This window comes from Bufo bufo, chromosome 6 (assembly GCF_905171765.1).
Source record: "Bufo bufo chromosome 6, aBufBuf1.1, whole genome shotgun sequence".
Lineage (NCBI taxonomy): Eukaryota > Metazoa > Chordata > Amphibia > Anura > Bufonidae > Bufo > Bufo bufo.
The window spans coordinates 176,297,481-176,441,659 of NC_053394.1; the positions used below are offsets into that span (position 1 = coordinate 176,297,481).

The 144,179-nt window shown below is 43.8% G+C and overlaps 1 protein-coding gene and 1 long non-coding RNA gene across 2 annotated transcripts; both read right to left on the reverse strand.

The window, feature by feature from the left end:
• Window positions 1–8,878: 8,878 nt before the first annotated feature.
• On the reverse strand, window positions 8,879–26,858 carry LOC121003413. The gene is made up of 3 exons (XR_005779473.1): window positions 26,847–26,858; window positions 13,086–13,089; window positions 8,879–9,038 (listed from the first exon to the last, which is right to left on the reverse strand). It is a non-coding gene; the product is annotated as an uncharacterized LOC121003413 (long non-coding RNA).
• A 14,416-nt stretch (window positions 26,859–41,274) lies between these two features.
• Window positions 41,275–109,886, reverse strand: LOC121003396 (gastrula zinc finger protein XlCGF57.1-like). Its single transcript, XM_040435229.1, has 6 exons — window positions 109,848–109,886; window positions 105,684–105,798; window positions 105,402–105,563; window positions 94,277–94,400; window positions 51,921–53,807; window positions 41,275–41,286 (listed from the first exon to the last, which is right to left on the reverse strand). The coding sequence occupies exons 2-5, from the start codon at window positions 105,759–105,761 to the stop codon at window positions 52,315–52,317; spliced, it is 1,857 nt and encodes a 618-aa protein (XP_040291163.1). The 5' UTR covers window positions 105,762–105,798; window positions 109,848–109,886; the 3' UTR covers window positions 41,275–41,286; window positions 51,921–52,314.
• Window positions 109,887–144,179: the final 34,293 nt, after the last annotated feature.

Consider the following 144,179-nt stretch of genomic DNA (forward strand, 5'->3'; position numbering starts at 1 on the left):
AGCATCCACAAGGCATTTTTGCCCACAGGACTGCCGCATACTGGATGTTTTTCCCTTTTCACACCATTCTTTGTAAACCCTAGAAATGATTGTGCGTGAAAATCCCAGTAACTGAGCAGATTGTGAAATACTCAGACCGGCCCGTCTGGCACCAACAACCATGCCACGCTCAAAATTGCTTAAATCACCTTTCTTTCCCATTCTGACATTCAGTTGGGAGTTCAGGAGATTGTCTTGACCAGGACCACACCCCTAAATGCATTGAAGCAACTGCCATGTAATTGGTTGACTAGATAATTGCATTAATGAGAAATAGAACAGGTGTTTCTAATAATTCTTTAGGTGAGTGTATATATATATATATATATATATACGTAGCTATTGTTATAACTACACAATTCCATTTTCATTTATCTCCCATTTTTTCTCTCCCTTACCCAACCCATACACACATATTTTGCAACATGAATCCCTCAGAGGAACAACCTAACCCCCCGACCAGTCAACCAATGTCTGTTAGCTATGAAGTATTAACTACGGATTCCATCCAACAAATGGTGGATCAATCCATATCTAGGTCAGTATCTGTTGCTATATAATCAGCCATGGTTTCTCTTCAAGACTCCATTACTAAGTCCTTTTCTTTAGTTGTAAATCAAAGAACTCCTCAGGTTTACCCTTTTACCCCTTCAGATAACTTCCTCTCCGCAGAAGATTCTGTTGCGGATCTAGCCAAAGGTTTCAGAAAATCAGACAAATCTGCCAAAAAAAAGAGGTTTTGTGACGACCCTAATGTCCCCAATATCTCAAAATCCCATACCATGGGGACAGGTCAAAACTCAAATGAAAAACCGCATAATTTAGACGGTAATGATAAATGTGGCGATAAATACCACAAAAGACCCTCCCTTCTGGAGGAGACTACCAATATCCGGGCTATGACAGCCAGTAAGAGGGCTACGAACATCTCTTACAAGGAAATTTCTTCCACATCACCATCCAGTGACTCTGATTCAGAAGAAGGATTGACATTTTACTGTGGTGATGTCACAGATGATGTTGCAGATAACTGGAAGTTATGGATAAACATCTGAGTGGCTTGATCCCAAACTAAGGAGCATAAAGGTGACCCCTATAAAACCCTAAGAGCTCACCCTGACTGCTAAGCACATACAAGGGTCTCAGAGGTAGACGATTGCATGCCCTCGTACCTAGACTGTGTGACACCTGAAAACCCTATAATAGTGAGGGGATAGGACCACCGGCTCCCTGCACTTAATACGGAGGGAGTCAGGGTCACCTAGAATCAAGCCAGCAAGGAAACACAATACATGAAAGGACTTATCTGAACAAGCAGCAACAGAAGTCTCCAGCAGTGAGCAGTGAACACATCAATCCAGGAAGTAGTATAAACCGCAAAGTGAGGCAGTATGGGAGGGAATATAAAGGGAGGCAATTAGTGTAAATAAGTGACAGCTGGGAGAAGGAAAGGAGATGACAAAGTGAAACCAAAACAAAGAACATCATGCAAGAGGTACAGAAGAACGTCTGCCAGGCCTTCTCAGAGAGACCCCTCTCCAGAGAATGTCCCAAACTGCGGATGAAACCCATATGCACCCAAAAATGGTGACTTATCAGAGGACTCCTGGCGACGGTTATTTAAAGCAAACTCAGCAAGGGACAAAAAAGAACACCAATCCTCCTGATTCTCTGCCACAAAACAGCGCAGATATGTCTCCAGATTCTGATTGACGCGTTCGGTCTGACCATTCGACTGTGGGTGAAAAGCAGAAGAGAACGACAACCGAACCCCCAAGCGAGAACAGAAAGCCTTCCAGAATCTGGAAACAAATTGCGTGCCCCTATCAGAAACAATGTCTGAAGGAATGCCATGCAATTTAACAATGTGATCAACAAATGCTTGCACCAGCGTCTTAGCATTGGGTATCCCTTTCCTGGAAGGAAATGCGCCATTTTGCTAAAACGGTCCACTACTACCAGAATCACAGTCTTCCCCGAGGAACGAGGCAGGTCCGTAATGAAGTCCATGGACAGATGCGTCCAAGGATGGGAAGGAATGGGTAACGGGAGGAGAGAACCCGATAGCCGTGAATGAGGGACCTTGGCACGAGCGCAAGTCTCGCAGGCTGCCACAAAACCCTCAACCGTCTTACGAAGAGCCGGCCACCAGAATCTCCGAGCAATGAGATCCACTGTGGCTCTACTCCCCGGGTGCCCAGCATGAAAGGACTTATCTGAACAAGCAGCAACAGAAGTCTCCAGCAGTGAGCAGTGAACACATTAATCCAGGAAGTAGTATAAACCGCAAAGTGAGGCAGTATGGGAGGGAATATAAAGGGAGGCAATTAGTGTAAATAAGTAACAGCTGGGAGAAGGAAAGGAGATGACAAAGTGAAACCAAAACAAAGAACATCATGCAAGAGGTACAGAAGAACGTCTGCCAGACCTTCTCAGAGAGCTGGCAGTGACATGTGATCACTCCTTAGATAATCCTGAAGATTCGGTCTCGGCTAACCAACTCTCGGACTCCCTGGTCCTAGACAGTCAGGGTATCCCCTTTTTCAGCCCTGACCAAATAAAACATCCCAGATCTGGGGAGTGGGTCCACCACCCTCAAATCTCAATTTTTTTTTCTCTATGGGTCAACAAATCCCTAGACAAATCCTCCAGAAACAAATTGAAAGTGGAGTGTCCGAGACCTACCCTGCCTCAGAAAGTATCCCAAACTCCGGAACTAGATCCTATTATCACAAAATACTTAAATAAAATGGGAACAAAATCCAAAAAGAGGCCTTGATAGGTCATACAAATTGTGTCAGGATAAACTCCTAGACCTACTAGAGCCTCTCACAAAATTATTTTACTTGTCCGAACAAGCTGCTGCTACAGTACTCAGCAGCTGGGCCGTTTCTTTGGGAATATTAACTCTGCCCTCAGCGAGGAAACAAGATGTAATGTCCTAATGAAACTGGACCCACAGCTCACTAACCTGGCCAACTCAGAGCCTGATCCTTCTGCTGAGGGTCTTCTCTTCGGAAACACCTGTCACGGTCATATTGGTGTTTGACCGTTACGCGGTTGCCATGCAGACTGGTTGCCAGTGGCAACGTGTTGTTGGCAGTTTGCATGTGCACTTCCCCTTTAATGAGGAAGGACCAAAATTGTCATATGGTCTGAAACGCGTTGATGAAACTATCCTGTATGAAGATTTTTAACCGCATCAATAAAAAGTGTTTCCTGCTTAGACGTGGAGCTGGATGTTTTCTCTTCCAATATTTGTTCAACTGCAACCAGGTGCGGTATTCTTGCTCGTCTAGCAGAGGAAGAGGTGAGAGCTGCCTTTACCATTACACTTCCCCTTTAAGGTTTGCCTTCCTGTTGTTTGGTGATCAAGGGGTTAATCTTCTTGCTAGTGGGGATTAAGGTGTTTTCTGGGTGTGGCCGCGGGCTTGATATATACCTGTGGCTTGCTGGCTGGGTGCAGTTTTACTACAGCCTTGCTTGGTGTTGGAGCTTTGCTCCTTGCCTGGGTGTTTCTGCCCAGTCCTTGAGGGCCACCTTATGGAACATAAATTGTCCTCCCTTATGTACCTTTACCCTCACTTGTTGTATGTGTAGTGTGGGTTTATGTTCTGGATGTGTGAAGCGTTTTGTTGGTTGTTACATGTCTGGGCTGTTGCTATACGTCACCCGGTATGTTGATACCTCCGGAAGGGGGCTGGTTTTCCGGAGGGGTGAACCATAAGTCTGGATGCAGTGCTGCCTGGGGCTGCCGTGCACCTTGCTGTATGGGGCCCAGGCAGTATCAGGTGTGCTGGATACCTGTGTGTAGTGTTGTTTGTATGGTGTCCTATTTGGTGTGTGGGTACCTGTACTTTTGAACGGGTTCTAGTCGTGGTGGCTGCGGCAGGTAAGTGTGTTTCTGGTGTTCTTACCTGCCGACTCAGTTGCTGTATTCAGTCGTCCACTTTTCCCTGCAGCTAGGCCTGTGGAGACTCTGGTTCATCCGTGACTTGGATGAACCTGGTTGTCTCTTGTCCCTGTCTCCTAACCTCAGAAATATTCAGGGATTTCAGGGTTCTGAGGTTTCCATTGTATGGGCCCTCCTACCTTAAGGGTCGGCTCATACAGTTAGGAGAACAGGGCCAGATTTAAGGATGCTATAGGAGGTGACCAGCTCCCTTTTCTTGGTAGCCTGGTCTAGCTGCTACCCATATCCCTTTTACACTGTACGGTGGGGGGTTTCTCTCACTCCCCACCGTGACAACACCCTCATCAATGAAATAGGGAAGTTTGTCGGAGTGTTCACCTCTCTTGACAAAGCTAAAACATCTTTGAAAAAAGTCGGTCAACCAAAATTTTTTGGCCAGGGGCCGCTTTCCCAGCCGGACCTCACACTTCAGACAGTTTCAGCAGACCCCCTACCACACAGACAGACCTACCACCTCTACATCATCTGCCATACCTACACCATTCTTCCCTACCAGAGGATGCCTATGGAGAGCTCGAGGCCATCGAGGCTTCCCTAGATCGAGACCATCGTCAGGTAAGTCTTTCTACCCTAAACTATCCTTACATACCTACAGACTGAAACATTTTTTGCAGACTTGGGCTACGCTAACCTCAGACTCATGGGTCCTAACCTAAGATAGTATTTATCAGATAGATTTCCTGTCCCCTCCTTCACAAAACCACACCCCTCAGCCAATACTCTTCTCTACTCTAGATCAGAACCTCATAGAGTCAGAGATAAAAGATTTCTTGTACAAAAGGAGCCATCATCCAAGTTCCCCCCATCTCCGGGTTTTATCAGCAACATCTTTCTAGTAAAAAAGATGGTGGTCACAGACCTGTCATAAATTTAAGAACCCTCAATGATTTTGTCACTTACCATCACTTCAAGATGGAGGGAATCCATCTTCTCAGGGACCTGTTACTCCCTCAAGATTGGCTAATAAAGATCTCAAGGACGCCTATCTTACTGTATCTATACACCCTTGCCATCAACCTTACCTACAATTTTTCTGGAACAACCAAAAATGGCAATATACTTGCCTTCCATTTGGCCTATCATCCGCCCCTTGGTGCTTCACCAAACTAATGAAACCAGTAGTCTCATCCTTAAGATCCCGGGGTGTACGTCTAATCATCTATTTGGACGACATCCTATTATGGCACAATCCCTTCCACTAATCCGACTTCATTTACAAAGGACTTTATCCCTTCTGACCAATCGTGGGTTTCTAATCAACTCCAAGAAATCCATTCTTTCCCCATCCAAGAAAATAGAATTCCTAGGTATCAGTATCAATACTGTCTCAGCTTTCCCGATCGGTGTTAAACAAACATCTAGTATCCCTACGCACTATTGTGCATATCGTGGTGCTGTTATCGGCTTTCATACAAGCCATCTTACCCGCCTCATTACACTACAGAGCCCTCGAACGCCTCAAGGCACAACATCTATGGGAGGGACTACAATATTCAAACAAAATCCTCCTCTCCTCAGAAGCCAAGGAAGAACTTCTTTGGTGGCTCCAACACATCCAGATCTGGAATGGAAAAATTATATTCAATTCCTTACAAGATGTGGTCCTAGAATCAGACACCAGTGAATCAGGCTGTGGAGCTCGTTGCGGCCCTTATTCCACAGGAGGGAAATGGTCAGAAACAGAATCTCTCTTACACATCAACTGTTTAGAGCTTCTGGCGGGTTCTTTCGCTCTGAAAAGTTTTGCGAAAGACAGATCACACTGCTGCATCCTACTGCGTATGGACAATATTGCAGCAGTACAGTACATCAACCGATTAGGGGGCACCACTTCCAAGATTTGAAACGATATTGCCAAGGATTTTTGGCATTTCTGCTTGGCGAGGGATATTACCCTGAGAGCAGAATACCTTCCGGGTTTGGTCAATTCGGTTGCCGACTGGAATTCCCGATACCTATCGGATTCCAGCGACTGGCAATTGGATACTGTCATCTTCCAACAGATCAACAGCTTATGGGGCCCCCACCAGATGAATCTATTTGCATCACGACTGAACAGCCAATTACCCATTTTCTTCAGCTGGGGTCCAAATCCAGATGCTCTGGATGCTCTTCGCCAAATCTGGCCACAGAAACGCCTTTACGCTTTCCCCTTTTTCACCTTAATCCCCAGAGTTCTATTTCAGATGATTTGCCAGAGATCAACATTAGTAATCATCACTCCTTGGTGGCCGTCTCAAACATGGTTCCCCACACTACTCAGTCTGGCCATAGATATCCCTAGAGTTCTCCCACTTTCCCAGGATCTTCTCTGAGATCCTTAAGGTCATCGTCACCCACTGATCTTGTCGGGACTCCTATCATTAGTAGCCTGGTTGATCTAAGGCAATCAGAATTCGATCACGGCCTTTCACAATCTACTCTTGACATCCTCTCTGACGCATGGGCCCCAGGTACCAGAAAGGCTTATAGATCAGCCTGGAAAATTTGGCTTCATTGGTGCTCTCAACGGGATTTGGATCCCGTTCATGCATTTATTACCCATATCTTAAACTTTTTATCTGCATCCTTTAAATTCGGGAAGACCTATAGGACCATAAACCTTTACCATTCTGAGATATCAACGGAACATGCCTCCGTTAACGCCATCCCTGGTGGTAAACACCCAATGTTCTGCAGACTTATGAAGGGCATACATTTTAGGAAACCTCCTGAACCTAGATACCACTCCACTTGGGATGTTACCCTCCTTCTAAACCTCTTATTATCTTGGGAGGACAACGAACATCTACCCCTAAAACTACTTTCCTTTAAACTCACGTCTCTCTTATGTCTCATCTCCATCAAGAGAGTGTCAGACGTCAGAGCTTTGGACATCACTCATAGATCCTTTACCCCTAACGGAGTAACCTTCCGTATTGTTAGACAAACCAAAACCAACCTACACACGGTCTTCTACCCAGCTTTCCCTTTCCATGATAAACTATGCATTGTCCATTGTCTAAAGGCATATGAACTTATGACCCAATCTCTACACACCCCTCAATCTTCACAACTTCTTATCTCCTTTCGTAAACCACATCTTCCAGTATCTTCCCCTACACTATCCAGGTGGGTTAAACTTACCATGCAAATGGCCGGGATTAATACATCAATCTTTGGGGCCCATTCAGTCCGAGGGGCAGTATCCACTAAAGCCTTCCAAAAAGGAGGCTCCCTCTCTGATATTCTGAAGGCCGCAGACTGGTCTTCAGAGTCCACTTTTAAAAAGTTTTATTTCAAACCTGACTCTCATGTCTTTATGTCCATTTTGTAAACCAATATTATTATCATGTTTTTTACGTACTATTTAGCTTTAAACTTGCACAATGTGAGCCTCCTGTTGCAATAAAATTTAAGATTTTCCTAGCTGTTGTAACGGAAAATATAGATTTTATTGAAGACAGGAGGCGAACATTGTCCCTCCCTATTAACCCAACCCTGACTGTATATATTCGGTCTCCACAGCATACTAGAACATCTTGGAAACTTCATTTCATCCATCCTCAGAAGTTCCTGTTATGCCAGTCTTCTATCATCCAGACCTACGTTTATTCCATTGCTGCCATATTCCGATTACTTCAAGCCGAATCCACTGCTTCTCTGGTCGTCATCAAGAAAGAGGCGGGGTCTAGGCTCTCCTCACCTTATATCCACTGAGATGCTCACTGATTGGTTACCTGTATTCCTCATTTACATACTGATTACCTGTTTAGAAAGAGTAGTAAAAGAAAGTTCTGCACAATTTTCGCCCCCTGTCTTCAATAAAATCTATATTTTCCATTACAATAGCTAGGAAAATTTATAATTACACTGAATCAGTGGCAGAAGTTGTCAAAGAATGCCAAAGAAAATCATAAGATAATTCCACTCGGGCTATGTATCTGTAATGGTGCTGTGCTTTAGAACAGACAGCACCCAGACTGAACAGTGACCCATTCACCTGAATAGGCATCTTCAGATGGACGACTGTCTGCATGAATCACTGGTCCATGCTGAGAAAATCACATCATGTTCTTTTGTGCTTTTTCCTGCAAGACTGATTCATTCAAATTAATGAGTCTGCAGGAAAAACAGACCACACACGGACTCCATTCATGTGGAGTCCATTTTAAAACTAGTCCATGTTTACCATTCAGAACACAAAGGAGCTTGCTATCAACCATTAGAAAGAGGCTTTAGGTCTCTTATACATGTCTGTGATGACATCAGTGAACTGATGGTCAGTGGTTCATCCGTGAAGATTTCTGTGAAGAATCAATGTTTGGCCCATGTGTCAACTGAATTCCACAGGCTATGTACACCTTCAGGGGCAATCTTTTTATGATTGCATTTTACTAATTTTGGGCTAAAAATATTTTTTCAATTGGTCTTTATTAAAAATATTTGAGCCGTTCTGTCATAAAGGGTTAACTGTTTGGTACTTTCACTTTGTGCTGGTCATCTAATAAACCTTATTTCTAAATTACTAAAAGAACATACACATTTATTTAAAGGGGTTATCCAACTATTAATGTAAAAAATTAAAATCAGACATCATATAGTAACATAGTTTATAAGGCCAAAAAAAAGACATCTGTCTATCCAGTTCAGCCTGTTATCCTGCAAGTTGATCCAGAGGAAGGCAAAAAAAAAAACTGTAACAATCTCTTTCTAACAAAGCTAGAACCAGCCCTGTACCTCACATGGATCCAGAGATCTCCCCATTTATTGTTCTGCTAGATTTATATCAAGCTGGCGACTCAAGGGGAGTGTCTTTTCTACTGCAGCTAAGGGGGCATGTCCGTTCTCTCCCAATCACAGCTCAGGAGGCAGTTGAAAGATGAAACTGAGCATGTGCGGCCATCTCAGTGAGCAGGACTAAGAAATAAGAACAAGAACAAAGAGCAGGTGGCGCTATACAGATACATTTTCTTAAATAACTCAGAGGCTAAAGAAAATTACATGCAATTACAAAAGTATTCAGATCCAGGGGCTGGTTTGAAAACTGTAGCCACATTCTTGTTATTAAGATGAGAATTGAGCTATAATGAGTGTTTAGGTGGTCAGCGATAACAGATTGAAAATGTAGAGCCTGCTACTAGAGTAACTCAAGTCACAGAGACAGGGGGAGGTTTAAGATTTTTAATGAAGACCAACTTAAAAAAACATTTAGCTCAAAATTTGTACAAAAAAGTAATAAAAAAATGCCCCCAAAGATGTACATAACCTTTAATATTATTTAATTTCATCTGTCGCAAGATAGACTATTCCACAGATTTATAGTTCTTACAGTACAGAAGCCTTGACACCTCTGGAAACTAAACTCTTTCTTCTCTAGGTGGAGACAGTGTTCCCTTGTCTTTTGAGGGGATTTTACATGGAACACCATAAAGTTTGTATGGGCCATTTATAGTGCCTTGCAAAAGTATTCACCCCCCTTGACTTTTTTTGTATTTTGGTGCCTCACAACCTGGAATTAACATGGATTGTTTGAGGATTTGCATAATTTAATTTACAGAACATGCCCACAACTTTGAAGATGTTTTTTTTTTCATTGTGAAGCAAACAACAAATAGGACAAAATAACAGAAAAAGTCAATGTGCATAACTATTCACCCCCCTAAAGTCAATACTTTGTAGAGCCACCAAGTCGCTTTGGATAAGTGTCTCATTCCTCCTTTGAAAACTGCTCCAGCTCCTTCAAGTTGGATGGTTTGCCCTTGTAAACAGCAATCTTTAAGTCTGACCACAGATTTTCTATTGGATTGAGATCTGGGCTTTGACTAGGCCATTACAACACATTTACATGTTTCCCCTTAACCCCTTCAGGACCCTGCCATTTTTCACCTTAAGGACCAGGCCATTTTTTGCAAATCTGACATGAGTCACTTTATGTGGTGATAACTTTAAAACGCTTTTACTTATCCAGGCCATTCTGAGATTGATTTCTCGTCATGTATTGTACTTCATGACAGTGGTAAAATTGAGTAAAAAATAAAAATAAATTATTTATAAAAAAAATCAAAATTTACCTAAAATTTCGACAAATTAGCAAATTTCAATTTCTCTACTTTTATAATAGATAGTAATACCTCCAAAAATAGTTATTACTTTACATTCCCCATATGTCTACTTCATTTTTGGATCATTTTGTGAATGCCATTTTATTTTTTGGGGACGTTAGAAGGCTTAGAATTTTAGAAGCAAATCTTGAAATTTTTCAGAAAATTTCCAAAACCCACTTTTTCAGGACCAGTTCAGGTCTGAAGTCACTTTGTGAGGCTTACATAATAGAAATCACCCAAAAATGACCCCATTTTACAAACTACAACCCTCAAGGTATTCAAAACTGATTTTACAGACTTTGTTAACCCTTTAGGTGTTCCACAAGAATTAATGGAAAATAAAGATAAAATTTCAGAATTTCCCTTTTTTGGCAGATTTTCCATTTTAATCAATTTTTTCCAGTTACAAAGCAAGGATTAACAGCCAAACAAAACTCAATATTTATGGCCCTGATTCTGTAGTTTACAGAAATACCCCCTATGTGGTCGGTCGTAAACTGCTGTACAGGCACACTGCATTGCGCAGAAAGAAAGGAACGCCATACGGTTTTTGGAAAGCAGATTTTGCTGGACAGTTTTTTTTATACCATGTCCCATTTGAAGCACCCCCTGATGCACCCCTAGAGTAGAAACTCCAAAAAAGTGACCCTATTTTGGAAACTACGGGATAAGGTGGCAGTTTTGTTGGTACTATTTTATGGTACATATGATTTTTGGTTGCTCTATATTACACTTTTTGTGAGGCAAGGTAACAAGAAATAGCTGCTTTGGCATCGTTTTTATTTTTTATTATTTACAACATTCACCTGACAGGTTAGATCATGTCATATTTTTATAGAGCAGGTTGTTACGGACGCGACAATACCAAATATGACTACTTTTTGTTGTTGTTTGTTTAAGTTTTACATAGCAAAGCATAAAAAAAAAAAAAGATTTTTTAGTGTCTCCACATTCTGAAAGCCGTAGTTTTATTTAATTTTTGGGCGACTGTCTTGTGTAGGGGCTCATTTTTTTGGGATGAGATGACGGTTTTATTGGTACTATTATAGGGTGCATATGACTTTTAGATTGCTTGCTATTACACTTTTTGTGATGTAAGGTGACAAAAATTGCATTTTTTACACAGTTTTTATTTTTATTTTTTTACGGTATTCACCTGAGGGGTTAGTTCATGTGGTATTTTTATAGAGCAGGTTAGTACTGATGCGGCGATACCTAATATGTCTACTTTTTTTTATTTATGTGAGTTTTATACAATGATTTCATTTTTGAAACAAAAAAAAATTATGTTTTAGTGTCTCCATAGTCTGAGAGCCATAGTTTTTTCAGTTTTTGGGCGATTATCTTAGGTAGGGTATAATTTTTGCAGGATGAGATGATGGTTTGATTGGCACTTTTTTGGGATGCGTATGACTTTTTGATCGCTTGCTATTACACTTTTTGTGATGTAAGGTCACAAAAATGGCTTTTTTTACACAGTTTTTTTTTTTTTTATGGTATTCACCTGAGGGGTTAGGTCATGTGGTATTTTTATAGAGCAGGTTAGTACTGATGCGGCGATACCTAATATGTCAACTTTTTTTAATCTATGTACGTTTTACACAATTGTGATGTAAGGTGACAAAAAATTGCTTTTTTTTACACAGTTTTTATTTTTTTACGGTGTTCACCTGAGGGGTTAGGTGTGAGATTTTTATTGAGCAGGTTCTTACGGATGCGGCGATATCTAATATGTATACTTTTTTATTTTATTTAAGTTTTACACAATAATATCATTTTTGAAACAAAAAAAAAATGTTTTAGTGTCTCATATTCTGAGCCATAGTTTTTTTTTTTTTGGGGAGATTGTCCTAGGTAGGAGCAAATTTTTTGCGGGATGAGGTGATGTTAGATTGGTACTATTTTGGCGGGCATACACCTTTTTGATCGATTGGTGTTACTTTTAGTGATGTAAGGTGACAAAAAAAAATTGTTTATTTAGCACAGGTGTTCATTTAAGGGGTTAGGTCATGTGATATGTTTATAGAGCCAGTCGATACGGACGCGGCGATACCTAATATGTCAACTTTTCTTTTTTCCCTATTTTAAAAAAAATTTTCTTTTACTTTATTTGGGCAAAATGACATTTATTTATTTTTTACTGGATCTCACAGGCTCTCCACCGGAAGGCAGCCCCAATGCCAAAGGAAGGCATTGGCTGCCTTCTATGCCATCAGGTCCCCGTCACAGCAGCACGGGGAGCCGATGGCAGCTCCGATCCCCGCCCGACATCGCACGTGCCGTGGTCAGCGCTGACCGCGGCACATGAAGGGTTAATGTGCTGGCATCGGTGATTTCACCGTTGCTGGCGCATGCAGCAGGGGCCCGGCTATCAGCGACTGCCGGACCCCTGCCGCTGATCAGGCGGGTGCAGCTCCTGCACCCGCCCGATCCCCATGAAGTACATGTATGTCACGGGTCTTTAAGTCCCACAAAGAAATGACATACATGTACGTCATGGGTCCTTAACCTCCCTGGTGGTACAATATCTTCATTAATTTTGTACCCGGAGCGGTACAAACTTCCGGAGCTGTGGCCGCCGCACTCCGGAAATGTGGACAGCACTCGGTATTACCGCTAAGGAGGTTAAACCACTCAAGTGTTGCTTTCGCAGTGTGTTTGTGGTCATTTTCCTGCTGGAAGGTGAACCTCCGTCCTAGCCTCAAATCACGCACAGAGTGGGACAGGTTTTGCTCAAGAATATCCCTGTATTTAGCACCATCCATCTTTCCCTCCACTCTGACCAGTTTCTCAGTCCCGGCTGCTGAAAAACATCCCCCCAGCATGATGTTGCCTCCACCATGTTTCACTGTGGGGATGGTGTTCTTTGGGTGATGTGATGTGTTGGGTTTGCACCAGACATAGCGTTTTCTTTGATGGCCGAAAAGTTCAATTTTAGCCTCATCAGACCAGAGCACCTTCCTCCATACATTTTGGGAGTCTCCCACATGCCTTTCCGCAAACTCACAATGTTCCTTATTGTTTTTAGCTGAAAGTAATGGCTTTCTTCTGGCCACTCTGCCATAAAGATTCAGGTGTACTGCTACTTTGGCTCCTGAAGAAGTGCACGAGACATGTGCATAGAAATGCGTTGAGCCGTAGATAAGTGTTATTAGGAACTGCTTGTAGCTGGTGGTACAAAAGCCAGACCAGCAATCACCTCATTATTGTGCACCGCACGAGTGTCAGTGTATGAGGGGCGGTATAGTGCACAGCCGTCCCTCTTGCTGAAGACAACTACCCAGTGACTGATTAGGTACTGGACAGTTTGGTATGCTGCGAATGTTACCCCACTGGGTTCCTCTTTGTGAGATACCACATCTCTCCGAGAACACCTGTCTATCCCAGTGGTGATACCATTCCGTTTAGTACTACCAGCTCACAACTAGTGCAGAGGCCTATACCTTGCTCATTGGATGTTCATATTCAATCACCACTAGCGGTGGGATTTGATTTACATATCTGATTCGGCCCAATACCACTATAATTAGGTCATTCACTTCTATACGTTTTCTACTTTATGCATTTCATATATTTGCTCTCATTGTACCAACGTCCAGGGACGTATACCTTCACTACCTTTTTCTTATCGATTATTACACTCTGCCATAAAGCCCAACTCTATGGAGCGTATGGCTTATTGTCGTCCTATGTACAGATACTCCAGTCTCTGCTGTGGAACTCTGCAGCTCCTCCAGGGTTACCTTAGGTCTCTGTGCTGCCTGTCTGATTAATGCCCTTCTTGCCCGGTCTGTGAGTTTTGGTGGGAGGCCGTCTCTTGGCAGGTTTGCTGTTGTGCTATGTTCTTTCCATTTGGTTATGATAGATTTGATGGTGCTCTTGGGGATCATCAAAGATTTGGGTATTTTTTTGTTTTAAAATAGTTTTTATAGTTTTTTTCGATGCAAAACAGATGAAACACCAAAGCGCCCAAGAATAGGCTACTTAGGTAACAAAGTCAATATACCATATGCAGATAAAAAATAGATTAAAGTCTCATAATGATATATCATAGTATACTGTACTATTAGATGCAATAACAGATCCGGCATGTATGTATGAAATAGTCGCATTGATGGTTGAGAACAATTGAGATCTAATATACTTTTGCATCTGTGAGAGTATCTTCATGTATATAGAGGCAAGTAGAGACAGAAAAGAAAGTGAGAAAGAAGGGAGGGGAGGAGAGTCAGAGGGTAAATTGGGTAAGGAAGGAGGGGGGGGGATATTTTTGCAGCTTACATCATATTACTACATAAGTAATCTCACCGAAACAGGATACTGATGTAGAGTTTGACTGAGTGTGTCAATCTATCCTATAGGGTAGTGTTATCAAACGTAGCATTCACGGTCTATCCGCTTCGCCCTAATACCCAGAGTACCAGGAAACTCAATACTATCCGTGTGACCTTAGCTAGCTGAGAAATTTCTGAAGGTTTTCCAAGGCTTCCATATATCTTCGAACTGGAGAGGTGTTCGGGAGTCCCAATGTGAAATTTGTTCTAGGCGGTATAGTTGATCGCATCTTTGGATCCAATTTTGAACAGTAGGTGGATCTGGTTGCTTCCAACATACTGCTATCAGCAATCTAGCAGACGCCAATAGGATGCTGCATAGCGTTCGTGTATATTTAGGGCACTTGAAACTCCCGGTCATCCCAAAAAGGCACAGTTTAGAAGAGGTGGGAACGTGAATCCTGCAAATCTCTGATAAAGTCTTGCAAACCCTCTGCCAATAAGGAGCAATTTTAGGGCATTTCCACCAGATGTGGCCATGTGTGCCTATTTCAGAACTACATCTCCAACACTCAGGGCTGCATTCCGGAAACATATGGGCGAGAGGCTGAGGTGTGTAATACCATTGCGTTAGTAATTTGTAGCTATTTTCCTGTAGTTTAACACACCTGGACACCTTGGAAGGGGCTGTCAGAGCGTAATGCAGCTCTTTTGGGGAGAATTTTATGTTTAATTCTGACTCCCAATGCATAATATAAGAATGCGATTTAGGACGTATTAGGGCAATTAAAAGATTGTATAATTTGGATATTTTTCCTTTAGGTTATTTGATTTGGAGGGTTAATTTTTCAAATTCTGAATGCTCTTGTGGGCCAGAGATTTTCGTTACATGTTTTTTTTATGGATTGAATAAAATACGCTATGTGAAATGTGGATAGATTAGCCATCGAGGCGTGACCTCGCAGGGATTTGGGTATTTTTTTTATAACCTAACCCTGACTTATACTTCTCAACAACATTGTCCCCTACATGTTTGGAGAGTTCCTTGGTCTTCATGGCAGTGTTTGGTTAGTGATGCCTCTTGCTTAGGTGTTGCAGCCTCTGGGGCCTTTCAAAAAAGGTGTGTATATGTAATGACAGATCATGTGACACTTAGATTGCACAGAGGTGAACATCATTTCACTAATTATGTGACCTCTGAAGGTAATTGGTTGCACCAGAGCTTTTTATGGGCTTCCTAACAAATACATACGCACATGACAATTTTTTGTTTTCTATTTCTAAACAATAGTTTTATTTATATATTTTTCTCATTTCACTTCACCAACTTAAACTATTGTGTTCTGATCCATAACATATAAGTCAGATTAACAAGACATTGAACTTAAGGCTGTAATGTAACAAAATACGAAAAAAGTCAAAGGGGGTGAATACTTTTGCAAGGCACTGTATGTATATATTTGTAGAAGTCCCCCCTTAGACGTCTCTTCTCAAGACTAAATAAATTTAATTATTTTAATCTTTCTTCATAACTAAGACCCTCCATGCCCCTTATCAGTTTAGTCGCTCTCCTCTGTACTTTTTCCAGCTGCAGTGAGTCCTTTCTATGGACTGGTGCCCAGAACTCAACTGCATATCCCAGATGAGCCCACACCAAAGCTTTGTAAAGTGATATTACATCCCTGCCCCGCGAGTCCATGCCTTGTTTAATAAATGGAACCATAAATCTCCCCATTCATTGCTTCAATTGCTAGATTTATATCAAGCTGGCAGCTCAAGGGTGTCCTGTCTGCAGCAGCTTTCTCCCTATTACAGCGCAGAAGGCAGTTGAAGGATGAAACTAAACATGTGCGGCCATCTCAGTGAGCCAGACAAAGAAAAAAGAATAAAACAAAGCGCAGGTGGCGCTATACAGATAGATTTCAGTGAATAACTCAGTGGCTATGCTATATTCCACCAATAGCTGCTTATTTGTGCAGTGTAACAGGTTCCCCCGATTTCAGCAAGGGAACACTGTTACAGGAGTGCATGGCTCCCGCAAGCAGACTGCTCAGATGCTGTGGTCACATTTGACCACAGCATCTGAGGGGTGAAATGTATGCGATCAGCCTCATAGCAATATTTCCTTTATTTCACCCTCAGGAAGGGGTGAAATAAAGGAAATATATTTTATGGACTGGTGAGTGCCCCGGTACATTTTTCCCTGCTGTTGTAGCACTTTATTAAACTCTATTCTAAATGTGAAGTAAATTATTTTGGTCATATACTTTAGTGGGCACGGGCAGAGCAGCGATGTGCTATGTGAGCTCCTGTTCTGTGCTCGCTCTTCTCTAATAGCCTGCATACCACATCAGTACAGGCTATTAGTGGAGCGAGCGCAGGGCAGGAGCTCACATAGCACATCGCTGCTTCACTAAAGCCTCAAATGTTATCAATTTCACCAGGCAGCCGGCCGGACACTTGAGAAGAGAAGCCATGCTCCGGCCTGTACAGCGATGGGGAATCCGTACTCCAGTACTCGGAGAACTTATTGCAAAGTGTTATAGGCACCCAAACTTCAGGTGGCTATTTCACTATGAAAAGTAAAAAAAAAAAAAGTATATTAAAAAAATAATTTCCCTTACATTTAGAATACATTTTAATAAAGTGTATTTGAAGGTTTAAAGGGGTTGTCTCTCTTCAGTAAATGGAATTTATCATGTAGAGAAAGTTAATAGAAGACACTTACAAAAGTATTGTGATCCTTTAACTGGCTAAATTCATTTTTCTATTACATTATACACTTCTTGTTTCCAGGGGTTATGAGCACCCTGCAATCTATTAGTGGTGGTCATGCTTGCACACTATGGGAACAAGCACCAGCCTCTGAGGGCCAGAACTTAGGTAGCATGTTAGTGCTTCATCCTATAGTGTGTAAGCATGACCACTGTTGTTGCAGGGTGGTCGTAACCCCTGGAAACAAGCAATGTATAATGTGATGGAAAAAATTAATCAAGCCAGCAAAGGAAGCAATATGGAGAATCATAATACATTAGTAAGTGCCTTGCATTAACTTTCTCTACATGATAAATGCCATATGCTGATGTGAGACAACCGCTTTAAGTACACTTTAAGGGTTCAAGAAAGAAAAAAAGGCATCATCTAAATATACCATATAAATAAGAGCCTTTTTTTTAGCATATTAATAATTTGATCTGATTCTAATTGGTTGCAGCTGAATTTTGCCTAAACTTACCATAAAAGGGGTATTCCCATCTCAGAAAATGGGGGATTATCGCCACCTCTGGGACCCACACCTATCTATTAAACTGAGCTGGCAAAGTGAAGGAGGGGGCACTGCTCATGCACGGCCACCCTCAATTCGCTTCTATGGGACCGCCGAAAATAGCTGAGTGCTGGCTTGGCTATTTCCTTCGGCCCCATAGAAATGAATGGAAGCGCACAGCGCTTGTGTGCCCACCGCTTCCATTAACTTCAATGGGGTTGACCGAAATAGTCAGGCCAGTGCTTGGGTACTTTTGGCAGCCCCATAGAAATCAATGGAGGGTGGCGGTGCGCCCTCCTTCACTTTGCCAGCTCGGTTTATGAGATACATGTGGGTCCCAGAGGTGGGACCCTGTGAGGGATGAGAATCCATTTTCTATAAACATGTCCTCCATCTTGTGCATATGGAAGATTTAGGTCAGGTCCTAAATGGAGCTTACAGGGTTAAATAGACAGATAATAATGTCTAAAAACAAGGTCAAAAAGTCAGTTTATGTGTGTTGATCGCACCCACACACCCCTCACCCCTCACCCCTCACTACAGTTTCCTCTCAAGCAGAGCTATCTGTCTGTGTCTCAGGAAGTCGGGGGGAAGAGGAGAATAGAATGGAAACATAGCTTCTATGGTCTTATGATCTATATCTTATATCATGCAATGGTCTTTTTCCATATATTGTGAGCTTGTCTTTGAAATAAAGAGAAATCAGATACAACTATATCCAATGCTTGTGTCAGTTTCCGAGAGCTCAGATCCCTTTTAATTTGGATTCCAACAATCATAGGTGAAGGGATATTTCCCTAACAGACCCGCACCTATCAGACAATGGGGATATATACTAGCAATATACCCCCATTGTCTGAGATGAGAATACCCCTTTAAAGGGGTTGTCTCACTTCAGTAAGTGGCATTAATCTTGTAGAGAAAGTTAATACAAGGCACTTACTAATGTATTGTTATTATCCATATTGCCTCCTTTACTGGCTGGATTAATTTTTCCATCACATTATACACTGCTCGTTTCCATGGTTACAGACCACCCTGCAATCCATTAGTGGTGGTCGTGTTTGCAAAATTTATGAAAAAGCATCAGCCTATGTGCGCTCCCCCATGGTCCCGGCCACCAGAGAGGCTGAAGTTTTTTCCTATAGCGTGCAAGTACGACCACCACTGATGGATTGCAAGGTGGTCGTAACCGTGGAAACGAGCAGTGTATAATGTGATGGAAAAGTGAATCCAGCCAGCAAAGGAAGCAATATGGACAATCACAGTGCATAAGTAAGTGGCTTGTAATAATTTTCTCTACATGATAAATGCTACTTACCAAAGTGAGACAACCCCTCTAATAAAGTAATTTTTATGATGTGATTACCTCATCTTTCTTTATACCCTGTTTAAATGAAGGTCAAATATTGTTATATCTAATATACTATTATCATAGCTATTATTTATTTGAAAGCACAATTAATTCCAGGCTGCTGTACATCTAAGAGGGGGAATAATATAAAACACAATTACAATAGGCATGAACTTGTAACAGTGGTGTGTCCTTCCTGCCCACTGTATCTAATACACATACCTGTAGATACACAGTTGTATCCAGCCCTGTAGAATATACACACACCGTATAGATGTACACTGTATATAGCACACACAGGACCACCCAAGATTATATGGAAAGTGGTCTACTAGAGGGGTGGTCCTCTCAAAGAAAATAGCTAGTGTACATAATACAGGATGGGACTGAAAATCACAGTACATGTGGTCAAGGGATGGTCTTCTCAAATTTCTTTCACTAATTGTATATGGATATACACTGAAATAATAAACTAACATTACTATCTATATACACTATAAAATGCACACGATACAGATATGCTACATCTGGGTGTATTATTACATGCAGTATAATAATCACAAGGACATGATAACAATAAATACCAGTCACACTTATCCTGATCACAGACCTCTGGTGGGCTGAAGGACCTTTGATTATGTCAAGATTATGTGACCAGAATATTTGCAGTATAAAGACCAGCACTCCGTAATTCCAATGATGAAAAAAAGTTTTCTTTTTATTCGTCACCCATGTGTGACGCGCGTTTCGACACTAGTTTGTGTCTTTATCAAAGTACAGGTGATAACAGCTCATCGTAGTTTACAAATGGCATCATTATATACAATTCAAATAACCCGCCTCTTGACCACGTAAGCAGTCACATGGCGAGGGGCGGACTGAGCCGTCCCCGGCCATGTGACCAGTCACGGGGCCAGAGCGTCATACTGCTAGGCAACCCAACCAAACAAACTAGTCAAGAGTGGAGTGCGGTAAGATAAGTATCTAATCCATATGTTATTATTTTTTCAAGGCAATTTTAGATCCCTTACACATCTCATATATATGCTCCATGGATAGCGATACATTATAATTCCAACATCACCCCCTCATACAAAAACAAATATATAATCACGGAGACAATGATGTCAGTCACACGATACATCATATGACATAGCACCGTTGTCTCGGCTACAGAAAATGTTATAAAGGTATATTGCATATCACGGGAAATAGGTTGTGCTGCAGTATTCAAAAAGATTCATGGCCGGTTCAGACATTTATGGAGAACCGCGGTATCAATATTTGATTACAAAGCCATAGCATGCATAAATACAAAGTGACAGACCACAATTATCTATCACACACATATTGGATCAGAGAAAACAATTAAGTGAATATTCCTTATTTAAACCTTTGGGCGCAAGCGTCTCAAGTCGATGGATCCAATATGCTTCACGCTGGTGGAGCATCTGGATCCGATTTCCTCCACGTCGGGGTAAGGTTACTTCTTCTAGAATTTGAAAACGCAATTGTGAGATGCGGTGATTTTTTTCTTTAAAATGTTGGGGAATAGGTAGCAAAATATTTTCTTTCCTAATTGTGGACTTATGTTTTGCTACCCGGTCCTTCATACGCATTGTCGTTTCCCCAACATAGCACAACCCACAGGGACATTTAAGCAAATAGATCACAAAACTGCTATCGCATGTGAAGTGACCCCGAATGGGGATTTGCTGTCCTGTCTGTGGGTGTGCTATGTTGGAGCCTTTGATCACATTGGAGCAGTGAACACAGTTAAGACAGGGAAATGTTCCCTTCCTAACTGTAGAGAAAGTGAGCTGTCGCTGAGGCATCCTGTCACTCCCTACATCTGCTCGGACAATCATGTCCCTAATATTTTTATTTCGCTTGAAACACATCATGGGACGGTCCCTAAATTCCTGAATCTCAGGATATGATTTTTGTAAGATGTTCCAGTGTTTATAGATGACAGCCTTAACTCGGTCCATCCAAGGATGGTATTTTACCACTAGCGGTATTCTTTGTCCCTTGTCTTTCCTTTCTGTGGGATTTTTTATCTTATCCAGCTGTTGGTGTAATAGATAGGGCGGATAGCCTCTGTCTATAAATTTCTCAGTCATCTCCCGTGGGAAATTTATAGACAGAGGCTATCCGCCCTATCTATTACACCAACAGCTGGATAAGATAAAAAATCCCACAGAAAGGAAAGACAAGGGACAAAGAATACCGCTAGTGGTAAAATACCATCCTTGGATGGACCGAGTTAAGGCTGTCATCTATAAACACTGGAACATCTTACAAAAATCATATCCTGAGATTCAGGAATTTAGGGACCGTCCCATGATGTGTTTCAAGCGAAATAAAAATATTAGGGACATGATTGTCCGAGCAGATGTAGGGAGTGACAGGATGCCTCAGCGACAGCTCACTTTCTCTACAGTTAGGAAGGGAACATTTCCCTGTCTTAACTGTGTTCACTGCTCCAATGTGATCAAAGGCTCCAACATAGCACACCCACAGACAGGACAGCAAATCCCCATTCGGGGTCACTTCACATGCGATAGCAGTTTTGTGATCTATTTGCTTAAATGTCCCTGTGGGTTGTGCTATGTTGGGGAAACGACAATGCGTATGAAGGACCGGGTAGCAAAACATAAGTCCACTATTAGGAAAGAAAATATTTTGCTACCTATTCCCCAACATTTTAAAGAAAAAAATCACCGCATCTCACAATTGCGTTTTCAAATTCTAGAAGAAGTAACCTTACCCCGACGTGGAGGAAATCGGATCCAGATGCTCCACCAGCGTGAAGCATATTGGATCCATCGACTTGAGACGCTTGCGCCCAAAGGTTTAAATAAGGAATATTCACTTAATTGTTTTCTCTGATCCAATATGTGTGTGATAGATAATTGTGGTCTGTCACTTCGTATTTATGCATGCTATTGCTTTGTAATCAAATATTGATACCGCGGTTCTCCATAAATGTCTGAACCGGCCATGAATCTTTTTGAATACTGCAGCACAACCTATTTCCCGTGATATGCAATATACCTTTATAACATTCTCTGTAGCCGAGACAACGGTGCTATGTCATATGATGTATCGTGTGACTGACATCATTGTCTCCGTGATTATATATTTGTTTTTGTATGAGGGGGTGATGTTCGAATTATAATGTATCGCTATCCATGGAGCATATATATGAGATGTGTAAGGGATCTAAAATTGCCTTGAAAAAATAATAACATATGGATTAGATACTTATCTTACCGCACTCCACTCTTGACTAGTTTGTTTGGTTGGGTTGCCTAGCAGTATGACGCTCTGGCCCCGTGACTGGTCACATGGCCGGGGACGGCTCAGTCCGCCCCTCGCCATGTGACTGCTTACGTGGTCAAGAGGCGGGTTATTTGAATTGTATATAATGATGCCATTTGTAAACTACGATGAGCTGTTATCACCTGTACTTTGATAAAGACACAAACTAGTGTCGAAACGCGCGTCACACATGGGTGACGAATAAAAAGAAAACTTTTTTTCATCATTGGAATTACGGAGTGCTGGTCTTTATACTGCAAATATTCGGGTATCTACCTCTTGACCGCGCACCTGGACCGCGACTGATGCGCAGTGCCGCCCATTCATTTATTTCAAAGATTATGTGACCAGTCACATGTATACGAGAGTGCAGTTGAATCTAAAGGACCTTTGATGATGTCATGACCATGTGATCAGTCACATGAGCTTCAGGGTTTGTCTGCACTGTATTAGGTTACGTTCACATTTTAGGCGTATTCTCTGGTTTTGTGTTCTAGTCTAGGATCAGGATCATGTGATGGATGCCAGAGGCACAGGGTGGACCCTAATGACTATAATGGGGTCTGTCATTCTGCCATACTGCAGAGAGCTGTGGTAAACTTGGGATTTTTTCATAAATAAAGGTGAAATATATTGACTCATATTTATGACTGTCATGAAGTACAATGTGTCCCGAGAAAACAATCAGAATGGCTTGGATAAATAAAAGTGTTCCAAAGTTATTACCACATAAAGTCACACATGTCAGATTTGCAAAAAATGGCCTTGGCAGGAGGGTGAAAACTGGCCCAGGGTATAAGGGGTTAAAATAGGTAACTCCAGGCCAAAAAGGAGAATGCATTATTACCACGTGGAGAACTTGTCTCTTGCATCAAAGTGTGTATGTTACATAGTGCATTTGAAAAGGGTGGCAAGAATGGTAAATTCTTAGCATATCCTGCTTGTATGCATTCCCCTAGCTGAGCTGTTCCATATACAGTATAAGGCTGCATTCACACGACATGTGATAGCCATGCCCATTTTGCGGACCACAAACCGCAGATTCGCAAAACACAGGCATTGGCCATGTGCACCCCACATCGTAGTGCGTACCCATTGACTTCTATGAGTTTGTGATCCACAAAACATGTCCTATCTTTTGCTAAGTGGAGGCATGGAATTGGAAGCACTTCTATATGTTTCCGGGTCCGTTCCTCCGCACCACAAAAGATCTTTTGCCACATCTTCCTGATCGCCGACCCATTGAAGTCAATGGGTCCAAACCGTGATGCGGGGTGCACATGGCAGGTGCCCATGACTGGCACAGCGTCAAACTATCATGTGAATACGCCCTAAGGCTCTGATGATGGCCAGATTACTGATTTAGGGGTCATGCACACGACCATATGTATTTTGCGGAACACTTTTACTTATCCAAGCCATTCTGAGATTGTTTTCTCGTGACACATTGTACTTCATGATAGTCATAAATTTGAGTCAATATATTTTACCTTTTATTTATGAAAAAAAATCCCAACTTTACCATAAATTTTGAAATTCACAATTCACTAAATGTCAATTTCTCTGCTTTTAAAACAAAAAGTGATACCTCATAAAATATTTATTATTAACATTCCCCATATGTCTACTTTATGTTGGCATCATTCTGGAAATGTCATTTTATTTTTTGGGGATGTTACAAGGCTTAGAAGTTTAGAAGCAAATCTTGAAATTTTTAAGAAATTTCCAAAAATCACTTTTTAAGGACCATTTCAGGACTGAAGTCACTTTGTGGGGCTTACATAGTAGAAAGCCCCCATAAATGACCCCATTGTAGAAACTACACCCCTCAAGTTACTGATTTTACAAACTTTGTTAAACCTTTAGGTGTTCCACAAGAATTAAAGGAAAATGGACATGAAATTTCAAAATTTCACTTTTTTAGCAGATTTTCCATTTTAATCCATGTTTTTCTTTAACACATCAAGGGTTAACAGCCAAACAAAACTCAATATTTATTACCCTGATTCTGCGGTTTACAGAAACTCGTGAACTGATTTAAGGGCACACGGCATGATGCAGCACAAAAGGAACGCCATATGGTTTTTGGAAGGGAGATTTTGCTGGACTGGTTTTTAGATGCCATGTCCCATTTGAAGCCACCCTGATGCACCCTTACAATAGAAATTCCCAAAAAGTTACCCCATTTTGGAAACTAGGGGATAAGGTGCAATTTTTTTTGGTCCCATTTTCGGGTACATATGATTTTTTGATCATTCATTATTACACTTTATGGGGCAAGGTGACCAAAAATTTTTTTCATTTTGGCGCAGTTTTTATTTATTTATTTTTACAGCGTTCACCTGAAAGGTTAGGTTATGTGATATTTTTATAGAGCAGATAATTACGGATGTGGCAATACCTAATATGTATACTTTTTCTTATTTATTTAAGTTTTACACAATAGCATTTTTGAAACCAAACAATAATATTTTAGTGTCTCCATTGTCTGAGAGCCATAGCTTTTTTATTTTTTGACCGATTGTCTTAGGTAGGGTCTCATTTTTTGTGGGATGAGGGGATGGTTTGATTGGTACTATTTTGGGGGGCATACGCTTGGTGTTTCAATTTTTGTGATGTAAGGTGACAAAAAATTGCTTTTTTTTACACAGTTTTTATTTTAATTTTTTTACGGTGTTCATCTGAGGGGTTAGGTAATGTGATATTTTTATAGAGCTGATTGTTACGGATGCGGCGATACCTAATATGTATACTTATTTTATTTTTTTCACTTTAGCACAATAATAGCAGTTTTGAAGGGAAAAAAAGCATATTTTAGTGTCTCCATTGTTTGAGAGTCATATTTTTTTTATTTTTTTTTACTAATTGTCTCAGGTAGGGTCTCACGGACGTGGCGATACCTAATATGTATACTTTTTTTATATTTATTTCACTTTAACACGATAATAGCATATTTGAAAGAAAATAATGATATTTTAGTGTCTCGATGTTCTGAGAACTATAGTTTTTTTTATTTTTTGAGCGATTTTCTTATGTAGGGTCTCATTTTTTTGCGGGATGAGGTGACGGTTTTATTGGTACCATTTTGTTCGACATACGCCTTTTTGATCGCTTGGTGTTGCACTTTTTGTGATGTAAGGTGACAAAAATGGCTTTTTTTGACACCGTTTTTATTTTATTTTTTTATGGTGTTTATCGGACGGGATACCTAATATGTGTGTTTTTCCTTTTTTTTATTTTATTATGAAATCTGGGGAAAGGGGTGTTTTTTTCTTGAAACTTTATTTTTTTTAATTAAAAACCCTTTTTTAACTTTTTTTAAACAAACTTTATTTCTGTCCAACTCTGGGACTTCAACTTTTGGGGGTCTAATCCCCTCTGCAATGCATTACAATACATCTTTATTGTAATGCATTGCCTGTTAGTGTATTACACTGAGTCATACACTAACAGGTTGCCTAGGAGACCCAGCCTGAGGCTGGATCTCCTGGCCACCCGTAGAAGGCAGGTCCCAATGCCGTGCAAGGCATTGGGCAGCCTCTGGACGGCATCGGGCTGCCACGTCACGCATCGGGTCCCCGCCACAGCAGCGCGGGGACTCGATGCGCTCCTTCACCCGCCGCAAACCCCTTTTATGTCGCGGTCAGTGCTGACCGCAGCATAGAAGGGGTTAATATGCCGGCTTCGCTAGCAGATACAGCAGGGGCCTGGCTACCAGGGACTGCCGGACCCCTGCAGTGATCGGGCGTGCACCGCTCAGGTGCCCGCCCGATCACCATGACGTACTATTACGTCAAAATGCGGGAAGTCACTGACTCCCATGACGTAATAGTACGTCACATGTCGGGAAGGGGTTAATGTAAAGTAAGTAACCATTTAATGGTTTGTTTGATGTCCGAATCTAAAGAGGTTTGATGCTATAGATGACAGTGCAGGCCAGACCTCATTTTCATTAACCCCATTAGTACCCATTTTCGGTTTTACATTTACATTTTTTCCCTCCTCACATTTCAACAGCCATATCTTTTTACATTTTCTGTTCACATAGCCATATGAGGGCTAATTTTTTTGCGGGATAATTTGTATTTTTTAAGGGCATCATTCAATTTACCATGTCTGGTTTTGGAAAACAGGAAAAAATTCTTTGTAGGGTTAAATTGAAAAAACAAAACAAAAAAAAGGTGTTCACTCTGCTAAAATTGACATGGCGGCCTTATTCTGCGGCTCAATATAAATACCGCGATACCAAACTTGTATAGTTTTTTTTTTTGTTTTAATACTTTGAAAAAAATTTCAACCTTTGAAAAAAAATACAAATTTTCTTTGCATTGACATTTTAACCCTAACTTTTTTTTATTTCCCAGAGCTGTACGAGGGTTTGTTTTTTGCAGGACAAACTGGAGTTTTTATTGGTACCATTTTTGTGGTACGTACGAATTTTTGATCACTGTTATTCAACTTTGAGGGGGAAAGGTGACTATAAAATGGGGAATCGCTTGTTTTTGATTTTTTTTTACAGCGTTCAATGCACAGGAATTTTTTTATATATATTTTGATAATTCTGATATTTTTGGACGTGTTGATAGCTGACATGTTTATTTTTTTATTGTTAATATATTTTATATGTAAAATTGGGAAAGGGGGGTGATTTAAACTTTTAATATTTTATTATTATTTAATATTTATATTTTTTTTTACTTTTTTTAAACTTTTTATTTAATAACTTAGGGGGCTAGAACCTGGGATCTTTTGATCCCTTGTCCTATTCACTCTTATAAAGATCTATTAGGGTGAATAGGATTTTTACACTCCCTCATGCACAGAGCGGCAAGGAACTTACCATGGCAGACCTGGAAGGCTTCAGCAGCATCCAGGTTGCCATGGTAATTGATCGTAGCACCGCAATTTCACTGCAGAGGGTCCAATTGGACGGCAGAGGGAGCTGCAATCCTCTGCCTTACCTCACAGATGCCACAATCTGTGTTCGGCAAGATCACCGTTCAGCGTCATTGTGGCCGGGTGTGGCACCCACCGTGTATGGAGCGAGCTCACCACAGCAGCCCGCTCCATACTTTCCCTCAACCACTGTGCCATATGGCGGATATGTCACAGCGGTTGAAGAGGTTAATCCACCACTATACTTTCATTAGACACTTGACTATTGCATTAGGAGTATTTCACACTATTGCCACCAAATTTATCTTCATAAGATTTTTTTATTTTTACTACACTTCTTTCTACGGAGACACTTAGTATATCTAGTTTGCACTTTTCATGCATATTATGATTTTATAAGGTAAAGCAGCATAGTGCTTAACTGGTTTCATAAGTGTCCTAGACTTCTAATATAGCAGCAGGGTACATGGTCAACTCCTTTCAAACTCCTCTTATCTGCATCTTAGGAGAAATGAGAAAATGGAGTCCCCTGTACTGTCAGGGAGTGAAGTCCCAACAGTTGGTCCCCCATGATCTATTATTTATCACATTCCAGTGGATAAATGGGTGATAAATGCTTTGACTAGAATAGGGGTGTCCATTTCATGACCCTCCAGCTGTCGCAAAACTACAACTCCCAACATGCCCTGATAGCTGTAGGCTGTCTGAGCATGCTGGAAGTTGTAGTTCTGCAATAGCTGGAGGACTGTGAAATTGACATATGTGGGCTAGAACGCCCCTTTAAAGGAACAGTATTTTATTTATGCTGATTCCATTTTAATACTACATAAGATGCTTATCAGCTGAGCATCGATGCAAGGTGTGCTCAGGACCTCTCCTGTGTTGCCAGCAGCCCACCTTTATAAGGAATCTGTCACCCTGATTTTGGACCATTATCTACAGTAATACATGCTTAGTACTGAAGATATGGAGTCCAGATCACTATACAGTTCACTCATTCCTCTCTCTCTAGAAGCTGCACTCCTTGATGACTCTCCTCTCAGGGATCTCTCCACAATATTTCCAGACTCTTCTCCATAACAGTTGCTTACAGCCCTACATCCTGTCAGCACCAAGCTCCACCACCTCCTTTCTAGCCCTTTCTACAATTTCTGACTCAGGCTGTTTGAGCATGCTCAGTTAACTCAGTCACATATAGTAATATACTTATTCTACATAGAGAGATGCATAAGCGAAAACCAACCTCTGTTACATATGAAACAGTGGAATACAGTGGATACAAGTAGCTTAAGGCTGACATGTCAGCCTGCATTTGTGGGAGGGGCGTAGGCGCACTTAAAAGGAGGCACGCCCTCTCCCCATTTGCGTGCGTTTTCTGGTGCCATCCCGCCTTAACGTCACGCCCCGTACTGCCGTGCTGCTCACCAGGTAAGTTGCTGGGGGTTCCCGATGCTTGCCGCTCATTCCTGCTGCAAGGGTAAGTTAGTTACTGTCCTCCCGAACCCCCTTCCCGGCGTGCGTCTCCCCCTCCGCCCGGTTCACCGCTATCCACCTTCTACTCCAGGTGGTGCGGCCGGCTCAATCCATGCTTCCGGCGCCGGCCTGGGCAGGTCACGTGTGACGCCGGGCAGCGCCTCCGTTGCCTTGGCAACGGAGCCTGCGTCTCGGGTCAGCTCCCTCTCTCGGCTCCGGGCGTCACAGCAGCCTGCCGCTTGTTGTCCAGGACCTGTCGCCGGGGGTGGGACCGTCCAGACCCAGGGTCACCGCTTCCACTCCGTCGCAGCTGCCGGCCGGCGGCCGGCAGTTGTCCATTGTCGATAGAGTTAAAAAAAACAAAAAAAATTGATCTCACACATACAGGCTCGGGCTCATGCGCACAGCCCAATTACAAGCTCTTTTTCATATATATCAAATTCTAACTGAATGACATGGTTATATAGTAAACCACATGGCCCCTATGTGCCCTCCTCGGTCATTAAAACATTTGCACGCGGAGTTAAGTCACTCCACAAGTTCATAACCCTTCACACCCCACGGTAGCAATTCCCGCTACCCTCCACGTCAGGTCCTACAAACGCAGGTCATCCGCAGCCCATCAGAGTATTCTGTTAGATCACAGGGACATATAAAGATCCCTGGGTTATGGGTCAAGTAAATGGCGCAGTCTACAGACTACTACGAACCCCCCCCCCCTCATGATACTGATTATTGTTGCAGACCCTGGGTACTCTGCCGTGCTAGCCACACATCGTCTGCCAAGGGTTCTCAACAGTTCCGCCCGTATCAACCGCCGCCTATTCCACTCTGCTACATCTGCGGAAGTTATTTCGGTAAATACTTATATTCCTATGTCATATCATGCTCTACCATGTCTGGGGCCTGTCCCGTGTCAGGCTTACGTGTTACCTATTACCATCTGTTGCCCATGACGGGCTTACGTTTTTTCTCAGACCATATCTGTTGCCGGTCCCGCTTCAGGCTTACGTATTATTTGCCGTTGCTGGAATTCTACCCAGTCGTAGCAGCAGCCCAGGTGTGGGGCAGCCAGTGGGCCAATTCTTCTGTGGCGTTCGTCACTGACAATCAAACAGTGGTGGACATTATCACCAAGGGCAGGTCTCAGTCACCCCAGATAATGTCATTTGTCCGCAGGCTGGTCTGGCTCTCGCTGGTGTACAACTTTCACGTGGCATGCAGGCATATCCAGGGGGTTCATAATGTGGCCACAGACGCCTTGTCCCGTTTTAATTACAAAACTTTCTTTCAGGTCATGCCAGAGGCAGACCGTGTGGGGCTACCTCCTCCGATGTACCAATTTCTAGTGTTGGATTAAACCTTTTCATTGATTCAGCAAAATCCTTGATGCAGAAGTCTTTGTCTCATAACACTGCCAGGAATTACAGGACCGCCTGGAACACTTTCAACAGGTTCAGGGGCCTACATCCAAGACAAGACACTGACAAGACCACGTACATCACAGCTTTCATAGCCTTCTGTCATATCGCTCTCAAGCTGTCCTTCAATACCATTAAATTGTATTTGGCCGGAGTCCAACATTTCTCCATGTTGGAAGACCCCGAAAGCAGGTCGGTTTTCCTATCCCAAGCAGTCAGGGCAACCCTTAGGGGGGTTCAGAAAAGTAGTCACGCAGCCATCCCGAGCAGGCAGCCCGTGTCTGGAGAAGTATTTAGGAAACTCGCAACCTCCCTAGATGGTCTTCCTTTTGGGCTCCTTCCCAGCACAGTCATCAAGGCCGCCATGTACCTTAGTTTCTATGGGTTCTTAAGACCCGGCGAATTCACCCGCACTTCAGCTAGGTCCACGGGTCTCACCAGGGGTCAGCTAGTCTGGCACCACGACCATTTCTCCCTGCACCTCTTCACTTCCAAAACCTCGCAGGTGGGTCCACCAGTGGAGGTGAATTTCTTCCCTTCTGCCAACGCATGGTGCCCGGTCCAGGTACTCAAGAGTCTGCTGTCGGCTCTGGGGGACTCCGCCTCTGATCAACCATTGCTCCCGTTTCAGGCCTCAGCCCTCACGGCCTCGCAATTCATCTCGCACGTCCGCACTCTGGCAATGGGCTTGGGTTTCGACCCCAAGGCCATTTCAGGGCACTCTTTCCGCATTGGAGCTGCATCCGCAGCTTCAAAACACAACGTCCCCGGTCACATCATCCGGAAAATGGGTCGCTGGCGCTCCTCATGCTTCACGCGCTACATACCTAACCCCCAGGCCGAGATATCCCAGGCATTCCACAGTTTGGTTTTGTAACTTGGTACACTGCCAATAAAGGTTTTTCTCTCCCTACTTGTGTGTCTTTTTGCCCCCTTTTAGGCTTACCCGCGGCATGGCTAAGGGCACCTCTCCAGCCATATCAGGTAGGCAGGGTGGTTTCCTCTGTCAGGTTCGGCACGGTCAGGCACGAGCTCTCTGCCGTAGCCATGACCACAAGTAGCTTAAGGCTGACATGTCAGCCTGCATTTGTGGGAGGGGCGTAGGCGCACTTAAAAGGAGGCACGCCCTCTCCCCATTTGCGTGCGTTTTCTGGTGCCCCACCCACCCTTCCCTTTTCTCTTTCATACTCCTCAGGGTATGCCCCCTTTTAGGCTTACCCGCGGCATGGCTAAGGGCACCTCTCCAGCCATATCAGGTAGGCAGGGTGGTTTCCTCTGTCAGGTTTGGCACGGTCAGGCACAAGCTCTCTGCCGTAGCCATGACCACAAATAATAGTAGGGTACAGGGTAACCGGCTGTAATATACACTATATATCATTACCCCTCTTAACAATACATCCATAAGGAATATTTATTAACAATTACTTATTTTTTGTTAAAGGGGTCGGGGGGGGGGGGGGGGGGGGGCGGTCGGGCGGTCCGCACCGGGTGCCGGCTCTCAGGGGGTGCCAGAGCCCAGAAGCAATGAGCGCTTCCATCAATATATGTGCTGGAGCACAGGGAGCTGTGGTCCTGTCACTCAGCTCCCTGCGCTCTGTCTCTCCTGCACTGAATGGTGAAGCAGTAAGACTTCTCCCCGCTCCACCATTCAGCCTGCAGGCATGGATCACGCTGCCGGCCTGTGTGGGCGGAGCCTGCAGCCTGGAAATCTGCATAAGCTCCGCCCACACCGTGCTGCAGAGAGGACTGTGAGCTTCAGGAACAGGACAAGGTGAGTAGGTACTGTTTTTTTTTTTTATTATTTAACAGAGGGCATTTCTACCATGTTGGGGCACAGAGGGTATTTTTACCATGGAGAGCGTATAGAGGGCAAAATTCCTACAAAGGTGGCACAGAGAGCATTACTACTACAAAGGGGGCACAGAGGGCATTATTACTACTACAAAGGGGGCACAGAGGGCATTATTACTACAAAGAGGCACAGAGGGCATTACTACTACAAAGTGGGCACAGAGGGCAATACTACTACAAAGGGGGCACAGAGAGCAATACTACTACAAAGGGCATTACTAGTATTAGGGGGGCACAATGGGCATTACTACTATGGAGGGGGAACAATGGGCATTACTACTATAAATTGAATACAATGGACATTACAACTATGAAGTGGGCACAATGGGCATTACTACGGTGAAGGAGGCACAGTGAGCATTATTACTATGAAGGGGGCACAATGGGCATTACTACTATTAAGGGGGCACAATGGGCATTACTACTATGAAGGGAGCACAGATTGCATTACTACTGTGAAGGGGGCACAGAGAGCATTACTCTTGTAAAGTGGGTGGGCATAACTGTTATGGGCACTGAGTGGGCATTATTACTATGAAGGGGCACAGAGGGCATTATTACTGTTATGGGGGCACAGTGAGGGCATAACTACTCTGAAGGGGCACAGAGAGGGCATTACAACTGTGAAGGGGGTACAGATAGGGCATTACTACTTTGAAATGGGCACATAGAGGGCATAACTACTGTGAGGGAGGCACAAAGAAGGCATTACAACTGTGAAGGGGGCACAATGAAGGGATAAGTACTTTAAAGGGGCACAATGTGGGCATAACTACTGTAAAATTTGTACAGTGAAGGCATTACTACCTTGAAAGGGCACAATACGGGCATAACTACCATGAAATGGCACATAGCTGGACAAAACTACTGTGAAGGTTGTACAATGAGGGCAATACTACTGTAAGAGGGTACCATTTTTTTTTAAGTATTGGTGGGGGGTGCCAGAGAAAGGACTGTCTTTCCCTATAGGGATTTCTCATGATACGATAATTTATTCAAATGCTGGTTTTGGGAGGTGACAGATTCCCTTTAAAATTTTTAACAATATTTCCAAAACCCAAATTTTTCAGGACCAGTTCAATTATGAAGTCACTTTCTGGTGCTTACATATTAGAAACCACACATAAATCACCCCATCATTTTAGAAACTACACCCCTCAAGGTATTCAAAACTGATTTTACAAACTTTGATAACCCTTTAGGTGCCCCACGAGAATTAAATTAAAATGGGAATGAAATTTCAAAATTTCACTTTTTTTTTGCAGATTTAAAATTTGTATCTATTTTTTTTCTTCAACACATTAAGGGTTAACAGCAAAACAAAACTCAAAATCTATTACTCTGAATCTGGAGTTTACAGAAACACCCCATGTGTGCTCAAAAACTGAAGTATGGGTGCACAGCAGGCTTCAGAGTGGAAGGAGCACCATATGGCTTTTGGAGAGCGGATTTAGCTGGAATGGTAATTGGGAGCTATGTTGCATATGAAGACACTCTGAGGTGGCCCTACAATGGAAACGCCCAAAAAGTCACCCCATTCTGGAAACTACACCTCTCAAGAAATATTTCTAGGTGTATAGTGAGCACTTTGACCCATCGGGCGTTTCACAGAATTAGGAAACGCTTGGCTGCGAAAATGAAAAATTACTATTTTTTCCAGAAAAAGTTTTTCATTTTCACAAGGGGTAACAGGACAAAATGCACCCCACATTTTGTTCCCCATTTCCCCCTAAATACGTCAACACCCCATATGTGCTCAAAAAATGATGTATGGGTGCATGGCAGGGTCCAAAAGGGAAGTAGCGCCATAGGGCTTTTGGAGTACAGATTTTGCAGCATTGGGAAGCTATGTCGCATATAGAGACACCCTGAGGTACCCCTAGAGTGGAAATCCCTAAAAAGTTACCCCATTCTGGAAACTACACCTCTCAAGGAATATTTCAAGATGTGTAGTGAGAACTTTGTCCTCAAAGGTAATTCATGGAATTAGCTGTGAAAATGAAAAATTACTATTTTTTCCAGAAAAATTGACTTTAGGCCCAAATGTTTCACTTTCAACAGGGGGAACTGGAGAAAATGTACCCCCTAATTTATTGCCCATTTTCTCCTAATTGCAGCAATACCCCATATGTGCTTGTATACTGCTATATGGGCGTACCACAGGGGTCAGAAGGAAAGGAGCACCAAATGGCTTCTGGAAGGCAGATTTCACCGGAATAATTCACATTTGCTATCTTGCAATTGAACACACCCTGAGGTAACCCTAGAGCGGAAACCCCAAAAAAGTGACCCCATTCTGGAAACTACACCCCTCAAGGAATATTTCAAGGTGTGTAGTGAGCACTTTGAACCATCGGTCATTTCACAGAATTAGGAAACACTTGGCTGTGAAAGTGAAAAACATTTTTCACTTTCACAAGGAGTAACAGGTAGGGATGAGCGAACCCGAACTGTATAGTTCGGGTTCGTACCGAATTTTGGGGTGTCCGTAACACGGACCCGAACCCGAACATTTTCGTAAAAGTCCGGGTTCGGTGTTCGGCGCTTTCTTGGCAAAGCAGCCAATCAACAAGCGTCATACTACTTGCCCCAAGAGGCCATCACAGCCATGCCTACTATTGGCATGGCTGTGATTGGCCAGTGCAGCATGTGACCCAGCCTCTATTTAAGCTGGAGTCACGTAGCACCGCACGTCACTCTGCTCTGATCAGTGTAGGGAGAGGTTGCAGCTGTTGTTAGGGCGAGATTAGGCAGGGATTAACTCAGCAAAAACACTTAATTCAGTGATCGATCTACAGCTGTGGATCATTGAACTGCTGCTATTTAATTGCTCACTGTTTTTAGGCTGCCCAGAGCGTTTTTATGTCACTTTTTTCTTGGGTGATCGACGGCCATTTTGTGTCTTGTGGTGCGCCAGCACAAGCTGCCACCAAGTCCATTTAACCATCAATAGTGTGGTTATTTTTTTGCTATATCCTACATCAGGGGCTTGGCTGTGCTTGCTATTTTATTGAGGGGTAAAATACAATTGCCAAAATAGCAGTACCCTAAATCTGGTGTTTCAGCTGTGGCTAGCCAATTGTAATACTGTCTGCTGTCTGCCGAAGCACAGTTTTTGTTCTGGGTTGAATACAATTCCCAACTTAGCAATTCCCTAAATAATTTTTTTCTGCTGTATCAGGCCAAGTTTACATTGATCCATAAAAGGGTATATTAGATTTAAGGTGCGGATAGTGTCATCCTCAATAACTTCACACGCTACCGTGCATTTCCAAGTCTAATTCTGTCCGTAAACGTATACCTGTCACCCAGCGCCTAAATAATAGGCCTAAAATTTATATTCAGCTAAATCTGTGTTTATTGCTGAGGCTGGTCAATTCATTTAGTGTCCGCCAAAGCACAGTTTTTGTTCTGGGTTGAATACAATTCCCAACTTAGCAATTCCCTAAATAATTTTTTTCTGCTGTATCAGGCCAAGTTTAAATCGATCCATAAAAGGGTATATTAGATTTAAGGTGCGGATAGTGTCATCCTCAATAACTTCACACGCTACCGTGCATTTCCAAGTTTAATTCTGTCCGTAAACGTACACCTGTCACCCAGCGCCTAAATAATAGGCCTAAAATTTATATTCAGCTAAATCTGTGTTTATTGCTGAGGCTGGTCAATTCATTTAGTGTCCGCCAAAGCACAGTTTTTGTTCTGGGTTGAATACAATTCCCAACTTAGCAATTCCCTAAATAATTTTTTTCTGCTGTATCAGGCCAAGTTTAAATCGATCCATAAAAGGGTATATTAGATTTAAGGTGCGGATAGTGTCATCCTCAATAACTTCACACGCTACCGTGCATTTCCAAGTTTAATTCTGTCCGTAAACATATACCTGTCATCCAGCGCCTAAATAATAGGCCTAAAATTTATATTCAGCTAAATCTGTGTTTATTGCTGAGGCTGGTCAATTCATTTAGTGTCCGCCAAAGCACAGTTTTTGTTCTGGGTTGAAATACAATTCCCAACTTAGCAATTCCCTAAATCAGTGGTTTCTGCTGTATCAGGCCAACTTTAAATCGATCCATAAAAGGGTATATTAGATTGAAGGTGCGGATAGGGTCATTCTCAATAACTTCACAAGCTACCGTGCATTTCCAAGTCTAATTCTGTCCGTAAAAGGAATACCTGTCATCCAGGGCCTAAATACTAGGCCTACAATTTATATTCAGCTAAATCTGTCGTTACTGCTGTGCCTGTATTAGTGTAATACGGTACCTAAATAGATAGCCAGATAGTGTTAGGTGCCTGTAAAAAAAGGCCTGAATTTGAATTCAATACATTGGGCCAAATAATTTTTTTCTTATTGTGGTGAACGGTAACAATGAGGAAAACATCTAGTAAGGGACGCGGACATGGTCGTGGTGGTGTTAGTGGACCCTCTGGTGCTGGGAGAGGACGTGGCCGTTCTGCCACAGCCACACGTCCTAGTGAACCAACTACCTCAGGTCCCAGTAGCAGCCAGAATTTACAGCGATATTTGGTCGGGCCCAATGCCGTTCTAAGGATGGTAAGGCCTGAGCAGGTACAGGCATTAGTCAATTGGGTGGCCGACAGTGGATCCAGCACGTTCACATTATCTCCCACTCAGTCTTCTGCAGAAAGCGCACAGATGGCGCCTGAAAACCAAGCCCATCAGTCTGTGACATCACCCCTAAGCATATCAGGGAAACTGTCTGAGCCTCAAGTTATGCAGCAGTCTCTTATGCTGTTTGAAGACTCTGCCGGCAGGGTTTCCCAAGGGCATCCACCTAGCCCTTCCCCAGGGGTGGAAGAGATAGAATGCACTAACGCACAATCACTTATGTTTCCTGATGAGGACATGGGAATACCACCTCAGCACGTCTCTGATGATGACGAAACACAGGTGCCAACTGCTGCATCTTTCTGCAGTGTGCAGACTGAACAGGAGGTCAGGGATCAAGACTGGGTGGAAGACGATTCAGGGGACGATGAGGTCCTAGACCCCACATGGAATGAAGGTCGTGCCACTGACTTTCAGAATTCGGAGGAAGAGGCAGTGGTGAGACTGAGCCAACAGCGTAGCAAAAGAGGGAGCAGTGGGCAAAAGCAGAACACCCGCCGCCAAGAGAGTCCGTCTGCTACTGGCCACCGCCATCTGGGACCGAGCACCCCAAAGGCAGCTTCAAGGAGTTCCCTGGCGTGGCAGTTCTTCAAACAATGTGCTGATGACAAGACCCGAGTGGTTTGCACGCTGTTCCATCAGAGCCTGAAGGGAGGGATTAACGTTCCGAACCTTAGCACAACCTGCATGACCAGGCACCTGCATGCAAAGCATGAACTGCAGTGGAGTAAACACCTTACAAACAAGGAACTCACTCAGGCTCCCCCTGCTACCTCTGCTGCCGCCGCCTCGGCCTCTTCCTCCTCCTCTGGAGGAACGTTGGCACCTGCCGCCCAGCAAACAGAGGATGTACCACCAACACCACCACCTCCGTCACCAAGCATCTCAACCATGTCACACGGCAGCGTTCAGCTCTCCATCTCACAAACATTTGAGAGAAAGCGTAAATTCCCACCTAGCCACCCTCGATCCCTGGCCCTGAATGCCAGCATTTCTAAACTACTGGCCTATGAAATGCTGTCATTCAGGCTGGTGGAAACAGACAGCTTCAAACAGCTCATGTCGCTTGCTGTCCCACAGTATGTTGTTCCCAGCCGCCACTACTTCTCCAAGAGAGCTGTGCCTTCCCTGCACAACCAAGTATCCGATAAAATCAAGTGTGCAATGCGCAACGCCATCTGTGGCAAGGTCCACCTAACCACAGATACGTGGACCAGTAAGCACGGCCAGGGATGCTATATCTCCCTAACTGCACACTGGGTAAATGTAGTGGCGGCTGGGCCCCAGGAGGAGAGCTGTTTGGCGCACGTCCTTACGCCGCCAAGGATCGCAGGGCAACATTCTTTGCCTCCTGTCGCCTCCTCCTCCTACTCGGCTTCCTCCTCCTCTTCTTCCACCTGCTCATCCAGTCAGCCACACACCTTCACCACCAACTTCAGCACAGCCCGGGGTAAACGTCAGCAGGCCATTCTGAAACTCATATGTTTGGGGGACAGGCCCCACACCGCACAGGAGTTGTGGCGGGGTATAGAACAACAGACCGACGAGTGGTTGCTGCCGGTGAGCCTCAAGCCCGGCCTGGTGGTGTGCGATAATGGGCGAAATCTCGTTGCAGCTCTGGGACTAGCCGGTTTGACGCACATCCCTTGCCTGGCGCATGTGCTGAATTTGGTGGTGCAGAAGTTCATTCACAACTACCCCGACATGTCAGAGCTGCTGCATAAAGTGCGGGCCGTCTGTGCGCGCTTCCGGCGTTCACATCCTGCCGCTGCTCGCCTGTCTGCTCTACAGCGTAACTTCGGCCTTCCCGCTCACCGCCTCATATGCGACGTGCCCACCAGGTGGAACTCCACCTTGCACATGCTGAACAGTCTGTGCGAGCAGCAGCAGGCCATAGTGGAGTTTCAGCTGCAGCACGCACGGGTCAGTCGCACTGCGGAACAGCACCACTTCACCACCAATGACTGGGCCTCCATGCGAGACCTGTGTGCCCTGTTGCGCTGTTTCGAGTACTCCACCAACATGGCCAGTGGCGATGATGCCGTTATCAGCGTTACAATACCACTTCTATGTCTCCTTGAGAAAACACTTAGGGCGATGATGGAAGAGGAGGTGGCCCAGGAGGAGGAAGAGGGGTCATTTTTAGCACTTTCAGGCCAGTCTCTTAGAAGTGACTCAGAGGGAGGTTTTTTGCAACAGCAGAGGCCAGGTACAAATGTGGCCAGACAGGGCCCACTACTGGAGGACGAGGAGGACGAGGATGAGGAGGAGGTGGAGGAGGATGAGGATGAAGCATGTTCACAGTGGGGTGGCACCCAACGCAGCTCGGGCCCATCACTGGTGCGTGGCTGGGGGGAAACGCAGGACGATGACGATACGCCTCCCACAGAGGACAGCTTGTCCTTACCTCTGGGCAGCCTGGCACACATGAGCGACTACATGCTGCAGTGCCTGCGCAATGACAGCAGAGTTGCCCACATATTAACGTGTGCCGACTACTGGGTTGCCACCCTGCTGGATCCCCGGTACAAAGACAATGTGCCCACCTTACTTCCTGCACTGGAGCGTGATAGGAAGATGCGCTAGTACAAGCGCACGTTGGTAGACGCGCTACTGAGAGCATTCCCAAATGTCACAGGGGAACAAGTGGAAGCCCAAGGCGAAGGCAGAGGAGGAGCAAGAGGTCGCCAACGCAGCTGTGTCACGGCCAGCTCCTCTGAGGGCAGGGTTAGCATGGCAGAGATGTGGAAAAGTTTTGTCAACACGCCACAGCTAACTGCACCACCACCTGATACGGAACGTGTTAGCAGGAGGCAACATTTCACTAACATGGTGGAACAGTACGTGTGCACACCCCTCCACGTACTGACTGATGGTTCGGCCCCATTCAACTTCTGGGTCTCCAAATTGTCCACGTGGCCAGAGCTAGCCTTTTATGCCTTGGAGGTGCTGGCCTGCCCGGCGGCCAGCGTTTTGTCTGAACGTGTATTCAGCACGGCAGGGGGCGTCATTACAGACAAACGCAGCCGCCTGTCTACAGCCAATGTGGACAAGCTGACGTTCATAAAAATGAACCAGGCATGGATCCCACAGGACCTGTCCATCCCTTGTGCAGATTAGACATTAACTACCTCCCCTTAACCATATATTATTGTACTCCAGGGCACTTCCTCATTCAATCCTATTTTTATTTTCATTTTACCATTATATTGCGGGGCAACCCAAAGTTGAATGATCCTCTCCTCTGTCTGGGTGCCAGGGCCTAAAAATATCTGACAGTGGCCTGTTCCAGTGTTGGGTGACGTGAAGCATGATTCTCTGCTATGACATGAAGCCTGAATCTCCGCTATGGGACCTCTCTCCTCTTTCTGGGTGCCGGGGCCTAAATATCTGACAATGGACTGCTCTAGTTTTGGCTGACGTGAAGCCTGATTCTCTGCTATGACATGAAGACTGAATCTCTGCTATGGGACCTCTCTCCTCTGTCTGGGTGCCGGGGCCAAAATATCTGACAATGGACTGTTCCAGTTTTGGGTGACGTGAAGCATGATTCTCTGCTATGACAGGAAGCCTGAATCTCTGCTATGGGACCTCTCTCCTCTTTCTGGGTGTCGGGGCCTAAATATCTGACAATGGACTCTTCCAGTTTTGGCTGACATGAAGCCTGATTCTCTGCTATGGGACCTCTCTCCTCTGTCTGGGTGTCGGGGCCTAAATATCTGACAATGGACTGTTCCAGTTTTGGGTGACGTGAAGCAGGATTCTCTGCTATGACATGAAGCCTGAATCTCTGCTATGGGACCTCTCTCTTCTTTCTGGGTGCCGGGGCCTAAGTATGTGACAATGGACTGTTCCAGTTTTGGCTGACGTGAAGCCTGATTCTCTGCTATGACATGAAGACTGATTCTCTGCTGACATGAAGCCTGAATCTCTGTTATGGGACCTCTCTCCTCTGTCTGGGTGCCGGGGCCTAAATATATGACAATGGACTGTTCCAGTTTTGGCTGACGTGAAGCCTGATTCTCTGCTATGACATGAAGACTGATTCTCTGCTGACATGAAGCCTGAATCTCTGTTATGGGACCTCTCTCCTCTGTCTGGGTGCCGGGGCCAAAATATCTGACAATGGACTGTTCCAGTTTTGGGTGACGTGAAGCATGATTCTCTGCTATGACAGGAAGCCTGAATCTCTGCTATGGGACCTCTCTCCTCTTTCTGGGTGTCGGGGCCTAAATATCTGACAATGGACTGTTCCAGTTTTGGCTGACATGAAGCCTGATTCTCTGCTATGGGACCTCTCTCCTCTGTCTGGGTGTCGGGGCCTAAATATCTGACAATGGACTGTTCCAGTTTTGGGTGACGTGAAGCATGATTCTCTGCTATGACATGAAGCCTGAATCTCTGCTATGGGACCTCTCTCTTCTTTCTGGGTGCCGGGGCCTAAGTATGTGACAATGGACTGTTCCAGTTTTGGCTGACGTGAAGCCTGATTCTCTGCTATGACATGAAGACTGATTCTCTGCTGACATGAAGCCTGAATCTCTGTTATGGGACCTCTCTCCTCTGTCTGGGTGCCGGGGCCTAAATATATGACAATGGACTGTTCCAGTTTTGGCTGACGTGAAGCCTGATTCTCTGCTATGACATGAAGACTGATTCTCTGCTGACATGAAGCCTGAATCTCTGTTATGGGACCTCTCTCCTCTGTCTGGGTGCCGGGGCCTAAATATATGACAATGGACTGTTCCAGATTTGGCTGACTTGAAGCCTGATTCTCTGCTATGACATGAAGACTGATTCTCTGCTGACATGAAGCCTGATTCTCTGCTATGGGACCTCTCTCCAATTGATATTGGTTAATTTTTATTTATTTTATTTTTATTTTAATTCAGTTCCCTATCCACATTTGTTTGCAGGAGATTTAACTACATTTTGCTGCCTTTTGCAGCCCTCTAGCCCTTTCCTGGGCTGTTTTACAGCCTTTTTAGTGCCGAAAAGTTTGGGTCCCAATTTCCGGGAAGTTCGGCCGAACTTCTCGAACCCGAACATCCAGGTGTTCGCTTAACTCTAGTAACAGGACAAAATGTATGTCACATTTTGTTCCCCATTTCCCCCTGAATACGCTAACAACCAATATGTGCTCAAAAAATGATGTATGGGCGCACAGCAGGCTTCAGAGTGAAAGGAGCACCATATAGTGTTAGGAGAGCGGATTTAGCTGGAATGGTAATTGGGAGCTATGTCGCATATGAAGACACCCTGAGGTGGACCTACAGTGGAAACCCCCAAAAAGTGACTCCATTCTGGAAACTACACCCCTCAAGGAATATTTCAAGGTGTGTACTGAGCACTTTAAACCATCAGGCGTTTCACAGAATTAGGAAACGCTTGGCTGTGAAAATGAAAAATAATTTTTTTTTCCCCAAAAAGTTGCTTTACACCCACTTTTTTAAACTTAGCAAAAGGGGTAACAGGACAAAATGCACGCCACATTTTGTTCCCCATTCCCCCTGAATACGCCAACACCCCATATGTGCTCAAAAATAGATGTATGGGCGCACAGCAGGGTTCTGGGTGGAAGGAGCACCATGTGGCGTTAGGTGAGCGGAATTTGCTGGAATGGTAATTGGGAGCTATGTCGGATGTGAAGACACCCTGAGGTGGACCTACAGTGGAAACCCCCAAAAAGTGACTCCATTCTGAAAACAAAACCCCTCAAGGAATATTTCAAGGTGTGTAGTGAGCACTTTGAACCATCGGGCGTTTCACAGAATTAGGAAACGCTTGGCTGTGAAAATGCCCCATATGTGCTTGCAGCCTGCTGTATTGGCGCACAGCAGGTCTCTAGAGGCAAAGTGCAAAAACAGTTTTTTGCAGACCTGAAAAAAACCGACATGGATTTTAGGTGCCATGTCGCATTAAATACATTTCCTGAGGTCCCCAGAAATTAAAAACCCCAAGAAGTGACCCCATTTCAGAGAAATCATCCCCGTACAAACATTTTAAGTGGTAGAAAGGGTACTTTACAGTAAACAGGTGTCTCACTAAAGACAGAAATACTTGAGAAAGCATTTCAAATCGCACATTTCTAAAAATGAAAAATTACTAGCAGACCCCAATTTTTCACTTTCACAAGGGATTAAAGGAGAAAATGCACCCCCGTATATGTTCCCCATTTTCTACCCTTTTTGCAAATACCCCATATGTGCTCGTAGCCTGCTTTATTGGCGCACAGCAGGTGTCTAGACGCAAAGTGCAAAAAATGTTTTTTGCAGACCTGAATAAACCGACATGGATTTTAGATGCCATGTTGCATTAAATACATTTCCTGAGGTCCCCAGAAATGAATAAGGCTACGTCTACACGACGAGATTTGTTGTGCGACATTTTGGTGCATTAATGTCGCGCGACAATTTTTATAATGGCAGTCTATGGTGTCGCACTGCAACATGCAACATGCTGCGACTGCGACGCAACAGTTTGAGATGGATTTTTCTGCGACTGTTGCGTCGCCGTCGCAGTCGCAGCATGTTGCAGTGCGACACCATAGACTGCCATTATAAAAATTGTTGCGCGACATTAGTGCAACAAAATGTTGCGCTACAAATGTTGCAGTGTAGTTGTGCCCTATATGTCGCGCGAATATCGTCGTGTAGACGTAGCCTAATCCCTAGAAGTGACCCCATTTCGGAAAAAGCATCCCCTTACAAACATTTTAAGTGGTAGAAAGGGTACTTTTCGGCAAACAGATGTCTCAGAGAAAAGAATATGTAGTGGATGTTGGAAAGTGGATATACAAGCGAGGTGGACTAAATCAGGGATATAAAGTTGAAATATTACAGGGAGCTGGATGAAATAAAAAATCCATGGATAAGTGGTAAATTCGGAAACAATCCTTTATGCAGAGGCCAGGTTTATCTGGGCAGGCGTCACACTGATAAGTGGTGTCTTTTCGTATTCCCTTTTGTTACAAACCCGACATCGTTTTTGGTTCTTGCCCCTCTTTGCTGTTTGTGGGACTTCACCAGGGAAATGTTGTCCTGGTACAACATGGGAACCAATGACCTCCTGAAGTACTCGGGCCCTCCCCTTTCTGACTTTGGAAAATTACAGCCTTGATGACTACCTCTTGGAACTGAAGGAAAGTTCCTGTGTGGCCTGCAGCTCGATGTAAAATGTACGCATTGTACAGTGCCATCTGTACAATGTATACGGACAGTTTTTTGTACCACACTTTAGTTTTACGCATGGCACTGTAGGGCTTCAGAACTTGATCAGACAGATCAACCCCTCCCATATGCATGTTGTAATCAAGGATGCAGTCTGGCTTGTTGACAGTGGCAGTGGTACCTCGCACTCGGGCTGGAGAACTGGTGTGAGTGTGAATGGTGGTCAGTACAAGGACATCCCGCTTGTCCTTGTACTTAACCGCCAGGATGTTCTCATGGCAGAGAGCCTTAGGCCTCATGCACACGGCCGTTGTTTTGGCCAGCATCCGAGCCGCAGTTTTGGCGGCTTGAATGCGGACCCATTCACTTCTATGGGGCCGCAAAAGATGCAGACAGCACTCCGTGTGCTGTCCGCATCCGTTGCTCCGTTCTGTGGTCCGCAAAAAAATATATAACATGTCCTATTCTTGTCCGCGCTTTGCGGACAAGAATAGGCAGTTATATTAAAGGCTGTCCGTGCCGTTCTGCAAATTGCGGAACGCACACGGACGCCATCCATGTTTTGCGGATCGGCGGTTTGCGGACTGCAAAACACACAACAGTCGTGTGCATGAGGCCTTACTGTCGCCTTTTTGAAGTAGTTGCCCTACCAGGGATCTAGGGAGGCCTCTCAAAATATTTTGCGTACTGTGCCGCAAGCCACAGTACCTCTGGCTTTTAGGCACATGAATAGGGGTATGCTGGTATAATAGTTATCCACATAGAGGTGGTAACCCTTATCCAGCAGTGGGTGCAGTAACTCCTAGGACGGGGGGGCATTCAGGGGGTTGTATCTTTCCCCTCATAAATCCAGAACCTGTAGGTTTACCCGGGGGTATTTTCGCACAGCTTGTACATTTTTATTCCGTACTGTGCCTGCTTGCTGGGCAGGTACTGGCAGAATTTAACCCTTCCTTTAAGGCTACTTTCACACTAGCGTTCGGGGCTCCGCTTGTGAGTTCCGTTTGAAGGGTCTCACAAGCGGCCCCGAACGGATCCGTCCAACCCTAATGCATTCTGAATGGATGCGGATCCGCTCAGAATGCATCAGTCTGGCTCCGTTTGTCCTCTGCTCCGCTCAGCAGGCGGACACCTGAACGCAGCTTGCAGCGTTCAGGGCTCCGCCTGGCCGTGCGGAGGCAAACGGATCCGTCCAGACTTACAATGTAAGTCAATGGGGACGGATCCGTTTGAAGTTGACACAGTATGGCTCAATTTTCAAACGGATCCGTCTCCCATTGACTTTCAATGTAAAGTCAAAACGGATCCGTTTGAATCCGTTTGCATTATCATGAACAAAAAAAAAAAAAATATTTTTTTTTTTTTTTTTTTGTTCATGGTAATGCAAACGGATCCGTTCTGAACGGATCTAAACGTTTGCATTATAGGTGCGGATCCGTCTGGGCACATACCAGACGGATCCGACCTAAACGCAGGTGTGAAAGTAGCCTAAAATGTACAAGGGACTAGTCTATGCTAATTTCTTTTTCTGGGGTGAACACCTTTGTAAATTTGGAGTTGAGGTGCTCCAGGAGGGGTCTTATTTTGAATAGATGGTCAAATTGTGGGTCATATGAGCGGGACATGGCCATATTGTGAATTTGAGTGTTGTACAAGACATCTAAACTCCAATATTGTCTCATTTCTTTTTTTTTTTTACCAGGCCCATATGCAGCAACAGCCCCCAAAATGTCATGTCGGCTGCATTTACTGGGGTCCAACCTAGCGGTCTAGCATATGAGGATGTCGGGTTTTGAGCTATAAACTGCTGGGCATATAAATTTGTTTGGGTCACCATCAAATTTATGAATTCGTCAGGGATTATTTTTTTTTAATCTATTTCTGTGAAGCCTGTGCAGTCAATCTGAATTCCAGTTTCCCACAAACTCTGGAATTTGGGGCTCATAATCCTCAGGCAGTGTGGTCCATAGGGGATCACTAGGGGGGGCTACTTCATCTCTCCTGGGGCGTCTCCTTGAGGGTCCCTCATCACCGGATGACGATGATGATGAAGGAGTAGAGGAATGTGGCATCCTCTTCTCCCTCACTTGCAGACTCCGTTTTAGAGGCAAGGATGGCGTATGCCTCTTCAGCGGAGTACATTCTCTGGGATGGACGGGACATTTTTATTTTTATTGGCGTGTGTAAAATAAAAAATGTCAGGGGGGTGTACCGGTATGTAGTGATTTAACACGTGAGGGGGCTTGTAATGAATATTAAATAAAATTTACGATAAAGAAAAAAGATAGAAAAAAAAGAGAAAAAGAAAAGAGAAAAAGATGAGTGAAAGAATAAGAAAGAAAAAAAAGGCTAAAAAAGAAAAGCACTCAAACCTGAGCAGACACTGTCAGTAATTTACACTACTGATCGGCGCTCAGCAGCTGCAGGACCCACGCACGCAGACGGCACGTGTGTGGGTTTAAAAATCTAAACTAGTACTAACTAAACTTGACTTATGCATATATATACAGTACAGACCAAAAGTTTGGACACACCTTCTCATTCAAAGAGTTTTCTTTATTTTCATGACTATGAAGGCATCAAAACTATGAATTAACACATGTGGAATTATATACATAACAAACAAGTGTGAAACAACTGAAAATATGTCATATTCTAGGTTCTTCAAAGTAGCCACCTTTTGCTTTGATTACTGTTTTGCACACTCTTGGCATTCTCTTGATGAGCTTCAAGAGGTAGTCACCTGAAATGGTCTTCCAACAGTCTTGAAGGAGTTCCCAAAGATGCTTAGCACTTGTTGGCCCTTTTGCCTTCACTCTGGGGTCCAGCTCACCCCAAACCATCTCGATTGGGTTCAGGTCCGGTGACTGTGGAGGCCAGGTCATCTGGCGCAGCACCCCATCACTCTCCTTCATGGTCAAATAGCCCTTACTTTCAAAGTTTTCCCAATTTTTCGGCTGACTGACTGACCTTCATTTCTTAAAGTAATGATGGCCACTCGTTTTTCTTTACTTAGCTGCTTTTTTCTTGCCATAATACAGATTCTAACAGTCTATTCAGTAGGATTATCAGCTGTGTATCCACCTGACTTCTCCTCAACGCAACTGATGGTCCCAACCCCATTTATAAGGCAATAAATCCCACTTATTAAACCTGACAGGGCACACCTGTGAAGTGAAAACCATTTCAGGGGACTACCTCTTGAAGCTCATTAAGAGAATGCCAAGAGTGTGCAAAGCAGTAATCAAAGCAAAAGGTGGCTACTTTGAAGAACCTAGAATATGACATATTTTCAGTTGTTTCACACTTGTTTGTTATGTATATAATTCCACATGTGTTAATTTATAGTTTTGATGCCTTCAGTGTGAATCTACAATTTTGATAGTCATGAAAATAAAGAAAACTCTTTGAATGAGAAGGTGTGTCCAAACTTTTGGTCTGTACTGTATATATACAGTGGATATAAAAAGTCTACACACGCCTGTTAAAATGTCAAGTTTCTGTAATGTCAAAAAATTAGACAAAGATAAATCATTTCAGAACTTTTTCCACCTTTAATGTGACCTATAAACTGTACAACTCAATTGAAAAACAAACTGAAATCTTTTAGGTAGAGGGAAGAAAAAATATAAAAATAAAATAATATGGTTGCATAAGTGTGCACACCCGTAAACTAATACTATGTTAAAGCACCTTTTGATTTTATTACAGCACTCAGTCTTTTTGGGTATGAGTATATCAGCATGGCACATTTTGACTTGGCAAGATTTGCCCACTCTTCTTTGCAAAAACACTCCAAATCTGTCAGATTGCCAGGGCATCTCCTGTGCACAGCCCTCTTCAGATCACCCCACAGATTTTCAATCGGATTCAGGTCTGGGCTCTGGCTGGGCCATTACAAAACTTTTATCTTCTTCTGGTGAAGCCATTCCTTTGTTGAATTGGATGTATGCTTTGGGTCGTTGTCATGCTGAAAGATGAAGTTCCTCTTAATGTTCAGCTTCCTAGCAGAAGCCTGAAGGTTTCGTGCCAATATTGACTGGTATTTGGAACTGTTCACAATGCCCTCTAGCTTAACTAAGGCCCCAGTTCCAGCTGAAGAAAAACAGCCCCAAAGCATCATGCTGCCACCACCATGCTTCACTGTGGGTATGGTGTTCTTTTGGTGATGTGCAGTGTTGTTTTTGCGCCAAACATATCGTTTGGAAATATGGCCAAAAAGTTCAACCTTGGTTTCATCAAACCATAACACCTTTTCCCACATGCTTTTGGAAGACTTCAGATGTGTTTTTGCAAAATGTAGCCTGGCTTGGATGTTTTTCTTCGTAAGAAAAGGCTTTCGTCTTGCCACTCTACCTCCTAGCCCAGATATATGAAGTATACGGGAGATTGTTGTCACATGTACCACACAGCCAGTACTTGCCAGATATTCCTGCAGCTCCTTTAATGTTGCTGTAGGCCTCTTGGTAGCCTCCCAGACCAGTTTTCTTCTCGTCTTTTCATTAATTTTGGAGGGACGTCCAGTTCTTGGTAATGTCACTGTTGTGCCATATTTTCTCCACTTGATGATGACTGTCTTCACTGTGTTCCATGGTATATCTAATGCCTTGAAAATTATTTTGTACCCTTCTCCTGACTGATACCTTTTAACAATGAGATCCCTCTGATGCTTTGGAAGCTCTCTGTGGACCATGGCTTTTGCTGTGGGATGCGACTAACAAGACCAACTAGAGCAGCTGAACTTTATTTGGGGTTAATCAGAGGTACTTTAAATGATTTGGTAAGCAGGCTTGGTTTAACCGCTTTCCGTCACACTAACGCCGAAAGGCGTGAGTGTGGCGGCTCTCTCAGGTCACACTAACGCCGAAAGGCGTCATCTCGTGAGACCCGAGATTTGCTGTTTACAGCGACGCGCAGCTTAGAAGTTGATCTACAGCCTGCCAGCAGCGATCATTCGCAGGCTGTAGATGCGATTTTTTTTAACCCCAGAAAGGTATATCAGATGCTGTTTTGTTAACAGCGTCTGATATACCTGCTACCTGGTCCTCTGGTGGTCCCTTTTGCTTGAATCGACCACCAGAGGACACAGGCAGCTCTGTAAGTAGCACTAATCACCACACTACACTACACCCTCCCCTGTCACTTATTAACCCCTTATTAACCCCTGATCACCCCATATAGACTCCCTGATCACCCCCCTGTCATTGATCACCCCCCTGTAAGGCTCCATTCAGACGTCCACGGATCCGCGGATCCACAAAACACGGACACCGGCAATGTGCTTTCCGCATTTTGCGGATCCGCACATTGCCAGAACTATATAGAAAATGCCTTTTCTTGTCCGCAATTGCGGACAAGAATAGGACATGTTCTATAGGCTCTACAAAAAACACAGTGTTCGCCCGATCAGGCCTGATCTTGTGCGCACACTTACATTCAGTCCGCCCCACCGCAGTGACAGAATTTTTTTTTTCTGATCACTGCAAAAACACAGTAAAATCGCTGCGGCACTATAAAGATCACTTTTGAGGGGCATGGCAAGTTCATAGAAGATTTTTTTTTTTTTGGCACAAGTAAGGGCTCTTTCACACCTGCGTTATTGTCTTCCGGCATAGAGTTCCGTCGTCGGGGCTCTATGCCGGAAGAATCCTGATCAGGATTATCCTAATGCATTCTGAATGGAGAGTAATCCGTTCAGGATGCATCAGGATGTCTTCAGTTCCGGTACGGAACGTTTGTTGGCCGGAGAAAATACCGCAGCATGCTGCGCTTTTTGCTCCGGCCAAAAATCCGGAACACTTGCCGCAAGGCCGGATCCGGAATTAATGCCCATTGGAAGGCATTGATCCGGATCCGGCCTTAAGCTAAACGTCGTTTCGGCGCATTGCCGGAGCCGACATTTAGCTTTTTCAGAGTGGTTACCATAGCTGCCGGGACGCTAAAGTCCTGACAGCCATGGTAAGTGTAGCGGGGAGCGGGGGAGCAGTGTACTTACCGTCCGTGCGGCTCCCGGGGCGCTCCAGAGTGACGTCAGGGCGCCCCAAGCGCATGGATCACGTGATCGCATGGATCACGTCATCCATGCGCATGGGGCGCTCTGACGTCATTCTGGAGCGCCCCGGGAGCCGCACGGACTGTAAGTATACCGCTCCCCCGCTCCCCGCTCCTACTATGGCAACCAGGACTTTAATAGCGTCCTGGGTGCCATAGTAACACTGAAAGCATTTGGAAGACGGTTCCGTCTTCAAATGCTTTCAGTACACTTGCGTTTTTCCGGATCCGGAGTGTAATTCCGGCAAGTGGAGTACACGCCGGATCCGGACAACGCAAGTGTGAAAGAGGCCTTAGCAGAAATAGTTTTTTTTTTTGTTTTTTTCTTACAAAGTCTCATATTCCACTAGCTTGTGACAAAAAATAAAATCTTACATGAACTCACCATACCCCTCACGGAATCCAATTGTGTAAAAATGCCCTGTGAAATCCTAAAAGTACTCATTGAAATTTGGGCCCCTTTGCGCATCTTGGCTGCAAAAAAGTGTCACACATGTGGTATTGGCGTACTCAGAAGAAGTAGGGCAATGTGTTTTGGGGTGTATTTTTACATACACTGCGTGCAGAATTATTAGGCAAATGAGTATTTTGACCACATCATCCTCTTTATGCATGTTGTCTTACTCCAAGCTGTATAGGCTCGAAAGCCTACTACCAATTAAGCATATTAGGTGATGTGCATCTCTGTAATGAGAAGGGGTGTGGTATAATGACATCAACACCCTATATTAGGTGTGCATAATTATTAGGCAACTTCCTTTCCTTTGGCAAAATGGGTCAAAAGAAGGACTTGACAGGCTCAGAAAAGTCAAAAATAGTGAGATATCTTGCAGAGGGATGCAGCACTCTTAAAATTGCAAAGCTTCTGAAGCGTGATCATCGAACAATCAAGCGTTTCATTCAAAATAGTCAACAGGGTCGCAAGAAGCGTGTGGAAAAACCAAGGCGCAAAATAACTGCCCATGAACTGAGAAAAGTCAAGCGTGCAGCTGCCAAGATGCCACTTGCCACCAGTTTGGCCATATTTCAGAGCTGCAACATCACTGGAGTGCCCAAAAGCACAAGGTGTGCAATACTCAGAGACATGGCCAAGGTAAGAAAGGCTGAAAGACGACCACCACTGAACAAGACACACAAGCTGAAACGTCAAGACTGGGCCAAGAAATATCTCAAGACTGATTTTTCTAATGTTTTATGGACTGATGAAATGAGAGTGAGTCTTGATGGGCCAGATGGATGGGCCCGTGGCTGGATTGGTAAAGGGCAGAGAGCTCCAGTCCGACTCAGACGCCAGCAAGGTGGAGGTGGAGTACTGGTTTGGGCTGGTATCATCAAACATGAGCTTGTGGGGCTATTTCGGGTTGAGGATGGAGTCAAGCTCAACTCACAGTCCTACTGCCAGTTTCTGGAAGACACCTTCTTCAAGCAGTGGTACAGGAAGAAGTCTGCATCCTTCAAGAAAAACATGATTTTCATGCAGGACAATGCTCCATCACACGCGTCCAAGTACTCCACAGCGTGGCTGGCAAGAAAGGGTATAAAAGAAGAAAATCTAATGACATGGCCTCCTTGTTCACCTGATCTGAACCCCATTGAGAACCTGTGGTGCATCATCAAATGTGAGATTTACAAGGAGGGAAAACAGTACACCTCTCTGAACAGTGTCTGGGAGGCTGTGGTTGCTGCTGCACGCAATGTTGATGGTGAACAGATCAAAACACTGACAGAATCCATGGATGGCAGGCTTTTGAGTGTCCTTGCAAAGAAAGGTGGCTATATTGGTCACTGATTTGTTTTTGTTTTGTTTTTGAATGTCAGAAATGTATATTTGTGAATGTTGAGATGTTATATTGGTTTCACTGGTAAAAATAAATAATTGAAATGGGTATATATTAGTTTTTTGTTAAGTTGCCTAATAATTATGCACAGTAATAGTCACCTGCACACACAGATATCCCCCTAAAATAGCTAAAACTAAAAACAAACTAAAAACTACTTCCAAAAATATTCAGCTTTGATATTAATGAGTTTTTTGGGTTCATTGAGAACATGGTTGTTGTTCAATAATAAAATTAATCCTCAAAAATACAACTTGCCTAATAATTCTGCACTCCCTGTATTCCAGTATTTTTATGACAGCAGTGATGGTTAAGCCTATCTCCTGTGTGTAGGATTTTGTACTAGTGTTAATCATCCATCACAATTTTTCTTTGAGGCACCTGTGTTATCTAGCAGACATTGTGTCTGGGGAATCAGAATAAACATAATTTTCCTTGTTGGTCTCGTAATGTAATATAGGGAACAAACGGGTATGTTTCACACAGGTGTCTGAATGATCAGGTTTTTCAATCTTTATTTTTTTGTAATCTCTCCCTTTATTTTTAATAGAATGTTTTTCTGTTTTTTTTTGTGTCCAATATTGCAGTGAATTAAAAACATTTCATGTTTGAACATTAAAAAAGAATTTAAAAAAAGTAAAAAAAAAAAAATCTAATTTATTTCACATTACATCTGAGGTAAAACAGACTCAACATTAAAATGGCTTCGCTTTTTATGCTGAGAAAGAGCTGATCTATGGTTATAACATTTCCCACATTCTAAACATGAAAATGGCTTCTCCCCTGTGTGGATTAACTGATGATTAACAAGATCAGATTTCTGGATAAAACATTTCCCACATTCTGAACATGGAAATGGCTTTTCCCCTGTGTGAATTCTCTGGTGTTTAACAAGATCAGACGTCTGCCTAAATTTTTTATTACATTCTGAACATGAAAATGGCTTCTCCCCTGTGTGAGTTTTCAGATGCTCAATAAGATTTGATTTCCTCGTAAAACGTTTTCCACATTCTGAACATAAAAATGGTTTCTCCCCTGTATGGATTAAGTGATGACTAGCTACATCCGACTTGTAACTAAAACGTTTTCCGCACTCTGAACAGGAAAATGGTTTCTCCCTTGTGTGAGATCGCTGATGTTTATGAAGAATGGACTTCTTAGTAAACCTTTTCTCACATTCTGAACATGAATATGGTTTCTCCCCTGTATGGATTAACCGATGATTAACAAGATCAGACTTCTGAATAAAACATTTCCCACAATCTGAACATGGATATGGCTTGTCCCCTGTGTGAATTCTCTGATGTTTAACAAGATCAGACTTCTGCCTAAAATTTTTATTACATTCTGAACATGAAAATGGTTTCTCCCTTATGTGAGATTTTTGATGTTTATCAAGAATGGACTTCTTGATAAACCTTTTCTCACATTCTGAACATGAAAATGGCTTCTCCCTTGTGTGTATTACCTGATCTTTAACAAGATCGCTACTCTGACTAAAACATTTTCCACAGTCTGGGCATAAATATATCTCCTCTCCTGTGTGAGTTTGCAAATGTTCAATAACACTTGGGTTCTTTGTGAAGAAATCTGAAAACTCTAAGCAAGTTCTCTGATGTTCAAAAAGAAATGTTTTCTGAGTAAAACATTTTCCACATTCTGAACATAAATATGACTTCTCCCCTGTGTGAGTTTTCTGATGTTCAATAAGTTGCAATTTCCTTGTAAAACATTTCCCACATTCAACACATAAATACGGATTCACCCCCGTGTGAGTTCTTTGATGTACAGTGAGATAGGACTTTTGGCGAAAACTTTTCCCACATTCAGGACATGAAAATGGCCTCTCATCTCTATGAATTCTTTCATGCATAGAAAGGGTAGATTTTCTTTTAAAACATTTCCAACATTCAGAACATGGAAATATTTTACACTCGCTCACTCCTGCAGTTTGGTTACGAATCTGTGATTGTCCAGAAGAAGGTTCCTTGTGATTACTTCGATCCATAAAACGATCTCTGGTGTGAAGGCCTGAGGGTATATTTGTAGAAAGAGGTGTTAAGGAATGTTCTACCTTATTGTCTTCTGTGATATTATATTTTATTTCTGATTCTGGAGACAAATGAAGATTTCCTTCAAAGTCTTTGATGTAGTCATCTGCTGAAAATAAAAACAGGTTGTATTTCACCTTTTGGAAACAAAATAACTTTTGTTCATCTCATGATTCCTCTTACCAATTGGAGGAGATGTGTACTTTCATGATTTCCACACGTTGGTGGTCTTTTTTTCTAATTAGGACAGGTTTATGTTAATTTTTAAAAATACATAAACAAATTGCGGAAAAGCATAAAAAAACGCATGCGTTTTTACAGCAATTGCATTTTTTTTTTAAAGGTGCAACATTAAAACGAATGTGTTTCACCCATAAAAACTGCATAGACAATTACCAGATAGATTTAACATGTTTCACCTGTAAAAAAAATTAAAATGCTTGCATTTTATACTTTTTTTTGTGATATGTTTTTGATGTTTTTTTTAAAGCAACACAAAAGCGACTTCTTAATCTATCCTTAACCCTTAGGATACCGGAGTTTTTTTCTTCGTTTTTGCATTTTCATCTTCCTTGGGCAATAAATGTTTTATATTTCTGCTCATAGCTGTATGAGGGCTTATTTTTTGTGGGACAAGTTGTAAGTTTTAATGCCACCATTAATTACGGCATGAAATGAAGTGGAAAGCAGTAAAAAAAAATCAAAATGGGGTGGAATTGAAAAAAACCACACAATTCCTCCACCGTTTTACGGGTTTTGTTCAAATGGTGTTTCATTTGTGGCAAAACTGACCCATGCCCTTCATTCTCTGGGTCAGTATGATTACAACAATACCCCATATGTATAGGTATTTTATGTCTAAATAGTGTAAAAATAAATGTAAACTTTGCTAAAAAAAAAACGTTTTTATACCTATGTCTACTGAGCTGTTTAGGGGCTTATTTTTTTGTGGGACAATCCGTAGTTTTTATTGATATCATTTTGGAGTGTGCTTTACTTTTTGATCACATTTTATTACATTTTTTCGGGTAAGAAAGCAATGAAAAATGGCAAATCGGCTATTTTGACCCTTTTTTTCCATTACGCCATTCACCGTATTGGAAATTTTTATTTCATTTTAATAGTATTAGTTTTTGGTCGTGGTGATACCCATAATGTTTATATTTATTGTTATTTAGGTATTTATTTTTTAATTATACTGGGTGATTTAACCCCTTAAGGACTGGGCTCATTTTCACCTTAAGGACCAGGCTCATTTTCACCTTAAGGACCAGGCCATTTTTTGCAAATCTGTCACTTTATGTGGTGATAACTTTAAAACGCTTTGACTTATCCGAGCCATTCTGAGATTGTTTTTTCGACGTTTTAATTTCTCTACTTCTATAATACATAGTAATACCTACAAAAATAGTTATTACTTTACATTTCCCATATGTCTACTTCATGTTTGGATCATTTTGGGGACGTTACAAGGCTTAGAAGTTTAGAAGCAAATCTTGAAATTTTTCAGAAATTTTCAAAAACCCACTTTTTAAAGACCAGTTCAGGTCTGAAGTCACTTTGTGAGGCTTACATAATAGAAACCACCCAAAAATGACCCCATTCTAGAAACTACACCCCTCAAGGTATTCAAAACAGATTTTACAAATGTCGTTAACCCTTTAGGTGTTACACAAGAGTTAATGGCAAATGGAGATAAAATTTCAGAATTTCGATGTTTTGGCAAATTTTCCATTTTAATCAATTTTTTTCCAGTAAAAAAAGCAAGGGTTAACAGCCAAACAAAACTCAAAATGTATTGCCCTGATTCTGTAGTTTATAAAAACACCCCATATGTGGTCGTAAACTGCTGTTTGACCAAACGGCAGGGCGCACAATGAAATGAAACGCCATATGGTTTCTGGAAGGCAGATTTTGATGGCCTTTTTTTTTTTACACCATGTCCCATTTGAAGAACCCCTGATGCACCCCTAGAGTAGAAATTCCATAAAAGTGACCACATCTAAGAAACAACACCCCTCAAGGTATTCAAAACTGATTTTACAAGCTTTATTAATCCTTTAGTCCAGTGTTCCTCAACTCCAGTCCTCAGGGCCCACCTACCGGTCATGATTTGAGAATCTCACAGAATGAATACCTGTGGTAAGACCTGATGGATGGACCCTAATTATATCACCTGCTCAATACTAAGGAAATCCTCAAAACATGACTGGTAGGTGGGCCCTGAGGACCGGAGTTGAGGAACCCTGCTTTAGTCGTTCCATAAGATTTAATGGAAAATGGAGATAAAATTTCTGAATTTCACTTTTTTGGAAGATTTTCCATTTTAATAATTTTTTTCCAGTAACAAAGCAAGGGTTAACAGCCAAACAAAACTCAACACTTATTACTCTGATTCTGCAGTTTACAGAAACACTCCATATGTGGTCGTAAACTGCTGTACGGGCACACAGCAGGGCGCAGAAGGAGAGGAACGCCATTTGGTTTTTGGAAGGCAGATTTTGCTGGATTGGTTTTTAGACACCATGTCCCATTTGAAGCCCCCTGATGCACCCCTAGAGTAGAAACTCTGTGGCCATACAGCAGTTTACGACCACATATGGGGCATTTCTGTAAACTACAGAATCAGGGCAATAAATATTGAGTTTTGTTTGGCTGTTAACCCTTGCTTTGTTACGGGAAAAAATTTATTAAAATGGAAAATTTGCCAAAAAATAGCTGTTTTGGCAACATTTTTATTTTTTATTATTTACAACGTTCATCTGACATGTTAGATCATGTGCTATTTTTATAGAGCAGGTTCTAACCGGATGCGGCGATACCTAATATGTATACCTTTTTTTATTATATTTAGGTTTTACACAATAATATCATTTTTGAAACAAAAATAAATTCATGTTTTAGTGTCTCCATAGTTTTTTCAGTTTTTAGGCGATTGTCTTAGGTAGAGTATAATTTTTGTGGGATGAGATTACGGTTAGATTGGCACTATTTTGGGGGGCATACGACTTTTTGATCGCTTGCTATTTTTGTGGTGTAAGGTGACAAAAAAATTGCCGTTTTAATTTTTTACAGTGTTCACCTCATTGTTTAGGTCATGTGGTATTTTTATAGAGCAGGTTCTTACGGACGCGGTGATATCAAACATGTGTAGGGAATTTTTTTATTTTTAATCTGTGATAAATGTCTTTTTTTTCACTTTTTTTACAAATTTTTGACTCAGACCCACTTGGTTCTTGAAGATCCAGTGGGTCTGATGTCTGTATAATACAATACAGTACACTATATAGAAACTCAGATTTCTACATGTTTTCTACATGTTTTCATAAGCATTAATATTGTTTACTTTTAAGAATTTATCTAAACCATTTTTGAAACTGTCCACTGTTCCTGCTGCGACCACGTCCTGAGGAAGTCTATTCCACAGCTTCACAGTAAAGAAGCTTTGACGCTTCTGAAGACTGAACTTTTTCTTCTCCCGTCGGAGGCAGTGCCCCCTTGTCTTTTGAGCGCATTTTACATTATGAGGCAGAAGGCGTGCTGTAAGCCACATGGGTTAGCCTGGAGGGTGTCCAGGAGGAGTTTGGTAACCACAACAGGACAGTCTCAGGAGACAGACTAGGCTTGGTTTTGCAAATGATATTTAATTTGCTTTCAATTTGCTTCCAGTATGTCAAGATATGGAGATGTGTACCTAGCCCATTTACGCATCTCCAACATAAATCAGATTGGGATAACCCCATTTGTTTAAACTTCTGCAGATAATAATTATACCATCTTGTCATTACCTTAAAAGAAGTTAATGACACATGCGGGCAGTTTTGAAAAACCCATGTGACTTTGAGCAAATGTCACTATTTCAGGGTCTGTGAACGATTTACTTGTCTTTTTCCCAGCTGTTCAAGTAGGCCAGTACGTCTCTGTGTTTGAATGTTGATGATGTATGATAAAAGAGAGAGAGATCATTTTGGGGGCAAGGGGTTCTTTGTAAATAGTTTTTTCTAGTCATGTCAGGTCCTCTGGAGTAGCGTATTTAGAAAACAAAGTGGTCAGAGAGTGAGAAAGCTCATGCCTCCTTTTAGAGCAAAAGGAGGAGATATTAGCTTTAGAGCTATCTTGGGCATAATGTCTCTCACAGTCTGTTATTGTAATTTAGTCGAAAAGCTGGGGGCATCTACAACTTGTGAGAGAGTAAAATAGGGAATTAGGTGAGCAAGTAATGGCCGAGGTAGTCTAGAGAAAAGAGGGGATATGGTTGCAGGTATTGAAAATTCAAGTAAACCCCTTTGTTCAAGCCAAGCGTATTAAGGAATTTTGCCAATCCCCACAAGCCTGCCAGTTGAGTAGTTTCCAATGCAGCGCTTAATGTCCACTCCCAAAATACTAAGACTAGGAACACAAATGTGTCTATCTCTTCAATTGTATAGCCCTGTAGTACATCAAAAGATCTGGGAGACCAAACCCTCCCAATGAGCAAAGAAGAGTTAGGCTGTTGTATGCCATCTTGGGCCTCTTGCCTTTTCAGAGAAGAAGAAAATATGGTGTCACCGCCAGCTCTCTGAGAAGGTCTGACAGACGTCCTTCTCTACCTCTTGCATGATGTTCTTTGTTTTGGTTTCACTTTCTCATCTCATTTTCTTCTTCCAGGTGTCACCTATTTAGACTAATCCTCTTTCCTTTATATTTCCTCCCATACTGCCTCACTTTGCGGTTTATACTACTTCCTGGATTGAAGTGATCACTGCTGGAGACTTCTGTTACTGCTTGCTCAGATAAGTCCTTTCTTGTATTGTGTTTCTTTGCTGGCTTGATTCTAGGTGACCCTGACCTCCTCCGTATTAAGTGCAGGGAGCCGGTGGTCGTGTCCCCTCACTATTATAGGGTTTTCAGGTGTCACACAGTCTAGGTACGAGGGCATGCAATCGTCTACCTCTGAGACCTTTTGTATGTGCTTAGCAGTCAGGGTGAGCTCTTAGGGTTTTACAGGGGTCACCTTAATGCTCCTTAGTTTGGGATCAAGCCAGTCGGATGTTTATCCATAACTTCCAGCTATCTGCTATATCATCCGTGACAGATGGACTTAATCAAGTAAAAAAAACGACTGCGGCAGAAAAATAGGAACCATCTGAAAAAGATACAAAAATCTAGGGAGAACAAATGTCTGGAGTAAATTCTTACTTCCTATCCATGAGACATATGGAATGGATAGGGAAGACAACATGGATTTAACGTTGTGGATCAATGGAGGATAGTTTGATTTATAAGGCAAACTAGAATCGTTGGGGAGTTAGACACCTAAATATTTCAACTGAGAACACTGCCATTTGAATGATGCCTGCTTACTGATAGTCTCCACTACCTTTCCTGGAGCAAAAATGTTAAGAGCCTCTCACTTGGCATAATTGATTTTGAAGCTTGATAAACTACGAAAGTCCTCAAAAAGGGGTATGATCTGTGGAAAGGCTGTAGCACAATTAGAGATAAGGAGAAGCAGTTCATCTGCAAAAGCTACATACTGGTGTACTACTTCAACCACCTTCAGACCCTTGATATGTTCCCTAATGGCTTGGAGCAAAGTTTCCATAACCATGACAAACAGGATGGGAGACAGCGGGCAACCTTTCCTGGTTTCATTAGGAATATCAAAGGCATCGGATAAGGTAGCATTGATCCTAGTTCGGGCACTTGGATGTGAATAGAAAGACGTGATGGCAGAGACATACTGTATGTAGCGGGAATTCCAAACTGTAGCAGAACTTTCTGCATCTACATCCATAGAAAATAGGGTCTTTACCTTCCTTAAGCAAAATAGTAATAGTGGCACTTAAAGGGGTATTCCAGTTACCATAAATATAACGTATGTTTTAGACTAATTCATCATCAATAACTACCTAATATAATGTAAATTTCACATATTTACCGTTCAGTAGTTATAAAAGTAGTCTTCCTCTGCTATCCACTATGTTTCCTCATAAATTACCATGGCATCGACCTGTAGTTCTGAGCCTTTGTTAGGTCGAGCATGCTCAGTGTGTTGCTATCAATACTGTAGCTAAATGTCTTGTGAAACAAAGAAAGGGTCAGTGTGCTGGTGATGACTGAGTAGAGGGGGCGTGACTGGGCAGTATATCAGGCAGCCAATCAATAAACATCACCACTCACAGCATGAAAGCTAGGGATTGTGGGGATTGTAGTCTTTGTGAGGGAAGATCAGGTGCCATGATACTCTCAGTGTGTTGCAGGCTCACACAGGAGCTAGACAAACAGATTGCAAGTTTAATTGAGACTCAGGTTATATATGTATAGGTACTGTATGGGTTCTGGTTGGGTCACAGCTTGCAGCCTTAATGCAGTTTTTCAAAAATTAAGTTACTTTACCGGAATACCCCTTTAAGGCTTGATTTGAAAATGCAGAGCCAGACATCTTCAGTGGATAATCTAGGGAGTTGCAATTTAGCTAAAAAGCTGTCTATGTCAGTACTCTTAGGGGAGCAAATATGAGAAGGAAGGCCAGAAGGCAAATTGTATAGATTTTAGTAGAAGGACATGAATGACTCGGCTATGTCACTTGTTCTTGTCACCCTATTGACCGCCTCAGTTTTGATGGAGTGTATAAAAGTGGAATCTCTAAGTTTTCTTTTATATATATAGGGCATGAGTTCAATACCTTTATCACCATGGGCATAATATTTAAATCTAGAATACTGATACTATTTAGCATACCTGACATTCAGGTGGTCTTTCAGCTGCTCCCTAAGGGTAGCAAGATCTTTTTGTGTCTCTTGCACTCTAGACTATGTAAGATCTCAATAGCTGTTATCTGGGCTAGCAGAGAACTGAGTACTTTCTGCCTCTCCCTTTTGAGTTAGTGCCTAGCGCAATTAGCTCACCCAGCACAAACACTTTGGGGGAGATTTATCAAACTGTTGTAAGGTAGAGCTGGTTTATTTGCCCATAGCAACCAAAGAGATTGCACCTTTCATTTTTCACAGCTCCTTTGTGTTCCCACCATGTACTCAGTACCAATGTGTCTTCTGGAGAATTTTCATAAAAAAAGCGAACCAATTTATCTGAAATTGTTGAGACATACATATCCCTATCTAATAAGGTCCAATTTAATCTCGATGGCCACTCCCTTACTGGCAGGTTATGGAAGGTGATGGAGGCCGATACTGCAGCGTTGTCAGAGATAGCTATTAGACTGATGTCCACTGCTTTGAGCATTTGGCAGAATATTATCAGGAATAGAAATATAGTCTAATCTCTGATAAGAGGAGGACTTCTCAATTAAAGTAGTCCTTAGTGGAAAAGTGGACAATTCTCCATGTATTCAAAAGATATAGCTGCCATAGGGATCTATAGAGGGAACTGAGGACCCTTTGCGAATGAGCAGAGGAACCAGTGGAGGAGTCTACAAGGGGAACGAGCATACTATTAAAATCATCTCCTCTCAGTAGAATTATGTAGCTTTTTCAAGATGGATCTAATCCATTTACATTGTTGGTGGTTCGGAGCATAAATACAAACAAGTGTAACCCGACAGAGCCCAATTTGTCCCTTATAAAAATAAATCTACCATCAGTATCAACCGAGGACACAAAGGGGATGTGTTTGGCTATTCCAATGCTAGTGCCCCTAGAGGCAGATCCATATGTGCTGTGGAAGCATTGATTAAAATACAACTGAAAGAATTTGGGAATTCTGCCATGTTTCAAATATGTTTCCTATAAAATATATACATCAGATTTAGCTTTCCTCAACAGCAATAGGACCTGTGGCCTCTTCTGTGGTGTGTTCATTACTGGATGTAAGTGTGATATCAGCCACAGCCAACTAAGGCTGTCCCAGATAACATACACCTATTCTCAAAACTTAGGGGAGAAACAAAAACCAAAGAACAAAAAATAAACAGTAACAAACAAATATAAACAGAGGGTGAGATGTAAATTACCCATATAATAACCATATAAAGGCTCCTTATGCACAAGACAGAGGGTGTGTGGTGGCAGGAAGGCACATAGACAATCCCGAGCTGACACCACAAACCCATACCCATAGAAACAATGTAATCATAACTGTAGCTTAGCCATACAGCGAGAAACTTGTGTTGTGGAAATTTTATTAGGATGTGTATTTAATATATTGTGTATTGTCATCATGTCTCTCAGTGTCAGGGTAAACCATTGGAGTGGATATCTTCCCGTGTATGTCCTGTTACAGCTGCTGGGCTCAGAGGTCTCCGTCGGCGAATGGTCCATGTGCTAAGCACTGGGCTGTGGGCCGGGGGAGACTGATGTGTTCAGCAGAGCAGTGTTTTGTTGGCGTGGATGCATTAAAGGAACGTGCGTTTGTTGTCTCTAGTGCGCCTGATCAGCCGCTGGAGATAATGACGTTGTCCTGTAAATAAACATGCATGAGGATCATAGTAATTTTATCTGGCATTGAGCAAGGCTGGATAAAATTAGCTCCAGTGGTAATGGTAGGTTATAGTATACATGTGTTTGTTAGCTAGCTAGGTTATTCTAAATGATGGTGTCTTATCTTCCTATGTCATCACTTCCTGTATCCTTGTCTTGGGCCAGCCCCTTTTTACACCTTTTGTTAGTAAATAAAGGTGAGCAGACTGAGCAGGGCGAAAGGAGTCTCTCAGGATTTTCAACCAAGATGGTAACAGATGTGTGGCTCTCTGACTGGGGTTGAGGGAAGGGGGACTCACCTTTTTCCTTACACAAACTTTGATGCGAGCTGATTGCAACTATTAATATTTACCACAACAGTTGGCGACCACGAATTAGGCTAATTTTTTCCCCGTTATTAGCAGAACTTAAAGGAGACACAGCTTAATTTTCAAAAAAGGCCGCATAAGGTAATTTCCTTTTTCCTTACTCTCATTGTTGAGAAAGTTTTGCTGTTTGGGAATTTAAATCTGTGTACTCCAATCTGCTGATATCAGGAAAGAAATCTACTTAAAAAGAACCTATTGTGTATATGGTTGTTATCTGCTGCATCAGGGGTGTGTAAGTGTTTTTCCCTTGTAAGTTGATTGTACAGAGGTTGTATGATGAGATTGTATGATCATTGATGAGTAGTACAGGGTATTGTGTTTTTTGTAATTTTTAACTTTTATGTTACTTTGATTTTGTAAGAGGCAATTTTATAGAGGTTTATAGAGGCAGCAATTGGTTTTAGTGTTTGTACATTAGAGACAGCGTTTAGAGAGTGTTTTTATATTGTTAACCTGTAAATCACCCACAGAGTGGAGGATTTTCTCTGGTTTCAAGGGGAAGGGAACAGGGAATATAGAAACTGTTTTTATTGTTGGATATTGTAGACACCATCTTGATTTCCTTTGTGTGATGACCATGTGCTTGGCGGCCATCTTTACCATGTGCTTGTCGGCCCATCTTAGTCAGTTTACTATGGAAAGCGATCTGATTGTTTTTGCCTGAAATGTTAGTTTTGTCAAATAATTATCTTGTCTTTTTGTAACCTTTTCTATGTACAGTTTTATTTTGTTTTGATAAGTTTTATGCTGGATATCGGTTGAGTGTTCGGTTATGGTATAGCTCAGTGACCAGTCTGATACAGGAATCATTGTGTGAACATTAGTGGCAGTTTAGTGGTGAAATCGTCCTATAGTTGATGATTCTGCTTAATGTTTGTATATCTGTGGCTGTTACACTGAATTGTAGACTTGTTTGGCATAATTAATACGGGTACTACAGTGTAGAAAGGTTCTGTGCCAAAAGTATTGGGACAACTCCTAGAAATTGGTACTAGTGTTTTGTTTTTTGTAGCAACCATTGTGGAGTTTGTTTTTGTGCAATGGAAAGTATTTTTAAAGAAGTAGCAAAGTTGAAGGACACGGCGGCCATTCTTCAGGCTATGCAGGGATCTACTGATCCATGGCTGCAGGCCCAGAATTGTGTAGCAAACCTAATCGGTACCAAAAAATGGCGCAAAAGGAAAGGCAAGTATGCTCTGATTTTTGCTGCTGGGTGGATAGCGGATAAATATCAAGAGTCTTGTAGGCTGAAGCTGAGTTTGGAAGGAGAAGTGGAAGATTTAAAAGTGGAAATTGTTAAATTGAGAACTCTTGTCCAGCAGGCAGCTGAAGCTAGCGCTAATTATGAATGTACTGTGAGGTATAATACTGAGCTGCGCAAGGAGAATGAATGTTTATCTGAAAGCCTGATGCATGCACAGGGTGCTGTAAGGGAATTGCCAGAGTCATTGAAGCAACCGTTGGAGAGTAATGTGTCTGGGATTGGAGGCAATGTATGCACTGTAAGCATGGATAAGTCTGAGGACTGTGGTTCAGATAGTGGAACCGACTCAGGGATGGAGATGGACAATGTGTCTGACCCTGGAGTTGGGCGTATTAACACAAGGCCAGAAGATTCCTCAGATGAGTCCGTGGTAAGTGGACTCAATATGGTTAATGTTGTGCGCCAAATCAAATCGCCATGTGCCCAGACAAGGTATTATGCAGGGAGGCGAGGTATTCTTTGTTTTGCATGCAGGGAATACGGGCACATTGCACGATATTGTGACGTTGCTAATGGCAACAGACACAGGTTTGTTAAGTACCCCAGAACCACACCTAGAAGTAAAGTGGTTTATTCAGCACGATGGGCTAATGGTCCCAGACATGGTTCTTTGCAAAGGCAGAGAGCCCAGGAACAGCCGAGGTCATCTATCAGTGAGGCGGATTTTAAATCACAATATGAACGGTTAAAATGTGAAAGAAACCGGTTTTGGGACCTTGTGATGTTAAGTCCTGCTTCTCTGGTAAAATGAATCTGAAGCTGTTTGGGGCTGGGCAAATTAACATTTCAATTACTGGGTGGGTAGAATTTCTCCTGTACGGTTTCAGGGGAACCCTCTAAGACATTGATTTGTTAATTCAGTCCTATACAATTGTATGTGTTCCTGAGGTTTTAGTTTTTGTATGCGTTTTGGGTTAAGGTAAAATTAACTTTTTACTGAATCTCAATGTATGTAGCAGGACTGTCTGTAACTGAAGTTTGTTATGTTTGTTTTTCTCTCCTGTTTACAGGTCTTCTTATTTACTAATCCATTTATTATTATTTTTAGGTTTTTATTGAAGTTTCTTTCAGTTTTTCCTTATTTACCAACCCATTTTTATTTTTTTTAGCCTATTATTAATTTTTCCCTTTTTATAAATTTTTTAGGTTTTTCATATTTTGGCGCTTTTCTCTTTTTCTTTTTTCTCTTTCTTTCCCTCTCTTTTCTCTGCAGATTTGGTTAGGAGTACTGGGGGTCTCATGATATTGTGTGGGAACTACTGTCTGAATTCAAGGGTTGCTGCTGAGTGAGAGATTTCTGATCAGTCACTGCAAAAAGGGCTTCGTGTGCTGTTCAGCTGGACTATATAGAATCATATCGGCAAAGGAAAGTGAGTTGATGAGCATTTTTTTTAAGGAGACAAGGTGATATATATCACCTGGGCATACCAATAGCTGTGTGAGTAACCCCATTCCCCACAGGAGTACTGTGTGTTTGTTTCCTGTGCACCCCCCGTCCCCACAGAAGGTACTGTGTGTTCTCTGTGCACCCCTCGTCCCCACAGAAGGTACTGTGTGTTTTCTGTGCACCCCTTTTTCCACTCCAGGTCAATTGGAAGCCCTATCCTGTGGTCAGGTAACTATTCAGAGCCAAAACCGAGGCTGGTATATCTCATTAGGAGACTCAGAGGGCCGCCGTGTGTCGGCGAGAGCTCTTTTCCTCACACTGATTACTCCTTTTCCTGAGGTCTAACTAGGGTGAACGGAGTCCGTGTGTCGGTGCCAGAAACCCTGGGGCACCTCAGAGGCAAACGAAGGGGAGTAACAGCCGCCCAGCGTGTGTCGCAGGGCAGTCCTTGCGTAGGTCGCGGGACAATTCCTTGCGTAGGTCGCGGGAAAATTCCTTGCGTAGGTCGCGGGAAACTGGAGATGGACGCATCTACTTTTAGAAGGCTCGAGCATGAGTTTAGGGTAATTTAGGGAACAGAAGGGTACCACTTCTGACTATAGGATAGCCAAGCAGTACATGAAATCCATCTATGGAGGAGGAGTTGTTAAGCCCCTCAAAGATTGGCACCAATGGACTGTAGGTTCAGAGTGGACCATCCCCAAAGAAGGGACCTTTGAGGTCTGGATTTGGGAAAAGTTTGTCCGTGAATTCCCCACTAGACTCCAAAGCCATGGTCCCCTCCAGAAGGCAGAACTGTGGCTGCACGAATCCATCGAGCTCCAGCAACAGGGCATTCAAAAGTCCCAGACAGTGTGAACTAACACTGTCATGTAATCCCGTCCCGCTAGGACTGCAGAGTCCAAGAGAAGCGCTTTTCTCTGTCTCTATCTCTCTGTCATCTCTCCATCTAACCTTGAGACGATGCACCATGTTTAATCCAGCTTCTCTTCGTCCTGGTTTTAAGGACGATGAGAAGGGGGGAAAGTGGTGCAGAAAACAACGATCTTCAAACTTTCTAACCTCTCAAATGTCAATCCTTTTCTTTGCTGGTACTTGGGTCTGATTTTTGCAAAGAAGGTAAAAATCACGGCCGATCCATGGCCTGAATGTTCCACTGTAACCCTTTTATTCCATCAGGTATGCCCCCAGGTAGCCCCACGGGTTATCACCCGATGTCCACCCCCGGGTTCGGGAGTTCTCTTCCGGACCCAGACTCAATAACCAGTGTTCATTCTAGTCAACCAGGTGATTTGGTCGTGCTAAAGAAACATCCGAGGACGGGACTAGAGCCAAGATATCTTGGGCCATTCCAGGTGCTGCTGATGACGCCAACCTCTCTGAAGTTCGAAGGACGAGACAACTGGATCCACACCAGTCACTGCAAGAAGCTGCTCAACTAAGTCAAAGAATGCAGAGTATCACTTTTGTTTATTTGTTACAAGGAGGCATTTGTTGATAGACGATACATTATTATTAGCTCTGGCTCCTGCTCCTTGCTTATTAATCCTGTATGGGTGTCCGGGCAGCTAGGCGACCCGTAGATGTGGGATCCTCCGGTTGTGAGGAAGGTTATGCCTGGCTAGCAGACACCATTGACAAGGGTCAGGCCCATACTGACAGGAGCAGGACAGAGGCGGAGCTATGACTAGTGACGGTTAGAATCCTTTTTAAAGCTTTGGGAGGTCTTGGGGCTCACTGGTTTTCCATTGGATCCGGGTGAAAGGAAATGGGACATGTACTTATGTTTTTTGTTTCCATTCCTTCTATACGCCGGAGTGAGATGTTCCTGATGTCTAATCGACTGAGTTACCGAAGACCGAACAGACAAGACGCCCTGAAGACCAAACCATAGACCAGATGCAGAGGATCCCAAACCAGCCGGCGACCAACGCGAAACGCCACCTCCTAAGTCACCTCCCGAAGAAAAGAAGACGTGTCAAGATTGACTTTACAAAGACTGTTTTTTTCAAAGAAGAAGATCGAGATCCGTCGAGGGACATTGGCGAGCATATGACAAAGAGGAGGGACTGTTGGGGAAATTTTATTAGGATGTGTATTTAATATATTGTGTATTGTCATCATGTCTCTCAGTGTCAGGGTAAACCATTGGAGTGGATATCTTCCCGTGTATGTCCTGTTACAGCTGCTGGGCTCAGAGGTCTCCGTCGGCGAATGGTCCATGTGCTAAGCACTGGGCTGTGGGCCGGGGGAGACTGATGTGTTCAGCAGAGCAGTGTTTTGTTGGCGTGGATGCATTAAAGGAACGTGCGTTTGTTGTCTCTAGTGCGCCTGATCAGCCGCTGGAGATAATGACGTTGTCCTGTAAATAAACATGCATGAGGATCATAGTAATTTTATCTGGCATTGATCACTGAGCAAGGCTGGATAAAATTAGCTCCAGTGGTAATGGTAGGTTATAGTATACATGTGTTTGTTAGCTAGCTAGGTTATTCTAAATGATGGTGTCTTGACTTCCTATGTCATCACTTCCTGTATCCTTGTCTTGGGCCAGCCCCTTTTTACACCTTTTGTTAGTAAATAAAGGTGAGCAGACTGAGAAGGGCGGAAGGAGTCTCTCAGGATTTTCAACCAAGATGGTAACAGATGTGTGGCTCTCTGACTGGGGTTGAGGGAAGGGGGACTCACCTTTTTCCTTACACAAACTTTGATGCGAGCTGATTGCAACTATTAATATTTACCACAACACTTGAAATACATAAGCCTCCAAGGGAGGCATATTCCAAGGGAGGCATTATACAAGAAATGGTCCATCATATGGTGTCTTGTAAGTGCGGAACTGAAATATATAGAGTCCACCATGGAGAACCTTTCTGTGGTGTCCCAAACGATATCATCTTGTAACAGCGAATGGATGACTCAATAAGATCATCAGTGACCTGTACCCTGAAGAGGCATTGTAACATCATCCTGAAGCTTTCTTTGATTTTGGAGTCTTGTTTTTAATCATCACTGGGCAATCTTGGGCCGCGGTGGCAACTGAGGGTGGGGAAGCAACAGCAGTACCCAAGAGTGTATCTCCAGGGGGTCTATGCATAGTAACGACCAAGCAGAGTGTAAGTCATCTGGCGACTTAATGATGCATCTTCTGCCATCTTTAGTGTATGTCAAACCAAAAGGGAACAGCCACCGGAACATGATCATTTGCAATCTCAGGTAGTCACAAAATGGTTTTAAGAGATGTCTTTTGGTCAAGGTAGATGGGGCAATATTCTAGAACAGCAATATGGATGTTCCTTCACACTGTAGCTCCTTTCTCTCCCTGGCTTCTTTGAGAATAGCTGCTGTGTCACTGTAGCTGAGGAGGCCAAAAATAGTTTCCTGAGACAGGTTATCTTCTCTAGATGTGGGTGGCAGTGACCTATGAATGAACTCAATGATGATAGCTTTAACTGTTTCAGCCCCCAATAAGGCCTCAAAGGTCTGCATTGCCGCAGCCTATAGTGAGTCATGTGTTACAGTCTGAGGCAGCAATTTGATCCACACATTCTTGCGTTGGCTTCTATTTTCCTGGTAGTCAATTAGTAAAAGAACGATGGAGATGGTGTTGCTTTGGGCATCACAGTTTAGGGCTAGGGTCTCTTTATAGGACACTAATGAGGTCTGATTATCCTCCAGGGCCTCTACTCTATGGCCTATTTTACTCATCTCTGTTTTATTGTCCACCTCAATTCTTTTAAGACGAGAGCAAGGGCATGAACCAGAACCTTCTTGAGATAGGACTTAGAGAGGGCAATGTGGTCAATGCACCTCATCTGCTATATCTAGAGTGTTGTCTGCTTCTGAATCGTCTGGTGAGTCTGAGCCACACTGCTGTTTCAGCGCCATCTTGGCCCCTCGTGCCAGATATGTGGCCTATTTCTTTTTCAGGTATTGGTCCATTTCACATTGGGTTTTTTTGAATCTTGGGACATCCTGAGATGCTGTGAGTTGATCCTTGCCAATCTTGACCATTCTGAGGCTGGTTAAGCAGGTAAAATTTAGCTGAGCGCTGGTCTGTGGGAGGAGAGCTGTGTCTCAAGCCTCCGTCTTGCTGCTCAGTCAGGCTTCACCTCTGGCACATGTTTAACCACAAAATGTAATTTACTGAACAATGTGATTTTGCTGGATGTTTGGTTTACTCTGTTAACCCTTTTATTTTTCAATAAAAATTATTTGAACCATAGATGTGCCAAATTGCACCAAAATCTAGTTGCACTCACATTAGTAAATGTTGGTTAGTGTGTTTTATATTCCACTATAAATTTTATCCCCTTCCCAATGCAGCCATTGTCCATTTTTTGTTTTTATTTTTTACTCACTGCCTTCCAAGAGCCATAACTTTTTAAATTTTTCCGTTCACATGGCCGTATGAGGGATTGCTTTTTGCAGAACAAGTTGCACTTTCTAATGGCACCATTTAATATTCATAATAATGTGTTGGGAAGCTTGAAAAAAATTCTAGATGAGGTAGAATTGGAAAAAAAAAAAAATTGTGCCTGTCACTACCAAGCACTGGCAGACGCGATTCTCTGCATACCTGCTGGTATCTATTTGCCAGAGAGACAGCCTGATCTCTCACATCAGGTATTCTGACATTATAGATCACATGACCCTGGGTGTGTCACGTGACCAGGCAGTGCGGGGTATTTAAACAGGCAATCTGCTGGTTACAGGTTGCCTGTGAATGGTTCTATATATCTCACCAGAGCTTTGGATTGTTCTGACCTCCTGACTTTGACTACTCCTTTTGACCCTGATTCTTGGATTCTGATTTGGCTTTTCTGCATCTCCTGGTTTGACCCTGGCTTGTTCCTTAGACTCGCTTCTGCCTAATGTATTTGGACCTGGACTTGACTGCTCGTGTATGACCTTGGCTTGGTATTTAGTGATCTGCTTTCTGATTTGGCTTTAATGTTCTCTCTTGGGATGAATCTATCTAGATCACAGTGGCTCTACCAACCTAAAATTACGGTTTTGGTGCACTCTCCATGACACACCCACTGTCGGTTAAAACAAAAATATAAAATATATATATTGGAGGGCACCCAGTTATCTGGTGTTGCATAGAATAATCAAATGCAAAATACATGTAAAAATAAAATAAAGTTAAAAATAATAAAAATAGAATGTTAATAGAAATAAAAAACTGAAATGGAGATGCTAATAAATTATTACCAATACATGCATCAATATCATAGTGGGCGGAACATTAACCCTGTATGGTGTTGGTTTGCAGCCTCACAATCAAGGTTAGCAATAGCTTATATGCTATGAGGGTGCAGATATGCATACAATCTCAAAATCTCTGAAAAGTAAATAAGAGAGTATCAAGAAGACAATTATTGTAATGACATAATCATATAATTAAAACTAAAAATAGATCACTCCCTCCAATTTAGGGCAGCAAAAAAAAAAATTAAAATCTCGAGTGCCCATGATTTTTGGGCGAAAAAATTGAGTAGTACTGTTATTTGAAGATGTTGAATAAATAAATGCACTCGTCTTTTTGTTATTTGCGTAGCTGACATATAGTGGACAAATATCCAGTCTGATATTTATAACGTCATGTCTTGAATTTGTAGTCCCACTGGCAAATGAATTGACACTATATTAGAAGTAGTATTATGTCTCTTCTATAGTCATAACATAGTGTCACTTGTGCCTAATTAGCATATAATTGTAGCAGTTATTTTGTTGCCACATAGATCATTTCATGTTATTAATAAAAACATGCTGTCTACATTACCACTCTGTATGAGCATATGTGTCCGGAATGTAGTGTCCGGAATGTAGCTGAGTTTAAGTAACCGCTGGGTGACCACTGAAGAAGGAGTTTGTCACTCCGAAACGCGTCTGGTGCCTTACTGCAGTGTACTCAAGAATGCGGTATACAAACTGCGGGTTTTTACAGCATTTAAATTGAATGCAATAGATCGCTACAACCCAATAGTGGGGATCGTCTGAGTCTGCGCTGACATCTTACGGCCAGGAGATCCAAGTGAAGCCGCATATATGCTATTATTCTTCGGACCTTTCAAGTAACAGCTTCCCAAAGACGTGGGACACTGCACTAGCCGAGCTGGTGAATCTAAGCGGTTACTTAAACTTGGCTACTTTCCGGACACAGAGGCATACAAAGTGGTAATGTATGTTTTGGTAATAATTTATTAGTATCTCCATTTCAGTTTTTTATTTCTATTAACATTCTATTTTTATTTTTTACATGTATTTTTGATAATAAAAACATATTTTACATAAATAATGCATTTGATGATTCTATGCAACACCAGATAACTGAGTGCCCTCCAATATATATATTTTCTATTATTGTTCTTTCTTGGTTTTGATCCAGTATGTTTGACTCTGAGTACTTTGGTTTGGGGTTTTTCTCAGTATTTGTGTGCCTGCCTGTCGCTTAGTTTTTTTCCTCTGTTTTTCCCTGGTAAGCCCCAGCACGTGAATAAGCAAAGACTGTCAACCAGTTGTGGTCCGCCACTTAGGGCGGTCGTGCAAGTAGGCAGGGACAGAGGTGCTGGTGGAATTTGGGGTTCCCTTGTTTCCCCCCATGACAATGCCATTGTTTTATCTTTACAGATTTCACTGTGCAGTAAAAGCAACATAATACCTTTATTCTGTGGCTCAGTATGATCAGTTATACCAGAATTAGAGTTGAGCGGACACCTGGAAGTTCGGGTTCGACGGGTTCGGCCAAACTTCGCAAAAAAGTTCAAGTTCGTGACCCGAACTTGACCCCGAACCCCATTGAAGTCAATGGGGACCCGAACTTTGGAGCACTAAAATGGCTCTAAAAAAGTCATGGAAATGGCTAGAGTGCTGCAAAAGGCAGCAACATGTGGTTAAGAGCATGGCAAGTGCTCTGCAAACAAATGTGAATAGGGAAATGACTTAAAATAACATAAAATATGTAAAAATATAAAAATATAATCTTGATCTAGGAGGAGGAGGTGCATATGGAGTAGGAGGTTGAGGAGGCGGTGGATGTGGCGGTGTAGGTGGATGTGGTGGTGTAGGTGGAAGCGGCGGAGGAGGAGGTACTCAACACTGGTTTTTGGTTTTGCTTTTCATTTTTATTTTTCTATTTTTAATTTTGTTCAAATTTGGGTAGACCCCAAAACATTGGGAAATATGAAAAATAAAACAAAGAGAAAGTTTGCTGGAGTACAACAATGGCTGGGTGAGGCCGGTATACATGTCTATTCTGCACAAGGTACGGACAAGTCCTGTGGGATCCCTGCCTGGTTCATTTTAATGAACGTGAGCTTGTCCACATTGACTGTGGACAGGCGGCTGCGCTTGTCTGTGATAACCCCCTCCTGCCATGCTAAACAAACGTTCAGACAATACACTGGCTGGAGGGCAGGCCAGCACCTCCATGGTGTAAAGGGCAAGCTCAGGCCATGTGCCCAATTTGGAGACCCAGAAGTTGAAGGGGGCAGACCCATCAGTCAGTACGTGTCGCACGTTCCCGTGACATCCACGATCCAATTGGATATTTTCTCTATCAACTTTCGATGTTCTTTTATGCGCCTACCATGGTGATCACAGGTAACAGGGAATCAGGGCTCCATGCTGAAGAGGGAGCCTGAGAAAGGGATACCACATCCAAGGGAGGTCAATGGCTGAAATCTGATCAGGTGGAAATGTGGGACAAGTTATTAAAGCGGAAGAATCGAAGGAAAGGAGGGGGTGCGTGGCAATTACCCACTCCCGACTCGGGGAGGTAGTGACGATAAATAACAATACAGGACTCTTAAAATGCCCTGTTATTGGAATGATTGACCGGATGAGGAGGCGGTAGAGGATGAGGAAACAGAGTAGGAGGAGGAAGCAACAGGAGGCAAAGAGAAACGCCCTGCAATCCTCGGTGGTCGAAGGACATGCGCCAAACTGCTATCCGCCTCAGGCCCAGCCGCCACTGCATTTACCCAGTGTGCTGTTAGGGAGATATAACGTCCCTGACCGTGCTTACTGGTCCACGTATCCGTAGTTAGGTGGACCTTGCCACAGATGGCGTTGCGCAGTGCACACCTGATTTTGTCCCCCACTTGGTTGTGCAGGGAAGGAATGGCTCGCCTGGAAAAGTAGTGGCGGCTGGGCACAGCGTACTGTGGGACAGCCACCGCCATCAGATTCTTAAAACTGTCCTTGTCCACCAGACGGAATTACAGAATTTCAAAGGCCAGGAATTTGGAAATGCTGGCATTCAGGGCCAGGGATCGGGGGTGGGTAAGGGGTTACTTCCTCTTTCGCTCCAGTGTTGTCACGGCCATGCCCATGACCGTGACTCCTTTACCGCATGCGGTTGTCTGCGGTTTTGTATGGGCATTCAACCACGGGTGAGGGCCGCTTGTCTGTGGCCTCACTTGTGGTTGCCGCGGACAACCAGTGTTGTTTTTAGCAGCAGAGCAGCCTGAGCGGCGCTAGGTAGCTTGCTGCCCTGGCATGCGGTCACACCTAGCAACCCTATTGTTAAGTGTGTGTGTTGTGTGCACTGTGTATTATGTTTTGTGTGCACTTCCCCTTTAAGTTGTGTCTTTCCCTTCTGTGTTACTGGAAGGGTTAACTTCCTTCCCAGTGTGTGTGTGATGTCACTGGGTGTGTCCAATCCTTGGGTGTGGCCACTTGGGCCTATAAAGACCCTCTCTCTTGCAGAGCTCAGTAGGTTGCTTCAGCATGCTTGCTGATAGCAGCCTCCTGTGTTTGTCATCCGCCAGTGAGAGCCACCACTGTGGTCATAGTTTGAGTTTGAGTTCATAGTATAGGTTTAAGTTAAAGTTTTATGTATGCCTATGTCTTTATGTGTGTGTTGTAGCAAGTTTGTCTGTTGGGATTTTCATATGTGTTTGTGCAGCATAACGGTTCTGGATCCCTGTCTGTTTAGGGATCCAGTCAGCAGGGCTGTGGCAGGTTGGTGAATGTCTGTTCACCTGCCATTTCCCTATTGCTGTTTCTGTTCCCCTTTTCCCAACAGCTTGGCCATTGAGGCTCCTGCTCCTCCGTGTCAAGGAGGAGTAGGTTGCCTTACCCAGCTCCTAGCTCAGGGATCTGCGGAGGGTAAGACAGGGCTCTGAGGTTCCGGCGCATGGGCCCTCCTACCTTAAAGGTCAGCCCATGCAGGTTAGGAGTTAGGGTCAGGGTAGGGACGCTGTAGGAGGTGACCTGCTCCCTGTCCTGTGGCTTCATGGCCGAGTAGCTACTTAAACACCTGGCACCTCACGGCTGAGGGTTTCCCCCATCCTCAGCCGTGACAGTATGACCACAAAGGCTTCCCGCGTGGCGATCCCTCGAAAGAGGGTAAAGCATGCACCGCTATCTGCGGATGGGGTGTATGCGCGTTCTCCGGAGGGAGAGCGTTATGGGGCTCACCATTTACGGCGCGGTGAGTGGCATTCCCCGCCATTCCTTGCTCACCGTTGTCCGTGTTGGTGTCCCCTTTTGTTTGTCTTTCCCCTCCCCCCCTCCCACTGTTTCTTATGCCTCACCAACTTTCCCCTTTTGTTGTTGGGAGGGGCTTTGAGGGGTGGGAGTATGCATTCCCTCGAAAGAGGGTGTAGCATGTACCGCCGTCTGCGAAGGGGTACATGCGCGCTCTTCGGAGGGAGAGCGTTCTGGGGGTTTCGCCTCTGATGGCGCGGTGAGTGGCGTTTCCCCGCCATCCCTTCACCGTTGCCTCGTGTGGCGTCCCCCTGATTTTACTACACGTGGTGTGTGTCTGGTATGCGGTATGCATACCTTCGAAAGAGGGTGCAGCATGCAGTGCCATCTGTTTGTGGCCTGCATGCGCGTTCTCCGGAGGGAGAGCGTTCCTGGGGGATCTCCGTTAACGGCACGGTTGGTGGCTTTCCCCGCCACCTTACCTTCCGTGTCCGTGTTGGGGATCCCTCGTCCCTCTCCATGTTCCCATCTCTGGTCGTTTGCTGGCAGCACTCCGTAAGTGGTCCGGCTGCGTGCTGGTTAGGAGTGTCTGCTGGCAGCGACTGGAGTGGGGACGTGAGTGGAGAGTCCCCTCGTCCACTCTCTGTGGTTTCATTCCTTGTCGCTGGTGCGGGCTGCAGGCCTCGTCGGACTGGCTAGTGTGAGCTGGGAGAGGATGCAGCTGACAGTGACCTCCTGGAACCATGTCATGAGAGTGGACGTCTCCTTCTCCCATCCCCTTGTGCGAGTTCCTCACCAGTTTCCTTTTTTTTTGGTGGGGGGGCTTTGAGGGGTGGGAGTGTCACGGCCATGCCCATGACCGTGACTCCTTTACCGCATGCGGTTGTCTGCGGTTTTGTATGGGCATTCAACCACGGGTGAGGGCCGCTTGTCTGTGGCCTCACTTGTGGTTGCCGCGGACAACCAGTGTTGTTTTTAGCAGCAGAGCAGCCTGAGCGGCGCTAGGTAGCTTGCTGCCCTGGCATGCGGTCACACCTAGCAACCCTATTGTTAAGTGTGTGTGTTGTGTGCACTGTGTATTATGTTTTGTGTGCACTTCCCCTTTAAGTTGTGTCTTTCCCTTCTGTGTTACTGGAAGGGTTAACTTCCTTCCCAGTGTGTGTGTGATGTCACTGGGTGTGTCCAATCCTTGGGTGTGGCCACTTGGGCCTATAAAGACCCTCTCTCTTGCAGAGCTCAGTAGGTTGCTTCAGCATGCTTGCTGATAGCAGCCTCCTGTGTTTGTCATCCGCCAGTGAGAGCCACCACTGTGGTCATAGTTTGAGTTCATAGTATAGGTTTAAGTTAAAGTTTTATGTATGCCTATGTCTTTATGTGTGTGTTGTAGCAAGTTTGTCTGTTGGGATTTTCATATGTGTTTGTGCAGCATAACGGTTCTGGATCCCTGTCTGTTTAGGGATCCAGTCAGCAGGGCTGTGGCAGGTTGGTGAATGTCTGTTCACCTGCCATTTCCGTATTGCTGTTTCTGTTCCCCTTTTCCCAACAGCTTGGCCATTGAGGCTCCTGCTCCTCCGTGTCAAGGAGGAGTAGGTTGCCTTACCCAGCTCCTAGCTCAGGGATCTGCGGAGGGTAAGACAGGGCTCCGAGGTTCCGGCGCATGGGCCCTCCTACCTTAAAGGTCGGCCCATGCAGGTTAGGAGTTAGGGTCAGGGTAGGGACGCTGTAGGAGGTGACCTGCTCCCTGTCCTGTGGCTTCATGACCGAGTAGCTACTTAAACACCTGGCACCTCACGGCTGAGGGTTTCCCCCATCCTCAGCCGTGACAAGTGTTTGGGAGATAGACAGCTGAACGCTTCCATGGGACATTGTGAAGATGCCTGGTGACCGAGGTGGTGGCGTTGCTGGAACATCCTCTGTTTGCGGGGTGGCAGGTGCAGGTGCAGGTGAAGAGGCAGAGACTGCAGCAGAAGAGGAAGCAGGAGGAGCCAGAGACCTTTCTTGGTTTTTAAGGTGTCTACTCCACTGCAGCTCAACTTAGATGCCTGGTTGTGCTTAGGTTTAGAATGTTTATGCCTTGCTTCAGGCTCTGATTGCACAGCGTGCAAACCACTCGTGTCTTGTCGTCAGCACATTGTCCGAAGAACTGCCACGCCAGTGAACTCCTTGGAGCTGGCTTTGGTGTGCTCGGTCCCTTGGTGCGGTGGGCAGTAGCAGGCGTACTGTCTAGGAGACGGCCTCTCTGCTTTTGCACCCTGCTCCCTCTTTGCTATGCTGGTGGCTCTGTGCGACCACCGCCTCTTCCTCCGAACTACACAGGTCACTCGCATGACCTTGATTCCATGTGGGGTCGAGGACCTCATCGTCCTCCACATCATCTTTCACCCAGTCTTCACCCCTGCCCTCCTTGTCGGTCTGCACACTGCAGAAAGCCACAGCAGTTGGCAGCTTTGTTTCGTCATCATCCAAGACGTGCTGGGGTGGTCCTCCCATGTACTCATCCTGAAACATAAGTGGTTGGGCATCGGTGCACTCAATTTCTTCCACTTCTAGGGCAGGGCTATGTGGATGGCCCTGGGAAACCCTGCTAGCAGAGTCATCAAAAAGCAGAAGAGACTGCTGCATGACTTGGGGCTCAGACTGCTTGGCTGATTTGCAAGGGGGTGAGGTGAAAAACTGATGGCCATGGGCTGCAGGTGCCAACTCTGATCTTTCAGCAGTGGACTGGGTGGGAGACAATCTGAAGGAACTGAAGGCACTGTCAGCCACCCAATCTACTATCGCCTGTACTTGTTTTGGCCTCACCATTCGTAGAGCGGCATTCGGGCCTACCAAATAATGCTGAAGGTTCTGTCGCCTACTCGCACCTGAGGAAGGTGTTTCACTTGTGCGTGTAGCTGGCACAGATCGACCATGTCCTCTACCTGCAACAGGAGCTCCACCAGCAGCACCACGACCAGGGCCACGTCCCTTATTTGACGCTCTCCTAATTTTTTGTGGTCACCCACCGAAGTAACAGACCCTTTTACAAAATTTTACTAAGCAGGGGTTTTTCAACGGCAAAAATGGGTTAAATTCACCCACCAATGGAAAAGACGATTTTTTGAAATTTCGGTCCCTGTCACCTATGCAGAGCAGGGGTTTTTAAACTGCAAAAATGGGTTAATGTCACCCAACAATGTAAAAGACAAATTTTTTACAATTATATCCCTGTCTGCTATGTAGAGCAGGGGTATAAAACAGCCAAAAAAGGGTTAATGTCACCCAACAATGTAACAGGCGAATTTTTAAAAAATTATTTCCCTGTCTGCTATGTAGAGCAGGAGTATAAAACAGCCGAAAAAGGGTTAATGTCACCTAACAATGTAACAGACAAATTTTTAAAAATTATTTCCCTGTCTGCTATGTAGAGCAGGGGTATAAAACAGCCAAAAAAGGGTTAATGTCACCCAACAATGTAACAGGCGAATTTTTAAAAAATTATTTCCCTGTCTGCTATGTAGAGCAGGAGTATAAAACAGCCGAAAAAGGGTTAATGTCACCTAACAATGTAACAGACAAATTTTTAAAAATTATTTCCCTGTCTGCTATGTAGAGCAGGGGTATAAAACAGCCAAAAAAGGGTTAATGTCACCCAACAATGTAACAGGCGAATTTTTAAAAAATTATTTCCCTGTCTGCTATGTAGAGCAGGAGTATAAAACAGCCGAAAAAGGGTTAATGTCACCTAACAATGTAACAGACAAATTTTTAAAAATTATTTCCCTGTCTGCTATGTAGAGCAGGGGTATAAAACAGCCAACAATGCAAATATGTCAACCCCTGAACTCGCAGACGGATTAACTATATTATTGTCCCTGGCACATATGCAGGTACAGGTGTACTTCACACAAAAATTGGTTTGTCGCCCACCTAACTAACAGACGGATTAAGTATTAAATTATTAATATTTATTTTAGATGTTGCATTACGCCCACCAAAAAATTGCTGTAGGAAGGTGAGCCACAGAATGAACAGACAGATAAATTATCTTTCTGTGTCCAGGGTGTAAAAATAGTGTATTGCACATGCGCCCTGGCTGTACAATTGTGTACCTGGCCTATGTTGGTGCAGGAACCCACCCTCCGAGCCACTTGTGAATGACTGACCTGATAACCGTGGAAATGTCACCCCACAATCCTACAGATGGATTTACTGTATTTATTTGCCTGGCTGTCAGATATGCAGCGCAGGCCGCAAAAGGTACTTTATGGCCTAAATAAAAGTGTTTTTTTTTCACCCACAATGTCCAAGTTGTATTTACTGATTATATTTCACTATCAGATTTGCAGTGCAGGCCGCAAAGGTACTTTCTGGCAAAAAAAAAATATATGATTTTTTCACCCACAGTGAAACAGATGTATTTACTGATTTTATTTCACTATCAGATTTGCAGTGAAGGCGTAAATGGTACTTTATGGCCAACAAAAAAAGTTTTTTTTGACCCACAATGTCCCAGTTGTATTCACTGATTATATTTCGCTATCAGATTTGCAGTGCAGGCCGCAAAGGTACTTTATGGGGATAAAAATGATGATTTTTTTTTTCACCCACAGTGAAACAGATGGATTTAACTGACTTTCCTTCAATATCACAAATGCAGTGCAGGCCGAAAAGGTACTTTATGGCCAAAAATAAGTGTTTTTTTCACCCACAATGTCCCAGTTGTATTTACTGATTATATTTCACTATCAGATTTGCAGCACAGGCCGCAAAGGTACTTTATGGAAAAAAAATATATGATTTTTTTCACCCACAGTGAGACAGATAGATTTACTGATTTTGTTTCACTACCAGATTTGCAGAACAGGTCGCAAAGGTACTTTATGGCCAACAAAAAAGTGTTTTTTTGACCCACAATGTCCCAGTTGTATTCACTGATTACATTTCACTATCAGATTTGTATTGCAGGCCGCAAAGGTACTTTATGGGGGAAAAAAATATGACTTTTTCACCCACAGTGAAACAGATGGATTTACTGATTTTGTTTCACTATCAGATTTGCAGTGCAGGCCACAAAGGTACTTTCTGGCAAAAAAAAAAAATGATTTTTTCACCCTCAGTGAAACACATGGATTTAACTGACTTTCTTTCACTATCACAAATGCAGTGCAGGCCGAAAAGGTACTTTATGGAAAAATAAAATGATTTCTTCACCCACAGTGAAACAGATGGATTTATTGATTATATTTCACTATCACAAATGCAGTGCAGGGCACAAATGTACTTATTAGCAAAAGAATAATAAATTTGGCCCCCCAGAATCTAACAGATGGATTTACTGCAATGATTACACTCACTTATGCTGCACAGGGGTACTGTACAGAAAAAAATGTGAATATGTCACCCCCTGGGTCCCTGAACTCACAGATGGATTACCTATATTATTTTCCCTTCCCCTGGCACATATGCAGTGCAGGTGCACTTAAAAAATGGGTATATTTTGCCCACTGAACTTAAAGAACAGGATTAAATTATTGTCCCTGGCACATATGCAGTGCTGGTGCACTGCATTTGCACAAAATGGCAGCCGACGCCCACCTAAATAACAGACGGATAAAACTTATTTTTCGGTGTCACTAGGCCCAGGGCAGGGTACAAAAATGTTGCATTGCACCCACAAAAATAGAATCGCTGTAGATCGCAGAGTTAACATCTTCTGATATCAGATTCTTTCCTAATCTCTCCCTCCCAGCAGCAGCATCCTATCCCTACACTAGTAAGAGCTGAGTGATGTGCGGAATTATTACTTTACTGAAAGAGTAGTGGATGCATGGAATAGCCTTCCTGCAGAAGTGGTAGCTGCAAATACAGTGAAGGAGTTTAAGCATGCATTGGATAGGCATAAGGCCATCCTTCATATAAGATAGGGCCAGGGGCTATTCATAGTATTCAGTGAATTGGGCAGACTATATGGGCCAAATGGTTCTTATCTGCCAACCCATTCTATGTTTCTATGTGACTCCAGCTTATATAGAGGCTGGGTCACACGCTGCACTGGCCAATCACAGCCATGCCATTAGTAGGCATGGCTGTGATGGCTTCTAAGGGCACACTAGTTAAACGCTTGTTGATTGGCTGCCCTCTAGCCCTCCGAACCCGAACTTTTACGAAAATATTCGGGTCCGGGTACAAAAAACCCTAAAGTTCGGTACGAACCCAAACTTTACAGTTCAGGTTCGCTCAACCCTAACCACAATTATAAAGTTTTTGTTATGTCTTAATACTTAAAAAAATTTACTTTGAAAAAAATTATTATTTGCATTGCAATATTCTGACACTAACTTTTTTTCAGTCTATGGTGCTATGTTAAGGCTCTTTTTTTGCAGTGTGATCTGTAGTTGTTGATACTATTTTGAATTTTTATGACTTTTATAAGCACTTTTTATTAAATCTTTTGGGAGGTGAAGCAACCAAAACAAGGCGATTTTTGTTGTTGTATAGCATTCAACATACAGGATAAACACTTTGGGGAGATAGACTGTTTGTATAAGGTCTCAATAGCTGTTATCTGGGCTAGCAGAGAATGGAGTACTTTCTGCCTCTCACTAGCGCAATCAGCTCACCCAGCACAAACACTTTTGGGGAAATTTATCAAACTGGTGTAAAGTAAAGCTGGCTTATTTGCGCATAGCAACCAATCAGATTCCACCTTTCATTTTCCAAAGGTGCTGTCAAAAATGAAAGGTGATTGGTTGCTATGGACACCAGTTTAATAAATTACCTTTTTTTATCTTTATTTTTAAGTTTTAACCATGCTTCTGTACAGTGAAATAATACACTAATCAAAGAAAATTGACATTGTACATAAGTCGGTCATGTCACAGAAGCTCCAATCTAAATAACAGAAAAGAAGTACAAAACAAGAAAAAACTAAGATCTAATCAGAGCTGTTCACAAATCTAAACCAGAGCTCACAGAAAATGAAACATATTCCTTCTCCAGGTGGAAACTAATCAGTGGAATCTTGCTCAGTCTACATTTGTCTGTCCTCAATCCAAGCCTTCCGGGATTTTTCAAATCTATCATTGGTGTGATTTTTATATGCCAATATCCGTTGTTAACAAGTCTTATCTAATCTCAAGGCTACCTCGTTAAGGGTGGGAATATCTGGTGATTTCCAGTATTGTTTAATAGCCAATTTGGTAGCTAAAAATAAGTGAGCCCCAATCCCTCTGCACATAAGCAGGATGAAGTCTATATCTATAAATAGAAGTGCAAGTGAAGGGGTAGGCTTTAGGCCTCTTTCACACGAGCGAGTTTTCCGTGCGGGTGCAATGCGTAACGTGAACGCATAGCACACGCACTGAATCCTGACCCATTTATTTCAATGGGTCTGTGTACATGAGCGTTTTTTTCACGCTTCAGTTCTGTGTTGCGTGAAAAACGCAGCATGTTCTATATTCTGCGTTTTTCAAGCAGCCCTGGCCCCATAGAAGTGAATGAGGCTTCAGTGAAAAACACATTGCATCCGGAAGCAGTTGCAGATGCAATGCGTTTTTCACTGATGGTTCCTAAGGGCTGTTTCACACGAGCGGATGCCGTGCGTGACATCCGCTCCGTGAATGACAGCCAAGACCCGATGCAGACTGCAGAAGCACGGAGCATTAACATGACTAATAATGCTCCGTGCCTCTCTGTGATCTCTTTACTACGAAATCACAGTGAGATAAAGTTGTCACTGTGATTTCGTAGTAAAGAGGTCACAGAGAGGCACGGAGCATTATCAGTCATGTTAATGCTCCGTGCTTCTGCAGTCTGCATCGGGTCTTGGCTGTTATTCACGGAGCGGATGTCACGCACGGCATCCGCTCGTGTGAAACAGCCCTAAGAGATGTTGTTTGTAAACCTTCAGTTTTTTTATTACGCGCATGAAAAACGCATCAAAACGCATTGCACGCACGTGGAAAAAAACGAACAACTGAACGCAATTGCAGACAAAACTGACTAAACTTGCTTGCAAAATGGTGCGAGTTTCACTGAACACACCCTAAATGCATCTGTATGTAATCCGTCACGCTCGTGTGAAAGGGGCCTTGTTGGTTTGTGGGTGAAGAAACAAGTGAAGCAAGGAACCTTGACTCACGCATCCTCTCCAGCACTCCAATGAAAAGGATAAACACTTTTATATTTTAACTGTTTGGGCGTTTTTAGAAAAAAGTGATAGCAATTATATATTTTTGTTTTATAAATAAAAAATGTGATCAGGTGGGAATTTAAATTTTAAGTCTTGGGTTTTTCATATATTTAACAACCTTTTTTTTGTACTTTTTTATTTCTAGCCCCCCTAAGAGAATTGAACATGCGATCGTTAGATCACTTATACCATAGACTGCAATAGCACACTGTTGGTGGTTCCCTTGACCTAATTTTGGGTGAGCAATTTGGAAGTTGGAGGGAGCTTCCTCTCTCCAAATGACTGCGCAGATGCCGTGGTTGCAATTGACCATAGCATCTGAGACGTTAAATTTCCATGAAGGAAGTTATCTATGATCACAGACAACGCTGGCAGATGTTTGCTATACAAAACAGCAGGCACTTGCCGGCTATGGCATCTGCAGTGCTGCTGAGTGGGTGCCATCTTCAGAGACCCAACATGACTCAATGTTGGGAAGGGGTTTAACTACAGATCTGTCCTTTATATCTTATTGCACAACTCATTTCAATATCTTGAAGCAAGAAAAAAAGGACACATATTGAGTAAGGCCTCATGCACATGACCGTTTTTGTGGTCCGCACCTGAGCCGCATTTTTTGCGGCTCGGGTGCGGACCCATTCACTTCAATGGAGCCGCAAAAGATGCGGACAGCACTCCGTGTGCTGTCTGCATCCATTGCTCCGTTCCGTGGCCCCGCAAAAAAAAATATAGCATGTCCTATTCTTGTCCGTTTTGCGGACAAGAATAGGCATTTCTACAATGGGCCGTCCGTTCCGTTCCGCAAATTGCGGAAGGCACACGGGCGGCTTCCGTTTTTTGCGGATCCGTGGTTTGCAACGGTCGTGTGCATGAGACCTAAAGGTAAAGATGGACACATTTGTAATGTATGGTTACAAAGAAGCTGTTAAAAACACCATGAAAAATGCTTAAATAACTAACTATCATAACTATAACTGTATAGGTTATCAGTATCTGATCGGCGGGGGTCCAACACCTGGAAACTTTGCCGATCAGCTGTTTTAAGAAGGCAGCGGCGCTCGCTACCTTCTCGCAGCTTACCAAGCACAGCACCGTACCATAGGCTTGCGCAGCCTATTGCACTAAAGCACAAACACACACGCCGCGCACGTGTGTATGTATGTATATATTATATACACATACACACACACACACACACACACATATATACAGTCCTGATCAAAAGTTTAAGACCACTTGAAAAATGGCAAAAAATAATATTTTACATTGTTGGATCTTAACAAGGTTCCAAGTAGAGCTTCAACATGCAACAAGAAGAAATGAGAGTGAGACAAAACATTTTTTGAGCATTCAATTAATTGAAAATAACGATTAAACTGAAACAGGCTGTTTTTCAGCTGATCCAAATTTTAGGACCACATGCCTTTAAAAGGCCAAATCTGTGCAAAGATGTGGATTCATTGTCATTTTCTGTCAGGTAGTCACACGTTGTGATGGCAAAGGCAAAAAAACTCTACCTTTTTGAACGTGGTCGGGTTGTTGAACTGCATAAGCAGGGTCTCTCACAGCGCGCCATCGCTGCTGAGGTGGGACGCAGTAAGACAGTCATTTGGAATTTCTTAAATGATCCTGGTTATGGAACAAAAAAGTCAAGTGGAAGACCCAAAAAAATTTCATCAGCACTGAGCCGGAGGATCCAATTGGCTGTCCGTCAAGACACTGGACGATCCTCGACCCAAATTAAGGCCCTTACTGGTGCTGACTGCAGCCCCATAACCATCAGACGGCATCTGAGACTGAAGGGCTTCAAAAACAAAAACGTCTTCAAAGACCTCATCTCTTTGAACGCCTCAGAACTGCTCGTTTGGACTTTGCAAGAGAGCACCAAACATGGGACATTCAAAGGTGGAAGAAAGTTTTATTCTCTGATGAGAAAAAATTGAACCTTGATGGTCCTGATGGTTTCCAACGTTACTGGCATGACAAGCAGATCCCACCTGAGATGTTTTCTACGCGCCACAGTGGAGGGGGCGCCATAATGGTCTGGGGTGCTTTTTCCTTTAGTGGAACAATGGAGCTTCAGGAAGTGCAGGGGCGTCAAACGGCCGCTGGCTATGTCCAGATGTTGCAGAGAGCATTCCTCATGACTGAGGGCCCTCGTCTGTGTGGTAACAACTGGGTTTTTCAACAGGACAACGCTACAGTACACAATGCCCGCAGGACAAGGGACTTCTTCCAGGATAATAACATCACTCTTTTGGCCCATCTAGCATGTTCCCCTGATCTAAATCCAATTGAGAACCTTTGGGATGGATGGCAAGGGAAGTTTACAAAAATGGACAACAGTTCCAGACAGCCTTCGTGCGGCCGTCTTCACCACATGGAGAAATGTTCCCACTCACCTCATGGAAACGCTTGCAGCAAGCATGCCGAAACGAATTTTTGAAGTGATAAACAATAACGGCGGAGCTACTCATTACTGAGTTCATGTTTGGAAGTTGGATTTCTGTTTTGGGGGGGTTTAGTTTTTTTTGGAGGTGTGGTCCTAAACGTTTGATCAGCTGAAAAACAGCCCGTTTCAGTTTATTCGTTGTTTTCATTAAATTGAATGCTCAAAAAATGTTTTGTCTCACTCCCATTTCTTCTTGCTGTATGTTGAAGCTCTACTTGGAACCTTGTTAAGATCCAGCCATGCTAAATATGTTTTTTTGCCATTTTTCAAGTGGTCTTAAACTTTTGATCAGGACTGTGTATATATATATATATATATATATATATATATATATATATAAAAAAGGAAAATAATGGCGGCACTGGAAACAAACAATGTGGGTGCTACGTCCAGGGATACAGCTGCTTACCCCAGATGAACAAAGACGAAAGAAGGACAGCACTCCAGGTAAAAAGTAGTGGTGTTTAATCACCCATGTGGATGGCAACGTTTCAGCTCAAACAAGAGCCTTTTTCAAGCTTGAAAAAGGCTCTTGTTTGAGCTGAAACATTGCCATCCACATGGGTGATTAAACACCACTACTTTTTACCTGGAGTGCTGTCCTTCTTTCGTCTTTTATATATATATATATATATATATATATATATACACTGCTCAAAAAAATAAAGGGAACACAAAAATAACACATCCTAGATCTGAATTAATTAAATATTCTTCTGAAATACTTTGTTCTTTACATAGTTGAATGTGTTGACAACAAAATCACACAAAAATTAAAAAATGGAAATCAAATTTTTCAACCCATGGAGGTCTGGATTTGGAGTCACACTCAAAATTAAAGTGGAAAAACACACTACAGGCTGATCCAACTTTGATGTAATGTCCTTAAAACAAGTCAAAATGAGGCTCAGTAGTGTGTGTGGCCTCCACGTGCCTGTATGACCTCCCTACAACGCCTGTGCATGCTCCTGATGAGGTGGCGGACGGTCTCCTGAGGGATCTCCTCCCAGACCTGGACTAAAGCATCTGCCAACTCCTGGAGAGTCTGTGGTGCAACGTCACGTTGGTGGATAGAGCGAGACATGATGTCACAGATGTGCTCAATTGGATTCAGGTCTGGGGAACGGGCGGGCCAGTCCATAGCATCAATGCCTTCGTCTTGCAGGAACTGCTGACACACTCCAGCCACATGAGGTCTAGCATTGTCTTGCATTAGGAGGAACCCAGGGCCAACCGCACCAGCATATGGTCTCACAAGGGGTCTGAGGATCTCATCTCGGTACCTAATGGCAGTCAGGCTACCTCTGGCGAGCACATGGAGGGCTCTGCGGCCCTCCAAAGAAATGCCACCCCACACCATTACTGACCCAATGCCAAACCGGTCATGCTGGAGGATGTTGCAGGCAGCAGAACGTTCTCCACGGCGTCTCAAGACTCTATCACGTCTGTCACATGTGCTCAGTGTGAACCTGCTTTCATCTGTGAAGAGCACAGGGCGCCAGTGGCGAATTTGCCAATCTTGGTGTTCTCTGGCAAATGCCAAACGTTCTGCACGGTGTTGGGCTGTAAGCACAACCCCCACCTGTGGACGTCGGGCCCTCATATCACCCTCATGGAGTCTGTTTCTGACCGTTTGAGCAGACACATGCACATTTGTGGCCTGTTGGAGGTCATTTTGCAGGGCTCTGGCAGTGCTCCTCCTGTTCCTCCTTGCACAAAGGCGGAGGTAGCGGTCCTGCTGCTGGGTTGTTGCCCTCCTACGGCCTCCTCCACGTCTCCTGATGTACTGGCCTGTCTCCTGGTAGCGCCTCCATGCTCTGGACACTATGCTGAAAGACACAGCAAACCTTCTTGCCACAGCTCGCATTGATGTGCCATCCTGGAAAAGTTGCACTACCTGAGCCACTTGTGTGGGTTGTAGACTCCGTCTCATGCTACCACTAGAGTGAAAGCACCGCCAGTATTCAAAAGTGACCAAAACTTTAGCCAGGAAGCATAGGAACTGAGAAGTGGTCTGTGGTCACCACCTGCAGAACCACTCCTTTATTGTGGGTGTCTAATTGCCTATAATTTCCACCTGTTGTCTATCCCATTTGTACAACAGCATGTGAAATTGATTGTCACTCAGTGTTGCTTCCTAAGTGGACAGTTTGATTTCACAGAAGTGTGATTGACTTGGAGTTGCATTGTGTTGTTTAAGTGTTCCCTTTATTTTTTTGAGCAGTATATATATATATATATATATATATATATATATATACACACACACACACACTACAGACCAAAAGTTTGGACACACCTCATTCAAAGAGTTTTCTTTATTTTCATGACTATAAAGGCATCAAAACTATGAATTAACATATGTGGAATTATATACATAACAAACAAGTGTGAAACAAGTGAAAATATGTCATATTCTAGGTTCTTCAAAGTAGCCACCTTTTGCTTTGATTACTGCTTTGCACACTCTTGGCATTCTCTTGATGAGCTTCAAGAGGTAGTCCCCTGAAATGGTCTTCCAACAGTCTTGAAGGAGTTCCCAGAGATGCTTAGCACTTGTTGGCCCTTTTGCCTTCACTCTGCAGTCCAGCTCACCCCAAACCATCTCGATTGGGTTCAAGTCCGGTCACTGTGGAGGCCAGGTCATCTGGCGCAGCACCCCATCACTCTCCTTCATGGTCAAATAGCCCTTACTTTCAAAGTTTTCCCAATTTTACGGCTGACTGACTGACCTTCATTTCTTAAAGTAATGATGGCCACTCGTTTTTCTTTACTTAGCTGCTTTTTTCTTGCCATAATACAAATTCTAACAGTCTATTCAGTAGGATTATCAGCTGTGTATCCACCTGACTTCTCCTCAACGCCACTTATGGTACCAACCCCATTTATAAGGCAAGAAATCCCACTTATTAAACCTGACAGGGCACACCTGTGAAGTGAAAACCATTTCAAGGGACTACCTCTTGAAGCTCATCAAGAGAATGCCAAGAGTGTGCAAAGCAGTAATCAAAGCAAAAGGTGGCTACTTTGAAGAACCTAGAATATGACATATTTTCAGTTGTTTCACACTTGTTTGTTATGTATATAATTCCACATGTGTTAATTCATAGTTTTGATGCCTTCAGTGTGAATCTACAATTTTCATAGTCATGAAAATAAAAAAAACTCTTTGAATGAGAAGGTGTGTCCAAACTTTTGGTCTGTACTGTATATATATATATATATATATATATATATACACATATACACACATACAGACCCGCACTATCAATATAATGAAGGGAGAAGAAATCATTTTTAAACTTACTGTATTTTTCAGTTTTAGAGGGGGACAATAAGAAAGCCCCCAGTGCCCCTCTTCAGACCCCCAGCAGCCTATCTTCAGCCCCCAGTGCCTCATATCAGCTCCCAGTGCCCCTCTTCAGCCCCCAGCGCCTCCATCAGCCCCCAAATAAAATAAAAAAAAACTTACCTTTCCTGCTCCGGACACCGCCGCTCCTCACTGCCCACGCTCTGTAATCCTCTTGTACAGTCTGCTGTGTGGGCGCGCACAGTGTGAGGTCAGAGCGCGGCCTCACACTGTGCACAGCCTTCACAGTGGAGCGCCGAGGACCAGGAAGAGGTGAGTATAGCGCTTTCAGCGCTTCCCGGCCCTACTTACAAACGAGACGGCAGTGCAGTCGGCTTGATTAGGGGGTGCCCAGGCACACCCGACACACCCCGTGCGCACGCCTATGCACCGTACATTGTATAGCAGCTGTGCTTGGTATTGCAGCTCAGCCCCATTCACTTGAATGGGGCTGAAACACGCCTAGGCCATGCTTTTCCAGAAGCAGTGGCGTCGCCCCTACATCACACTGTGCCCCCCCCATGTGGCCCCCCAGCTGAGCAGCTCAGTGGGGGGGGGGGGCAGCAGCCGCAGGGCACATGGAGATGAGCGCTTCCATTGCGCTCATATTCATAGTCATCTGTATCGCCGTCGTCCGGAAGAGGCCTGCATCGCATCGCTGATATGGAGGTAAGTATAAGTGTTTTTTTTTTGTTTTTTTTTATATTTACAATAGTTTTACAAGCACATTAGGGGGGCTCTTGTTACTGGCACATGATGGGGGGCTCTTGTTACTGGCAAGTGATGGGGGGCTCTTGTTACTGGCACATGATGGGGGGCTCTTGTTACTGGCACATGATGGGGGGCTCTTATTACTGGCACATGATGGGGGGGCTCTTGTTACTGGCACGTGATGGGGGGCTCTTGTTACTGGCACGTGATGGGGGCACTTATTACTGGCACATGATGGGGGGGCTCTTGTTACTGGCACATTATTGGGGGCACTTCTTACTGGCACATTATTGGTGGGCACTATAGGGACATCTACTGAGGCCACAAAAAAGGGATATTTTATATGGGGGCTCTGTACAGTAGCATTTTATACTGGGACACATTATGGTGGGTACTATGGGGAAGGGGGGAAAGGAGTACTATGGGGTCATCTACGGGGGGCACTAAGAAGGGGTATTTTATACTTGCAAATTATGGGGGACACTGAGGGCATCTACTGGGGTACTATATATGGGGCATTTTATACTGGTACATTATGGGGGGCACTAGGAGGAAGGGGGGAGAGGAGCACTATGGGGGCATTTACTGGGGGCACTATATACGGGTATTTTATACTGGCACATTATAGGGGCACTATTGGGACATTAGCTCACCTGGGGGCATTACAAGGGGGTATTTTTTGCACTGTCACATTATAAGGGGGGGGGGGGGCATTATAATGGGCTTTATTACTCCCCCATGGTATGACCCCCTAGTAGCAGCACCAGCCTCTCCCTGCTCTGCGACCTCACTGCCTCTTCTCCAAATCCTTATTATGAAATCTTTCTCATTAGGATAAAACACAACATCAGCTCCGCCGATCCCCCAGCCAAAGTGTTGTCCGAGATCCCCAAGGGCCAAGCCAAGTAATTGTAAGTTTTCATATAAAATATGTTTATGTTATACACATATAGCATCCACTGTGCCACACAATATACAGTATACCTCTACACTGTGAAGTCTGTTCAATAAGCACCATTGTTTTGTGGCGGCAGACAGAAAATAATCTGGAAGTGCCCATCCCGAGACCAGGCTCTGGATCCGCCAGTGGTCTGGACCGCTCAAAGGAGTGTACATTTCTTCTAAACTGTAATCCATATCCTCTGACCTGTATAAATCAGCACTCGCTACAACTAACAGGCAGTGCCTGTAGGCTGTAGCCTGGCCCTGTTACCAAAGCTAAGGTACTAGTAGAGATGAGCGGCCGCTGAATCCTGATTTAAAGTTAGTTACTGCAGGATATGGATTACAGTTTAGAAATGTCAAATGTACACTCCCGTGAGCGGCGGGGAGGGAGATCTGTGGATGACACTGTTATAGGGAGGGGGATCTGTGGATGACACTGCTAGGGGGGGGATCTGTGGATGACACTGTCATGGGTGGATCTGTGGATGACACATATAGCATAAGATGCTATATACGGTATTTGTCATCAACAGATCCCCCTCAATAACAGTGTCATCCACAGATCCCCCCCCCCAATAGCAGTGTCATCCACAGATTCCCCTCCCTATAACAGTGTCATCCACAGATACCCCTCCCTATAACAGTGTCATCCACAGGCAACTAGGACATGTTGAAATCTGAGTGATTGTTTTTTTTTTTTAAAACCACAGACAGCAGGACTTTTCTTCCCTGTTGCGGTTTTAGGTATTGGGTAAAGTATTGCAGCATTTCTAAGCATACTTGTGTAAATGTATCGTTGTTATAGCTGCCCCCGCTACTTTTTTCCTGGCCCCCAGTGTGCCCCCCCCAAAATCTGAAAGCTAGAGACGCCACTGTCCAGAAGATAGGTCATCAGTAAAAAAAAAATCTGAAATCCCCTTTTAACTTTTGAGTCACTGACCTCAATGTAAAAAAATTATACCACTCGGTATAGTGCATAGAAGTCTATAGCTACATTTGGCATGTACACGTTGGATAAGCATTGTTAACATACCTGTATATAATTTGTGTGTTAATGCAGTCTCCAGGAAAATCAGTTTTGGCAGGAATGCCCGCCTACCTGCGTCCTTGCGAGCCATTTTCCAAAGGAATAAAAACAGCTTTTTCTGGAGATTCCATTAACACACAAATTACAAATATGTTATCAATCCTTACCCAAAGTTCTGATGGCCATTACTGTTAGATATATTAACAAAAAATAAGTGACAGATTCCCTTTAGGGTCCTTTCACACATCCGTGTGTGTTTTGTGGCTCCACAGATCCGTGGATCCGCAAAACACGGATATTGCCGGCACTTAAAGGGCTTCTGTCACCCTCCATTGTGCAATTTCGATTAGGCGACATTAGCTATTTGCTAATGTCAGCTGAGTGCAATCATACATGTTCTACCTTTGTCTGTAGCTTATTTCTTGTAAAAATCATACTTTTATCATATGCAAATTTCTTCACTACCAGCAAGTTGGTGGTAGCTGCCGCATCTGCCGCTTCTAGACATGCCCCATCTCCTCTTGATAGACAAGGCCAGCGAGCGCTCTCCTCCTCCCGTTGGCCCCGTCTGCTGCTGAATTCCCACGCCTGCGCCGTAACGTTCCTCGATCGGCGCAGGCGTCCTGAATGAAGGACGCGCGCTTGCCAGCTCCTTCCTCAGTGCACCTGCGCCGATTACGTCACACTACACCCGGACAAAAGTCTATACCTGGAAGTGATGTAGCTGCACCGGAAGTCACGTGGACGAGTTGGAATCAGCTGGAGGAGCGCATGCGCAAGTGCATTCGGCTAAAGTATGTTAATCTGGCAGAACGCCCCTGCATTTTCCCAGCCCTCCATTTCTTTACTATCCATCTCTTTCTTTACTATCCATCTCTTTCTTTACCATCCATTTCTTTCTTTACTATCAATGGCGGCATAGAGTTAGTTTTAGCAAATGCCAAGCGCAGCGAGGCCGAGCCCGATGCGTGGCGAGCGAAGCGAGCCCGTGAGGGTACAAATTAATGTAGCTTACGGGCTCGCGGCGTTCTGCCAGATTACTATACTTTAGCCGAATGCGCTTGCGCAGCGCGCACACCCCCTCCTCCAGCTGATTCCAACGCGTGACTTCCGGTGCAGCTACATCACTTCCTGGTATAGACTTTTGTCCAGGTATAGAAAAGTGGCAGAACACCGGCAGTCAAAGGTAGGACATGTATGATTGCACTCAGCTGACATTAGCGAATAGCTAATGTTGGCTTGTGAAAATTGCACAATGGGGGGTGACAAAAGCCCTTTAATAGAAAATGCAATTGCGGACAAGAATAGTACATGTTCTATTTTTTTCGGGAACGGAATTGCGGACCCGGAAGTGTGGATCCACAATTCCGGATCCGGGCAGCACATCGTGCTGCCCCATAGAAATGAATGGGTCCGCAATTCCGTTCCGCAAAATGCGGAACGAAATTGCAGACGTGTGAATGGACCCTTAAAGTGAGGATCAAGGTGGCCAACTCTCGAGAAATTTCTGGACAGGCCGTAAAAAAAAGTTTTTTGCAGCTGGTCGTACTTTGCTGGATTATTTTAGTGGTAATTATCAACATTTTACAGCTCACAGTCATCATTCATTAAAGTTTTCTAATTTGTCCGTAAAAAATGTTGTCTGTCCACGATTTTTGGGATAAGTTGCCCAGAAAAAAAAGAAAAATTCTGGTTGGCAACCCTGGAGCTGTGGTGCTTTAATAGTAAAGTTGAGCAAAAAAAATAAAGAAAACCTTTCAACTTGATGCAAACTGTGATCCGAACAGAGCATAAAATACAAATTAAAGGCAGCGCTCACTAATAGTACATACATCTTCCACTGCAGAAATTAGATCCACCTACATGAGATGCATTGCTAGGAGATGCTGTCCAGAAAAAACGTTAGGCTAGGACTTAGGGTACTTTCACACTAGCGTTATTCTTTTTCGGTATTGAGTTCCGTCACAGGGGCTCAATACCGGAAAAAACGCTTCAGTTTTATCCTAATGCATTCTGAATGGAAAGCATTCAGATCATTATGCATCAGGATGTCTTCAGTTCAGTCCCTTTATGGTATTTGGCCGGAGAAAATACCGCAGCATGCTGCGGTATTTTCTCCGGCCAAAATTCCCGAACACTTGCCGGAATGCTGGATCTTTAATGCCGGCATTAATTCCCATTGAAATGTATTAATGCCGGATCTGGTACCAAGTGTTCCGGAAAACCGGATCCGGTTTCCCGGTCTGCGCGTACCTTTAAAAATGCGGAAAAATAAATACCAGATCCGTTTTTCTGGATGACACTGGAGATCCGGATCCGGAATTTCAATGCATTTGTCAGACGGATCTGCATCCGGATCCATTTACAAATGATATCCGTTTGCGACGGAACTGCCTGCCGGATCCTCACAACGCAAGTGTGAAAGTACCCTAATGTTTGCCTATGGACACCTAGATAAACATGTTTTATGAATGATTCCAAATAATTTTGAACACTGGGGGAGATTTATCAAACTAGTCTAAAGTAGAACTGGCTCAGTTGCCTATAGCAACCAATGAGATTCCACCCTTTATTTTCCAAAGGAGTTCTGAGTAATGAAAGGTGGAATCTGATTGGTTGCTATGGGCAACTATGCCAGTTCTACTTTAGACCAGTTTGATAAATCTCCCCATTATGTTTACATGCTGTTAAGTGAAGATCTAATATTGTTATGTCTTTGTACAATCGTAACTATGAAGGAACTGGTGTTTTTAGGGCTTCCTATGTCTCTTTCAGCCATATTATTCCCTGGTTCAGTTGCACAGCTAGATGCATTTCACTCAGAAGCAGGGGGTGTCTCCCTTCTGCCAGCACTGTATGCAGTGACCTCACTTCCCTTACTTTCTCAGAAAGCTGATATAGTGATATATTTTTTTAGTGTTTGTTTACAAAGGAAGCATAATACAGTGTGTCAAAGACTGCAGTAATGAAAAAGACATATGTACATACAGCCTAAAAAATCTAAATAGCTTGAAAGCTGTGCTTTGGACACAAAGGTTTTTGGTTACCTGGTGATATGAGAGTCTGGTGATTCTCCATAATAATGTGCTCATACTGATCCTTGTGTCCTTCTAAATACTCCCACTCCTCCATGGAAAAATAAACGGTGACATCCTGACACCTTATTGGAATCTGAAACACACAGACACAAAAGCAGTAAGGGTATAGCTGCATGGTGACACTAGTTATGGTGACAGCTGAAGTGGCCAGGACTGCAGGGGACATCGCACTGTAGCTGTAGAAGCAGGATGGTTGTTTCGATGAACTGTCCGCCATCTAGGCTGCTCTGACCTAGCTGTTAGGAGCTAGATCCACCAAGCATGAGCAGCTACCACAGTTTCTTTGTCCACTATCCAGACACAGGTGGCACCTTCATTACACATTTCCAGGCGCTTAGCAGAAGGTAATTTTGTGTCATGTTGCCCATTACATATAATGCCATTGACAACAAGCTACCATTGCCTTTGTTTACAGTGGTGAATGATAAACCTGGACTGCTATGGACTGGAACTATATTGTCTTTAGCAACAAATCCAGGTTCTGTTAGGCAGGGGCAGAATGGGAACCTAAAGTGGCCCTGGAAAAAAAAAACTAAAAGTGGCCCCATGTTGTTGATTCTAATTCATGGAAGGTAGGGCAACACAAGTAGGCGGGGTCAGCAGTACCGTAACGCAAAATACCATCCCATCAGAACCACATACCACAGTGCTAGGGTGGCCAGACGCCCGGTTTTAGGCCAGACAGTCCGGCTTTCAGACTTCCTGTCCTCCGTCCGGCGCAGGGCCTGGACGGACACAGGGATGTTCTTTTGAACAGCTCACGCTCAGACAGCAGCACTGTGAAGTCAGCCTCCCTCCCACCCCCGCAGCTGACACAAAGCTGATTTTACCATCATTTTTTAAATCCCTGTCGGCTGCAGAGTGGGAGGGGCGTAGCCTAACTGGGTTGGGGCGTGGCTTAGTGAGACCAGGGAGCGGGGTTTTTAAGGCCGCATTTTGAGGGTGGCCAGAATGGCCACCCTACACAGTGCAGCACCATATACTGCCCCAAAAGCTGTCCTTCTGTGGTGGCCATCAATAGATGCTATTTTCTGCCTTCCTCCTCCAGTTCTCTCCAATTATAATATGGAACAGGGGGCTTAAGAGGTGAAATGCCGACCACAGCAGTTGAATTCAGGAGGGTATGTGCGGTTCCTGGCCTTGTACATGAGTAACTGACTCTCACAGCTTTAACCCTTTCACGCCCAGCCCCATACATGTACGGCGCTGGGCGGGTGTTTAACCTGCTCAGGACCGCCGTACGCAGGATTGCGTCTTTGCGGCGGTCCTGTTACTCTGGGTGGACGCGCCGGTGCGTCCTCTCGCGAGACGCGAGATTTCGGCCAAAGCCGGCCCGCGCATGCGCATCGCGGGCTGGCAAAATTTAAAAGACAAGTTCGTCATCAACCTGCCAGCCAATGATCGTCGCTGGCAGGTTGATGATTTTCTAAAAATCTAATCAGAAGCCACCTAACACATTATATTAGTAAATATGATGTGTTAAATGGCTTCTGTGCTCCTCTGCTGGTCCTTTTCGTCGGTTGGTTCCAGCAGAGGAGCAGACATCACTGTGAGTAGCCACCAACACCCCACTTAGCCCCCAGATCACCCTCCATCACCCCAATTAGCCCCTTGATCGCCCCTGTCAATCACCTAGTGAAAGAGAAAAAAGTGATCAGTGTAAACGGTCACTTTTTTTTTTTACTGGTATTGATTTATAGTTTTAGGATAGTTTAGGTCCCTTGGTTAGGTAGTTAGCGTCGGTTAGCGCCAAGCCCACCGCACCGCAGTCACTTATTCGCTGATTAGCGTATCGCTAATCAGCATTTGTACTTTTATAGTATCTGTAAGTGATCAAAACTGATCAGTCAGATCTATAATTGTATTAGTGTCACCTTAGCTTGCCCTCCACCCAAAACGCAGTGTTTGCCCGATCAGGCCTGATCGGTCACCCACACGTGCGTTCACCCACACTTGCCCCGCCGCAGTGACAAAAAACTTTTTGTTTTTTGATCACTGCACAATCACTTTACAAGCGCTGCGGCGATAAAAAAAATCAGTTTTGATATTTTTTATCAACCGCAGCGGCCTCCGGTACTTCGCTAGCCTCCCCTTTGTAAGACAGGCTTTCTTTTTTTCTTGGGTAGTCTCAGAGAATACCCCTAAATTTAGTAGTCCAAATGGCAAACAGGGGGTATTCTTCTGAAGAGGCCTACAGGCTTCTGACCCAGTCTGATGAGGAATGGGAACCCTCATCTGACGAATCTAGCGGGTCAGAATATGAACCTGTAGAGAGCAGTGGCAGTCTGACCCAAAGTTCGGACGAGGAGGTTGAGGTCCCTGATAGAACCAGGCGTACCCGGGCCCCGTGTCGCTAGACCACAGGTTGCACAGGATCCGTTTCAAGGGCAGCAGAGTGGGGCTGGCGCTGACGGATTACGTGGTGAGGCATACACCAGCAGCGCAGCCCATCCTGGACCTAGTACCAGCACTGCCGTACAACCTGGTGAAGTGGCGAGCACCAGAAGGGCAGTTGAAGCTGGTACGGTGGCACGTGCAGTAGTTACCCCGTCGCAGCCACCGCACAGACAGGCCCGTAGAGCCCCTAGAATCATTGAGGTGCTGGCAAACCCTGATTGGCAGTCACCAACTTCAGCCGCACCATTAGTTCCCCCTTTCACCGCCCAGTCTGGAGTTCGGGTTGAGACAGCTCAGATCGGTTCAGCCCTGGGATTTTTTGAGCTGTTCTTGACTGCGGAGCTCTTGGACTTAGTCGTGGCAGAAACAAATCGGTATGCCACTCAATTTATATCCGCCAACCCGGGAAGCTCTTATGCCCAGTCTTTCCGGTGGAAACCAGTCCAAGTTTCCGAAATTAAAATTTTTCTGGGCCTTCTCCTCAACATGGGTCTAACTAAAAAGCATGAATTGCGGTCATATTGGTCCACGAACCCGATTCATCACATGCCCATGTTCTCTGCTGCTATGTCCAGGACACGTTTTGAGACCATCCTGCGTTTCCTGCACTTTAGCGACAACACAACCTCCCATCCCAGATGCCACCCAGCTTTTCACCGGCTCCACAAAATTCGGCCCCTCATAGACCACTTCAACCAGAAATTTGCAGATTTGTATACCCCTGAGCAAAACATCTGCGTAGACGAGTCCCTAATACATTTTACCGGGCGCCTTGGCTTCAAACAATACATCCCAAGCAAGCGTGCCCGGTATGGGGTCAAATTGTATAAGCTCTGTGAAAGGGCCACAGGCTATACCCACAAATTTCGGATCTATGAGGGAAAAGATCAGACCCTGGAGCCGGTCGGTTGCCCTGACTACCTGGAGAGCAGTGGGAAGACAGTCTGGGACTTGGTGTCACCCTTATTTGGCAAGGGGTACCATCTTTATGTGGACAATTTCTACACAAGTGTGCCCCTCTTCAGGCATTTGTTCCTAGAACAGATTGGCTGCTGTGGCACCGTGCGACCTAGTCGCCGGGGCTTCCCCCAACGGCTCGTTACCACCCGTCTTGCAAGGGGGGAGAGGGCTGCCTTGTGTAACCAAGAACTGCTCGCGGTGAAATGGAGAGACAAGCGTGACGTTTACATGCTCTCCTCCATTCACGCAGACACGACAATCCAAATTGAACGGGCAACCCGTGTCATTGAAAAGCCCCTCTGGGTCCACGACTATAATGCGCTCATGGGAGGGGTGCACTTCAATGACCAGATGTTGGCTCCCTATTTAGTTTCCCGACGCACCAGACGCTGGTATAAGAAGGTGTCTGTATATTTAATTCAATTGGCTGCATATAATAGTTTTGTTCTCTACAGTAAGGCTGGGAGAACAGGATCCTTCCTCAAATTTCAGGAAGAGATCATCACGAACCTCCTGTATCCAGAAGGTTCCGTGGCCCCATCCACCAGTGTAGTGAGCCGTCTACACGAGCGACATTTCCCCAGTGTCGTTCCTGGTACCTCAAACCGACCGCCACCCCGAAAAAAATGTTGTGTTTGTAGCAGGAGTGGAATAAGGCGTGACACCCGCTATTTCTGTCCTGACTGTCCTGACCACCCTGCCCTATGCTTTGGAGAGTGTTTCCGAAAGTACCACACACAGGTACACTTAACACAGGGATTGCATCTCACAGGACAGGCACACAGGGCTATTAGGGCCCTTTTACTCACAGCTGCTGCAAACCTCTCCTTTCACCTGGGATAAAGTGCATAACGTACTTCGCCACATCTTTGGGCGATTTGCGCTTTGCACATTGTCCCATGGGGAAGGAGAGGTTTGTCCTATAAAGGTAAAAAAAAAAAAACACCAGGTAAGCAAAAAAGTTAACTTTCAGTTCAAAAAGTTAAAAAAAAATTATAAGTTTATATGTAAAATTTATTGCGTTGCGGCCTGTTTTTTTCTTTTTTGTTTTGTTTTTTTTTTACCTCCCAGGTGGACCAACCGATCGACTAGCTGCAGCACTGATGTGCATTCTGACAGAAGCATTGCGCTGCTGTCAGATTACACACAAGTCGGTGTATGCGGCGCTGCAAGACGAGATTTCTCCTCTGCAGTAAAAGATACATTTGCCGAGGCATATGAGCTGAGGAGGTGGCGGTGTTCATATACTTTGGCAAACACTTTGTATATATATAAAAAAATAAAAATAAATCCCGGCAATGATTTATTCATCCACATCGATTGATGTGAATGGATAAATCTGGTTTGCCAGGGCATACGAGCTAAGTGGGTATGGATATTGGGCGGAGCTCCTATGTCCTGGCAGATGCCTTTCCCCTCCTTTTTTTTTTGGCAGAGATTTTTTCATCCACATTGATCGATGCGAATGAAGAAATCTGTACCGTTCATCTTTTCTTTCAGCCCAGAGGATGAACGGAAAAAAAAAAATCTCATTACCCGTATGCTCAATATAAGGAGAATAGCAGAAACTCCTAATGCTGGACATACATGTAATGATTGCGGAGACCCTCAAATGCCAGGGCAGTACAAACACCCCACAAATGACCCCATTTTGGAAAGAAGACACCCCAAGGTATTCACTGAGGGGCATATTGAGTCCATGAAAGATTGAAATTTTTGTCCCAAGTTAGCGGAAAGGGAGACTTTGTGAGAAAAATAAATAAATAATCAATTTCCGCTAACTTGTGCCAAAAAAAAAAAAATTCTATGAACTCGCCATGCCCCTCATTGAATACCTTGGGGTGTCTTCTTTCCAAAATGGGGTCACATGTGGGGTATTTATACTGCCCTGGCATTTTAGGGGCCCCAAAGCGTGAGAAGAAGTCTGGTATCCAAATGTCTAAAAATGCCCTCCTAAAAGGAATGTGGGCCCCTTTGCGCATCTAGGCTGCAAAAAAGTGTCACACATGTGGTATCTCCGTACTCAGGAGAAGTTGGGCAATGTGTTTTGGGGTGTCATTTTACATATACCCATGCTGGGTGAGATAAATATCTTGGTCAAATGCCAACTTTGTATAAAAAAATGGGAAAAGTTGTCTTTTGCCAAGATATTTCTCTCACCCAGCATGGGTATATGTAAAATGACACCCCAAAACACATTGCCCAACTTCTCCTGAGTACGGAGATACCACATGTGTGACACTTTTTTGCAGCCTAGGTGGGCAAAGGGGCCCACATTCCAAAGAGCACCTTTCGGATTTCACCGGCCATTTTTTACACATTTTGATTTCAAACTACTTTGCACGCATTTGGGCCCCTAAAATGCCAGGGCAGTATAACTACCCCACAAGTGACCCCATTTTGGAAAGAAGACACCCCAAGGTATTTTGTGATGGGCATGGCGAGTTCCTAGAATTTTTTATTTTTTGTCACAAGTTAGCGGAAAATGATGGGGTTTTTTTTTTGTTTTTTTTCATACAAAGTCTCATATTCCACTAACTTGTGACAAAAAATAAAAACTTCCATGAAATCACTATGCCCATCAGCGAATACCTTGGGGTGTCTTCTTTCCAAAATGGGGTCACTTGTGGGGTAGTTATACTGCCCTGGCATTCTAGGGGCCCAAATGTGTGGTAAGGAGTTTGAAATCAAATTCTGTAAAAAATGACCAGTGAAATCCGAAAGGTGCTTTTTGGAATATGGGCCCCTTTGCCCACCTAGGCTGCAAAAAAGTGTCACACATCTGGTATCTCCGTATTCAGGAGAAGTTGGGGAATGTGTTTTGGGGTGTCATTTTACATATACCCATGCTGGGTGAGAGAAATATCTTGGCAAAAGACAACCTTTCCCATTTTTTTATACAAAATTGGCATTTGACCAAGATATTTATCTCACCCAGCATGGGTATATGTAAAAAGACACCCCAAAACACATTCCCCAACTTCTCCTGAATACGGAGATACCACATGTGTGACACTTTTTTGCAGCCTAGGTGGGCAAAGGGGCCCACATTCCAAAGAGCACCTTTCGGATTTCACCGGCCATTTATTACAGAATTTGATTTCAAACTCCTTACCACACATTTGGGCCCCTAGAATGCCAGGGCAGTATAACTACCCCACAAGTGACCCCATTTTGGAAAGAAGACACCCCAAGGTATTCCGTGAGGGGCATGGTGAGTTCCTAGAATTTTTTATTTTTTGTCACAAGTTAGCGGAAAATGATGATTTTTTTTTATTTTTATTTTTTTCATACAAAGTCTCATATTCCACTAACTTGTGACAAAAAATAAAAACTTCCATGAACTCACTATGCCCATCAGCGAATACCTTGGGGTGTCTTCTTTCAAAAATGGGGTCACTTGTGGGGTAGTTATACTGCCCTGGCATTCTAGGGGCCCAAATGTGTGGTAAGGAGTTTGAAATCAAATTCTGTAAAAAATGACCAGTGAAATCCGAAAGGTGCTCTTTGGAATATGGGCCCCTTTGCCCACCTAGGCTGCAAAAAAGTGTCACACATCTGGTATCTCCGTATTCAGGAGAAGTTGGGCAATGTGTTTTGGGGTGTCATTTTACATATACCCATGCTGGGTGAGAGAAATATCTTGGCAAAAGACAACTTTTCCCATTTTTTTTATACAAAGTTGGCATTTGACCAAGATTTCACCGGCCATTTATTACAGAATTTGATTTCAAACTCCTTACCACACATTTGGGCCCCTAGAATGCCAGGGCAGTATAACTACCCCACAAGTGACCCCATTTTGGAAAGAAGACACCCCAAGGTATTCACTGATGGGCATAGTGAGTTCATAGAAGTTTTTATTTTTTGTCACAAGTTAGTGGAATATGAGACTTTGTAAGAAAAAAAATAAATAAAAAAAAAATCATCATTTTCCGCTAACTTGTGACAAAAAATAAAAAGTTCTATGAACTCACTATGCCCATCAGCGAATACCTTAGGGTGTCTACTTTCCGAAATGGGGTCATTTGTGGGGTGTTTGTACTGTCTGGGCATTGTAGAACCTCAGGAAACATGACAGGTGCTCAGAAAGTCAGAGCTGCTTCAAAAAGCGGAAATTCACATTTTTGTACCATAGTTTGTAAACGCTATAACTTTTACCCAAACCATTTTTTTTTTTTACCCAAACATTTTTTTTTAATCAAAGACATGTAGAACAATAAATTTAGAGCAAAATTTATATATGGATCTCGTTTTTTTTGCAAAATTTTACAACTGAAAGTGAAAAATGTCATTTTTTTGCAAAAAAAGCGTTAAATTTCGATTAATAACAAAAAAAGTAAAAATGTCAGCAGCAATGAAATACCACCAAATGAAAGCTCTATTAGTGAGAAGAAAAGCAGGTAAAATTTATTTGGGTGGTAAGTTGCATGACCGAGCAATAAACGGTGAAAGTAGTGTAGGTCAGAAGTGTAAAAAGTGGCCTGGTCTTTCAGGGTGTTTAAGCTATGGGGGCTGAGGTGGTTAAGTAGTCCCATTTCTCCTGGACTCCATTGAAACTGTTCCAATCTGATAGGGACTCGTATACCACTAATCTAATTTTAGAAAAGTTTGTTTTTCTAAAATCTAAAACTTTTGTTTTTGTGTGGTGTGACTCAGTCACTGTACTTATAGTAAACCACACTGACTGGTGATCACTAGATCCCAAGCTTTCCCCTACTGTAATATCAGATACCAAATTCCCATTTGTGAATACTAAATCTAAAATGGCCTCCTTCCGGGTTGGCTCCTCCACTACTTGCTGTAGAGATAATCCCAGTAGGGAATTTAGAATATCTGTACTCCTGGCAGAACTAGCTATTTTGGTTTTCCAGTTTACATCTGTGGCATTTTTGTTCCTTTTTCTTCTCTGACCAATTGCAAAGGTAGTATGATCTCAAGTAGTGCAAAATATAATGCTTGAAAAGTAAACTGAAATCCTTTACTTGAAGACATTACATTAAAGGCATAGGCAGCAGGGTATGTCCATAAATTGGGTGTCACCAAGTTTTTTTTTTACACTAATGTGGCAGAGCCTGGTAAAATAATAAAAAACCTATCCCTTTCAGCACTGAGGCGAGTGATTGTCAGCCATGGTATACAGAGTGTCATTGCAGCCAAACAATACATCACTGGCAGCAGCCCAGGAAGATGACAGAGCAATGATACAAGATTGGAGCAGCTACCGGAAGGGAAGTTTTTTTTTTTTTTGTTTATCTTTATTATTTTAACAGGCTTGGCACTTTGGTAAAATTTTACTTTTAAATGGGAAGGACGAACAGGCTTAATGACAAACAGGGAAAGGCAACACACACACATACATATATATATATATATATACACACACACTCACCTAAAGAATTATTAGGAACACCATACTAATACGGTGTTGGACCCCCTTTTGCCTTCAGAACTGCCTTAATTCTACGTGGCATTGATTCAACAAGGTGCTGATAGCATTCTTTAGAAATGTTGGCCCATATTGATAGGATAGCATCTTGCAGTTGATGGAGATTTGAGGGATGCACATCCAGGGCACGAAGCTCTCGTTCCACCACATCCCAAAGATGCTCTATTGGGTTGAGATCTAGTGACTGTGGGGGCCATTTTAGTACAGTGAACTCATTGTCATGTTCAAGAAATCAATTTGAAATTATTCGAGCTTTGTGACATGGTGCATTATCCTGCTGGAAGTAGCCATCAGAGGATGGGTACATGGTGGTCATGAAGGGATGGACATGGTCAGAAACAATGCTCAGGTAGCCCGTGGCATTTAAACGATGCCCAATTGGCACTAAGGGGCCTAAAGTGTGCCCAGAAAACATCCCCAACACCATTACACCACCACCACCAGCCTGCACAGTGGTAACAAGGCATGATGGATACATGTTCTCATTCTGTTTATGCCAAATTCGGACTCTACCATTTGAATGTCTCAACAGAAATCGAGACTCATCAGACCAGGAAACATTTTTCCAGTCTTCAACAGTCCAATTTTGGTGAGCTCGTGCAAATTGTAGCCTCTTTTTCCTATTTGTAGTGGAGATGAGTGGTACCCAGTGGGGTCTTCTGCTGTTGTAGCCCATCCGCCTCAAGGTTGTGCGTGTTGTGGCTTCACAAATGCTTTGCTGCATACCTCGGTTGTAACGAGTGGTTATTTCAGTCAACGTTGCTCTTCTATCAGCTTGAATCAGTCGGTCCATTCTCCTCTGACCTCTAGCATCCACAAGGCATTTTCGCCCACAGGACTGCCGCATACTGGATGTTTTTCCCTTTCCACACCATTCTTTGTAAACCCTAGAAATGGTTGTGCGTGAAAATCCCAGTAACTGAGCAGATTGTGAAATACTCAGACCGGCCCGTCTGGCACCAACAACCATGCCACGCTCAAAATTGCTTAAATCACCTTTCTTTCCCATTCTGACATTCAGTTTGGAGTTCAGGAGATTGTCTTGACCAGGACCACACCCCTAAATGCATTGAAGCAACTGCCATGTGATTGGTTGACTAGATAATTGCATTAATGAGAAATAGAACAGGTGTTCCTAATAATTCTTTAGGTGAATGTATATATATAAGCAAAAAACGGAACAGCACCTCCTGAGACAAATCGCAGGTGCAAGCTACCCGGCAATAATACAGCAAACAAATAAAGTAGCAGCACACCACTAAATGCACTAAGACTGAGTGAACAGGTGAATGTGTGAACAGGGTCAAATACATGACGCCAATACTTACTGATAAGCAGTGAAGAAGCTCTTAGCGCATATTATTGATAAAAAATATGTCGGGCCCACCTACCAGACGACAAGGTAGCTTCTTATCAGGTGGGCCCACCTTTGCTTTGGTAGCACCAGGAACTCAGCCGAGAACCAAACACAAGCTAACCACAAGTCCAACAGAAGCTATAAACCGCAAAAGCATAGTAGGAGAAACAACAATAAATAGAGAAGGTAAAATGACCACAATAGTCACACCTGGGGAAAGAAGGTGTGGCAAACACCAGAAACAACACAGATGTCATATAATCCAAAAGGAAAACATGTCAGATCAAACCACTTGTTGCCAGTCTCACAGATCTCCTGCCACCTGTCGCGGGAACGTCCGTGTGTCTCTGTACGTCCGTGACAGGGCTCCATAGGAAATACTGAGCATTCACTATGACAGGGGCTGCCGCACACAAGCTCCAGCTCCTCCGATCGCCGCACGGGGGAGCTGGAGCACTACCGGAAATGCGTGCTTCCAGTATTTACAGCGCTTCGATGCCGTGGTGAGGATTGACCATGGCATCTGAAGTGTAAAATATCTGGTACCAGGAATACCGCCGCTTTCAGACATTACCCACGGGTGTCTGCTGTATGAAACATCATTAAAGACCTGGCCAGCATCGAACTAGTACGAGCGCTGGTCAGGAAAGGGTTAAAAACTTAAATGACACAGCGGTTTGTGTAACAATAGCAATAAATAATGTTCTCATTTGTATACATTCCTAAAAATGTCTAATGCCTAAGTGTTAACCATCTCATAACTGACTATACTTGATTGACCAGTGTCTCCCAATATTTGCATTAATTATATTGCCTGGGGTTAGGACAGCAAGGACATGCTGACAGGCTTTCTTTATCTTCCTTCACACACAGCTACAGTTATCATCCAGACACCTCCCTGCAGAGCTCACCTCTCCAGTCAGCAGCTCAGTGATCTTGTTGGTGAGGTCCAGGATCTCCTGATAGTTGTTTCTCTCATGTATCGGTGAATGAGGCGGAGGCACCATGATAGGATCCCGGTTCCTACTGCATCCTTCACCCTCCTTAGTTATCTTCTTCAGTGTTACATAATCCTGTGCATGGAGATAGAAACACTGATATCACTTTATACATCCCTTCACCTCTCCAGTCTTGTCCTTGCTTTATTAAGAGATACAAGAAATGGCATATGACATTTTTCCAGAACCTTTTACCTCTCCAGTCAGCAGGTAGATGATCTCTAGGGTGAGGTTTAATATTGTCTCAGTCATCTGTTTTCTGTCCTTTTCCATCCTTAGTAGGTCAGTCTGTAAAAGTTATATCTGCTTCCTTAAAGGAACCAAAAGGGAAAGTAAGAGGAACCAAGATGACACTTGGAGAAACATATTATAGGAAGCATACTTTGCAACTGATTGGAAGTTATAAGGGAAACACACAGGAACATATCTATGGTAGATCAGATAATGCATGAATAATGGCAAGGTGCAAGTGACTTTTTGATAACACTCCACATACTGTAAATGGCATCCCATATAATGCCCTACCATAGAGTGTACAAATAACTATACAATAGCTAATAGGTCTGTTATACAGTAGCCAAATATCAGAGCTAAAATATGAACAATATAAAGTGGGAGTCACCATGCTGAGCTGGTCAAGTAAAGTGGTTGTCTGTGATTTAGGAAAGTTACCAAAGATTTACTTTTTAAGTTCCCCACTAATACCACTGAGGTGGTCTCCATTAGTCCTGCAGACATCTCACACATCATAAACATGACCACTAAAGCCAATTACTGGCTTCAGCCGAGAAGATTGCATGTACAGCACATGATTTCTGAGACCAGTGATGAGCTGAGCAGTCACATGATTTATGTACATTACTCCAGGAGTGGTGGGGACCAGAGGAACAGCAGCACTACAGTGGCATGGGATTTGAGGGGTCAGTTATGATTTTTTTTTTTTACCATTTCTTGCTCTAAGGCAGCTTTCTTACAATCCTGGACAGCCTGGAGATTCAAATGATCACAGCACTCATCTATCACTGGCTTTCACAGGGTGCTCGTCTAGATTGGTCCCCAACTCCACCTCGGGAACTATTTCGTCCTTATATATACAAATTGACAGCACTCCAGAGTTGAAGGTGAAGTAATTAATGATTTTATTCAGCCGGACATAATTCCAGGCAACGTTTCAGGCTATATGCAGCCCTTCATCAGGCCTAATGTGGGGAGCATCAGCGTGGAAGCCGGCCTGATGAAGGGCTGCATATATCACAAAACGTTGCCTGAAATTATGTCCGGCTGAATAAAATCATTAATTACTTCACCTTCAACTCTGGAGTGCTGTCAATTTGTATATATAATGATTACATGTGATAACATTCACCCCAGTATTTTCAGATCAATAATTATAAGACGCACCTAGGCTTTTGAGGAGGAAAATAATAAAAAAAAAAATTTTAACCAAAAGGTGTGCTTTTGGTGGGTTTAGAACTAATGGTGGTCTGTGCATGACACTACTATGGGGGATCTGTGGATGACACTGTTATGGGGGGGGGGGAATCTGTGGGTGGCACTGTTATGGGGGGATCTGTGGATGGCACTGTTATGGGGGATCTGTGGATGACACTGTTATGGGGGGATCTGTGGATGGCACTGTTATGGGGGGGATCTGTGGATGGCACTGTTATGGGGGGGATCTGTGGATGGCACTGTTATGGGGGGATCTGTGGGGGGCACTGTTATAGGGGGGCATCTGTGGATGGCACTGTTATGGGGGTGATCTGTCGATGGCACTGTTATGGAGGGGGATCTGTGGATGGCACTGTTGTGGGGGGTGGATCTGTGGATGGCACTGCTATATATGTGTCACCCACAGATCCCCCACCCCATAACAGTGGCATCCACATATCCCCCACCCCATAATAGTGGCATCCACAGATGCCCTAATATACCGGAGCTAAACCTGTGGGAGGGGCCGGTCCGGTGGCATGCAAATGCGGCGGGGCCGGAGCGGTCACTGTACTCCGGCCCCACCGCTCACTCACTTCCTTAATGCCTAAACCTTTTTATAATAATAACTTTAATTGAAGTTCCGATCCCCAGCCCCATCTGTACTACTTACTAAATGTCCTGTAGCAGGCAGAGCAGGGGCTGGGGATCGGAACTTCAATTAAACGTATTATTATAAAAGGTTTAGGCATTAAGGAAGTGAGTGAGCGGCAGGGCCAAAGTACAGTGACCGCACCGGCCCCGCCGCATTTGCATGACACCGGCCCCTCCTCCCTCTAGCTGATACATCGCAGTCTGCGATGCTTCAGCATCGCAGACTGCGATGTATAATGGCAGCATTCACCCAATAAGACGCAGGGTCATTTTCCCCCCCACTTTTGGGGGGTAAAAAGTGCGTCTTATGCGGCGAAAAATACGGTAATGTCATGTGATATGCCTGTATTTTGTATTTTATCTCCTGTCATATTCTCCATGTCACAATGTGATTTTACATGCAAATATCCTTTACACAGGCCTAGTCAGGGTGCACTACACTTGTTTCTCCACTAGATGGAGCAGTGTCAGTGTGTATATATAGCTTAGCTCAGACCTAAGTTAGGCTGTGCAAATGTGTGCAGTTATGTGCAGTTGTGTGCTGTGCACTTCAGTTCAGTTCCCGGTTGAGGTAAATCCAAACCAGTGCAGATGACCTCAGGTAAATCCAAGTGAGAGTTCAGTTGAATGCAGTTCTCTCATGAGCCTACAAGAAAGCAACAGCCATGTAGCTGAATATCTGTAGGGAGGCATCTTCCTAGCCTCTCTACTCTGTCCCTGTCGGCTCCATAGCCCAGGGTTAAGGCCTGCAAGTATTCTTCCTAGAGGTGAGCAATCCACTACTATAGATCGCTCTTCCAGAGTGACCAATGTCTAAACTGTATGCAGCCGAGTATTTAAGGAATTATCACGTTTATGCAAGACAAAGGATTAGCAAGATAGTCATAACCTGAGGACTTATTAGGCACCTTTGTACTAGGTGTAGGAGACAGCTTGAAGCAGCTACATCTCCAGTTTAAATCCTGAGGACAGTCAGGCCAACTGTCAGAACAGCATTGGAATAGAAGTTTCAGGATTCAAGCACCTTTTTATTCAAGGATTAGAATCAGGCCGGAGTTGTTACGTGTAAGACTTTCCTTATTACCAGCCTAGTCTGAGCAGTAGCTTTCCTATGTATTACAAGAGCCTGCACTTCATTGAGGATTTACATTTCCCTATCCCCATATGCATGGGAGATTGTGCTTAATGCCGGATTGTATCAAGAGACTGTTTAATGCCATTGGATGTATTGTTATCAAGAGTCACCATCAGAGTGCCATTTGGAGTTTCACCCTGCTTGCCTCAGACTTAGTTCCTTTATTAACACTATAGTAAATGGTTGTACCTCCATACAAAAGGTACTGGCGTCACGATTACAAGGGACATTGCCACTGGAACATTAATACATACCACCAAGGGCACCTCAAACCAACATCTGGCCAGTGTCCCTTACACCAGAGCGTGCCCCAGAGAATCCTTGTGCCATTCTCCTTTTCACTTATGCGAGTCTGCCCAGGGACGACATATCCGTGAGTAACCAGAACTGTATTTACCTCGGCCCACCTATTGCTCCCACCGTGACCTCACACATAATTCCCCTGCAAGGTCTGGCATACCGCACATCCATAATGAACCAAGCTTTAAAATTATCATGTTATTTAGCTTCATGGTAAATGGCCTAAAAGAACTAAAAAAACAAGAAACTAAAAAACAATACCAGAATTGCTGTTTTTTTTTAAAATAAACTTAGCAATCAAAAATGGAATAAAAAAAGATCAAAATTTGGTATTGCCGTAATCCTATTGACCTGCAGAATAATGTTAACCTGTCATTATTGCACATTATAACTGAAACCCAAGAAACTAAACCACAACACTGCAGAACTGCTGTGTTTTTAGCACACACCACAAACAAAAATAATAATAAAAATTAATAAATTATATTTAATCAAATTCATATATATATATATATATATATATATATATATATTTTACATATAAATACACACCCACAAACATATAAAAAAAATTATATCATCATATTCTACATATCCTAGGAAAAATAAGAAGGGAATAATATAAATGCAGACCACATGATCTCCTGCCATCAATCTTCTATGTTTATATACAACCCTGTATTATATATATACTATAGGTATACACTGTATATAACACGCACCTATATTACATATCCAATATTATAATATTTAATATGCTAACATTATCTACAAACCTGCAGTCCACATACACAATATTCCCAGGACATAACAATGAATACAGAAGAGGTGACACTTACCTATTGATAGCCAGCTAAAAGACCTCATATCATGATCATGTGATCAGTCACATGTGTGGGTGGAGTCGACTGGAGCACCAGACTGCTGGAGCTATAGGACCTTCATGATGTAATGGTCATGTGATCAGTCACATGTCTGGGAGGAGTCAGGCTACAGGCAATGCTGAGGATAAAGGTACTTAAGGACCTTTGATGATGTTACGATCATGTGATCAGTCACATGTGTGGGAGGAGTCAGGCTACAGGAAGGGCTGCTGCTAAAGAACTCAGAGGTCAAGGACCTGTGATGATGTCATGATCATGTGATCAGTCATGTGTGGGAGGAGTCAGTCTCCAAGATGTGCAGCCAGAGGAGTTTCATGTAGTTATGTGACCTCATGAGCAGGGTATACAGATGTGCGCTTTATGAGCCTTTGGAAAATGTCAGCACTGCCTGCTCTACACAGCTCTTGGCCAGTTGATTATTTGGGGCTGAAGTTGGTTTTGTATTCGTCAGGTTCTTTTATTTGTATCATTTGTATTTTTGTTTTTTTCAATTAATTTTGAGGCGACCTTATCACGAGTAATAAAAAAAAAGTTGCAGTGAGCGTTCTGAAGGGAAATTAGTTGAAAGCAGCATTAAAATAGAAATGACAGGCACACAAATCGGCAAAAAAGTGTTCCCTAAAAAAGTGTGATTTAAAGAACTAAATTAGTATTGAGCAGGTGATATAATTAAGTGTCCATGCGTCAGGTATTCATTCTGTGGGATATTCTCAAATCATGACAGGTATGTGGGTCCCGAGGATTGGAGTCGAGGAGCACTGAACTAAATGATCTCACACTGCGATCATACAGAGGGTGATGCCCTGCATCAGATACAGTTGAGATCAGCCTGGCTTAAACAGGTTCTGGGCACAATTCGGCGGTGCTTGATTGACGTCTTCAACCGCCGGGCCGCGCTTGCGCAGAAAACTGAAGTTTTTCTCCCGGCCGTGCAATGTCCTGAACGCGCACGCCGCCGAGCATGCGCCATGGTGACTTATTCTCTCAAAAAGGGTGGGAATTGGGTAATAAAATGTATATAGAAAAATGATCACTGTCAAATCATTAAGAGATTTAACAGTGATCATTGTGATAGGAATACCCCTTTAAAGTAGAGGGATGAAAGAAGAGAGGGTGGGGGGTCTAGTACTCTCTTGATAAGTAAAGTCTTTGTCACATCATGTCACATCCAAATAAAATTGCGCATCCCACAGTGCAGCTTGTGATTTCCATTTCTGCCACACTTTTACAAACCCTTCATGATTTCTGTTGAGCCACCTCGTCATCTCTTCAAATTGGCATGTTTGATTTACTTTAGTTCTCCACTCCGCTCTTGTAGGGGATTTACATCCATCCAGTGGAGTGGAATGAGAGTTTTGGCTGCAGCAAGTAAATGGGACACTATGTTTCTTTTTGAGGGAGAGTACTGACTAGATGATTTAGATAGAACTATCATCTCTAGGGTAATCTTAAATTCTTTTGAAGTAAGCTTTTTTATTTCTTCCTCAATCACTCTCCAGAAGGGAGCTATCAAAGGGAAATTCCACCAGATATGTGACAATGATCCCACCTCTCCCTCACATCTCCAGCACCGCTGTGTAGGGGCCAATCCTCTTTTAAAAAGGAATTCTGGTGTTCTATACCACCTGTACAGGAGTTTGAAATGGTTCTCCTGAAAACGAATACATTGCGAATAACCGTGCGAGGATGCCAGGATTCTTTTTGTTTCCTGCTCAGTCAATACTATCTTCAGTTCTTTTTCCCATTCCACCAACTATGGCGGTTTTAAACTCTCCCCCTGGTCTTCTATGAGTGGGTAAAGTGCAGAGACTTTCCTTTGTTTCAGTAATGGCGTGGTTACCAGTTTCTCAAAGTCTGTCAGAGGTCTCTGAGATATAAACTCTGTTTTTGCTATCCCGCACACAGCACATATATGGGTTCCTATCAGAAAAAATGTCAGGGACTGCCATATGGATTCAGGAATCTCCTCTCTCAAATATTTCTCTGTGTCTGCTAATATGTCTTTTGTTCTAACTTGTGAGAAGGCTGACCATACTTCAGGCAAACCCGTCTTCGTGAGTCCTAGAAGATCTGGTATTAGATTCCCTGGCATAAGTGGTGATGATAGGGGAGCCAAGACTTCACCTAGAGTCTTCCAAGTTTCACATAAGCCCTTTAGCATGGGATCTAGTTCTTTTACTTTGTGTAAAGTTTTGTTTGGTAGCCACATAATGCCTTGGAACATAGGGCCTGTGCTATGTTCACATATTTCTAACATCCGATTGTCTCTTAGGCTCTACTAATTCTAACCACCTATTAAGTTGTATCGCTTTGTAATATGTGGCCACATCAGGTACACCTAATCCCCCTTTCTCCCTGTGTCTAGTCATGATTTTATAGGGTATACAAGCTCGTTTTCTGTTCCATAGGTAACTATTAAACATCTTTTTAATGTCTTGAAAGAACATTAACGGAAGGTGTATGGGTACCATTTGTAGGGTGTATAGAATTTTAGGTAGTATGTATGTTTTTAGGACATTCTTCCTGCCCATCCATGACAGGAATGGCATATTATATTTTTGCAGAAGCTGCTTTATAGTTTCTAACAGGGGAGAGTAGTTGTATTTATATAAGTCATCTAGACCACTTGGGATTTGTATCCCGAGATATTTTATAGGTTCTGAGGACCAGTGAAAAGGAGATAAGGCTTTTAACTCAGCTACCAGTGTCTGAGGCAGAGTGATGTTCAGAACCTCTGATTTAGTTTAGTTGACTTTAAAATCTGATAATCCACCAAATTCCTCTATCTTTTTCTCCAGAAGTCCCAGTCCCTCACTCGGATTCGTCACTAAGAATAGTAAATCGTCAGTGAATGCTGTACATTTCAGTTCTCTCGCCCCATATTTAATACCTGAGATTACCCCATTCTTTCTAATCGATTGTATCAATATCTCTGCTACCAGGATAAACAGAGAAGGGGAAAGAGGGCACCACTGTCTCGTCCCGTTTGTAATTTCATACGTCGGAGAGAGCGTGCCATTTATTTTCAAGCGAGCGTGTGGCTGTTCGTATAGGGTAAGTATCGACTTGATAAAGGAGTCTGGAAAGGCAAACTTTTTTAGTGTCAATCTCATGAAGTCCCAATTCACCCTATCAAACGCCTTTTCAGCGTCTATACCCACTAAGACTAGTGGTATCCTTCTTGTACGTGCCAAGTGAATAGAATGTCCGTACAGAAGAAGAAAAAAACTGAACCTTTGTGATGGCGCTGTCAGCAGGAGTCGGAAGCAGGTAAGTATTGATAAAAGAATACTATTTATTTACAGTCGACGCGTTTCAGGGGCGGAGAGCCCCCTTCATCAGGACAATATCAAACATGAGAACCTCTCATGTTGTATATTGTCCTGATAAAGGGGGCTCTCCGCCCCTGAAACGCATTGACTGTAAATAAATAGTCTTGTTTTATCAATACTTACCTGCTTCCGACTCCTGCTGAAAGTGCCATCACAAAGGTTCTGTTTTTTCTTCTTCTTCTGTACAGATTATCTTTCCCCGACGTATGCTCTCCTAGCACGGGTTGGAACCTAGGCAGCAGCGCAGGCACCCCGCACGCTGATCGGGTAAATCAGTAGAGGCTACATATAGATGTTGTGACTTCTCACAACATTTTCCGCTAAGAGTAACTTACTATTATTTCATCTTATGATACAACACCACACATGAGGCGCTGCCTCCTGTCCTTCTTTTATCTTTACAAGTGAATAGAATGGAAAATCCTAAGAGAATTATCCCTCCCTTCCCTACCTTTAACAAAACCGGATTGTTCACACCCTATTAGGGTGGGTAATATTTTTCCTAATCTGGCCACTAATAATTTTGCCCAAATCTTTAGATCCAAGTTCAACAGAGAAATTGGCCTATAGCTGCCACAGTTTGGCGGGTCTTTGCCTTCCTTGTGTATTAGTGTCACATAAGATTCCTGTGTTTGTCTAGGTAGCGAACCTCCCAGCAATAATGTATTACACACTTCTGTGAGTCTGGGTACAAGGACCTTTTGAAACTTTTTATAATAAAGTAGTGGGAGGCCATCCGGACCTGGACTTTTAACCGAAGGAAAACTATTTATTACCTGACGTACTTCTATCGGCGTAATTGCTTCGACTAGATAATTTGCTTTATCAGGTGATATAGTGGGCAGCTTGAGGGATTTTAAGAATTCAGAAATACATGCTTGTCTTAACTCCTTCTGGTCCCGGTTTTCTTTTTGATTAAGATTATACAGGTCTGTATAGAATTCTTGGAAGCCTTTTGCAATTGCTGGTGTTTCCGTGTGAACAGATCCATCTGACCCCTTGACTTTGGGTATATACGTTACATCTCAGTTTTTTTTAAGAAGAGAGGAAATCAACTTCCTTCCTTTATTACCGTGTGCATAGATTTTATGCTGAAAGTACAAATGTGCTTGGCTATTTTCTGAGACAAGAGTGCACGCAATTGGAGTCTAAGTTCCATAAGTTCCCCCTGGAAGGCTCTACTGGATGATTATTTATTTAATTTCTCTGAGGTTGCTATCTGTGCTACAAGGGAGTCTAAAGCTTTCTGTTGTTCTTTTTTAATTTTAGTGCCCAGAGCAATAAACATACCACTAATGTAGGCCTTGTGAGCCTCCCAAATTATCGGGTGTGAGCTGTGTGCGGGAGAGTTATTTTCAAAGTACATCTCTAACTGAGATCCGATCTGTTCCACATCTTGCTTGTTATTCAGAAGAGATTCATTGAGTCTCCAATTCCAGTCCCTTCTAGGCAAGGAGGCCAGGGTGAGAGACACAGTGCAGGGAGCGTGGTCTGAGATGGTGATACTTCCTATTACAGCGGCACTGAGAGAAGGCAAGAGAAAGGCAGAAGTTAATACATAGTCCAGTCTTTGATAAGATCTATGTGGATTGGAATAGAATGTGTAATCCTTTGTTGTCGGGTTAAGACATCTCCAGGTGTTCACCAGGTGAAGATCTTGTAGTTTCCCATGTAGTTTGCTAAGGTGTTTTTGGGCGATATGCGACTTGTTAGCAGAGGAGTCTAGCACAGGACTTAAAACCAAATTTAGGTCAGCTCCTAATATTATGAGGCCCTCGATGAATAGTTTAAATTGTGTCTAAGGTTTTTAGCAGCCACTGTACCGTTGATGTGTTTGGGGCATAAAGATTAACTAATGTGTACTTCTGAGATGCCATTTCTCCCTTTAAAATCAACATTCTACCTTCAGCATCCGTTAGCTGTTGCTTCAGTACAACTGTATGATGTATAGCAATGGATACCCCCTTAGAAGCAGATGTAGGATGTGTGCTATAAAACCATTGTTTATATGGATGGGTTGGCAGCTTTGGCATTTTCTCTGCCGAAGATGAGTCTCCTGCAAAAAAAAAAATATATGAGATCGCAATTTGCGTATGGAAATCATCAATTGGCTACGTTTCTTAGGGGAATTCATCCCCTTCACATTAAAAGAGGTTATCTTAAGGTCACTCATGGCGTGTCGTGTCACTTTGAACTAACTTGAGCAATCAAGAGAAACGAGTGTCTAGAAAGACAAGGGTTTTCAGATAATACGGTAAAAGGGAAGGTGCAATTAGGAAGTAGTCAAGTAGTAAGGGAGAGAGCAAAGACATACAAAAAGACAAATGAATAGAGTAACAACAGATAACTGTAATCCCGACTATAGTTTCCTCTGTTAGTAGAGTTAGTTTGTTCTACAGATATAGCCGGTCTTGTCCAGAGCTAACTTACGCTGGAATAAACTCCTTTTAAACACTGTCAATCTAGGAAAGAGGTTTATAAACCTAAGACTGCAGAATCAACTTAGTGCTGGTTTCTCCCCCGTCCCCCTGTAGAAGAAGAGGCTTCCGCTAGGGCAGAGAAAATCTAGCAACAGCTGGGAACAGGGTGTAGGTGGTTTTCAATCTCCACTTCACTAACCCCGAGCGTTTCAACCAGATCTATATAAAGAACTGTAAAAGTGACCTGTGACTATCAATACCGGCAGTGAAGGTGGAAAAGGGAGAGGAAGGGGACGCACAGCTACGGTAGTGTAAGGGCCGCCGCGTCCCCCCATCTCCCCAGCCCCAAACCCGCGGTCTACATCACACCTTCCCCAAGGGGCATATTAATTTGAAATCAAGGAAGGGTCAAGCCGGAGTCAAATACACTACCCAAGTATGGGTCAAACAGAACATCCCTTGAGGGCTCAGTTTGCGCCAACCTGGCGCCCACTCACTGCTTCTTGACACATATAAGCTTTAAATCAGAGTCCCCCCTGTATAAATGCACTACGCCCACTGTGTCCTCTTCTTTGGGTCATTCTCCGTGGAACAGTTACACATGGTAGAGATCCATATCTCCTACGGAAAGCAAGCTTCTTCCACATCGCAGATCCTCAGATTGGGGGAGTTGCTGATCTGCTCACGACTTTTGTCGTCTTGGCGGACTTGGCTGCCTGTACCTTCTTCCAGGGTTCAACTTGTGGCAGCTTCTGTAGTGTAGGTGGATGTATCACATGCATCCAGCTAGATATGTCCAGAGGTTGAATGCCTAGGGCCGGCCACGCTTTTTCCAGATCCTCTGGAGTATGGATGGTATTTCTTTTCCCACTTTTAAGTATGGACAGGCCAAAAGGATACAGTCATGAGTAGGGCGTTTTATGTGCTCTTAGGGCCTCCAGAAGCGGCCTCGTAATACGGCGCTTTGCCAAAGTGGACGCTGCAATGTCCTGATATAAGGCTATATCTGCTCATGCATATGTGAGCTGACCTTTCTCTCTGGCTGCTGAAAGGATACAGGCAGTGTCCACAAATGAGAGGATGCCGCACACTACATCCCTGGGTCTTTCAAAGGGTTTCGGTGCTGGCCTTAACGCTCTGTGTATGCGCTCTATTATTATCGATGAGGCAGCTTCTTGGCCTAGTAAATCAGAGAAAATCTCCATGGCCACTTTCTGGAGTACTTCCGCCGCCCATGTCTCCGGGAGCCCCTTAATACGTATATTACGCCTCCTACTACAATTCTCCTAATCTTCTAGCAAAATCATGGCTCTGTTGAACTCTGCAGTATGCATCACAATACAATCCACCATACCTGCCGAGTGTGTAACTATCTCCTGGGCCGTGGTCTCTAATGCCTCCACTCTGTGCCCTATCTGCAAGAGCTCCGTTTTAATGTCAGACAGTTCAGACAGGACAGGTCTGATTGCCCGCTCTAACGCTTGACCCAGTAACTTAGTTAAGAAGGATTTGGATACTGGTGAGCGCTCCTGTGCCTCTGTCTCATCTCCTTGTAAGCTCTCCGCTTCCGATTCCTCTCCTTCCTCAGGTAATACAATTCTTTATGCAGGTACATTCCATCCAAAACATACTTTGAAAGCTATTCCCACTGGTGAATGAATCAAAGCCAAACTTAATTGCAGCACAGAAAAAAACTACAAATGTGAACAGAAAGCTATACACAATAGATTGTCAGCCAGGGGATACCCTAATTGGATGCTAAAACAAGCCACTGCCCGTGTTAACAAGTTAACACGACATGAGCTTTTAACAAAAGAACATAATGAAAACAGGAACAAAATAAAAGCAAGTTCACACCAACACTTACTTTACAATATAATCCTCTTTTTTTAAATCAAGTACGCTCTTTAATTTACAAATATATACCAATACTTTATGAAGATGAAAATTACACCACATATTATCAGAAGGATTTAGAGTGTCTTACAGGAAAGCTCAAACAATTAGCCCAAAAAAAAAAAAAAAAAATCGCACCTAGCGATTTAAAAACTAATTATTTCAAATCTCTCACATGGCTATCCAATTTAGGATTTTATCCCTGTGGGAATCATCCCTGCAAAACCTGCTCTTACGTTCACTCAACCAAAGAATTCCCACACACCCAAAGAGAAATAAAATACAAAATAAAAAGCTAAATAAATTGCAACACAGAGGGCATCATATATATATGATCATGTGCACACTATGCAATTTAGCTTACATAGGCAGTACAACCAGAAAACTGAAGGTGCGTTTTCTTGAGCATCTGAATGATATAACCAACTAAAATAAAAATCATAACATCTCTGGCGCATCTAAAAACTTTTTTGGAACAACATAATAGTAAGGTTGTGTCCCTCAGTTTAATTGGTATAGAAAAAGCAAAATTATACAAGCGAGAGGGCAGTTTCAAAAAATTATTATTGGAGAGAGAAGCTTTCTGGATTTTTACCTTAAACACAGCTCACCCTTATGGAATGAACTATCATACAGATATTTTATTACATTATTAATATATGATTGTTTCTCATTTCTGCATTATTGTACATCGTGTAATTATATTATTTACTCATATATATTTTTTAGTGCAAGTCAGTCTTCAGCCACAGGCATGTACATCAAGAGTTAAAGGGCTTCTGTCACCCCCCAAAACTCATTTTTCATTTTTGGGCATAGTAAAATCCTTATTGGATGACTATTCCCTATACAGGGCTCTTACCTTGTTCTGTGGCTTCGTTTCATAATAAATCGAGCTTTTAAAATATGCAAATGACTTCACTACCAGTAAGTAGGGCGTCTACTTGCTGGTAGCCGCCGCATCCTCCTTTTAAAAAAACGCCCCCTCCTCCAGTTGATTGACAGGGCCAGCGAGCACTCTCCTACTCTGGCTGGCCCTGTCAGCATTTCAAATCCCGCGCCTGCGCCTTACGTGTCTTCATTCGGCGCAGGCGCTCTGAGAGAAGGACGCTCGCTTCCTCAGCACTCCCTCTAAACCCGAAAGAGAAGACGTCTCGCTGGCCCTGTCAATCAACTGGAGGAGGGGGCAGTTTTTTAAAAGGAGGATGCAGCGGCTACCAGCAAGTAGACGCCCTGCTTGCTGGTAGTGAAGTCATTTGCATATTTTAAAAGCTTGATTTTTTTATGAAACGAAGCCACAGAACAAGGTAAGAGCCCTATATAGGGAATAGTCGTCCAATAAGGATTTTAATATGCCCAAAAATGAAAAATGAGTTTTGGTGGGTGACAGAAGCCCTTAAATATTATCTACATTTTACCCTACACCCCAATGCGGGCGTTCCTTAACCTTTTCATTTGATTTCATTCACCCCTTTCTGCTTAACCTGTTAGGGACATAGGGCGTACCCTGGGACAATGCGCCGGGGGGTCCTGTAACCCTGATCCCCCTCCCTCCCCCCCCGTGTCGGCGATCGCAGCAAACCGCAGGTCAATTCAGAAAACTGGCATCAAAGTGGGCAAACAGACAATTTTCACTGATTTCAATAAGTAATTTGGGTTTTTTAATAGAGTTAAGTGAATTCGGGCCACTGATCTCACATTGCCAACATACAGAGGGTGATGCCCTGCATCAGATACAGTTGAGATTATCAGATACAGTTGAGATTAGCCTGGCCCGAACAGATTCTTGGTGCAAGAACTGGCATCAAAGTGGGAAAACGTAAATAAGTAAAGGGTTAAGTAAATTTGGGCCACTAATCTCACACTACCAACATACAGAGGATGATGCCTCACATGAGGTACAGTTGAGATCAGCCTGGCCCAAAGAGGTTCTGGGCACAAAAACTGGTAGGTAAGTGGGCAGTCTCTTTTCACTTATTTGAATAAGTAAATTGTTTTTCTAAAACATTATATGAGTTCGGGCCACTGATCTGACACTGACAACATAGAGAGGGTGATGCCCCACATCAGATACAATTGAGATCAGCCTTGCCCGAACAGGTTCTTGGCACAAGAACTGGCATCAAAGTGGGCAAACTGACCATTTTCACTGATTTGGAATGGTTTGGCTGGGTTCTCATTTGTGTTTTTATTTTTTCACATTGATGTCAGTTGGATGCTGGAGATGCTCCCTGTGTTGACCTCATTGATGAATGCAGCCTTCTCTGCTGAGGGACAACTATAAACCTCCTAAACTGCTCCAAAAATTCAGGTGTTTAAGGATTTGAGCTGGGAGACCTGGAGGTAAACCTTAGTGGTGCTGATGCTGCAGCTAGCGCCCCGTTGGATACTAAAAGAAGATATATTGCACTGAGAGAAGTGAAGGACCCCTTAAAAAATAATGGTTATCTGGAGAGACAGCATTGAGCAGTAAGATGTACTGAAAACATCAGTTATGTTTACTTTACAATAATAAAAAGACTATGCTATTGGGTGGGCAGAGCTACCTCGCAGCAGAGCAGACGCATATCTTAGAGCTCTCTGCACAGGCGGCCTTATCTTTGATGAAACCAGGTGAGAAATCAAATAGAAATAACATTTTCAGCTACATCTAACCACCCACTACTGGAATATATCATTTTTATCCTGTGTGAGGATTCGCTTTGGTAGGCAGGACGCAGAACATTAGCAACGGGCCACAATTGCAGTATTTGCTCCCCTATATATATGCACGACTGCATGTGGGTTTGAGCACCTCCTGCTAATACCACGCCATTCTTTTTAGTTTGTATATATAGAGATTCCTGGAGGTGTATAAACTCCAATTTAAATGTGCCTGTTTTCCATCTACAGGCCACATTTAGGTGCACCTGTGAGGCCTGGGCCATATCAGCCAGTCTTGAGTGGCACTCGCAGACTCCTCCCTCCTCCCATTGCAAGCATGGTTACATGCTGGAGGTAACTGGTGAGTTGTTTGTGAGTCGGCCTCATGCTCCTGTAATTTGCCCACTGGCTCCTGGTATTGCCCATACGGCTCAGGTAGGAGAGTGTTAGGTCCCGGGCTACTTGAGAAACCTTGGCGCGGTGCCCGGGCTCAGACATGTCCTACACCGTAGGACATGTTGGCTAATCTCTCAATTTTAAAATCAGTTTGAGGGTTTAGTAAGACCGCAGAGTGCACCTGTCTTTGCTATTATTTTGTTATATTGTTATATTGATTATCACATCCACATAATTGCTACCTTGTGTAGGATGTCTATTGTGGTACTTGTGGTTCGCTGCGGGCATCCTCCACCGTATGCATTTTTGCTGGGGATCGCCATTAGCAACGGGCCACAAGTGCAGGATTTGCTCCCCTATATATATGCACAACTGCATGTGGGTTTGAGCACCTCCTGCTAATACCACGCCATTCTTTTCACACAGAACAGAGGCAAAAGAAACAGTTTGTAAAACAAAACTTCAGTGTTTATTCACACAGGAAGAAAAAAAACAAAGCAACATTTACAGTCTTCGGCCTCTTTCACACGGGCGTCATGTTTTTTGCCCGGATAAGATGCGGGTGCATTGCGGGAAAATGCACGATTTTTCTGCGCGAGTGCAAAACATTGTAATGCGCACTGAAGTTCACAGAAGTTCGGGTTTGGGTTAGGTGTTCTGGAGACTGTATTATTTTCCCTTATAACATGGCTATAAGGGAAAATAATAGCATTCTTAATACAGAATGCATAGTACAATAGGGCTGGAGGGGTTAATTTTTTTAAATAAAATTAAACTCACCTTAATCCACTTGATCGTGCAGCCCGGCTTCTCTTCTGTCTTCTTCTTTGCTGTTCACAGGAATAGGACCTGTGATGACGTCACTGCGCTCATCACATGATCTTTTTTTATGTAAAAAAAGATCATGTGATGAGCGCAGTGACGTCATCACAGGTCCTATTCCTGTGAACAGCAAAGAAGAAGACAGAAGAGAAGCCGGGCTGCGCGATCAAGTGGATTAAGGTGAGTTAAATTATTTTTAATTATTTTTTAACCCCTCCAGCCCTATTGTACTATGCATTCTGTATTCAGAATGCTATTATTTTCCCTTATAACCATGTTATAAGGGAAAATAATAATGATCGGGTCCCCATCCCGATCGTCTCCTAGCAACCGTGCGTGAAAATCGCACCGCATCCGTACTTGCTTGCGGATGCTTGCGATTTTCACGCAGCCCCATTCAGTTCTATGGGGCCTGCGTTGCGTGAAAAACGCACAAGGAGGAGCATGCTGCGATTTTCACTCAACGCACAAGTGATGCGTGAAAATCACCGCTCATGTGCACAGCCCCATAGAAATAAATAGGTCCGGATTCAGTGCGGGTGCAATGCGTTCACCTCACGCATTGCACCCGCGCGGAAATCTCGCCCGTGTGAAAGGGGCCTTAGTGTTTGTTCACACAAAGGAAAGTCCAAAGCACAAAAACAGTCACCTTGCTAGCAGGTTCTTTCAGCGTCCACAACAGGCTTTAGGGGGCCTGTTTCCCCGCATGCGGCTCTCAGCCCTCTAGTACGGCACCATGCCTCAGATCCCAAGACATAGACTCTGATTCTGAGCCCAGCTGTCTATTTAAAGGACAGCCAGGTGCTGCCAAAACCCGGATCGGCACTTAAACTCTGGTCCGGTATTTGATCTCAGCCCAGCCGCCCATCAGCCCAGCCGCCCATGTTGGGAGGAAAATACCTGCCTTCCCAAACAAAACCCCTTGCTATGTCACATACCCCCTCCCCCCTTTGTTCAACCCTGAGGGGGTGAACACACCCCAGACAGTGTACCCCGGACAGGGCATCCGCGTTTCCCTGTAACCGGCCTGCCCTGTGTTCTACTGTAAACTTAAAGTTTTGCAAGGACAAGAACCATCTGGTGACCCGAGCATTCCTCTCTTTGGCCTGGCTCATCCACTTGAGAGGGGAGTGGTCGGTCACCAGACGGAACTTTCTCCCGAACAGATAATAGTGGAGAGACTCCAGTGCTCACTTGATGGCCAGGCACTCTCTCCACTATACTGTACCGGGTCTTGGCTGGAGTGAGCTTACGGCTGAGGAAGACAACGGGATGCTCCCCCCCGTTGACTTCCTGAGACAGTACAGCACCGAGGCCTACTTCGGAGGCATCGGTCTGTACTACAAACTCTCTTTTGAAGTCGGGCGTCACCAAAATCGGGGACCCACACAGGGCCGACTTCAAAGCGGAGAAAGCCTCTTCCGCCTGGTCATTCCAGCGAACCATTATGGACTTCCGTCCCTTCAAGAGCCCTGTGAATGGAGCTGCTAAAGTGGCAAAATGAGGAACGAACCTCATATAATAGCCCACCATTCCAAGGAATGACTTTACTTGCCTAGAGGTGACAGGTCGGGGCCAATTCCTTATCGCCTCTATTTTGTTTACTTGGGGTTTGATGACTCTAACCCTATCGCACATTTTTTGGGTTAGCTGTTAGACCAGCCTTTCGAAGGGAGTCCACTACGGACTGTACTTTGGGCAGGTGACTTTCCCAGTCGGTGCTGTGAATGACAATATCATCCAGATAAGCCGAGGCGTATTGCCGATGTGGACGAAGCACAATGTCCATTAGACATTGAAAAGTGGCAGGGGTGCCATGCAGACCGAAGGGTAACACCTTATATTGGTACAGCCCCTCTGGTGTAATGAAGGCAGTTTTCTCTTTGGCAGCCTCCGTCAAGGGTACTTGCCAGTAACCTTTGGTGAGGTCCAAAAAAGAAAAATACCGGGCTTGGCCTAACCTTTCAATAAGCTTATCCACCCGAGGCATGGGATATGCATCGAATTTAGATATTTCGTTCAGCTTACGAAAATCGTTACAAAACCGTAACATCCCATCCGGCTTGGGTATTAAGACTATAGGACTGGCCCACTCACTTTTAGACTCCTCGATGACGTCTAGCCGCAGCATGAGCTGCACTTCCTCCGAGATGGCTTGTCGCCGAGCCTCGGGTACCCGGTATGGCTTTAACCGGATTTTTGCCTGAGGCTCAGGGACAATGTCATGTTGGATTGCGGAAGTGCATCCGGCTCCTATATCTGATGCAAGGGAGGCGGTTGCCACAGTAAAAATTGCTGACAGCCTCTCCTCTAAACAGGCTCAGGAGACCAGGGAGTTCGTTAGTTGGAACACGGATGTGTTCTTGGACCTCCCTAGTCTCCTGATTCTGTTTAGAGGAGAGGCTGTCAGCAATTTTTACTGTGGCAACCGCCTCCCTTGCATCAGATATAGGAGCCGGAACCTCTTCCCCTAGAAAACCTGGCCGCGGGCTGTCTTCAGTACAGGTCTCCCTATCTTTCCAAGGTTTAAGTAAATTAACATGATAAACCTGCTCCAGCTTCTGCCGCCGTGGCTGGTGTACCTTGTAATTTACCTCTCCAACTTTCTCGAGTACCTCGTAGGGCCCCTGCCATCTAGCCAGGAACTTACTGTCCACAGTCGGTACCAGAACCAAAACCCGGTCACCAGGGTTAAAGATCCGGACCCGAGCCTGTCGATTATAGATCCGACTCTGGGCTCGCTGAGCGGCCTCCATATGCTCCCTGACAAGAGGTAAAACAGTCTCTATCCGCTGTTGCATCTTGACAACATACTCCAGGACACTGCTCCCACGCCTCTTTGGCCACATCCAACAGACCACGAGGATGTCTGCCATAAAACAATTCGAAGGGCGAGAACCCAATAGAAGCCTGGGGTACCTCTCGCACTGCGAACAAGAGATAGGGCAGAAGAACGTCCCAATCCTTCCCATCTTTAGACACCACTCTTTTTAACATAGTTTTTAGAGTTTTGTTAAACCTTTCTACCAGACCGTCCGTTTGCGGATGGTACACGGACGTCCGTAACTTTCTGATATGCAGCAACTTACAGAGTTCCCTCATGACCTTGGACATAAAAGGGGTCCTCTAGTCAGTCAGAACCTCTTTAGGTAGCCCCAGTCGGGAGAACATCTCTATTAGCTCCTTAGCTATAAGCTTTGCTGATGTATGTCGCAGTGGCACAGCCTCCGGGTACCGAGTGGCGTAGTCCAGGATGACAAAGATGTGTTGGTGTCCCCTAGCGGACTTCAGTACTGGGCCTACGAGGTCCATAGCGATTCGCTCAAACGGCACCTCGATGATCGGGAGAGTTACCAAGGGACTGCGAAAAAGGTGTTGGGGGCTAGTTGCCTGGCATGTTGGGCAAGATTTACAGAATTCTTACACCTCCCTAAAGACACTGGGCCAGTAAAACCATTGTGGTATCTGGTCCTGTGTCTTCTGCATTCCCAGATGACCCCCGAGAACATGTTGGTGGGCTAACTCTAACACGAGTTTGCGATAAGCCTGGGGCACCACCCACTGTTCAATGGATTCACCTCACAGCTGGTTTGCCCGATACATCTCCTGATGAACCACAAAACCGGGGAACACCAACTCTGCCCCTGGTTGTTGTGGTTCACCATCTACTATTAATACAGTTTCCCAGGCTCGGGATAGGGTTGGGTCCTGGTGTTGGGCGGTGCCAAAATTATCCCCGGAGACATTGAGGTCTGCCAGCTCAGGACCCCGCGGCAAATCCTCCATGTCTCCGACCATCACACTTAGCGGGGTTGTCTCCCACTCTTCCACCGAAGTGGCGGTCACCCCTACCGCTGGCCCTTCGGACTCAGGTTCCCAGGGTTCTGGTCTCCCCCCTGAGCCGGGCCTGTAACATGGGTATCAGTCACTCTCGTAGTAAGCCACAGTGCCGGGAAGTCTCTCCCTATTATAAGTTCGTAGTGTAGATTGGTGGGGACAGCCAACTCGTGGATCCACCTGCCAGCAACCGTGGATAGAGACACCATAGCAGTGGGGTAGTCTTTTAAGTCACCATGAATACACATGACCCCAACTTTCCGGCCAGTATACCCAGGGGTCCGTACCAGGGGAGCCCTTACCAGGGTCACCAGACTCCATGAGTCCAACAGAGACTCTGCTGGAGTGTCTCCCACCTCCACCTTGAACAGGTGATTCAGAGTCTCTGGGGCACCCGCTGCATACAGCTTCCTAGCATATAACGACTGGCGGAAGCAATAGTTCGTGTCCATAGGTTCCACCTGATGTGGACAGACAGCTCATACATGGCCAGGCTCCCAACACCGCCAGCAGACTATCGGAGCTGGGTCTACAGGGGGCACATCCCGGTGGGTTCAAATCGCCGGGTTTGGGTTGGAGAGTTACGGGTTTTGACTACCCCCCTTCCAAAAGAACCCCCCTGTAAATTCCGGGTAGCCTCATAGCGCTCCACCAGGTCAACCATCTCATAGAAAGATAGAATGTGTTGGCAGATAAGAACCATTTGGCCATCTAGTCTGCCCAATATACTGAATACTATGAATAGCCCCTGGCCCTATATTATATGAAGGATGGCCTTATGCCTATCCCATGCATGCTTAAACTCCTTCACTCAAGAGCATTACCTGGAGAGACCTGGCCGATCGATTGCTGGAAAAGGGGTGGCAAAGCCCTCCAGAACATATCAGCCACCAGACGGTTCAGCATATCAGTAGGGCTAAGCACGTCAGGCTGTAGCCACTTTTGCAAGAGATTAAGCAATTTATAATACTGGGATCTCACGGGCTCAGCCGGCTTAAACCCCCACTTGATGCACCCGCTGGGCCCGGACCAACACATTCACCCCCAGTCTTGCCAGAATCTCCCCCTTGACTCTCTGGTAGTCTGACACTTGGTCGTCCGGCAAGTCGAAATACACCCGCTGGGAATCGGATGTCAAGAACGGAGCGAAGACCTCAGCCCACTGATCTTGGGGTAGATTCTCCCTTGTGGCCACCTTCTCATACATCGCTAGATAAGTTTCGACGTCATCTGATGGTGTCATCTTGGGGATCGCCGCACGGACCGCTTTCCGGACATCATGGACACTCTGGGACGCTCCTGCCGTCTGTAAAGCAATCACGTGTTGTAACAGCAGCTGGTTTGTTTCTTGCTGGTGTTAATTAGCCTCCACGAGAGCTTTTATTACAGCCTCCATTTTGTCACTTGACACAGGTTTAAATTTAGCTGGTTTAATCCAGGACATCCAGCCGTACCCGAAAAAAATATTTCGGCATTTACGCCAGCCTCACTGCGTGTGCCCGCTCCAAGCCACCAATTGTGAGGATTCGCTCTGGTAGGGAGGGTAAGCAGACACAGAACAGAGGCAAAAGAAACAGTTTGTAAAACAAAACTTCAGTGTTTATTCACACAGGGAAAAAATAAAAAAGCAACATTGACAGTCTTAGGCCTAGTTCACACGACCGTATGTCTTTTATTGTTTTTTGCGGTCCATTTTTCACAGATCCGTTGTTCCGTTTTTGAGTTCCGTTGTGTTTCCGTTTCCTTTCTGTTTTTCCGTTTTTCCGTATGCCATGTACAGTATACAGTAATTACATAGAAAAAATTGGGCTGGCCATAACATTTTCAATAGATGGTTCAGAAAAAACGGAACGGAAACAGAAGACATACGGATGCATTTCCGTATGTGTTCAGTTTTTTTTGCGGACCCATTTACTTGAATGGAGCCACGACCCGTGATTTACGACCAAATATAGGACAAGCTCTATCTTTCAACGGAACGGAAAAACGGAAATACGGAAACGGAATGCATACGGAACACATTCCGTTTTTTTTGCGGAACCATTGAAATGAATGGTTCCGTATACGGACCGTATACGGAACACAAAAAAACGGCCCGTACACTCGCAAAAAAAAACGTTTGTGTGAACTAGGCCTTAGTGTTTGTTCACTCAAAGGAAAGTCCAAAGCACAAAAACAGTCACCTTGTTAGCAGGTTCTGATTGGCTGCAGGGCGGGCGGGAGGTTTTAAACTTCCTGCGGCTCTGCCTCCTCTCCCTTTCTGTGTCCGGAGCCCGTGGAGAGAGGAGCAGAGCCTGATCTGTGCCCAGCAACCCCCCATTTCAGCCCAGCACCCCACTTCTGACTGTCCACAGTGCCATCTGGCACTAAAAAGGTACATAGGGGCACGTTAGGGAAAGGTTAGGTTAGGCAGGGATATTCAGGGAAAGTTTTAGGAAAAAAAAAAAAGTTTTAACTGTTGCATCACCCTGATCGGGTGTCTGGGGTCCACATCACAGCTGTGTGACCCTAGACCCCCCAGGGATGTTGCAGCTTGCCCCCACACACACACACACATTTTTTGGGGCGCAAGTGTTTTTTTTTTTTTGCATACGCTGACTGTGGCCGGCACTCTTAGCGTCCGAGTAACAAAGCAAGGGTTAACAACCAAACAAAACTTAATATTTATTACCCTGATTCTGCAGTTTACAGAAACACCCCATACAGTATGTGGTCGTAAACTGCTTTATGACCAAACGGCAGGGCGCAGAAGGAAAGGAACGCTGTATGGTTTCTGGAAGGCAGATTTTGATGGCCTTTTTTTGTTGGCACCATGTCCCATTTGAAGAACCCCTGATGCACCCCTAGAGTAGAAACTCCACAAAAGTTACCCCCATCTAAGAAACTACACCCCTCAAGGTATTCGAAACTGATTTTACAAACTTTATTAACCCTTTAGGGGTTCATCAACAGTTTATGGAAAATGGAGATGAAATTTCAGAATTTCTATTTTTGGTAACCTTGCCTCACAAAAATGTAATATAGAGCAACCAAAAATCATATGTACCCTAAAAATAGTCTCAACAAAACTGCCACCTTATCCCGTAGTTTCCAAAATGGGGTCACTTTTATGGAGTTTCTACTCTAGGGGTGCATAGAATCAGGGCAATAAATATTGAGTTTTTTTGGGCTGTTAACCCTTGCTTTGTTACTGGAAAAAATTGATTAAAATGGGAAATTTGCCCAAAAATTGAAATTCTTAAATTTCATTTCCATTTGCCAATAACTCTTGTGGAACACCTAAAGGGTTAACAAAGTTTGTAAAATCAGTTTTGAATACATTGAGGGGTGTAGTTTCTTAGACGGGGTCACTTTTATGGAGTTTCTACTCTAGGGGTGCATCAGGGGGGCTTCAAATGGGACATGGTATACATAAACCAGTCCAGCAAAATCTGCCTTCCAAAAACCACGCGGACTTTCCCAACTCCAGTTCCCATTTTTTGATGGTTAAGGACTTAGTAAAAGTGGCTTTGTCTCCCAGTATGTTAATTGGAGGCAGGGATTGCATGATTTTTGTAAAAAAGTGGCGAATTCTCAGATAGTTATAGAATTCTGTGTGTGGCAGTGTGAATGAGCCTTGGAGTGAGTCAAAGGGAAGAAGTGAGCCATCTGCCATAATTTGGGACATGGTAGTAATCCCTTTTTCTCGCCACACTGTTAAATTAATACCGGGGATATTTAGTTCTAATGTGCGTATTGAAGGAGGGATGAGTTCGAGTCACTCTTTGCTTTATGGATCTTAGACCAGAGGTTACTAACATGTGTTATTGTTAGTAGGTTGTTATTTGGCAGGGTCGGATTCCATAATAAATGGATTAAGTAGTCTTTTAGGGTAGCGTGTTTTATGACGTGCGACTCAATCTGGAGCCAAGCTTTCGTGTCATCTGAGGACCACCATTCCCGAGCAAAAGAAAGGGCTATCGCTGTGAAATAGTCCTTAATATCAGGGAGGCCTAATCCACTGGCATGTTTTTTCTTGGACATTAATGCCCGAGCTACTCTGGGTTTGGATGGTCCCCAGACGTACACACTCAGAATAGCCTGCGCTTTCTTGAAAAACATAGCAGGGACCAGAATCGGGAGGGCCCGAAATATATAAATAAGTTTGGGAACGGTCATCATTTGAAAGAATGCCACTCTACCCACCCATGATACTGCTTTCATTGAGAAGTCATTTAACATGGTGGTAGGAAGGGAGTCGTAGTTCCTGGTGTATAATAGGGAGCAAGGCGAAGTGATCTTGACTCCCAGGTATGAGAGTTCAGATGATTGCCAATCTAGATTATGGAAGGATTTTAGTGAGGTTAATTCTGCTGGAGGGATATTAATGGGAAGAGCTTGAGATTTAGTGTTGTTGATCTTATAGTAGGAAAGGGATCCGTAATGGGAAATCACCCTGAGGGCCTTGTCAAGTGAGTTGATAGGGTCAGTTATGTGAGAATGATATCATCTGCGTAAAGTGTGATTTTATGGGATTTTTCCCCCACTTTTACCCCGGAGATAGAGGTTGAGTTCCTAATAATTTGTGCTAGAGGATCTAGTGCAAGGATAAATAATAAGGGTGAATGGGGGCACCCCTGCCTAGATCCGTTGGTTATACTAAATGGGTCTGAAACTACCCCATTAACCCAGACTTTGGCAGAGGGGAAGGAATAGAGGCTGCGGATAGTCCTTAATATTGGTCCTGAGAAGCCCATTTGGCAAAGGGTGGAGAATGTCCCAATGAAAGCGATCAAACGCTTTTTCTGCATTCAATGTGATTGCAAGCATTGGGAGGTTTTGCAATTCAACGTAATTAAACAGGTCTACAGTCCGTCTGGTGTTATCGGATGCTTGTCGTCCAGCCACAAAACCAGTTTGGTCAGGGTGGATCAGAGAAGGGAGTAATGGGGATAATCTATTAGCGATAAGTTTGGCAAAAATTTTAATATCAGAGTTGAGCAATGAAATAGGTCGAAAATTCTGGGGTGTGTCCGGTGCTTTACCTGGTTTTGGAATAGTGACTATTAGTGCTTCCAGCATGTCCGGGGGAAATGGGTGTCCCTCTTGTACCCCATTGAACATGTCTAGCATATAAGGTGTAAGAATGGATTGGAAGTGGCGGAAATATTCATTAGAGAGCCCATCAGGACCTGGGGATTTGCCCAAAGGGAGCGATGCGATTATCTTGTTGATTTCTGGGATTGAGAATGGGACATTAAGAGATTGCAGTTGCGACTGGGTGAGTGTAGGGAGGGATGCATGTGAGAGGAATTCTTCAACCAGGGTAGAGTGGTTTTCTGGTAGTGGGGAGCTGTCTTTTAGGTTATAAAGTGTTTGATAATACAATTTAAATTGGTTAGCAATGTCTCGAGAATCTATTAGTTTTGCCTTAGTCGTGGAGTGCAATAAATATGGTATTTTGGACTTGGATTGTTGAGCTTTTAGTTGTTCCGCCAGGAGTCGACCCGCCTTGTTTCCTTGGGAGTAATATTTAGATTTAAGTCTGAGGAGAGATTTGTGGTAATTTTGGAGTAGTAAGCTACTAAGTTTGTTTCTGGCTAGCCTGAGTTTGTTGGAGCATTGGGGTGTGGGAGTGGTTTTGTTTCTGTTCTCTAAGCTAGCTATTTGTTCTAAAGTTTGCGTAATGTCTCGCTCTCTAAGTTTCTTTACTGTAGCACTCAGCTTAATCAAAGAGCCCCTTATGTATGCTTTATGAGCTTGCCACTATTATGATCCATTATTAAAGTGAAAGTACTCTTTTAGGTGTGTTGAAAGTTCAGCTATATGTTTCGGATTATTAAAAAAAAATGTATTATTCCTCCAAACTGGAGCTCTGTGCGATTGGAAATGTTCTTCAAGGGTTATGGTAATCGGGGCGAAATTCTGAAATTTTATCTCTATTTGCCATTAACTTGTCACGGATGGTGTTGCAGAGAGCTGAAACTTATAGATAAACATCCGACTGGCTTGATCCCAAATCTTTATCGTAGACGATTGCATGCCCTCGTACCTTATGCTATGTGACACCTGAAAACCCTATAATAGTGAGGGGACACGACCACCGGCTCCCTGCACTTAATACGGATGGAGTCAGGGTCACCTACAATCAAGCCAGCAAGGAAACACAAATAAAGGAAACAGACTTATCTGAGGAATCAGGAGAAGCAGCCTCCAGCAGTGAACACAAGAAGTATAAACCGCAAAGGGCAAGCAGTATGGGAGGGAATATAAAGGGAGACAATCAGTGCAAATAGGTGACAACTGGGAGATGGAAAGGAGATGAGAAAGTGAAACCAAAACAAAACACATGATACAACAGGTAGAGAAGAACGTCTGCCAGATCTTCTCACAGAGCTGGCGGTGACATAACTCTTGTGGAACACCTAAAGGGTTAACGACGTTTGTAAAATCAGTTTTGAATACCTTGAGGGGTGTAGTTTCTAGAATAGGGTCATTTTTGGGTGGTTTCTATTATGTAAGCCTCACAAAGTGACTTCAGAATTTCTGAAAGATTTCAAGAATTGCTTCTAAACTTCTAAGCCTTGTAACATCCCCAAAAAATAAAATAGCATTCCCAAAATGATCCAAACATGAAGTAGACATATGGGGAATGTAAAGTAATCACTATTTTTGGAGGTATTACTATGTATTATAGAAGTAGAGAAATTGAAACTTGGAAATTTGCAAATTTTTATAAATTTTTGGTAAATTTGGTATTTTTTTATAAATAAAAATGAATTTTTTGGACTCCATTTTACCAGTGACATGAAGTACAATATGTGACGAAAAAACAATCTCAGAATGGCCTGGATAAGTAAAAGCGTTTTAAATTAATTCACACATAAAGTGACATTGGTCAGATTTGCAAAAAATGGCCTGGTCCTTTAGGTGAAAATGTGCCCGGTCCATAAAAGGTTAAACAGGAGCTTACAGAAATCAGAACAGATATAAGGCAAATTGCTGTCAGAATCAATACAATAGCGGATACAAAAGCACAAGTGATAAAACATTCTGAGCATATGGAAAGAATCCTCACCTGTCAGCAGAGGGAGCTTTACAATTTGAAAATGCACAACGATGACCTGGAAAACAGATCCAGAAGAAAAAAAAACTCTGAATTAAAGGTATGCTTGAAATGGTCACGAACAAAGAAATCACAACAGTCCTCTCACAAATCTTCAATGAGCTGCTGCAACAAGATGAAGAAAATGATGTCGGAATTAAGAGAGCATACTGAGTATTTAGACCCAAAACAACAGATACTCCCCAAGAGACATACTCTGCTGTCTCTTAAACTTTAAAACTAAAGAGGAAATCTTCAGAAACACGAGACTGGCCCAAAAAAATGTGAATGAGATTACCATATATCAAGACATCTCCCGATACACTCTCAGTTTAAGAAATACGGTAACCTTCAACCAATCACTAGAGAGCAGTGGCGTCTCTAGCTTTCAAATTTTGGGGGGGCACACTGGGGGCCAGGACAAAAGTAGGGGGGGCAGCTATAACAACGATACATTTACACAAGTACGCTTAGAAATGCTGCCATACTTTACCCAATACCTAAAACCGCAACAGGGAAGAAAAGTCCTGCTGTCGGTGGTTTAAATTTTTTTTTAAAATCACTCAGATTTCAACATGTCCTAGTTGCCTGTGGATGACATTTTTTTAGGGAGGGGGATCTGTGGATGACACTGCTATGGGGGGGGATCTGTGGATGACACATACCGTATATAGCATCTTATGCTATATGTGTCATCCACAGATCCACCCCATGACAGTGTCATCCCCATTTCCCCCTCCATAACAGTGTCATCCACAGATCTCCCTCCCGCCTCTCACAGGAGTGTACATTTGACATTTCTAAACTGTAATCCATATCCTGCAGTAACTTTAACTTTAAATCAGGATTAAGCGGCCGCTCATCTCTACTAGTACCTTAACCTTACACCACTCAGCTAGCTTCGGTAACAGAGCCAGGCTACAGCCTACAGGTACTGCCTGTTAGTTGTTACCGAGTGAGCGCTGATTTCTGCAGGTCAGAGCATACGGATTACAGTTTAGAAAAAATGTACACTCCTGGGAGACGTCCAGACCAGTGGCGGATCCAGAGCCTGGTCTCGGGAGGGGCACTTCCAGATTATTTTCTGTCAAGCCAGCAAGGAAACACAAATAAAAGGAAAAAAGACTTATCTGAGGAATCAGCAGTAGCAGCCTCCAGCAGTGAACAACTAATCCAGGAAGAAGTATAAACCGCAAAGTGAGGCAGTATGGGAGGGAATATAAAGGGACCCACATCCTCTCCTCAGGACCATAACCCTCCCAATAAATGAGGTACTGGAGAGAACCGCGGACAATGCGAAAATCCACAATCCTAGGGACCTGAAATACAAGATTACCATCAACAACAATCGGAGGAGGAGGCAAAGAGGAGGGTACAGTGGGTTTGACATAAGGTTTTAATAGGGACCTGTGAAAAACATTATGGATCTTCCAAGTCTGAGGAAGATCAAGACGGAAGGCAACGGGATTGATGACGGACAAGATCTTGTAAGGTCCAATAAACCTAGGACCCAACTTCCAGGAGGGAACCTTCAGTTTGATATTCTTTGTAGACAACCACACCAGATCCCCCACATTCAGGTCCGGACCAGGCACACGTCTCTTATCCACCAAACGCTTATATCTCTCACTCATCCTCTTCAGATTACCCTGAATCTTTTGCCAAATAAATGACAAAGACGAGGAAAATCTCTCCACATCAGGTAAAACAGAAGACCCCTCTCCAGAGAATGTCCCAAACTGCGGATGAAACCCATATGCACCAAAAAATTGTGACTTATCAGAGGACTCCTGGCGACAGTTATTTAAAGCAAACTCAGCAAGGGACAAAAAAGAAAACCAATCCTCCTGATTCTCCGCCACAAAACAGCGCAGATATGTCTCCAGATTCTGATTGATGCGTTCGGTCTGACCATTCGACTGCAGGTGAAAAGCAGAAGAGAACGACAACCGAACCCCCAAGCGAGAACAGAAGGCCTTCCAGAATCTGGAAACAAATTGCGTGCCCCTATCAGAAACGATGTCTGAAGGAATGCCATGCAATTTAACAATGTGATCAACAAACGCTTGCACCAGCGTCTTAGCATTGGGTAACCCAGGAAAGGGAATGAAATGCGCCATTTTGCTAAAACGGTCGACTACCACCAGAATCACAGTCTTCCCCAAAGAACGAGGCAGGTCCGTAATGAAGTCCATGGACAGATGCGTCCAAGGACGGGAAGGAATGGGTAACGGGAGGAGAGAATCCAATGGCCGTGAATGAGGGACCCTGGCACGAGCACAGGTCTCACAGGCTGCCACAAAACTCTCCACCGTCTTACGAAGAGCCGACCACCAGAATCTCCGAGCAATGAGATCCACTGTGGCTCTGCTCCCCGGGTGCCCAGCAAGGACAGTATCGTGGTGCTCATTAAAAACCTTGTGTCGTAAAGCGAGAGGCACAAACAAACTCCCAGGGGGACAAAGATCAGGAGCCTCTGCCTGGGCTGCCTGAACCTCTGCCTCCAAATCAGGATAAAGAGCAGAGACGACCACTCCTTCAGCCAAAATGGGACCCGGGCCTTCAAAGTTCCCCCCTCCCGGAAAACAACGTGACAGGGCATCTGCCTTCACGTAACAACAAAATTAAACCTAGAAAAGAACAAAGACCATCTGGCCTTTCTCGGGTTCAGACGCTTGGCCGATTCCAAGTAGGCCAGATTCTTATGGTCTGTAAACACAGTAATAGGGTGTCTGTCTCCCTCTAACCAATGGTGCCATTCCTCAAAAGCTAATTTGATGGCCAACAACTCCCTATCTCCCACATCGTAATTTCTCTCTGCAGAGGAGAGTTTCCTTGAGAAAAAGGCACATGGTCGCCATTTGGCAGGAGAGGGACCCTGAGATAAGACCGCACCCACACCCACCTCAGAAGCGTCCACCTCAACAATAAAAGGTAGAGAGACATCAGGTTGTACCAAAATGGGAGCGGAAGCAAAACTCTCTTTGATACTAGAAAAGGCTTTAAGCGCATCTACCGACCACGAAGAAAAATCTACCCCCTTTTTAGTCATATCAGTGAGTGGCTTAACAACAGAGGAATAATTCAAAATGAACTTTCTGTAATAATTGGCAAAACCCAAAAACCGCATCAGCGCCTTCTGATTCTCAGGAAGCTCCCAATCAAGCACAGCGCTGACCTTCTCAGAGTCCATGCGAAAACCAGAAGCGGAGAGAAGAAAACCAAGAATCTCAGGAACCGCAAACACACATTTTTCCAGTTTAGCGTACAATTTATTATCCCGCAGAATCAGCAAGACCTGACGTAGGTGGTCTCGATGAGTCTTGAAATCAGGAGAAAAAAATCAAAATGTCATCTAGATACACTAGTACAAATTTCCCCATTAAATGATAAAAAATGCTGTTCACAAAATGTTGGAAGACGGCCGGAGCATTCATCAAACCAAAGGGCATAACCAAATTCTCGAAATGATCCTCAGGGGTATTGAAGGCCGTCCTCCATTCGTCCCCTTCCCTGACCCTGACTAGGTTGTATGCCCCTCTTAAATCCAACTTAGAAAAACCTTAGCCCCAACAATCTGGTTAAACAGGTCCGGGATCAGAGGAAGCGGATATGGGTCACGAACCGTGATACGGTTCAGCTCCCTGAAATCCAGACAAGGTCTTAAAGAACCATCTTTTTTCTTAACAAAAAAAAAAAACAGCGGCAACAGGTGACTTCGAGGGTCGGATGTGTCCCTTTCTCAGGCTCTCAGAGATATAAGTACGCATAGCGACTTTTTCAGGTTGGGAGAGATTGCATAAACGTGATTTTGGCAGTTTGGCGCCTGGGATGAGATTAATAGTCGTACTCCCGATGCGGGGACAACTCCTGGACACCACTCTCGGAAAACACATCCAAAAATTCAGAGAGAAACGATGGCACAGTCTTGGTAGAAACCTCTGAAAGAGACGCCGTGAGGCAATTCTCTCTGCAAAACTCACTCCAACCATTTATTTGCCTTGCTTGCCAATCAATGGTGGGGTTATGTTTAGTGAGCCAGGGTAGCCCCAACACTAGAGGAGTAGGTAATCCGCTTAAGACGAAACATGACATATCCTCAACATGAGCGTCACCCACAGTCAAACGGATATTGTGAACTATGCCCTTTAACGATCTTTGAGAAGTGGAGAAAGTGGAGCGAATCGATAGCAAAAACAGGTATATCCTTTTCCAAAGTGCATACCTGGAAACCATGCGTTATTGCAAATTGATTATCAATGAGATTGACAGCTGCTCCACTATCTACAAAATCTCACAAACAATGTTCTTGCTGTCTAGCGCCACCCTGGCAGGTAGGAGAAAATGGGAACTACAAGTAAACATCCGACTGGCTTGATCACAAACTAAGGAGCATATGGGTGAGCCCTATAAAACCCCTAGAGCTCTCCCTGACTGCTATGCCCATGCAAAGGTCTTTATGGTAGACGATTGCATGCCCACGTACCTTATACTATGTGACACCTGAAAACCCTATAATAGTGAGGGGACACGACCACCGGCTCCCTGCACTTAATACGGACGGAGTCAGGGTCACCTACAATCAAGCCAGCAAGGAAACACAAATAAAGGAAAAAAGACTTATCTGAGGAATCAGCAGTAGCAGCCTTCAGCAGTGAGCAACTCATCCAGGAAGAAGTATAAACCGCAAAGTGAGGCATGATGGGAAGGAATATAAAGGGAGACAATTAGTGTGAATAGGTGACAGCTGGGAGAAGGAAAGGAGATGACAAAGTGAAACCAAAACAAAGAACGTCATGCAAGAGGTAGAGAAGAACGTCTAACAGAACTTCTCACAGAACTGGCGGTGACAGGTATACTGTATATTGTGTGGCACAGTGTAGAGGTATACTGTACATTGTATGGCACAGTGTAGAGGTATACTGTATATTGTGTGGCACAGTGTATGCTATATGTGTATAACAAACATATTTCACATGAAAACTTACAATTACTTGGCTTGGCCCTTGGGGATCTCGGACACCACTTCAACACTTTGGCCGGGGACTCGGCAGAGCTGATGTTGTGTTTTATCCTAATGAGAAAGATTTCATAATAAGGATTTGGAGAAGGTGCAGAGGAGTCACAGAGCACGGAGAGGTTGGTGCTGCTACTAGGGGGTCATACCATGGGGGAGTAATAAAGCCCACCATAATGCCCCCCAGTAGAAATAATTCTCCTTATAATGTGACAATGCAAAAAATACCCCCTTGTAATGCCCCCAGTTGAGTTAATGTCCCCCATAATGTGCCAGTATAAAATACCCCTATATAGTGCCCCCAGTAAATGCCCCCATAGTGCTCCTCTCCCCCCTTCCTCCTAGTGCCCCCCATAATGTACCAGTCTAAAATGCCCCATATATCGTGCCCCAGTAGATGCCCTCAGTGTCCCCCATAATTTGCAAGTAAAAATACCCCTTCTTAGTGCCCCCCGTAGATGACTCCATAGTACTCCTCTCCCCCCTTCCCATTAGTACCCACCATAATGTGTCCCAGTATAAAATGCTACTGTACAGAGCCCCCCATATAAAATACCCCTTCTTTGTGGCCTCAGTAGATGCCCCTATAGTACCCACCAATATTGTGCCAGTAATAAGTGCCCTCAATAATGTGCCAGTAATAAGTGCCCCCATCACGTGCCAGTAACAAGAGCCCCCCATCACGTGCCAGTAACAAGAGCCCCCCAATGTGCCAGTAATAAGAGCCCAGCCCCCTATCACGTGCCAGTAATAAGAGCCCCCCAATGTTCCAGTAACAAGAGCCCCAATCATGTGCCAGTAATAAGCCCCCCATCATGTGCCAGTAATAAGCCCCCCATCACGTGCCAGTAATAAGCCCCCCATCATGTGCCAGTAATAAGCCCCCATCATGTGCCAGTAATAAGCCCCCCCATCATGTGCCAGTAATAAGCCCCCCCATCATGTGCCAGTAATAAGCCCCCCATCATGTGCCAGTAATAAGCCCCCCCATCATGTGCCAGTAATAAGCCCCCCCATCATGTGCCAGTAATAAGCCCCCCCATCACGTGCCAGTAATAAGCCCCCCATCACGTGCCAGTAATAAGCCCCCCATCATGTGCCAGTAATAAGCCCCCATCATGTGCCAGTAATAAGCCCCCATCATGTGCCAGTAATAAGCCCCCATCATGTGCCAGTAATAAGCCCCCCCATCATGTGCCAGTAATAAGCCCCCCCATCATGTGCCAGTAATAAGCCCCCCCATCATGTGCCAGTAATAAGCCCCCCCATCATGTGCCAGTAATAAGCCCCCCCATCATGTGCCAGTAATAAGCCCCCCATCATGTGCCAGTAATAAGCCCCCCCATCATGTGCCAGTAATAAGCCCTCCATCATGTGCCAGTAATAAGCCCTCCATCATGTGCCAGTAATAAGCCCCCCATCATGTGCCAGTAATAAGCCCCCCATCATGTGCCAGTAATAAGCCCCCCCATCATGTGCCAGTATTGTAATAAGCCCCCCATCATGTGCCAGTAATAAGCCCCCCATCATGTGCCAGTAATAAGCCCCCCCATCATGTGCCAGTATTGAAATAAGCCCCCCATCATGTGCCAGTAATAAGCTCCCCATCATGTGCCAGTAATAAGCCCCCCATCATGTGCCAGTAATAAGCCCCCCATCATGTGCCAGTAATAAGGCCCCCCCAATGTGCCAGTAACAAGAGCCCCCCTAATGTGCCTGTAAAACTCCAAGAAGTGATTATGAAAGAATGGGTTGCTATCAGTCAGGAATTGGCCCAGAAGTTGATTGAGAGCAAAACATGTTTCATAAATCCCACTTGTTCTGTGTTCGGACTTCGGTGCATATTTACTAACTAAAGTAAGGAGCTGTTCTCCTATCTTGCCTTTGACCATGACCTACCTCCCTTCTTCATCAGAACATATATCTATTTTTCTAAAGCCTAATGATTTGTTAATTATTATAGAGACACCTCTTCTCCTTCTTAGGGGTGTGTTAGCATTATACCATTGAAGATATGGTACTGTTTTTACTAATGGTGTATAGGTCTTTTTAAAATGTGTCTCCTGAAGAAAGGCATTTATGCAAAGAGTCAGTATTTGCAGTGTTGGCCCTTCGTTTTCAGGACCTCTGCAATTCGACTGGGCATGCTCTCAATCAACTTCTGGACCAATTCCTGACTGATAGCAACCAATTCTTTCATAATCACTTCTTGGAGTTTGTCAGAATTAGTGGTTTTTGTTTGTCCACCCGCCTCTTGAGGATTGACCACAAGTTCTCAATGGGATTAAGATCTGGGGAGTTTCCAGGCCATGGACCCAAAATGTCAATGTTTTGGTCCCCGAGCCACTTAGTTATCACTTTTGCCTTATGGCACGGTGCTCCATCGTGCTGGAAAATGCATTGTTCTTCACCAAACTGTTGTTGGATTGTTGGAAGAAGTTGCTGTTGGAGGGTGTTTTGGTACCATTCTTTATTCATGGCTGTGTTTTTGGGCAAAGTTGTGAGTGAGCCCACTCCCTTGGATGAGAAGCAACCCCACACATGAATGGTCTCAGGATGCTTTACTGTTGGCATGACACAGGACTGATGGTAGCGCTCACTTTTTCTTCTCCGGACAAGCCTTTTTCCAGATGCCCCAAACAATCGGAAAGAGGCTTCATCTGAGATTCTGACTTTGCCCCAGTCCTCAGCAGTCCATTCACTATACTTTCTGCAGAAGATCAATCTGTCCCTTATGTTTATTTTTTGGAGAGAAGTGGCTTCTTTGCTGCCCTTCTTGACACCAGGCCATCTTCCAAAAGTCTTCGCCTCACTGTGCGTGCAGATGCGCTCATACCTGCCTGCTGCCATTCCTGAGCAAGCTCTGCACTGGTGGCACTCCGATCCCGCAGCTGAATCCTCTTTAGGAGACGATCCTGGCACTTGCTGGACTTTCTTGGACGCCCTGAAGCCTTCTTAACAAGAATTGAATCTCTTTCCTTGAAGTTCTTGATGATCCTATAAATTGTTGATTGAGGTGCAATCTTAGTAGCCACAATATCCTTGCCTGTGAAGCTATTTTTATGAAACGCAATGATGGGGGTCATTGCGTTGCATATGATGGGGGTCTTTGCAGGTCACCATGGTTAACAATGGAAGAACAGTGATTTCAAGTATCACCCTCCTTTTAACATGTCAAGTCTGCCATTTTAACCCAATCAGCCTGACATAATGATCTCCAGCCTTGTGCTCGTCAACATTCTCACCTGAGTTAACAAGACGATTACTGAAATGATCTCAGCAGGTCCTTTAATGACAGCAATGAAATGCAGTGGAAAGGTTTTTTTGGGATTAAGTTAATTTTCATGGCAAAGAAGGACTATGCAATTCATCTGATCACTCTTCATAACATTCTGGAGTATATGCAAATTGCTATTATAAAAACTTAAAGGGCTTCTGTCACCCCACTAAACAAGCGCACTGAGGGACAGTGCGCCTGCGCCGATGACGTCTTCTCTTTCGATGCCGTCATCGGCGCAGGCGCACTGAGGGAGTGCTGAGGAGGCGAGCCTCCTTATCTCAGAGCACCTGCGCCAAAACAACACAGGCGCGCGATTTTTGAAATGCTGACAGGGCTGGCCGGAGGAGGAGATCGCGGCTGGCCCTGTCAATCAACAGAAGGAGGGGGCGGTTTTCTGCGGCTGCTACCAGCAAGTAGACGCCCTACTTGCTGGTAGAAAGGTAATTAGCATATCATAAAAGTAAGTTTTTTGCTAAATCTACTGAACGAAAATTAGTAAAAACATAATGTATGGCAATATGGCAGGATAGGGATTCTAAGTACACAAAAAAAAAAAAATTAGTTTAGTGGGGTGACAGAAGCCCTTTAAGCAGCAACTTTTCCAATTTCCAATATTTATGTAATGCTCTAAACTTTTGGCCACGACTGTACAATCAATATTCTAGGATCGATCATCTATATATCCAACAAAAATGCTTAAACTTAGTCATGAAGGCAAACTACAATCCCATACTCTTCTCAGATCACGCACCACTGATTGTATATCTCACGGTGCATAACCCCGGTCCCAATAAATATAGTTGGATATTAAACGATTCTTTATTACAACTAGACACAGATATGGAATTCATTGCAGAACAGATTAAGATTTTTTTTTTTCAAGGAAAATCAATCAGATGAAATTAGCAATTCTACCCTTTGGGAAACACATAAATCTGTTATAAGAGGACACCTTTTAAACTTGGCAGCCAGAAAAGAAAAGGGATATGCGACACATAATTGAGGCACTTTTTAGTCAGATCCATCGTGTCACGGTACCGTCTATGACAGAGGTTAGCAGACCTGAGAGACTGACTGCACGTGAGGTTAACTGACAGTCTCTTGATTCTCAGTGCTCTTGTTTGGTAATGACCACACCTCTTGTCAGGTGCAGCTAGTGGTCATTACTGCTTCCCTATTTAGTTTGGTCTCACACTTCATACCATGCGGTTGATATTCTCTGTTTGGATTTGGAAGAGTTGGTGTGTGGACCTTACCTGTGTTCCTGCTTTTCCATTTTCTTTAAGATAAGTTGTACTGCTCTTTGTATTTGGTTGTTCCCTTGTGCTTGTTGTTTCTGGGCCTCAGGGAGACGCTGGTTCGTTCACCTGGGAAGGAACCAGTAGTCTCATTCCCTGTCACTACCTCTAGGGCAATTCAGGGCTCCTAGGGTTTAGGTTCCGGGGTATGTATTTTCTCACCTACATGGTCTATACATACTGACAGGAGTCAGGGCCAGTTCTAGGGGTTTCCTAGGAGGTGACCTCTCCCCTCTCCATAGCCTTGAGGCCTAGTTCTTTGTCTTTTCCCCTCTGTTGTCATTCTGGTGTCCCTCCCCTCCTCATTATTCGTGACACATAGGCTGGAAGCCGCACACAAGCAGTCTTGTGCAAAAATAAATGCGAAGGACCTAATGTCACTGAGAGTCGAATTAAAAGAAGCTTTAAACAACAAATTGGAAAGGTTTCTCTGTATGTCAAAGTTTAAGAGTTATATAGGGGCCAACAAGTGTGGTAGGGTTCTTGCTAAAGTGGTACAAAAGCAGCGCAGCAAAGCTACTGTGAGATCAAGGGTGAAAAGGTGAATTATCACAAACCAATGAGCGCATTGCCGAGGCCTTTCGTGGCTTCTATGCCAAACTATACAACTTAGAGAAAAAACATGAAGATCTAGAGACAGAGGAAAATAGGATTAAAGATTATTTAGGGAAAGCGGCTGGCCCAGATGGACTACCTGGAGAATTATATAAGAGAGATAGGGAGTTTTGGGTGAATAGATTAATGGAGGTTTTTTCATACTCAAAACAAGTGGCTCGCTTACCTATTTTAATGGGGGAAGCAACAATCATCTTAATTCCTAAGAAGGGTAAGGACAGTTTAGATCCGGGTTCTTATCGCACAATATCATTAGTGAATAATGATTGTAAGATTCTGGCTAGGATTTTGGCGAAGAGATTGAAGGCAGTAATTACAAGCTTAGTGCATCCAGATCAAAATGGATTTATCCCTGGAAGATCTACATCTTTAAACCTTTTCAGAATCTTCGCCAATATCCAATGGCTGGGGAATAATACTATCTCTCTACGCAGATGATTTTCTTTTTTTTCTTTGTGATATCAATAGGGATTTAAATTATGTTATGGCAATGATGAGTGATTTTGGTATGCTATCGGGTATTGTAATTAACTGGAGTAAATCAATTTTACTTCCGATGAGTGATAAGGTTGAGGTAACAGATAAGAAGATATTGAGCCCTCATGAAAGCTTTGAATATTTGGGGATAGAAATAGCAAAAGACCTTTTTAGATTTATAGAATTGAATCTTGTGCCGCTGTTTCGGAGGATTAAAGAGAGGATTAAGTTATGGAATAAACTCCCCATAAATAAAGCAGATAGGATAGGTCTTATTAAAATGGTTCTCCTACCCCAATTATTATATATTATTAGTAATTGCCCCATTTATTTAGGTAAATCCGTTTTTATAGAAGTGGAGAAATTATTTCATGATTTGTTGTGGGCGGGTAAGAGAGTTAGGAAAAACTAAGCTGGTTCACTAGGACTTATCAAGGAGGTTTGGAAGTTCCGGATATGAAGCTTTACTACTTAGCAGCCAACATTGCATTGATAATGAAATTGGAACAGGTGGATTTTTTATAACATTTGATGTATAATAGTGAAGTTTTTTTGCCAAATATGTTTGCATTACTTGTGCCAAAACAATTATATAATAAGGGAGTATACAGGATACACATGGTAAAATCTTTAGTAGAGACATGGGCCTTGGTTAAGCGATATTTGGGTTTAGAGGGAATTACACGATTGACTTCCTTTTGTTACAAGAGGACACTGGGGGATACTACTTTTGTTGGGGACGATAAGTATTGGACATCAAAGGGTTTTTGGTATATATCACAATACATTAAGGAAGGGGAATTGAAGTCTAGGGAAGAGTTACTAGGGAATTTAGGGGATGATAGGCAATTTTTTTTTAGATACATTCAATTATCTGCAATTTTCAAAGGACTCAAAAATAAGAAATCTATGGTATTATGTTCACACGAATTGATGACTTTTATTTTAGGGTGGAGGGGCAATTATAGATTGGTTTCAACTTTATATAAAAAATTAAGAGTAGTAATAAATAAGGGGGAGAGATGCAGTGGCGTGCCCAGGGTATTTGGCACCTGGGGCGGGTCCTTTCTCTGACCCCCCCCCCCCCCCCCCCAATACTTGACCACATACCTCTTACATCCAGGGACATCTCCTGTGATGTAGACCTTCTCTTTCCTTTTCTCCTCTGTT

What these genes read in the sequence shown, in the direction of transcription:
- LOC121003396 (XM_040435229.1), bottom strand. Translation starts at nt 105,761, where the DNA reads ATGGAAAAGGACAGAAAACAGATGACTGAGACAATATTAAACCTCACC. An exon ending in TCTACCTGCTGACTGGAGAG is followed by an intron (nt 105,564 to 105,683) that starts GTAAAAGGTTCT and finishes CTCCATGCACAG; the next exon opens with GATTATGTAACACTGAAGAA. An exon ending in CCAGACTCTCATATCACCAG is followed by an intron (nt 53,808 to 94,276) that starts GTAACCAAAAAC and finishes TTTTATTTTCAG; the next exon opens with CAGATGACTACATCAAAGAC.